Raw genomic sequence first — 144,179 nt, 5'->3', positions numbered from 1 at the left:
ATATATATTACATACAGTATATACACACAGTATATACAGTATATATACACTCACCTAAAGAATTATTAGGAACACCATACTAATACGGTGTTGGACCCCTTTTGCCTTCAGAACTGCCTTCATTCTACGTGGCATTGATTCAACAAGGTGCTGATAGCATTCTTTAGAAATGTTGGCCCATATTGATAGGATAGCATCTTGCAGTTGATGGAGATTTGAGGGATGCACATCCAGGGCACGAAGCTCCCGTTCCACCACATCCCAAAGATGCTCTATTGGGTTGAGATCTGGTGACTGTGGGGGCCATTTTAGTACAGTGAACTCATTGTCATGTTCAAGAAACCAATTTTAAATGATTCGAGCTTTGTGACATGGTGCATTATCCTGCTGGAAGTAGCCATCAGAGGATGGGTACATGGTGGTCATGAAGGGATGGACATGGTCAGAAACAATGCTCAGGTAGCCCTTGGCATTTAAACGATGGCCAATTGGCACTAAGGGGCCTAAAGTGTGCCCAGAAAACATCCCCCACACCATTACACCATCACCACCAGCCTGCATAGTGGTAACAAGGCATGATGGATACATGTTCTCATTCTGTTTACGCCAAATTCGGACTCTACCATTTTAATGTCTCAACAGAAATCAGACCAGGCAACATTTTTCCAGTCTTCAACAGTCCAATTTTGGTGAGCTCGTGCAAATTGTAGCCTCTTTTTCCTATTTGTAGTGGAGATGAGTGGTACCCGCTGGGGTCTTCTGCTGTTGTAGCCCACCTTTCTTTCCCATTCTGACATTCAGTTTGGAGTTCAGGAGATTGTCTTGACCAGGACCACAACCCTACATGCATTGAAGCAACTGCCATGTGATTGGTTGACTAGATAATCGCATTCATGAGAAATAGAACAGGTGTTCCTAATAATTCTTTAGGTGAGTGTATATACAGTATATATATATATATATATAGAAGAAAAAAGAAAAAAGCAGCACACATTAGAAACGGGTGCAAATCCTTTCAAGGACCTGTGACCAAGGTCCCATATATAAACCTTATGCTAAAGAAAGACGGCAGCACTCCAGAATTGTGATGAAAAAATAAGTGGAAGGTTTATTAACCCATCTAACAGCTGCCTGATGGGTTAATAAACCTGCCACTTATTTTTTCATCACAATTCTGGACTGCTGCCGTCTTTCTTTAACATATATATACATGTTTCCGGTTCCGTTCCGTTTTTACGTATGGTATATACAGTATACAGTAATTACATAGAAAAAATTGGGCTGGGCATAACATTTTCAACAGATGGTTCCGCAAAAACGGAACGGATACTTAAGACATACGGAGTACATTCCGTATGTTTTCAAGTTTTTTTTGCGGACCCATTGATTTGAATGGAGCCACGGAACGTCATTTGCAGGCAATAATGGGACATATTCTATCTTTCAACGGAACGGAAATACGGAAACGGACTGACCCCTTAAAATGAATGGTTCAGTATAAGTAATGCATACTGAACTCAAAAAATGGCCAGTATACTGAACGCAAAAAACGTGCATGAGCCCTTATGCGGAACGGGTGCGGACCCATTCATTTTCAATGGGGACGGAAAAGATGCGGACAGCACAAAGTGTGCTGACTGCATCTGCATTTCCGGTCCACGGCCCGAACTTCCGCGGCTCCACAAAAAAAATAGGACATGTCCTATTCTTGTCCGCAGCTGCGGACAAGAATAGGCATTTCTATTCGGGTGTTGGCCCGGTGTTTTGCGGATCCACAAAACACTGCAGACATGTGAATGGACCCTAATACTGAATCTTTTGTCACAAAACTTTCTGTCTTGCTTTGTGGGGCTAGTATTTCGTATTTCTGTTCAGCTGCTGACTAAGGTGTTGATCAACCCTCCTATTTATACTGGGCACTTTGTTCCACCCCTTTGCCTGAGCTTAGGTATTCTAGTTTTTGCTAGTCCTAGTGAAGGTGTACTTTTCTGTCTTTCTACCCATGAATGAACTGTGCCCGTTTACTGACTCTGATCCTCCACTGCATGCCCTGACTTTGGATTTGTTTTAGAGATATGCATGTACTCTGCCTACCCTGATCCCAGCCTATCTCCTGACTATTAGTATTGTCTGCCCCTTCGGTGCTACAAAACAGTTTCTCTGACCCCCTTGAGACAGTTGTGAACTAAACAGAATTAGTTTGCATACTGGTTGGTTTCTTGCAGCAAAGTCTAGATCCAGTCAACGGTTAGTTGGCACAGTTAGTTACACAGCCTGTTGGATTTGTTATGTTCCAAAAATTGTCCCTCATTGGGAGAAGATTGTGTTAACCCCCTCAACCCCGGGCCTGTTTTCACCTTCCCGCCCAGGCCATTTTTTGCAAATCTGACATGTGTCACTTTATGTGGTAATAGCTTTGGAACACTTTTACTTATCCAAGTCATTCTGAGATTGTTTTCTCGTGACGCATTGTACTTCAAAATTACCAAATTTTCTCATTTCAATTTCTCTACTTTTATAATAGATGGTGATAACTCATATAATAGTTATTACTTTACATTTCCCATATGTCTACTTCATGTTTGGATCATTTTGAAAATTACATTTTATTTTTTGGGGACGTTAGAAGACTTAGAAGTTTGGAAGTAAATCTTGAAATTTTTAGAAAAATTTTGAAAACCCACTTTTTAAGGACCAGTTCAGGTCTGAAGTCACTTTGTGAGGCTTACATAATAGAAACCACCCAAAAATGACCCAATTTTAGAAACTACACCCCTCAAGGTATACAAAACGATTTTACAAACTTTGTTAACCCTTTAGGTGTTCCACAAGAATTAATGGGAAATGGAGATGAAATTTCAGAATTTCACTTTTGTGGCAGATTTTACATTTTAATCAATTTTTTTCCAGTAGTAAAGCAAGGGTTAACAGCCAAATAAAACTCAATATTTATTACCCTGATTCTGCGGTTTACAGAAACACCCCACATGTGATCGTAAACTGCTGTACGGGCACACGGCAGGGCGCAGAAGGAAAGGAATGCCATATGGTTTTTGGAAGGCAGATTTAGCTGAACTGGTTTTTAGATGCCATGACCCATTTGAAGCCCCTCTGATGCACCCCTACAGTAGAAACTCAAAAAAGTGACCACATTTTGGAAACTACGGGATAAGGTGCCAGTTTTATTGGTACTATTTTGGGGTACATATGATTTTTAATTGCTCTATATTGTGTTTTTTGTGAGGCAAGGTAACCAAAAAATTGATGGTTTGGCACCGTTTTTATTTTTAACTAAATTCATCTGACAGATTAGATCATGCGCTATTTTTATAGAGCAGGTTGTTATGGACGCAATTATATCAAATATGTCTACTTTCTATGATGTTTGTTTCTGTTTTACCTAATAAAGCATTTTTGAAAACAAAAATTAGGTTTTTGTCTCTCCGTTTTCTGAACGCCCTATTTATTTTTTCTTTTTCTGCCGATCGTCTTGTGCAGGGGCTCGTTTTTTTTGCAGGAAGAGTTGATGTTTTTATTGGTACCATTTTTAGGTACATATGATTTTTTGATCATTCATTATTACACTTTATGGGGCGAAGTGACCAAAAAATTGGTTGTTTAGGCGCAGTTTTCATTTATTTATTTTTACAGCGTTTACCTGAGGGATTACATCATGTGACTTTTTTATAGAGAAGATCGTTACGGACGTGGTAATGCCTAATATGTCTACTTTTTCTTATTTATTTAAGTTTTACACAATAATAGCATTTTTTAAACCGAAATAATGATATTTTAGTGTATCCATAGTCTGAGAGCCATAGCTTTTTATTTTTTGACCGATTCTCTTAGGTAGGGTCTCATTTTTTGCGGGATGAGGTGACGGTCTGATTGGTACTATTTTGGGGGGCATACGCCTTTTTGATCACTTGCTGTTACAATTTTTGTGATGTAATGTGACAAAAATTGCATTTTTTTTACACAGTTTTTACGGTGTTCACATGAGGGGTTAGGTCATGTGATATTTTTATAGAGCTGGTTGTTATGGACGTGGTGATACCTAATATGTATATATTTTTTTTATTTATTTCACTTTAGCACAATAATAGCAGTTTTGAAACAAAAAAATTATGTTTTAGTGTCTCCATGTTCTGAGAGCTATAGTTTTTAAATTTTTTGGGCGATTGTCTTAGGTAGGGGTTAATTTTTTGCAGGATGAGGTGAGGTTTTATCGATACCATTTTGTGGGACATACGCCTTTTTAATCGCTTGGTGTTGCACTTTTTGTGATGTAAGGTGACAAAAATGGCTTTTTTTACACTTTTTTTTATTTTATGGTGTTTATCGGACAGGGTGGATCATGTGATATATTTATAAAGCCGATCATTACAGACGTGGCGATACCTAATATGTGTGGGGGTTTTTTTTTCTGTTTTTTATTATAAAAGGGGAAAGGGGCGTTTTTTTTCTTTTTTTACTTTATTAATTTTATTACTTTATTAATTAAAAACACCTTTTTTTACATTTTTTTTTCTTTACTTTATTTCTGATGTTCACTTTTGGGGGTCTGTATTGTAATGCATTGCCTGTTAGTGTATGACACTGAGTCATACACTAACAGGTTGCCTAGGAGACCAAGCCTAAAGGCTGGATCTCCTCGGCTCCCGTAGAAGGCAGGTCCCGATGCCGTGCAAGGCATTGGGCAGCCTCTGCACGGCATCGTGCTGCATTGTCACGCATCCGGTCCCCGCCACAGCAGCGCGGGACTCGATGCGCTCACTCACCTCACGCAAACCCCTTCTATGTAGCGGTAAGCGTGGACCACGGCATAGAAGGGGTTAATCCCCCGGCATCGGCTTTTACAGCGATGCCGGCGGATACAGCAGGGGCCTGGCTACCAGGGACTGGCGGACCCCTGCAGTGATCGTGTGCGCACCACTCTGGTGCCCGGGCGATCACCATGACGTATTATTACGTCAAATTGTTGGAACGCAGTGGTTCCCATGTGTCGGGAAGGGGTTAAACACACACCGTGTTGTCAGAAAACAACAGTGGCTTGAATGATGTCTTTCTGTGGGCAGATGGTAGTGTCAGAAGAAACAGTGGCTTGTTCTAAACAAGCACCAAAATTGATGCCATAATGAGGCCAGATGCCTGCCTGTGTTTATACATACGGTACATGCAATAGTATCAAAGGACTCCACTACAACCAAATATATTTAAAATAATGTAATTTTTATTCAAAACTTCACAAAAAATCTGTTAAAATTTGAAGATTATAAAAATTCACAGAGATATATCAAGTGCAAATTAGTACCATAATCCCTTCTTGCATCAATGTATTTGCTTTAATATAAATATCAGGGATATGACATTGTTGATGCCACAATAGCCCTTACTGACAAATCAGGTAGGCTCTTTGAAGTGCTTGAGTATGCATCATGCATCCCTGATTAGCTGCCACTACCTGAGCTCAAAATAACCCATGCTCCCTGCTGTGGTGGTCTGATCCATGATGTAATCATTCACCGCTTTGCACTGCTAGTACAGACCCTCCAGCATATGCAATATACAATTCCAGCAAGTTGAAACATCGCAGATCAAGCGGTCCAGTGGCAGACAGCGTTCTAGCTGCAAGTCCAAGAGGGTGTTCTTAGCCACATAAGAATGGCTGAAATATGTGGACACTCTCCTGGACATGGCCAACACCTTCTGCAAGCCACAATACTTTTTCGAAAAGAGTTGCAGTACTAAATTTTTCATATGAACCATGCAGGGAGCATGTGTTATTTCCCCCAAATGTAGCGCAGCCACCATGTTCCTGCCATTGTCGATGACCACATTGTACAGTTGTAGCGGGAGACAGCCAGCAGGATATTTGCTGCTTGATGCAGATTAGCACTGAATCACTGTGTGGCTTCTCCCGCAAAGTCTCATCAATTCTAAAACTGCATGGTAATGCTTTAGTTATCACATATGATAGGTGGGAGAGGGAATGGAAGCAACGCTCTGCCCTGTTTCTGTTTGGGACAGGAGAATGTCCATTGAGGAGGATGTTGGGGAGGAACCAGACCGTCATAAACATAGAGATGCCAATAGGGCCTGGCCTCATTGTTGTGGTGATGGGTCGCCACTGCAGCGGAAAACATTGACTGAGAGGGCCATGGATGCACTGTCCTTTCCTGTAACAGCTGTGTTATAACCAGTGGGTGGGACCTGCTGGTCAAACCAGAAAGTGTGGATTCTCTGTGTCAACCAAGGGATGGCAGCCACTAACCCTTAGGCTCCATTCACACATCCGCAATTCCATTCCGCATTTTGCAGAACGGAATTGCAGACCCATACATTTCTATGGGGCCGCACTTCCGGGGCCGCAATTCCGATCCTGAAAAAAATAGAACATGTCCTGCGGACAAGAATAGGCATATTCTCCTAGTGCCGGCAATGTGCGGTACGCAAAATGCGGAACACACATTGCTGCTGTCCGTGTTTTGCGGATCCGCAAAACACACACGGATGTGTGAATGGACCCTTAGGGTGTGTAAGAAGGTACCTGAAATCATCGTGGATGGAAGGTATGTGTCACTGAGGTTCCTGGCCTCGGTGAAGTAAGACCTGGTATTTTTTTATTTTATTTTTTATATATTTTATTTCGCGAAAAGACATGTATGGTTTTTGACAACGTATCTTGGAGGTTACAAATCATATCAATAAAATACATTTTTACATGAAAAACACAGGTTGATGACTTTTGCACCATTCATTGGAAAGTAAATGATCCATACAATATGTTCCCCATTTTTTCCCCTGTTTATCCAAAAACCTCCCTCCCCCTCCTTCCCTAGCCCCCTAACATTAATTAACCTAATAAATATCCTGCTCGAGAACCAAATTACCAACTTGGCATCTTCCATACATCATGACAGAAAAAGCGAAAGATTTTATGCCGAAGCATGTACAATGTCCTGTACCTTTGTAAACTGATTTCATTGTGCTAAACGGCCTAACGTCCCTTTCAGCTGTTCGTCTAAGTACCATTGCGTAAGCGTGAAAAGACCTGGTATTTTATGTGTCAGCAGCAGCTATTGCTAATTAACACCTTGAGAGTTAGCATGGCTGTCATAGCTGATCCGGGACGGCTTTTACTGGGAGTAGTCAAAGTGCTGGGTGGGTGACTACTCCCCATATTCCAGGCCGGGTTTTGCCATGCATAAAAACCAGCCAGCAGTGCCAGGTGTGGTGGATTTACCGCCCTCTGACAGTGGAGCTCAGCAGTCTGTGTGCTGTGAACTGAGGGCTGTGCTCGGATTTGTGGTTTGAGCCGGGCTGGAGGACTCAGACTGCCTGTGGACTTCATGAGGCTGAACTGCTAACAAGGTGACTTTTTATTGTTTATGGACTTTCCTTGTGTGTGAACAAACACCAAGCCATCTGCGTTTTGTGATACACCTTATCTGCATTTTGTTATACACCAATGTGTGAATAAACACCGCTGATTGATTCAAGAACTGTGTACTTTGCCTTTATACTGCATCCGCTAGTCCTAACTACCAGAGCGAATCCCCACAGGTGTTATTCAGCACTCTCACAGGAGACATGACAGAACACAGCAAGAGAGAAACTGAACCACTGCCTACAGGATTAACTAATATGGTTGACAGCTGACTAACTGAATAAGGGCTCTTTCACACCTGCGTTCTTGTCTTCCGGCATAGAGTTCCGTCATCGGGGCTCTATGCCGGAAGAATCCTGATCAGGCATATCCCCATGCATTCTGAATGGAGAGAAATCCGTTCAGGATGCATCAGGATGTCTTCAGTTCAGGACCGGAACGTTTTTCGGCCGGAGAAAATACCGCAGCATGCTGCGCTTTTTGCTCCGGTCAAAAATCCTGAAGACTTGCCGCAAGGGCGGATCCGGAATTAATGCCCATTGAAAGGCATTAATCCGGATCCGGCCTTAAGCTAAACATCGTTTCAGCGCATTACCGAATCCGACGTTTAGCTTTTTCTGAATGGTTACCATGGCTGCCAGGACGCTAAAGTCCTGTTTGCCATGGTAAAGTGTAGTGAGGAGCGGGGGAGCAGTATACTTACCGTCCGTGCGGCTCCCGGGGCGCTTCAGAGTGAAGTCAGGGCGCCATCCATGCGCATGGGCGGCTCTGAAATCATTCTGGAGCGCCCCGGGAGCCGCACGGGCGGTAAGTATACTGCTCCCCCGCTCCCCACTACTACTATGGCAACCAGGACTTTAATAGCGTCCTGGCTGCCATAGAAACACTGAATGCATTTTGAAGACTGATCCGTCTTCAAATGCTTTCAGTTCACTTGCATTTTTCCGGATCCGGCGTGTAATTCCGGCAAATGGAGTACACGACGGATCCAGACAACGCAAGCGTGAAAGAACCGCAGTTATTGAGAAATAAGTCCAATAGCAGACACGGGTTGAGAGGTGGTATTGCAGAGAAGACTGGAGTAAAGTCAGCAGATGATGATGATGATGATTTTCAGAGGCTTAAGCTGAAGCATGGTTAGAGACAAACCAGAGGTCAGAAGCCGGTATCAGATAGTAGAGCGGTACAGAGGATCAGACAGGCTCAGGGTCAGACACGTCCAGTTGGCAATGCAGGCAGCAGGCAAACAGAGTGGTCAAAACAGGCTGGGTCAAACACAGAAGACCATAAGAACACCTTAACTATTACTGTTAGTAAATCAATGCTCAGGCAACGTCCTAGGAGAGGTAGCTGCCATTTAAACGTATAACCCCACCCAGAGGCCATTCTGGGAGGCAGGAAGCACGCATCCCTGGAAGCATAAATGACAGGAAGCGGCGAGTGCACTCCCCTATTGGATGCCAGCATGGGATGGAGCACATTGGTAGTGTGGCTGGAGGAACGCTTCTGGCAGGCACGAGCCTGCCCCATCTGGCGGAGACAGCAGTGGGCAGCGAGGCAGGAGATGCTCGGGATATGACAGGTGAGACAGCGGGAGGTATGGCAGAAGGCCCAGGCCTAACAAGCTACTCCAGGTGTCCACCATGGTGTACACCTTATCACACAGTGACATTTGCAAGGAGCGTCCCACATTCTCCTTCACATACAAAGCAGGTGTTGCTTTTTTAGAGTAATAATGTTGGCTATTTAGTTCTGCTAGTACACTATCGGATAGCTGGACACATATACTTATTTCTTAGCCACACATGCCACTATGGATGACCGACAATGGAGTGGAGGAGAAGTAGTAAGAGTGGGAGAAGCTGTGGATGTGGGCTAGCTTCCTCAAAGAAGACCAGGAGAAGGACAGCTTTGTTCTGATTGCTAGTGTTCAGTTCTATTTTCCTACTGTATCTGGTGAGGCCGACTCATGTGTTTCCATAGAGCCGTGCTGCCTATGTTTGTGTTTGGACACCCAAAGCTTATTTTCATCCTGCAGATTGTTGTGGAAATTTTATTCAGATATGTTTCTAATATATTGTGTATTGTCATCATGTCTCTCAGTGTCAGGGTAAACCATTGGAGTGGATATCTTCCCGTGTATGTGGAGACACAGCTGCTGGGTGCAGAGGTCTCTGCCGGCGAATGGTCCATGTGCTAAGCACTGGGCTGTAGGCCGGGGGAGACTGAAGTGTTCAGCAGAGCAGTGTTTTGTTGGCTGATGTATGGACGGCGCAAGACGCGGATTTATTGGCTTGGCGTGGATGCATTTGTTAAGAGAACAATATATGAAAGGAACGTGCGTTTGTTGTCTCTAGTGCTCCTGATCAGCCGCTGGAGATAATGACGTTGTCCTGTAAATAAACCTGCATGAGGATCATAGTAACTTTATCTGGCATTGATCACGGAGCAAGGATGGATAAAGTTTGCTCCAGTGGTTATAGGATACATGTGTTTGTTAGCTGGCTAGGTTATTCTAAATGATGGTGTCTTGTCTTCCTATGTCATCACTTCCTGTATGTCATCACTTCCTGTATATCATCACTTCCTGTATGTCATCACTTCCTGCATCCTTGTTACATGAAGTAAGTGGTCGGGTGATGGGCCGGCCCCTTTTCTATTGTTACGCCTTTTGTGAGTAAACAATAAAAGTGAACAGACTGGGCGGGAGCGGAGAGTGCTCAGCAAGAACGCAAGATGGTAACACCTGTGTCTGACTCTGACTGTGGTTGAGAGATTTACCTTTCCTTACATAAAGTCTGATGCGAGCGGATTACTACTATTAATTTTTCTATAACAAGATCTTACACAGCAGTGGTTTAGTGTGCTGGCACTGTGGAGAAAAACTACCAGATAGGAGATGTTCGCACAGAGCTACCAGCAGCAAAGCCTGGCACGTTTTGAGCCTGCATCCATAGTATCCACGGCATCATTAATTCTTCAGCTGACCACAACAGAAGCAGATCTAGCCCTTGTAGCTTTTTTGGATGTCTTGGCCGTAGAGTACCTATGCGCTTTGACGCGCGGTCACCACCGTCTTCATCTGATGTCATCTCTTCCTCAGAACACTGATCTGGCTCCTAGGTCAGATCATCATCATAGTCCTACCTTCCTTGCCACTTTTATCAGATTGTGATATGTCATTATGGGCTCTTTGGCTGCCCTCACAAGTCCCTCCACTGTATTTGTTCCCAATGCCACCGAGACTACCACAACCAAACAATCAAAGGCAGTGGCCACAAAAATGATCGCTAGTTAGAAGCACCACTCGTGTAAACAGGGGAAGTGCCGCCAACATAATGTTTAGTGTATGAGAGGAGGGGGCACAAGCAATCACACACCCTTAAAGGGAACCTGTCACCAGTTTTATGGTGTCCTAACTAATTGACCCAGTCAATCTGCCAACATCTTGTATTGAAAAGCTCCAGCTGATAATGATAAGTCATGAATATTCATGAGCTCCTGACTCTCCCCGCCTACCTGCTGCTGATTTACAGGTTTTTTTTCAATATGAATCAGCAGCAGGTGGGCAGGGGGGTGGCTATAGCTGCTAATTAAATAAACGCTGGACTCAATGACATCACGCTGGACTCAAATCAGCTCATTAGCATGTGGCATCTTTGTGTGTATATTATGAGGTAACCATCTGTGACACCAGTAAGTGAATACACCTAAGGTACTTTTTAGTAGTTAATGATTGTATATAATTAGTTAGATTATAATCAAATATCCACATGACAGGTTCCCTTTAAATAGGTTTTCTGGTGCCTTTTTACTAATGGCCTTTCCTCACGATAGGCTATCAACATCTGATTGGTGGGGGTCTGACAATCAGCTGTTCTGCAGTAGCTCCGAAACCGGAACCCACTGAAGTCAATGATTGATGGTGGTTCCCAATGTGTGACCCCCGTCGATCAGATACTGACGACCAATATCCTGAGGTCAATATAAGAGTAAAAGGAAAACCCTTTTAACAGTCATTGTGACGGTTAAAAAAGTGAAAATGAATGCAATATTTAGCACATCAGCGCTCATGGGAAAAAAAACCTACCTATGTTAAAGGACCAAAGAATCCGTGGGGGCCCCAAAGGTGTGGATCCCCACTATTCATAAACTGATCATATCCAAGCGATTTTATAATATAGGAGTAACCCTCTAACCTACAGAGAACGTAAATAATTGGAAAGGATTGTTACTTTCAGGATTTACTCCCTTGCCGTTCATGCACAGCATCTCCCTCCTAAATCACATGCAGGCCTCATGGATCCAGCAGGACAAGGCATTCTTAATGTCTGGCCATATTTACTGTTTTTTCACTTCCTCTGAAGGGGTTACCTATCTGGTGTGACCACCTTGAGGGGGCACATATCAGGGCAGAACTACTGTGAAGAGGGCCGAATGTGACATAGCTACAGTGAGGGGCACAATATGAGCATTACTACTATGAAGAGGGCACTTCTGGGCAGGGGCGTAGCTATAGGGGGTGCAGAGGTAGCAGTCGCTACCGGGCCCAGGAGCCTCAGGGGGCCCAAATACCCTTGTGCCACATAAGACACCGGTATTATAGAAAGTGCATACTGGTCAATTTACACCTCTGGCTAGAGGGAAGGGGTTAGGTTAAGAATTTGGCATGAGGGGGTGGCCTTTCAATGTTTGCCTCAGGCAGCAGGAAGGATATGTGATCCCCTGCCCCTTGCCAACAAGCACTGAGGGACAGGGGCCCAAGCCACAAAGGGGGAATAATTACTATATGGGGGCATTAAGAAGAGTGGGTATAATTGTTTTGGGCGGCGTTAGAGGCGTGGCCTAGCACCACACATAATGTCCTTCTTTCTTTCTGTTTTACAGCAGCAGTGGACAGGTCTGGCCAAACCTCCCAGGAGCCCATACACTCAGGGTATTATCCCAGCAGACGCCACTGTCTTTTATCAGATTCCCCACACCCGCCCCTCCCCCTTAAGACGCATCGACGATTCTCCACGCGCCTCATACACTTGTCCCTCCCTATCCGGTCAGGTGATGTGTTAAGCCCCGCCTTCTCCGCGCTGCTGCACCAATGGAGTGAGCGCGGCCTGGTTCCATAACAAGCTGTGTCTGTCCCACCGTCCTTGCCTGTCATGTCGGCTGCGTACCGGATAGTGGTGGGCTCTCTGGCGATCGCTGGCTGGACGGGGCTCGGCTGCCTACTGTGGGCGTTTATCGCACCGAAGCAGGACCAGTTGTTAGACATGCGGACGGTAAGGGCCCCTCACAGATCCCCTGTGGCATATACCCTGCCTGTTACTGCAGGCATGGCACCCTGCTAATAGCAATAAGGGGTTTATTGTATCTCTGCCCTAACCATATTTAACCCATGCTTTCCAGAAGTCCTTTTTGCCAGTGCTGTGTAGGTGATGTCACCGCGGACATGACATCACAGCTGTAGGATTAGACCGCAGTGCATGTGCGTCCGTCACCATCCTTGTATTTCCAGGGATCCCTTTTTGTCGGGTGTACCCCAATCACTTGGGGAGACCTCCGGTCTTTTATTTTCCTTTTATTCTGCCAGTCTTTGTCAGAACTGAAAAATACTAGTAAAACATGTACCCGACTTAAGGGGCCGTGCAGCGGTATTGATGACCTATCCTGAGATTAGGTCAACATCAGATCCGTGAGGGTCTGACTTCCGGCCCCTCCACCACTCAGCTGGTTAAAGGGGGTTGAGCTTCTACAAGGGAGATGGTGCGCAATGAAAGGGGTTATCCAACACCTAAAATGCCAGGGCCCTTCATACAGCTCTCAGCCAATAGCAGGCTGTGATGGGGACGAGCCTCCCCAGTGTCACCCGCGATGCTACTAGGGAGGCTCGTTCCCATTGCGGCCTACTATTGGCTGCACCCGATGTCCATCTCCGAACACCCCCGCTCCCACATTTGGATGGTTTTTATCCGTTCAACGCGGAGATGCAGTGGCAGTCGTGCGGGCATCGGGTGCCAGGGAGCGAGGTAAGTATAACCTGTATGAGTGGCCCAGGCCTTTACACTTTGAGGGATGCAGCACGAGCACTGTGACCCCTTCGAACAGCTGATTGTTGGGGGTGCTGGGAGTCAGACCCTTGTCGATCTGATGTAGGTCATCAATACCACTGCACAACCCCTTTAGCAGGATGTTGCCATTTGGACGTTTTAGGTATCCGTAGCCCATAAATATCTGAGAAGTGCAGGTCGCCAAAAAATGGACTAATTTTGGGATGCCAGCAGTCCCCATTCCCAAGACCGGTGCCTTTGTGGTGTATGTCTAAATATCCAGATGGGAATACCTCTAACAATAAAGACCTAAGGAATTTGGGACAGTGCTACCGGAATGTTAACACTCGGATAGTCGCAGTGCAATAATGGAGGCAACGCCCGTTCCTTCTGTTGCTGCTTGTTTACACACTGCAGTGGTGATGTGCTGGTACACGCCACCCGCTGTCCTCAGTAGACCGCTGATGACCGTGATTGGCTGCAGTGGGCACGACTGTATACCAGCCTTTGAAATAAATCTTAATTTTTACTCCCTTTCTTGTTGTCCATGTTACAGAAAGAAATTAGGGAAAACCCGGTTAGGATGGCAGAGCTGCGGAGTCAGAACGAGATGGTGCTCAAAGTCCTGAAAGAGGCTGCAGAGACCCATGTGAACATCACCAGTAATCCGCGATGGAACTCAAGATGATGCCGTCCACCAGTGCTCCGGTTGTCCATGGTGAACGCTGGGCTCACTACTCCTGCTGTTTTCAATTTGCCTGTCGGGATGTAAGGAAACCTACTGTATTTGAACCCCAAGGGAGACTTTTCCTTAATGGCTTCTGAAACCCAGGCCAATATAATGGTCTGCAGAGGAAATCTCAATACTGTACTGCCCTATTCTAGAGACGGAAGCATGAAAAAGCCAGTCTATGAAATTCCTATAAAGGGTTCCACGAATGCCCCATGCTGAGCTCTCTCCAGAACAAGAGAACAGCATGCAATCCCCTACGAAAGGTGGAAGCTCGTGCCACCCACTATTTTAACCCTTAATGAACTTTTTGATTGTTTTTGGCATTGGATGTACTATAGTATAATATATAGAGATGAACGAATTGCTTCGCATGAATCTAATTTGTTTAAAAAAAATCTGCCTCCTTCAGCAGTGAGAGGCTGGCCCTGCTGCTCAGGAGGCTTTTTTTCCGCTCCCCCTTGACTGACAGGTCCTGGTAGCAGGAGCAGAGCCTCTGTGCTTGAGCTGCTAGTCGGAGCCATCGGCAGGCCAGGAAAGATAGGGGTGAAGGGGGTTGTGTCTTGAGCAGCAGGGTCAACCTCTTTTTGCTTAAAGGGGTTGTCCGGGACCAAATGTTTTTCAAAAAAAAAAAAAAACGTTTACTCACAATGTACATCTAAGTAAAGGCCTCCATACATTTTCAGCTATTTTTGCCACTTCTATGTGGCTCCAACGGTCCCCCACTCATGGTTTATATATCTGTTTATCTTTACCTGACTTCCGGCTGCACTGCCCTGTGGGTCCTGGGGCAGCACAGCATCAGGTGGTTACAGCTGTCTCTCTGCTCCGCTGTAACTCCGCCCCCTCATCAATATTCACCTCAATTCATATTGAAGCTCACCAGACTGGAGGGGCAGGGCTGAGCGGGTTGAGGGGCGGGGCTTAGCGGGATGTCGGGCAGCCGTTGTAACTCCGCCCCCTCATCAATATTCACCTCAATTCATTCTGAAGCTCACTGGACTGGAGGGGCGGGGCTGAGTGGGTTGTCAAGAGGCGGGGCTAAGCTGGTTAAGGGGCGGGGCTAAGCAGAATGTCAGCCAGCCGCTGTAACTCTGCCCCTCATCAATATTCACCTCGATTAATTTGCTGCCAGTGACGTCACCGGGCTCCCTGAGCAGCGGAAGAGGAAGCTTTTCTTGCCTGCAAGGGACCCGGTACGTCACTGAGGAGAAGAAACCAGTAACTTCCGGCCATGAATTTCAAAGATGAAAACGGGGCTGCAGAAATCTGTGCCAAAGGTACTACCTGCTTGTGTGTAATGTGTATGCCACACTTGTACTATTAGAGTAATGTCCCCAATCCCGGACAACCCCTTTAAGAGTTTTCCTGGATTTTTATATTGATGGTCTATTGTTAGGATAGGTCATCAATATAAGATTGATGGGGGCTGACTCCCGACACCCTTCCGATCAGCTGTTTGAGGAAGTGGCAGCACTTACTGGAGCTCTGAGCTCTGAGTGCTGTGGGCTCCTCACAGTTTACCATGCACAGCGCCGTCCATCGGATGGGACTGAGCCCTGCCTTCCTAGGCCATGCGACTGATGAACAGGATATCACATGACCTAGGAATAGGCCTAAAAGCTCACAGAGCGCCACAGCTGCTATATAAGGGCTTATGCACACAACCATTATTTTTTTGGCGGCCTGTATACAGATCCGTTCACTTCAGTGGATCTGCATAAAACAAACTCTGTGTGCATTCCGTGTCTGCATGGCCATAACGCAAAAAAAAGTGTCCGTATTACGGACAAGGATAGGGCATTTCTATTATAGGCTGGACATTCCGTTATGCAAAATGCGGAATGCACACAGCCTGCATCCGTGTTTTGCGAATCCGCAATTTGCTTCCTGCAAAACAGGCACCGTTCGTGTTCATGAGCTCTAAGGCTGATCAGGGAGTCAGATGCCCGCTGATGTGAGATTGATGACTTATCCTGCAGCTAGGCGCTCAGTATGAAAATCCTAGAGAACCCCGTCAAGAAGGCTAATTTTTGAAGAAATTTGATTTGTATGAATCGGTTCGTGCAAATCTAATGTATTTAATAAAATTTACGTTATTCATTGCATGGTTTCACTTTTTTGTGTAATCATCTTTTAGTATTTTTATTTTTTTTTTAAGGATAAGGGTTACACCAGAAAGTACAGATACAAGCATTAATCAAGTACAATGTATCCTATAATCAACCAGGGCGGGAATTGGTACCCTCCGGCACTCCAGCTGTTCTGAAACTACAACTCCCAGAATCCTCCTTTCACTTCTATGGGAGTTAGGCACAGCCAAGAAAGTTTGCATGCTGGGAGTTGTTTTACAGCAGCTGGAGTGCCAAAGGTTGCTGATCCCTGAACTAGGGTCTTGTATAGCTCCAATATTTCCCATAGTCACTATAGCTGTAGACTACAATATACGTTGCTTGGAAAAGGAAACAAAGAAAATAAGGAACGACACAAGGAACTAAGAGGGAGGCAAAAACTTGACGATGGTGGTAGTAGTATCTGGAATTTCAGATGTACAGTGTAACTTCTCAGGATAGGCCATCAATAGCCGATTGGTGGGAATCTAATCGGCTATGCTGCAGTAGCTTCTGCGCTGGACATACACAGCTCCATCCGTTGTGTAGTGGACGGAGCTGGTTACTTCAGCGCAGCTCCCATTCACTGCAGAACATTTGATCAACTTGGCTGTTGGACCCCGGCCAGTCAGATATTGATGGCCTGTCTTTAGGGGTTAGACAACCCCTTTAAGTCGGCCATGTCACAAACCTAGGATCACATATAATTGCTTTACTTATTATGCCAGTAACTGTATCATATGGAAAAAATGTCAGCCTGTCAGCAGGAAACTACCAGCATGCTCAGCTGTTCTTGTAACTCCCAAGTGAATGAAGCATTCTGGGAATTGTAGTTTCAGAACAGCTTGAGGTTGCCGATGCCTGCATAAGGTGTGTGATGACTGAACCTGCTGAAATTGACCATCTAATGTTTATGGCGGCCTCCCAATGGCAGAGGAAGGAGAGAAGGATTGAACATGTTGGATTTCAACTTGCTGATCCTTCTGTGTGCAGGCAGATAGGTTTGCCCACCAGAGGTGTCTGACAGCAGATTTTTCCCATTCACAACACGGGCTGAGTATAAGGCTACTTTCACACTAGCGTTCGGGTGTCCGCTTGTGAGCTCCGTTTGAAGGGGCTCACAAGCGGCCCCGAACGCATCCGTACTGCCCTAATGCATTCTGAGTGGATGCGGATCCCCCATGTCTTATATAGGGCATATTGTGACACCCACATTTTGGTAAACCAATCAAAGCGTATCAATAACATTCACAATTTCCCAGCTTGAAACACTACCAATAGGAAATCCTCAAACTGATTACCATCACCGTTCACCTACACGTAGTGATGATACTGAGAGCAACGGCCAATGGACACCTCACCTTATGCACCGTATCGCAGCTTGGCATTTTAAATTCATCAATGCGCATGCACAAGAGCGCAAATCCCCTCCCTGTTAGTTCACCATCCTATCGGAGCTCCGTCATCTAGTACTCCCTAAGGCTTCTTTTTGGTCCTGCTTAATCAATCACCTGATCTCAGCCTGCCCCGCGCTCCTCCCTGGAATATTGCGGTCATGTGATTCAATTCAGGTCACATGATCACACCACGTGCACACAACCAGCAAGAGACAGCCTCCAGTCTAAAGGTCCATTCACATGTCCGCAAAATGGGTCCGCATCCGTTCCGCAATTTTGCGGAACAGGTGCAGACCCATTCATTTTTAATGGGGCCGGAATGTGCTGTCTGGATCCACACTTCCGCATCCGTGCTTCAGTTTCCGCAAAAAAATAGAACATTTCCTATTCTTGTCCGCAATTGAGGACAGGATTAGGCATTTTCTATTATAGTGCCGGCAATGTGCGGTCCGCAAATTGCGGTATGCACATTGCCAGTGTCCGTGTTTTGCGGAACACTTACGGATGTGTGAATGGACCCTAAAAAGCATCATGTTGCCTAGGAGACTCCAACTATATTCAGTTACAAATTCAAACTTACCAATACAGGGACAAAAGCTAAATAGACATAAACCCACAATTTTAAGGCACCAACGTATGTCATACCACTATAGGTATTTTGCGTCATTATATATCATCATAATGTTTTAATTTATATATATATATATATATATATATATCACCAACTGTGTAAAACTGTGCATATTAGGTGTACATTCCCATATGTTCTCCAACTGTGAACAAAGAAGAGAAAAAGAGAATAAGAATTAAAACCAAGTTAAAAACAACATACCTATAGCCTAAAGCCAATACTGCTGTAAGACATTCTATTCTATACCAGTTGCATTGAATTTAATCCAAATGGCTGCAGTGACTTTAATATAAATATCTATTTAAATTCCTTCTTCCTAAGTATCATTTCCCTATCGCCTCCACTTCTCAAAAATCCCAGAGTCAGTGACCCTGAATCTCGATTGATCGAGTGGCCACATTCAATGAAGTGTTTAGCTACTGGTTTGTCTCGATCTGCACGTGTAGTAGTAGGAGGGATTGTACCATCCTACGTGGATGATTACTATTATATTCCAACAAATTGTTTTTGTCTGTGGGTTTTTGATACAAATCTGTTTTAATACATCCATCTTCAACATAAACCTTTACATCCACAAATTGTAGTTCATTTTCTGATACAGTTTTAGTAAATTGTAATCCCAGTGTACCCGAGTTCAGGTGACAATGGAAGTCATTAAATTCCTCCATTGTACCTGTCCAAATCAAAAAACTATCATTGATGTAGCGCCTCCAGCACAGGATCCTCTCCATAAATGTTGATTGGTACAACGGTCTGTCCTCGACATCTGCCATATAGATGTTCGCGTACGTGGGGGCCACATTTCGACCCATCGCCGTGCTCTGTTGTTGGTAAAAGGTGTTCCCCGAAGAGCAAATAATTCCTCCTCAGGACCACCCCCAGAAGCTGAAGGACAAACTGTGCACCTATTGTAGAGAATCCTACGCTGGCAAGCGCCACACCAATGGCCCTCAAACCATCATCGTGTTCAATAGAGCTGTACAACAAAACCACATCAAATGAAACAAGAAAAAAAATGGCTTGGCAATACAATCTCCTATAATTTAAGCGAAAAGTGGCTAGTATCCCTGATATATGTGGGGGCATTATGGGCATAGACACGAAGTACATGATCAAGGAAGATGGCTATGTATCAAAAACCCACAGACAAAAACAATTTGTTGGAATATAATAGTAATCATCCACGTAGGGTGGTACAATCCCTCCCATGGAGTCAATTACTCCGGGTCAGGCGGGTGGTCTCTGATGAACAAAGGTTTGATTTAGGAACTGAAGAGATGTGTAGAAGAACAGGGGTTATCCCAGATGGTTATTGCAAAGATCATGTAATGAGATAAGGGAGATAGATAGGAGTAGTACATTACAATCAGCATCTAAAACTAACAAAACACGTAGAATCCCCTTTGTGCGGACATTTGGTAGCCATAGTGGTAAAATAGCTAGTATATTGAAAAAAGAGTGGCATATTCTGTACAAAGGACTACCCTCAATACAAGAATTTGGGGTACCTCCTTTGATGGCTTATAAGAAGGCAAATTTGAGAGATCGCCTGGTAAAAGCAGATATAGGAGTCACACAGGTAGATAGGCAGATATCTCTTGTCCCACGTAAAAATGGCAACTTTCCCTGTTTGGGTTGTTGCAACTGCGGTAACATGATGAAAGGGAACATACGGCAATAGACGCCTAACATGCAGTTTTACACAGTTGGTGTAATGTGATGTGATCACGTGACCGGAATTGGATCACATGACCGGAATATTCCGGGAGGAGCGCAGGGCAGGCTGCGACCAGAAAGAAGCCTTAGGGAGTACTAGATGACGGAGCTCCGATAGGATTGTGAACTAACAGGGAGGGGATTTGCGCTCTTGTGCATGCGCATTGATGAATTTAAAATGCCAAGCTGTGATACGGTGCATAAGGTGAGGTGTCCATTGGCCGTTGCTCTCATTATCATCACTACGTGTAGGTGAACGGTGATGGTAATCAGTTTGAGGATTTCCTATTGGTAGTGTTTCAAGCTGGGAAATTGTGAATGTTAATGATATGATTTGATTGGTTTACCAAAATGTGGGTGTCACGATATGCCCTATATAAGACATGGGGGGGGGGGGGACACTTCATACTATGCTTGACAAAGACTACTGCGTAGTCGCACTGTTGCAGCTTTTATTAGCCTCTTTGTACATTTTTCATTGACTAACCACTAATAAAGAAACCTTCGGAAGAATATGCTGCCATCATCTACTATTTGAATTTCTATCCTCAGGATAGGTCATCAATATCAGATGGGCAGGGGTCCGACACCCTGCTCCCCCACAGATCAGCTGTTTGAAGCGAGGGCGCGCGCCGTGCCAGCGCTGCCTACTCTTCATTGTTTACCTGCTCACAGTCGCATCCGCAGCGGTGAGCAGGTGTAATTACACCTCAGCCTTCTTATTCATTACAATGGGATGGCTCGTTCCAATACAGGTATATATTACAGAGCCATCTCGTTTAGGTGTAATTACACTTGCATGCTGCTGCAGATGAGACTGTGAGCACTGCCGCCGAGGATAGGTCATCACTAAAAATAACTTGGACAACCCCTTTAATTTGTATGGAGACAGCTGTCAGCCGAGCTCTTTCACAGGGGCCAAGGATTGGGATAATTATCGGGGGTGTACATTTGCATGAAGGCTCATTCCCTATAAGTGCCCCATATGAAGGCGCTTTTATTGACCTGAAGAACAAGCAAATGCATCTTTCATGTGACACCTTAGATTGTGGGCCCTGAACAAGCTGCCAATAATCAGGAGTGAATAGTTTGTTCCCAGTCATTGCCCTGAGTATTGGCCATTAGTCTAAGTGCCGTTATAATAGAAGCTCTTGGCAGTCCCTCTTTCAGACTCCCTAATGAGTCATTTTTCAGCCACTTCATCCGCAGTGTCCCCAGTTTCTTCCTTTCCTATATGATCAAACCAGAAATGCTCATTGCATGGAGGGCCGTCTTTACCGCGGGGCAAAAGGGGCAGCTGCCCCCGGGCCCAGTTGCTCCGGGGGGCCCAAGCAGCACTCGGTGACCAACAAGACTTTTTAGCCTTAGCTGACGCACTGTAGCCGAATATTGCGGCGGGGCATGAGAGCTGTGCGCTGCGCACCCCAGCGGCCCCACCACACACACACATCCGGCGTTTTCCCTCAATATGACTGCAGGAGCGCGACCGAAAGTCACGTGACTGTCAGAGAAGGAAGATGGCGTCAGCGGCTGCAAAGCAGAGAGCGGCGGAGCAGGTGCCTCATCCCTTGTACATATAGATATATATATTGTATGGAAACCAACCCCGCCGCCCGCCCGCTCATTTCCCGGGGCTCCGTGCTCTAAACAGTTTGTGTGTGTCAGGCACATGTCTGATGTCTCACCCTGCAGCTTTATAATCTCCTGTGTCATACAATAGAACGAACTGTAATCTGTAACGTCATATAGAGGGATGATGTCAGTGCTGTAATATGCCTCTTATATGTGGAGAGCGGTGATGTCACTGATGTAATATATCACTTATATGTGGAGAGCGGTGATGTCACTGATGTAATATATCACTTATATGTGGAGAGCGGTGATGTCACAGATGTAATATATCACTTATATGTGGAGAGTGGTGATGTCACTGATGTAATATATCACTTATATGTGGAGAGCGGTGATGTCACTGATGTAATATATCACTTATATGTGGAGAGCGGTGATGTCACTGATGTAATATATCACTTATATGTGGAGAGTGGTGATGTCACAGATGTAATATATCACTTATATGTAGAGAGTGGTGATGTCACTGATGTAATATATCACTTATATGTAGAGAGTGGTGATGTCACTGATGTAATATATCACTTATATGTGGAGAGCGGTGATGTCACTTATGTAATATACCACTTATATGTGGAGAGTGGTGATGTCACTGATGTAATATGTCACTTATATGTGGAGAGTGGTGATGTCACTAATGTAATATATTACTTATACGTGATATATTACATCAGTGACATCACCACTCTCCACATATAAGTAATATATTACATCAGTGACATCACCACTCTCCACATATAAGTAATATATTACATCAGTGACATCACCGCTGTCCACATAAGTGATATATTACATCAGTGACATCACTGCTGTTCACATATACCAGTAAGTAATATATTACATCAGTGACATCACCGCTGTCCACATAAGTGATATATTATATCAGTGACATCACTGCTGTTCACATATACCAGTAAGTAATATATTACATCAGTGACATCACCGCTCTCCACATATATGTGGAGAGCGGTGATGTCACTTATGTAATATATCGCCTATATGTGGACAGCAGTGATGTCACTGACGTAACATATCACATATATGTGGAGAGCGGTGATGTCACTTATGTAATATATCGCCTATATGTGGACAGCAGTGATGTCACTGATGTAACATATCACTTATATGTGGAGAGTGGTGATGTCACTAATGTAAAATATCACTTATGTGGAGAGTGGTCATGTCACTGATGCAATACAGCACTCCAGATGGTGACCAAAATGGTCGCCAATGTGCCTTAAAATTTGCAGATGGCGACAAGACTTGTCATAGGCTACAGGCCTGAGGTCTATTTGGTAGTGAAATCCCAGCGCAGGCAGGCGTGATGACATCATCACGCCCGCCTGTGCCAGGACGCAGTGAGGTGTGCGCATCTGCGTTGCACCATCCCTCGCCGTACCAGCAGCTAGTGAGCGCGTGAAAGGACACAGGTGAGTATAAGATTTTAGCTTTTTTTTTTTTTTAGGGTGTGGGAAGGCGGGATCCAGGGGGCCCAAGTAAATTCTTGCCCAGGGTCCAATGGTCCAATTAATATTAAAGACGGCCCTGATTGCATGCATAATGACTGAGTAAATGAGTACGATGGAGCGCTGCATGACATCAGAACGTGATCCGACCTGCTGGGAAATGTTCTTAGCCCACTAACTATTTGTATGGGAATCAGCATTTTCTACATTATTGGATGCTGCATTGTAGTTGAACACAATTGCCACTCAAAATTACAATAAACTGTGGCCTTTTGACAGTAAGCCATGTGCCCAGCGTCCTGCCATGACCTTCAGGGGGGGGGGGACCTGTGTGTTGGATTTAGAGCTGCCACGCGATCAATCACAGCAGATCATATTCTGTTCCTAAAAGCGGTGCTTTACCCAGTTTCTCTAATGCCCTTTGGCTGCCCTCTTGCCCTTTCTGTAGAATGGAATGTGTTATTTCTGCACAGCAAAGGGGAAACTGGTCAAATGTACAAACCGGATTCCAAAAAAGTTGGGACACTAAACAAATTGGGAATAAAAACTGAATGCAATGATGTGGAGATGGCAAATGTCAATATTTTATTTGTAATAGAACGTAGATGACAGATCAAACGTTTAATCCGAGTAAATGTATCATTTTAAAGGAAAAATACGTTGATTCAAATTTTCACGGTGTCAGCAAATCCTAAAAAAGTTGGGACAAGTAGCAATAAGAGGCTGGAAAAAGTAAATTTGAGCATAACGAAGAGCTGGAAGACCAATTAACACTAATTAGGTCAATTTGCAACATGATTAGGTATAAAAAGAGCTTCTCAGAGTGGCAGTGTCTCTCAGAAGCCAAGATGGGTAGAGGATCACCAATTCCTACAATGTTGCACAGAAAGATAGTGGAGCAATATCAGAAAGGTGTTACCCAGCGAAAAATTGCAAAGACTTTGCATCTCTCATCATCAACTGTGCATAACATCATCCGAAGATTCAGAGAATCTGGAACAATCTCTGTGCGTAAGGGTCAAGGCCGTAAAACCATACTGGATGCCCGTGATCTCCGGGCCCTTAAACGACACTGCACCACAAACAGGAATGCTACTGTAAAGGAAATCACAGAATGGGCTCAGGAATACTTCCAGAAACCATTGTCAGTGAACACAATCCACCGTGCCATCCGCCGTTGCCAGCTGAAACTCTACAGTGCAAAGAAGAAGCCATTTCTAAGCAAGATCCACAAGCTCAGGCGTTTTCACTGGGCCAGGGATCATTTAAAATGGAGTGTGGCAAAATGGAAGACTGTTCTGTGGTCAGACGAGTCACGATTCAAAGTTCTTTTTGGAAATCTGGGACGCCATGTCATCCGGACCAAAGAGGACAAGGACAACCCAAGTTGTTATCAACGCTCAGTTCAGAAGCCTGCATCTCTGATGGTATGGGGGTTGCATGAGTGCGTGTGGCATGGGCAGCTTGCATGTCTGGAAAGGCACCATCAATGCAGAAAAATATATTCAGGTTCTAGAACAACATATGCTCCCATCCAGACGTCATCTCTTTCAGGGAAGACCCTGCATTTTTCAACAAGATAATGCCAGACCACATTCTGCATCAATCACAACATCATGGCTGCGTAGGAGAAGGATCCGGATACTGAAATGGCCAGTCTGCAGTCCAGATCTTTCACCTATAGAGAACATTTGGCGCATCATAAAGAGGAAGGTGCAACAAAGAAGGCCCAAGACGATTGAACAGTTAGAGGCCTGTATTAGACAAGATTGGGAGAGCATTCCTATTTCTAAACTTGAGAAACTGGTCTCCTCGGTCCCCAGACGTCTGAGTGTTGTAAGAAGAAGGGGAGATGCCACACAGTGGTGAAAATGGCCTTGTCCCAACTTTTGGGGGATTTGTTGACACCATGAAATTCTGATTTAACATATTTTTCCCTTAAAATTGTACATTTTCTCAGTTTAAACTTTTGTTCCGTGATTTATGTTCTATTCTGAATAAAATATCAGAAGTTGGCACCTCCACATCATTGCATTCAGTTTTTCTTCACGATTTGTATAGTGTCCCAACTTTTTGGGAATCCGGTTTGTAAGTCTTTATTTAGGTAGCACTGGTCAGACCGCACAGTTTGTAAATGTATACGTTCATCTTCCATAGTAGTGTTGATCGTGAATATTGTAATCTCAAATTTTTATCGTGAATATCGGCACGAGAATTCGCGAAGATCTAGAATATAGTGCTATATCTTCATAATCGCGAATATTCTAGATTTTTCCCTTCTTGCTTGTGGGCCAATGAGAAGGCTGCAACATCTTTGTCTGAGCTTAGCAACATCCCTAGCAACTAATAGGAAAGTTGCCTACCCCTTACTATATAAGAAACTCCCCAGCAGCCATTTTCTGCAGTTTTTTTGCAGTTCTGAGAGAGAGAGCAGTGACATTGCTGTGCTCTGTGCTTTGCAGACTCACCTGGATCCTTATTCAATTACATTAGGAATTTTAATAAACAGTAAACTTAGCTATAGAAACCAGTGTCAGGCAGCTGCTGCCAAGGCCAATAAGATAATGGGTTGCATCAAAAGGGGCATAGATGCCTATGATGAGAACATAGTCCTACCACTTTACAAATCACTAGTCAGACCACATATGGAGCACTGTGTACAGTTCTGGGCTCCTGTGAACAAGGCAGACATAGCAGAGCTGGAGAGGGTCCAGAGGAGGGCAACTAAAGTAATAACTGGAATGGGTGGACTATAGTACCCAGAAAGATGATCAAAATTAGGGTTATTCACTCTAGAAAAAAGACTACTGAGGGTGGAGATCTAATAACTATGTATACTATGTATATCAGGGGTCAGTACAGAGATCTCTCCCATCATCTATTTATCCCCAGGACTGTGACGAGGGGACACCCCCTGCGTCTGGAGGAAAGAAGGTTTGTACACAAACATAGAAGAAGATTCTTTACGGTAAGAGCAGTGAGACTATGGAACTCTCTGCCTGAGGAGGTGGTGATGATGAGTACATTAAAGGAATTCAAGAGGGGCTTGGATGTATTTCTGGAGTATAATAATATTACAGGCTATAGCTACTAGAGAGGGGTCGTGATCCAGTAGATCAACTCTACTTGCAGGATAAAAGGCCGAACTAGACGGACAAATGTCTTTTTTCGGCCTTATATACTATGTTACTATGTTACATTAGATAGTTAGCACATATATATATAATACAGATAGTTAGTGGGTGATAGTCAGTGTAGGTTACATCGTGATATAGTGTAGCTGATAGGTTCCAGTGCAGGGTGCTAGGTAGTATGATAGGAATTACTGTGCTGTTATAGGGATTAGTGTCTTTGTCTTTCTTCTTTGAAAAAATATAAGTAATTTGCTGTCTGGTTTTCTGAATCCTGCAAAATGTGCATATTACATTGCCACTTTTCGCAATCAAGAAAATAATGACTGGAGATCACAAATTCTAGAAGTTGCGAATTTATGGCGGATATTAAGTCAAAAATTTTCGAAATGTTGCGAAAACGAATATTGCCTATGCTGCTCATCACTACACATTAGCACACAAGTATGGCAGCAGGGGCATAACTAGAGGTGAATGGGCCCCACAGCAAATTTTTGTATTGGGCCCCCCCCCCCCCCCCGTGTAAACCCCGCTCCTTTGGCTAGTCACGATCTAGACCAAACTAGGCTGCCATGCCATCCTTTTCCTATTATATATATTATGTACATACACACACACACACCCTATCTGTCATGTAGTGTCATTCTATCATACTGTTGTGGGGGCCGTGTCAAAGTCTTAGGCCCCTTTCACACGGGCGAGTTTTCCGCGCGGGTGCAATGCTTGATGTGAACACATTGCATCCGAACTGAATCCGGACCCATTCACTTCAATGGGGCTGTATACATGATCAGTGATTTCCACGCATGACTTGTGCGTTGCATAAAAATCGCGGCATGCTCTATATTCTGCGTTTTTCACGTAGCGCAGGCACCACAGAAGTGAATGGGGCTGCTTGAAAATTGCATTGCATCCGCAAGCATTGCGGATGCAATGCGATTTTCACGGATGGTTGCTAGGAGATGATAGGGACCCGAACTTTATTATTTTCCCTTATAACATGGTTATAAGGGAAAATAATAGCATTCTTAATACAGAATGCTAAGTAACATGTGGCTTGAGGGGTTAAAAAATAATAAAATAATTAATTATTCACCTCATCCACTTGATCGCGCAGCCCGGCTCGTCTTCTTTCAGGACCTGGCAGGAAAAGTACCTTTGGTGACGTCACCGCGCTCACAACGTGGTGAGCGTGGTGACGTCGGAGCAGATCCTGCTGAATGAAGATAGAAATCTTCTATCTTCATTCAGCAGGACCTGCGCCGACGTCACCACGCTCACCACCAGGTTGCTAGGAGATATTGTTTGTAAACTTTTAGTTTTTTATCATGTGCATGAAAAACGCATCAAAACGCATTGCACCTGCGCAGAAAAAACTGAACGCAATCTTAGACAAAACTGACTGAACTTTCTTGAAAAATGGTGCGAGTTTCACTGAATGCACCCTGAACGCATCTGGAGCCAACCCGTATCATTTGTGTGAAAGGGGCCAGCCATTCCCGTATTGCGGACAGCATATGCGGATCAGCAATAAATGGGCACCCTTCCGTGTGCATTCCGCATCACGGATGCGGACCTATTTACTTTAATAGGTCCGCAAATCCGGAGATGCAGAAGGGTGCGAAACGGAATCACGGAACGGAACATTATGTAAGCACTACGCAGGGCTTCCGTGGGGTTCCATTCCGCACTTCCGTTCCACCAAAAGATAGAACATGTCCTTTTTGCAGAATTGTGCTTTCCTGGGTAATATACCCGGAGAGGTGAACATGACATCACACTACACTGTATGTACAGAACAGTATGACCCCTGCTGTAGCATAGGCGACCATTCTATGTATTGCTGCAGGGCTGACACCGACTGTAGTCTGTCCCCATGGTCTGAGCCCCTGGTAACCAGTCGAGTAGCTAGAAATGACTGGGCCCCACAGCAAATTTTTAAATGGGTAGGCAGGCGTCATACAGTGGCATTTGATTCTTTAACATACATGTGTTTTTACTGGACTATGACGTACACAATACAAAAATGCAGTACTCCACATTCTTGTATTCTGCACAATCCGGTAAAAAAAAAATTTTATATATATTTTTTTTTTTTACAATGAAACTCTATGGTGAACGGATGTCACTGTCATGGCATCAGTATGAGGCATCCGAATATGTTTTTTTGTATACGTTAAACGGATGGGAAAAACGTGATGTGAACCCAGCCTTAAAGGGGTTGTCTGGGTTCAGAGCTGAACCCGGACATCCCTCCATTTTCACCCCGGCAGCCCCCCTGACATGAGCATCGCAGCAGTTCATGCTCTGATGCTCTCCTTTGCCCTGCGCTAAATTGTGCAGGGCAAAGGCATTTTTTGGAGATCTGGTGACGTACCAGGGCTCTCCATGGGGCTTCCAGGAACCCCGGTGACGTCACTGGCACTGATAGGCGGGACTTAGCTCTGCCCTAGCCAGTAAAACGGCTAGGGCAGAACGAAAGCCTGCCCCTCAGAGCCGGTGACGTCACCGAACACACTGCCGGGCGGAAACAAAAGAGCCCGTGCCCTGCGCGATTTAGCACAGAGCAAAGGAGTGCATCGGAGCATAAGATGCTCCGATGCTAGCCTCAGGAGGGCTGTCTGGGTGAAAATAAGGAACCCGGACAGCTCTGAACCCGGACAACCCCTTTAAATGTTGGACAAAAATGTGATGTGAACTAGTGGTGTTGTGGAAAAAACCATACTCGCCTGCTCCCCGCCGCTCCGTGATCTTCCAGTCCCCATTCTGGCCTCATACTGGTGTCCCCAAGCTGCACATGGGCGCCCAGAGGAGTGTGGCATCAGATGGATAGGGGGCCTAGAGGGCAGGGCATCAGATAAGTAGGGGGCCCACAGGACAGAACTGGGGGGGGGGGGGGGCTTCTGAAAGGACAGCAGATGAATGCAGCTGGGGAGGTTACATGAGATGCAGGACAGCTAGGGTTGGCAGGCATAAGCCTGGAATGTATGGGCTCCTGATAGTGACAGGCACAGCATCTTCTTTCTGCAGCACTTCCTGTCACTATTCAGTCTCCCTTCTCCCTCCTGTTACTGCCGACTACAGAGCAGTCTCTGTAGCAGAAGCTGGGCTGTACTAATAGTTAGGAGAGGGAGGGGAGACAGGATCTCCCTGTAGCACACTGTCCTGAGCCCTGGCTGCACTATTAAGCAGCCAGGCTCCTCTATTAATGGTCTGTGCTGATGGGCGGGGCTTAGCTCCCTGCTCTGCTCCGAGGACATTCTAAAGCAGCAGTGAAGTCAGTGTAGAGGGGGTGTGGCCAGTCTGACTGTTTACTACTGCTCCGGGCCCCTTGTCAGCCCGGGCCCCGAAGCAGCTGCTTCCCCTGCTTCCCTGGTATGTACAGCCACCCATAGCCACATGCAACAGAAGCAGCAGTAGCAGTAAACTGAGATATTCACAATCTCATCCTCATACTGTGGACATTTTCTGCAATCTGCACGTAGTTTGGCAGATCCTATGCAGCTTTTCCCATGCAGAAAATCTACAGCAAACTCACTACATGTGGCCGAACCCTAGGGGTGAGTATGGGCAGATATCCAGAGCAAAAAAAGTAAGGACTACGGCCTCAATCAACCAACAGCCTCTCTGCTGGTCTAATAAACTATTTTTTGCAGATGCTAAACTGTAGCCGCATTACAGCCGTCAGAAAATGTCCCCTTTTGCAACTTTCCCACAGCAGTATTTTACATCAGTATCTGTAGTCAAAAACATTTCCTCTGCGTAGCTTCCACTCCTGGTTTTGACCCAGTAAATGGCCCAGTTGTGAACTGGTCAAAGAGAATCTATCAACCATATTAAACGAAGCACAATACCTGGTAAGGTTGATACTGCTGATTAACAGCATAGAAACATAGAATGTGTCGGCAGATAAGAACCATTTGGCCCATCTAGTCTGCCCAATATACTGAATACTATGAATAGCCCTTGCCCCTATCTTATATGAAGGATGGCCTTATGCCTATCCCATGCATGCTTGAACTCCTCCACTATATTTGCAGCTACCACTTCTGCAGGAAGTCTATTCCATGCATCCACTACTCTCTCAGTAAAGTAATACTTCCTGATATTACTTTTAAACCTTTGCCCTCTTGTAGCAGTTTTTCTTCTTTTAAATATTCTCTCCTCTTTTACCTTGTTGATTCCCTTTTATGTATTTAAAAGTTTCTATCATATCCCCTCTGTCTCATCTTTCTTCCAAGCTATACATGTTAAGGTCCTTTAATCTTTCCTGGTAAGTTTTATCCTGCAATCCATGTACCAGTTTAGTAGCTCTTCTCTGAACTCTCTCCAAAGTATCAATATCCTTCTGGAGATATGGTCTCCAGTACTGCGCACAATACTCCAAATGAGGTCTCACTAGTGCTCTGTAGAGCGGCATGAGCACCTCCCTCTTTCTACTGGTAATTCCTCTCCCTATACACCCAAACATTCTGCTAGCATTTCCTGCTGCTCTATGACATTGTCTGCCTACCTTTAAGTCTTCTGAAATAATGACCCCTAAATCCCTTTCCTCAGATACTGAGGTTAGGACTGTATCACTGATTTTATATTCTGCTCTTGGGTTTTTACGCCCCAGGTGCATTATTTTGCACTTATCCACATTAAATTTTAGTTGCCATATTTTTGACCATTGCTCTAGTTTTCCTAAATCCTTTTCCATTTAGTGTATTCCTCCAGGAACATCAACCCTGTTACAAATCTTTGTGTCATCAGCAAAAAGACACACCTTACCAATGAGGTCTTCTGCAATTTCCCTGATAAAGATATTAAACAATTTGGGTCCCAGAACAGATCCCTGAGCTACACCACTGGTAACAAGACCTTGGTCTGAATATACTCCATTGACTACAACCCTCTGTTGCCTGTCCCTCAGCCACTGCCTAATCCATTCAACAATATGGGAGTCCAAGCCCAAAGACTGCAATTTATTGATAAGCCTTCTGTGTGGGACAGTATCGAAAGCCTTACTGAAGTCTAGATAAGCGATGTCTACTGCACCTCCGCCATCTATTGTTTTAGTCACCCAATCAAAAAAATCTATAAGATTAGTTTGACATGATCTCCCTGAAGTAAACCCATGCTGTTTTTCATCTTTCAATCCATGGGATTTTAGATGTTCCACAATCCTCTCCTTAAGTATGGTTTTCATTAATTTCCCCACTATTGATGTCAGTCTTACTGGCCTATAGTTGCCCGATTCCTCCCTACTACCTTTCTTGTGAATCGGCACAACATTTGCTAATTTCCAATCTTCTGGGACGACTCCTGTTGCCAGTGATTGGTTAAATAAATCTGTTAATGGTTTTGCTAGTTCACCGCTGAGCTCTTTTAATAGCTTTGGGTGTATCCCATCAGTCCCCTGTGACTTATTTGTATTGATTTTAGACAGCTGACTTAGAACCTCTTCCTCTGTAAAGACACATGCATCAAAAGATTCATTAGTCTTCTTTCCTAACTGAGGTCCTTTTCCTTCATTTTCCTTTGTAAAGACTGAACAGAGGTATTCATTGAGGCAGTCAGCTAGTTCTTTATCTTCTTCCATATACCTTCCTTCTTTTGTTTTTAATTTTGTAATTCCTTGTTTTAGTTTCCTTTTTTCATTTATGTATCTGAAGAATGCCTTATCGCCTTTTTCCCCTGACTGAGCTAATTTCTCTTCTGACTGTGCTTTAGAAGCTCTTATAACTTGTGTGGCCTCTCTCTGCCTAATCTTGTAAATTAGCCTGTCATCCTCTTTTTTTTTTTTTATAATTCCTAAATGCTATCTTTTTGTTTTTATGATTTTGGCCACTTCTGCTGAGTACACAGTGGTCTTTTCCTTTTTTTGCTTTTACTGACAAGCCTAATGCAATTTTCTGTTGACTTCAATAGTGCCTCTTTTAAGTAGTCCCATTTCTCCTGGACTCCAATGAAACAGTTCCAATCTGATAGGGACTCGTATACCACTAATCTAATTTAAGAAAAGTCAGTTTTTCTAAAATCTAAAACTTTTGTTTTTGTGTGGTGTGACTCAGTCACTGTACTTATAGTAAACCACACTGATCACTAGATCCCAAGCTTTCCCCTACAGTAATATCATATACCAAATTCCCATTTGTGAATACTAAATCTAAAATGGCCTCCTTCCGGGTTGGCTCCTCCACTACTTGCTGTAGAGATAATCCCAGTAGGGAATTTAGAATATCTGTACTCCTGGCAGAACTAGCTATTTTAGTTTTCCAGTTTACATCAGGAAGATTGAAGTCTCCCATAATGATAACTTCCCCCTTCAATGTCATTTTAGCTATTTCCTCAACTAGTAGATCATCTAATTCTTTGACTTGGCTAGGTGGTCTATATATCACACCTACACGAGTTAGCTTATGATTATCAAGCTGCAAGGTAACCCAAACTGACTCTAAATTGTTCTCGCTAACTTGTATTAAATTAGATTTTATGCTGTCTTTCACATACAGGGCCACCCCTCCCTCTTCTTGCCTTCTCTGTCTTTCCTGTATAGAGAGAACCCTGGTATTGATATATCCCAGTCATTACTCCCCTTGAACCACGTCTCAGTAACAGCCACAACATCTATATTTTCAGATGCCATTATAGCCTCAAGTTCATTGATCTTATTCCCTAAACTGCGAGCATTTGTAGATAAGAATCTGAGCTTGTAATTTCTTAACCTTTGTGCTACTGGCATCTTCTGGCATTGTTCCGGGGGGCAGTCGGACTGCTGGATTATTACTCTTTTGCCCCCCTTTCCTAGTTTAATGCTCCTTAGCAAATACTTGGAACTGTTCACCAAGGACATTTGTTCCTTTGAGAGAAAGATGCAAACCATCTTTCTTGTACAGTTCTTTTCCATTCCAACAAGAGCTAACATGAGACACAAAGCCAAACCCTTGGTTCCGACACCATTCACCAAGCCATACATTGAATCCCTTAATGCGCATCTTCCTGTCATGCTGAAGGTTCTGCACAGGCAAAACTGCAGAGAATGAAACAGTTGATGCAACCTCCCGTATATCCTTTCCAAGTGTATGAAAAGCTTCTTTCACCAGCATACATTTCTTATGTAAATAGGTTGCACCATTTATGTGCAATTAAAGTTTGTATCATTATGCAGATGAGGTGTTTGGTGCACTAAGGAGTGGGCCTAAACTCCACAGTGCACCGTAGCATCAACACTGTTTCTCAAACGCCACTCCCCTTGATTAAATGAGACAGGCATCTCGTCACACTGTGTAATCTTACACCTGCGCCATGACTTACAGTATTGCTGCATGCACAGTAGTCATCTGTGTTGCCCGAGAAGCAGAAGAGGATGTACTACACAAGCATTGATAGTGTAAGCTACAGTGCAGGCATGGGATTACAGGGCCAGGTGGGACAGCTGGCTCTGCCAATCAAGGGGAGGGAGGAGTTGCAAGCGTGACACAGTGTTGGAACTAAGGTGCACCCAACACCTAATGTACATAATAATAAAATCTTTACTTGCACATGAGCAGCTCAACTGATTTACATAAGAAATGTATACTTTTGCTGAGCAGGATCAGCCGTACCAGGCATTGTACCCGTCAGGTCGTATTCAAGAAGTATATATTATATAAAATTCCAGCCTGGATACGGCTAATTTCTATCATCCATACTATGGCCACATTACATTGTTATTCTTCTGGACCGTAATTAGTATATGGTTGTTTGGTAATCAAGTTTGGTTCAGTCGAACCACAAAAGGTCTGGTTATTACACCTTTTGTATAGACGATAAAAATTGGAACCCATTACGACTGAACTAAAATTTTTGTGGTTAGGGATAAAACTAGTCAGCAATGTGACCACACACCATGGGGAGGTTTATCATAGTCTATTATATCCCCTGCACTGCTAGAAGATGCAGGTATAGGCCTTGTTATAAATTCGGTGCATCCTCTAGCAGTACACGCGCCTAAACAGAATTCTACAGCAGAAAACTGCGGAAATTAAGGTAAAGGTTTGCAACCGAGTTCGCAACTTTTTTTTACACCAGAAAAGTGGCATGGGGGGGGGGGGGGGAATGATAAATTCCCCTCTATATGTTTAAAGGACAACTTTGTCCCTGCATGATTACTCTAAAGCAGGGGTGCAGAGCCATGGTTTGCGGCCCCCATCCTGCTGGACAGAAACACAGCTCTTCCTGGAGCGCTCCACAGCGAAGGATGACCACTCCTGCACTGTAGCCGAAATCTGGAGCAGGACTGGTCCCTGGCTATTAGTGAGAGTCTGGGAGCCGAGGAGAAGGCAGGCGCAGTTTATCAGCGCTTCTGCCTCCTCCTCAAGGAGTGTTCTGCAGTTTAAACCCAGCGATGACATGATCGCCGGGTGTCTCAGGGGCAGAGGAGCACAGAGCTGCAGGGTCAGTAGACCCTGATCGGCTCTGCCCTGCACAAAGCCCCCCTTCCCCACCCAGCAGCCAAGTTTGTGTCCCCCAAGGTCTTTCATGGACCTTTTGGGGACAAATTATGTGGCAAATATATATATATATATATATATATATAGATAGTTAGGTCCTTATATATTTGGACACTGACACAAATTTAGTTTTTTTTTTACCTGTTTACTAAAACATATTAAGTTAAAGTATATAATGGACATGGACATAAAGTCCAGACTTTTAGCTTTCATTTGAGGGTATCCACATAAAAATTGGATGAAGAGTTTAGGAGTTTCAGCTTCTTTACATGTGGCACCCTGTTTTAAAGGGACCTAAAGTAATTGGACTATTGACTCAAAGGCTGTTTCATGGGCAGGTGTGGGCAATTCCTTTATTATTTCATTATCAATTAAGCACATAAAAGGCCTGGAGTTGATTTGAGGTGTGGTGCTTGCATTTTGAAGATTTTGCTGAAAAGTAAACATGCGGTTAAAGGAGCCATCCTTCATCTGCGAAAACAGAAAAAAAAACATCAGAGAATTTGCTACACTATTAGGAGTGGCAAAATCTACCGTTTGGTACATCCTGAGAAAGAAAGCACTGGTGACCTCAACAATGCAAAAAGACCTGGACGCCAACGGAAGCCAACAGTGGTGGATGATCGCAGGATAATTACCATGGTGAAGAGAAACCCCTTCACAACAGCCAACCAAGTGAACAACACTCTCCAGGATATAGGTGTATCAATATCCAAATCTACCATAAAGAGAGGACTGCATGAAAGTAAATACAGAGGGTTCACTGCACGGTGCAAGCCACTCATAAGCCTCAAGAATAAGAAGGCTAGATTGGACATTGCTAAAAAAAACATCTTAAAAAACCAGCACACTTCTGGAAGAACATTCTTTGGACAGATGAAACCAAGATCAGCCTCTACTAGAATGATGGAAAGAAAAAAAGTATGGCGAAGGCATGGTACAGCTCATGATACAAAGCACACCAAATCATCTGTAAAACACGGCAGAGGCAGTGTGAGGACTTGGGCATGCATGGCTGCCAGTGGCACTGGGTCCCTAGTGTTTATTGATGATGTGGCACAGGACAGAAGCAGCCGGATGAATTCTGGGGTTTTCAGAGACATACTGTGTGCTCAAATCCAGCCAAATGCAGCCAAACTGATTGGTCAGCACATCATAATACAGATGGACAAAACATATAGCCAAACCAACCCAGGAGTTTATTGAACCCAATACAGCATGCATTTCACTTGTTAAAGACTAAACTTCAGACATAAAGGCCCACAAACAAACAGCAACTGAAAACCACCGCAGTAAAAGCCTGGCAGAGCATTAAAAACTCTGGTGATGTCCATGAGTTCAAGACTTCAGGCAGCCATTGCCAACAAAGTTAGCATTTTATTTGCAATTATTTAATTTGTCCAATTACTTTTGAGCTCCTGAAATAAAGGGATTGAGTTGAAAAAATGCTTTAATTCCTCACATTTTTATGCAATCATTTTGTTCAACCCACTGAATTAAAGCTTAAAGTCAGAACTTCAACTGCATCTGAAATGCTTTGTTCAGAATCCATTGTGGTAATGTAAGAAAAATATTGTCTTTCCAAATATATATGGACCTAACTGTGTATATATATATATATATATATATATATATATATATATATATATGCAAAGAAAAGGGGGTTAGTCATCACCTCCCAGTGTGCAGATGCATGCCGCCATGGCAGAGACCTAGAAGAAAAAAGAGACAATGCAGCAGCACCCTGTAAATCAGATAAAGTGCAATAATGCCATAGTCACAAATATTATAGTGCTAATGCTCCGCTTATTTATAAAGTGAGATGCTTGGCAAATGCATTTTGTACAAAACCATCTGAGCCCGTCTGCCGAACGTCAAGGCGATCTCTGTTAGACGGGTCCTAACACTAAATACTACCTGTTATGCTCCATAACGGCCGCCATAAAGTTCAGGAAGTGTTGGATCCACATGCATGCTGGGCCTGCTTTAATTTCTGTCACCAAAAATGACAGAAATGAAAGTGGGCCCAACATGCATGTGGAACCTACACTCCCTGAATTGTATGGTAGCCGTCATGGCACATAACAGGTAGAATTTAGTGTTAGGAACCCATCTTACAGAGATCTCCTTGAAGTGCGGCAGACGGACTCAAATAATTTTGCACAAGCATCTCTAATTTATAAGTATAGCACTAGCAATTATTATGCATTTTTGTACTTTATTTGGTTTTCAGAGAGCTGTTGCATTGTATGTTTTGTTTTATATAATAAAACGATCCAAAACAAAATAGGGAACTAATTATAATAATTTGAATATTTAGAGAATGAGCTATAGTTTGAATAAAAATGACCTTAAAATTTTTTTGTACAGTTTCCTGTACAAAAAATATAAAATAAACTAATAAAACAAAAAAATATAATATAGTAAAAAGCTGTAAGTTATTTTGGTAGTCCAAAAAAAAAAAAAAGTTACAAGTGTTTGAACCCCCTATGCTAAACCACAAAAAAGTGACTGGTCATTAAGGCCTTTTCAGGCCTGGCCATTTAAGGGTTAACCAATAAGTGCTTTTCCCCACTAGTAGGACCCCATACACACGACCGTGCTTTGTTTTGCGGTCCGCAAAACACGGATACTAGCCATGTGTGTTCTGCATTTTGTGGAACGGAGTAACGGATGCGGACAGCACGCGGAGTGCTGTCTGCATCTTTTGCGGCCCCATTGAAGTGAATGGGTCCGCATCCGAGCCGCAAAAAATAACCAGTAAGCGCCATCCTCTGCGGTGAAAGAAAGTGCTTACTGGTTATTGTCTCGCTGTCTCCAGCAAATGACTGACTTCAGCTGTGGAACACTGCTTGTGGCCACATCACCACTGAAACCAGTCATTGGCTGGAGGGGAGCATGTGACTATGCCCATAGCCAGCCGGACCGGAGGATGGAGACAGCGGCAGGGAGCAGGCAAGTATGAATCTTCTGTTTCAAGGCCATGCTGCAGGAATGTGTCAAAAATCATTACACGGCACGATATTCGGGACAATTACTGGGAACAAGTCTTTATAGGAGCGCTCATTCCTGTATAATTGTGCCCCGATCAGCTGATAAACAAGGAATCACTCGTTTGTCGGCTGATTTGCATGTTTTATCAGGATGAAAGATGTATGATTATTGTCAGCACATCTCCCCGTGTAATCAGGGAAGGGCTACCGATAATCAATAGAACTCAATGAGGGAGGAATGACTGTGATAGCGATTATTCCTCCCCATTCACTTTGCATCGCCCGGGGTAGTAGGCTAATGCACACAAGCGCTGATTACCTTTCTTTTTTTCATTTTTTTTTTTGCAGCCCCTTGAAATACAGAAATGTGATAATGTGGCCCCCAGACCAAAAAAGGTTGTGCACCCCTGCTCTAAAGGCTCTAATTTTAGCTTAAAAAGGATGTCTGGGTTCAGAGCTGGACATATCCCTATCTTCACATCTCCGGTCCCCCTGATCTCATGCTCCAATGCTTTCCCTTGCCCTGCACAAAGAGCTATTTTGCTTATAATAACACACTGCTGGGCGGAGGCTTCCGCCCAACAGTGTTCCCGGTGATGTCACTGGCTCTGATGGGCGTGCTTTACCGCTGCCCTAGCCGTTTTACAGGCTGGGGCAGCGCTAAGCACGCCCATTAGTACCAGTGACATCACCGGACTTACTGCTGGGCGGAAGCCTCTGCCTAGCAGTCCTTTTGGAGAGCCCAGAAATCCATAAAATGACTTTTCCCTGCACGATCCAGCATAGGGCAAAGGAGAGCGTCATGCTGCCTGTAACCAGCCCCATCTACTACACAATGTACGAAGCTCTGAGGATCTGACTCTTGGAACAGGAGCTATTCCCATAAAACTGCCAGGGGCCACATCAACAAGAATGGGGCCCCTCAACAATCAGATATCGATGGCCAATCCTGAGAGTAGACGACCCATTTAAAAAATATTCCATACTGAATATTTAGGTCTTCAGTGACAGAAACCCAAACCAGTTTATGAAGGTGCATGCCATATTAAATGTATTCAAAATAGAAGGAGCAGTATCAACCTTCATGGAAAGATCTCCTGCAATGAGCTTCACCAGAACAGTCGTCATTAGTGTTTGCGGAACAGACATTCCAAGTCATAAACAGTGTAGTGACTGAGGAAGAGACAGCCTCCTTCAAGGTCATTCATATGATAGTCTTGGCAAGCCTTGTAGGACAAAGGGTAGACATGGGCTGATTCCATTACCAATTCCTGTATCTGTAAATTAAAAAAACTAAACAGATATTAAATTATACTGCCTCATGGACAGGACCATACAAGCTAATATTTATCAATAGGTATTCACTGTATCGTTCACATGCATATGATCAGGAATGAGCGTTCTTATGAATGCTGTTTAGTCAGTCAGTAAAGATCCCATTACATCGCTCTTCCCCATACTGACTCGTTGTTTGCTGGCAGAAAATCATGTTTACACAGCACAATCTGCTGCTGGCAAACACCGATTTTTGTGTGTGCACAAAGGATCGGATAATCGGTGGCAGCACATTTACACCGCCAGATAATCACTAACGAGTGTCTAGTTAGCGATTATCTTTGGGATTCTAAGCCCCCTTAAGGACACGGCCATATTTCACCTTAAGGACCAGGCCATTTTTTGCAAATCTTTATGTGTGAATAACTTTAAGGCTATATGCACACGTTCAGGATTCATGTGCGGAGCATCCGCACTGAAATCCGCAGGTGTTCGCAGGCAAATCTGTGCGGTCAATCTGCATCAATTGGTGCAGATTTGCATGCGGATTTGGTGCAGTTTCGGGGCGGATTTTCCGCATGCAGAATTTACTAAGTGATTGAAGAAAATCCGGTCAGGAAAAATCAATTGACATGCTGCGGATTTTAAATTCCGCACCGCAGGTCAAAATCTGCGCGAAAAAAATCTGCATCTTGCGCACTGAGAATTTTTAATTCTCATAGAATAAAATGTACATGACCTACAGTGCGGATTTTCCGCACGCAAATCCACACGGAAAATCCGCACGCATCCTGATTGTGTGCATTTAGCCTAAAACGCTTTTACTTATCCAGGCCATTCTGAGATTTTTCGTCACATATTGTACTTCATGACACTGGTAAAATGGAGTAAAAAAAAATCATTTTTATATATATATATATATATATATATATTTGTGTGAGGCGCTTACGGTAGTACAGTGAAGAACCCTAGGAAATCAGGGAATAAGCGTAGTCGGTTGTGGTGTGCCGAAACCGAGGATGAGGTAGGCCTGAGAAAGAAGAGGGCCCACCCAAGGATAGAGATATGGAAGAAATGAGTTGTGAATGAGTGGAGTGGTGGGAGGGTCAAAGCTCAGACCTCGGACGGTGCAGGAGCCAGGTAAGGGGGTGCCCTAAATAGGCTGGAGGCGGACCTCAGCCCCTCCCACAAATCCAGGCAACCTGCCTTCACACTTGTGTGAGGCGCTTACGGTAGTACAGTGAAGAACCCTAGGAAATCAGGGAATAAGCGTAGTCGGTTGTGGTGTGCCGAAACCGAGGATGAGGTAGGCCTGAGAAAGAAGAGGGCAAAAATGAAATAACCAGTTATTGTAGTCAAATATACATGAATAGCTCAACCCGACATGTTTTGGACAGTATCTCTTAACTCTTGTGTTGGATTGGGAATGTATCGCGAGTAAGCGGATGACTTCCAGTGCCCCAATTCCCGATGACATGAGTAGGGGCGTTGGCACTGGAGGCCGTGGACGCGGCTCCAAAGCGAAAGGAGTGCCCTGAGTAGTTGGCTGCGTTGAGGCCCAGTTGTGTGAGGGATGACCTGACATGGGTCATGAAGGTGGTGGTGGTGAGTACCGAACCATGTAGTGAAGTAGCGGTTGAGAGGGTAGAAAACTTGTGACGTTGTCTGTAAGCATCCAGAACCCTGACTGGACACCATCTGTTGTGCGTGGGGTGATATGAAATGTTGACGGGTAAGTGCTGACTACTCTTGGAGTGAGGTATGGTCAGGACGTAATGATCCATGTGTTTTGCCAAGTGGGAGACAAGAAGGCAAGGGGTGGCTTGTGTCGTGTAGGTTGTAGTGAATTCCCCGGGCCTCAGGAACCGTAGAAGGCCAAGCAAATTGCTGTTTTGAGGATGGAGTTGGTATCTGCTTCAGAAGGCTTGGCGTCTAGTAATTCGGATAATGCCTTGAAAATATGATTGTTAACGGGTAGCCTCTGGGCTGGACGTGCGGGTTCCGCTTTCTAAATACCTCTGAGTATGGTTTTGATTTGGTGAGAGGCCATGAAACTGATGTTATTAGGGTGTAAGATTAGCATGTGGTGTAGAATGTCAGTGAGATAGAGTATGATGGCGTTGTATGACATTTGAGTTTAAGGTGGCAAAAGAAGCAACCCCCAGAAGAGAAGCCATGACAAAAGGGGGCGTGATGTTATGTTCCAGGAGGAATCTGACAACCTAAAAATAAAAGTCAGAGAAATGATAACGTGAGAGAGACTCTAATGGCGCAAGCCACGCGTGCGAGTCACCACGAGATAATTGTATTGCAAGCCACTGATGACCGAGCCATGCGAGCGGGTCTGAAGGCAGAAAAGACATGGAACCTACTGGTTGCGGGACCACGCAGCTGGCCTCGACTGGCGGAGTTGTGTGTGTAGAAATTGAATGGGGAAGCGATACGTGAGAGACTCTAATGGCGGAGCCATGCGTGAGAGACTCTAATGGCGGAACCATATGTGTAAAATGGCACGGAGAAGCCATGCGTGAGAGACTTTGAGGCGGAGCCATGCGTGAGACTCTAAAGGCGGAGACATGTGTAAAAATCCACCCGGAGAAGCCATGCGTGAGAGACTCTAATGGCGGAGCCATGCGTGAGAGACTCTACTGGCGGGGTCATGTGTGTGAAATTTATACGGAGAAGCCATGCGTGAGAGACTCTAATGGCGGAGCCATGCGTGAGAGACTCTAATGGCGGGGTCATGTGTGTGAAATTGACACGGAGAAGCCATGCGTGAGAGACTCTAATGGCGGAGCCATGCGTGAGAGACTCTAATGGCGGGGGCATGTGTGTGAAATTAATGCAGAAAAGCCATGCGTGAGAGACTCTAATGGCGGAGCCATGCGTGAGAGACTCTAATGGCGGGGTCATGTGTGTGAAATTAGTACGGAGAAGCCATGCGTGAGAGACTCTAATGGCGGAGCCATGCGTGAGAGACTCTAATGGCGGGGTCATGTATGTGAACTTAAGTACGGAGAAGCCATGCGTGAGAGACTCTAATGGCGGAGCCATGCGTGAGAGACTCTAATGGCGGGGTCGAGTGTGTGAAATTAATGCGGAGAAGCCATGCGTGAGAGACTCTAATGGCGGAGCCATGCGTGAGACTCTAATGGTAGGGCCGTGCGTGAGAGATTCTACTGGCGAAGTCATGTGTGTGACACTAACGGAGAAGCCATGCGTGAGACTAATGGCAGAGTCGTATGTGTAAAACTAAACACGGCAAAGTAATGCGTGAGAGACTCTAATGGCGGAGTTATATGTGTGACACTGAAACGGAGAAGCCATGTGTGAGAGGTTCTACTGCCAAAGTCATATGCGTGACACTAACGGAGAAGCCATGCGTGAGACTAATGGCGGAGTCCTGTGTGTAACACTAAAACGGGGAAGCCATGCGTGAGCGACTCTAATGGCGGAGTCATATGTGAGAGTCTATAATGGCGGAGTTATGAGTGTAAACTAACCGGCGAAGTAATGCGTGAGAGTCTGTGATGACGGAGTAATGTGTGTAACTAAAACGGCGAAGTAATGCGTGAGGGACTCTAATGGCGGAGTTATGTGAAACACTAAAACGGAGAAGCCATGTGTGAGACTCTAATGGCGGAGTTGTATGTGAAACACTAAAAGGAGAAAGCCATGTGTGAGAGACTCTAGAGGCGGAGCCATGCGTGAGAGACTCAAATAGCGGAGTCGTATGTATACAACTGAAACGGAGCAACCATGCGTGCGAGACTAATAGTGGGGTCGTGGGTGCGTACTAACCGGAGAAGACATGCGTGGGAGACCAATGGCGGAGTTCGGTGTGTAAAACTAAAACGGAGAAGCCCTGCGTGGGAGATTAATGGCAGATGAAATTGTTATTCCATTCCCTTTTTTTTTTTTTTCTTTCCTTTATGCGGCCCCAATAGGACTCGCATAACCATGACCATCTCCGACAATGAACTATGAGACACTACCCCGCCTACAACCGCATGGTACCCCTAATGGACAACACGAAGAACGGTCACCGGGCCCCCGAAGCCAAGGGACTGAACGGGATGACCACACGGTGATGATGAGTAGTTAAACATGAGCCAGACCTGATGGAAAAATGCATGGACAGTAGTAATCCGAACCACGTGCACAACCGAAACATTAATCAACCGCGAACCGTGAAATTGAACTGATGGAGAAAACAAGAGCCAGAGGCATTGCAGCTCGCTAAGAGAAGACCCTTGTCGTAACCAACGAATAACCAACTTGTGAACATAGTAGGAAACACACTCTCATAGGCCTAGAAATGAAAAGAAATGCAGCTTTAGTGGAAGCAGGGTAAAACGCATGATGTAAGAACAAGTGGGTGAATGCAGCACTGGATGTGAGTGGTGCCTCACTCCTATAGGCCTAGAAATGAAAAGAAATGCAAATCGTAAGAGCAGGTGTGCGTACCTGGTGGTAAGAAATCTCAGAACACGTGTAGAGAAAAATATGTCTATGCTAGACCGCCTAAAGGGGTTAAAAGAAAGTGGTAAGACGAGTGTGGACTGTGGTGCGAACGGACACATGACCTTGATGGGATCATGAAACGCGAGTGTGAAAACAAGTACCTGCTTGCGCGTGTGACTGGTTGGATCGAGACGTGAGAAATGAGGCTTGGCATGTGGGCTGAAATGACCGTCATGAACGTGTGACCGCCTGGTCTACGTAGGCGCCATACCTATTTTTATTTTATTTTTTTCCTTGGTGGAACGTGCGGCCATGGGACTATCTGATGTTTTTTTTTTATTTTTTCTGTTCGGGGTGGAACGCGTGGCCATGGACTATATGGCGGGGGTTTATCCCTTTTTTTTTTTTTTTTTGGACCATGGAGCCCGAGGGTGATGTGGCGGGTTTCAGACTAGGTTACCGAACCTGGAAGCAAGAAAAGATTCACTGGACACACGTGCAGCGCAAATGTGTTTAAGCTTGACCGCCTAAAAAGGGGGTTAGACAGAAAGTAGTATGCCGAGAGTGGACTGTGGTACGAACGTCAGCATGACCTGAGAGGATCATGACGTGAGCAGCAGTGGTGCCACGGCTGTGCGGATGGCGTGCGAAATGAGGCCCATGACGTGGGGGATTTGTTGCGGAACGTGTGATCAGCAGACCGTTTTTTTTTGTTTTTTATCCGTGCGGCCATGGACTATCTGGCTGGTTTCTCCTTTATTTATTTGCGATTTTTTTTTTTTTTTATTTTTTTTAAATAATTTTTTTTTTTTTTTTTTAACTATATGGCGGGTTTCCTCTGTGATATTAATGCACCACTTGAGACAGTTTTTTTTTTTTTTTTTTTTTCCTATGGCGGGTTTATTCATGTGATCCTAACGGACCCCTTGAAAAAGTTTTTTTTTTTTTATTTTTTTTTTTTAAATGGCGGGTTTCTTGTGTGATTTTATGATGTGTTTGGGTGGTATGATATTGGTGGATTTTATTTATTCATTGATTTTTGGCATGGCGGGTGTGATCCCTTGATGCATGCTCAGTGATGATTGACTTGCGCTCCCCCTGAATGCGCTGCCTGATGGAGGGGAGCGGTGGCTGGATCTGTGGTGCTGGTGCCGGGGTGTGCATGCGGCACCCCTCGGCCCCCCACCCCCACATATATGCGCACGTGCGCGGCACCGGCGGCCGTCGCCAGGCTACTGCGCATGCACCGACGCGGCCGCGCACGCGCAGCACCCAAGCCGCGCATGCGCAACCGGGCGCCAGGACGCGGCGGCCGCCATCGGCAGCGCGGCAGGAGGACGGAGGCGCGGGCCGGCGCGGCGGTGGGGAAGAGGGGGACCGCGGCAGTGGTGTTGGCTTGTGGAGGGGGAGCGTGTGGAGCGGCCGGGATGAGGCGAGCATCTGGTGAAAGTGAGGGTGCGGGCGTGCCGCTGAGCTGGACAAGGGGTGTGAGGGGAGGGGGACGGAATGTGTGTGAGAGAGATGTTGGTGAGGAGGGGAAACGGCGTTGGTGGCCGCCATGGGAACCTGGTACACGTGCTGGCAGTGCTAGGAGTGGGGATGCGGTGTGGTACGCGTGCATGCCTGACCGGAAATAGAGGCAGACATGAAAACCGTGACTTGGAGTGAAACTGTGACATGGATGAAATGAAAATAGTGAAATGAATTGAGCTAGTACAGGGGGCAACCGTGAGGCCCTGTGCTGTACCGCAGACATGAAATGATAGTGACTTGTAACGAGAATTTGTGACATGAGTGCAAAGTTTGGTGAAATGAAATGAGCCGGTACAGGGGGCAACCGTGAGGCCCCAGCTGTACCGTATGGATGACTCACAGTATACCGGGCAAAAACGTGACCCACAGTGAACCGAGTGACGCAAAATTTCCAAGACTCAGCAACTCGCAGGTAACTTCTCCAGTAACTCCACAAGCGACTTCCTCCCTCAAAGCTCAGACCTCGGACGGTGCAGGAGCCAGGTAAGGGGGTGCCCTAAATAGGCTGGAGGCGGACCTCAGCCCCTCCCACAAATCCAGGCAACCTGCCTTCACACATATAAAAAAAAAAATATTTACCAAAACTTTGGAAAAATTAGCAAATTTCCAAATTTCAATTTCTCTACTTTTATAATAGATAGTAATACCTTCAAAAATAGTTATTATTTTACATTCCCCATATGTCTACTTCATGTTTGGATCATTTTGGGAATGCCATTTTATTTTTGGGGGACGTTACAAGGCTTAGAAGTTTAGAAGCAAATCTTGAAATTTTTCAGAAAATTTCTAAAACCCACTTTTTCAGGACCAGTTCAGGTCTGAAGTCACTTTGTGAGGCTAAGGCCCCATGCACACGGCCGTGTTTCACAGCCGTGTGCGGGCCGTGGAACCGCGGCCTGGATCCCTCCTGAGAGCAGGAGCGCACGGCGTCACTGGTTGCTATGACGCCGTGCGCTCCCTGCTGCCGGCATAGTACAGTAATACACTGGTATAGCTCATACCAGTGTATTACTGTATTGCGGCGGCAGCAGGGAGCGCACGGCGTCATAGCAACCAGTGACGCCGTGCGCTCCTGCTCTCAGGAGGGATCCAGGCCGCGGTTCCACGGCCCGCACACGGCTGTGAAACACGGCCGTGTGCATGGGGCCTTACATAATAGAAACCACCCAAAAATTTTACAAACTACACCCCTCAAGGTATTCAAAACTGGTTTTACAAACTTTGTTAACCCTTTAGGTGTTCCACATGAATAAATGGAAAATAGAGATAAAATTTCACTTTTTTGGCAGACTTTTCATTTTAATCCATTTTTTCCAGTTACAAAGCAAGGGTTAACAGCCAAACAAGACTCAATATTTATGGCCCTGATTCTGTAGTTTACAGAAACACCCCATATGTGGTGGGAAACTGCTGTACAGTCACACGGCAGGGCGCAGAAGGAAAGGAATGCCATACGGTTTTTGGAAGGCAGATTTTGCTGGACTGGTTTTTTGACACCATGTCCCAATTGAAGCCTCCTTGATGCACCCCTATAGTAGAAACTCCAAAAAAGTGACCCCATTTTGGAAACTACGGAATAGGGTGGCAGTTTTGTTGGTACTAGTTTAGGGTACATATGATTTTTGGTTGCTCTATATTACACTTTTTGTGAGAAAATGTAACAAGAAATAGCTGTTTTGGCACCGTTTTTATTTTTTGTTATTTACAACATTCATCTGACAGGTTAGATCATGTGGTATTTTTATAGAGCAGGTTGTCACGGACGCGACAATACCAAATATGACCACTTTTTTTGTTATTTGTTACAGTTTTACATGACAAAGCATAAAAAAAATAAAAAATAAAGATTCTTTAGTGTCTCCACATTCTGAAAGCCATAGTTTTATTTATTTTTTGGGCGACTGTCTTGTGTAGGGGCTCATTTTTTTCGGTATGAGATGATGGTTTGATTGGCACTATTTTGGGGTGCGTATGACTTTTTAATTGCTTGCTATTACACTTTTTGTGATGTAAGGTGACAAAAAAAGGGCTTTTTTTAACAATTTTTATTTTATTTTTTTACGATATTTACCTGAGGGGTTAGGTCAGGGGTAGGCAACCTCCGCCTCCCAGCTGTTGTGAAACTACAATTCCCAGCATGCTCCATTCATTTCTATGAGAGTTCTTAGAAGAGAAGAGCAAGTATGCATACTGGGAGTTGTAGTTTCACAACAGCTGGGAGCCGGAGGTTGCCTACCCCTGGGTTAGGTCATGTGATATTTTTCTAGAGAAGGTTATTACAGACGCGGTGATACCTAATATGTTTCCTTTTTTATTTATTTATGTACGTTTTACACAATGATTTCATTTTTTAAACAAAAAAAATCATGTCCTAGTGTCTCCATAGTCTGAGAGTCATATTTTTTCAGTTTTTGGGCGATTATCTTGGGCAGAGTATGATTTTTAGTTTTTTGGCCGATTCCCTTAGGTAGGGGCTCATTTTTTGCAGGATGAGGTGAAGGTTAGATTGGTACTATTTTGGGGGGCTTACACCTTTTTGATCACTTGGTGTTGCACTTTTTGTGATGTAAGGTGACAAAAATGGCTTTTTTTTACACCGTTGAAATTTTTTTAATGGTATTTATCAGACAGGGTGGATCATGTGATATATTTATAGAGCTGGTCATTATGGATGTGGCGATACCTAATATGTGTGGTGTTTTTTTTGTTTCTGTTTTCTTTATTATAAAATAAAGGGAAAGGGGCGTTTTTCTTTTTCTTTTTTTACTTTATTAATTTTATTAAAAACATTTTTTTTTCTTTACTTTATTTCTGATGTTCACTTTTGGGGGTCTGATCCCCTCTGCAATGCATGACAATACATTTGTATTGTAATGCATTGCCTGTTCGTGTACTACAGTGAGTAGTACAAAGACAGGTTGCCTAGGAGACCCAGCCTGAGGCTGGATCTCCCTGGCTCCTGTAGAAGGCAGTTCCCAATGCCGTGCAAGGCATTGGACAGCCTCTGCATGGCATCGGGCTGCCTTCTGAGACATCGAGTCCCCGCCACAGCAGCGTGGGGACTCGATGGGCTCCCTCAAACACAAACCCCTTCTACGCCGCGATCACCGATACGGGGGGTCACAGGACCCCCCTCAGCATTGACCCAAGGTGCCCGCTCAATGATCTGAGAAGGCACCTTGTTCCGATCACAGCCTGCCGCGCGGCGGTGATCGGAAATACACAGGGTGTACAGGTACGCCCTGTGTCCTTAAGAGGTTAAAGGGGTTTTGCCACTTCAGCAAATAGCATTTATTATGCAGAGGTTTCCATGGTTACGACCACCCTGCAGTCCAGAAGCATGGCTGTGCTTGTACACTATAGAAAAGAGTACCAGCTTACGTGAGCTCCCATGGTCCCGGCCACCAGAGAGGCCACCACTGATGGATTACAGGGTGGTTGTAACGAGCAGTGTGGTAGAAAAATGAATCCAGCCAGCAAAGAAGGCAATACGGATAGCAAAAATACATTAGTAAGTGCCTTGTACATGATAAATGCCACTTGCTGAAGTGAGACAGTGACTGAGAGCTATGTACATATGTATACACACTTAGGCCTCATGCACATGAACTTATTTTCGGTTTTCCTTTTTTACAGATCAAATGTGGACCCATTAATTTCTATGGGGCTGCAAAAAAATGTGGACAGCACACGAATGTTATATGTGTGCTGTCCGCATCCATTTATCATGTAGAGAAAGTTAACAAAAGCCACTTACTACTGTATTGTCATTATTTGAATGCTGGCTTTCGGTATTTTCTGTCTGGCCAAAAGCTGTCATACATGCTAGAAAGCGGCTGGATGCCATTACAGTGAATGGGGATCTGGTGGTGCACAGTGCTATGCCAGATACGGTAACTCTGACAGTCTGTTCCTCGGCCGGATCAGACTGCCGGAGTTTAAAGCTCCCATCCTAAAAGAGTTCTGCTTCAAAAATACCTGCACGTTTCCTCGCTTGTAGAGGCAGCCCAGAGTAATTAATTGTAATCCCAATGGGCCGAGCAGTTGTAATTACGCTGCGCCGCCACTGAAAATGAGATGGCGAACAGGTAATTTTGAAGCAGAAAGACTCTTTTACACAGCCAATAATTGACCAAATGAGCGTTCATTAGAACCCCAGATCCATTTTCCACAGATATGGCATCTCAGTGCCCAATATGTTTTGCCATCTGAGAGTCTACACCCCTTAAAATTGTTAGGCAGGTTCTACTGGGTGCTGAAATGCCATAAATGTTGATGTACACTGCTGTTCACTGCAGAGTTCAGAAGGGAAAGACCACCTTTGGCATTTACAGCATAGATTTTGATTTCATGCAGCCTCTGGGGTACAAGTACAGCTATTTTTTGAGAACCATCATTTTTTTATTTTTATTTTGACGAAGCTGCGTGAGGGCTTATTTTTTCCAGGATGAGTTGCCATCATGTGTTCTGTTTTGGGGTATGTATGAATTTTTTTATTGCTTTTTATTTCACTTTTTGGGAAGCAGGATACAGAAAAGACAGCAATTCTGCCATTGCTTTTGGGGGTTTTTTTTGCTTGAAAAATGGCATGTTAACTTTATTGTGCTGGTCAATACAATTACAAAGAATCCAATTTTATATTGTTTTACTACTTTAACACAATAAAAGCATTTTAGGGGAAAATATGTTTTTTTTTTATGTCACCATTTTCTGAGACCCATATTATTATTATTTTTTCTGGCTGTGGACTTGAGTAAGGGGCAGGGGCCACCACGCTGCTACCTGTAGTCTGTGTTCAGAGGCTGTTGACTCAGGCGGAGGCACATATGCGTAGCACTAAAGGGAAAGGTAAAACCAGGTCAGTGGGCAAGCCAAGGTAAGGACAATTAGAGTTTGTGCAATAAGGTAATCAGGCAGTAAGTTAGGGCAAGCAGCACATGGAAGGATTCTTAAGATAGCAGCATCTGTTATGCTGCTGCCAATAAACAGGAGAGCTTCAAGCTAGAAGCTCTTAGTTGCAGTGCTGTCCACTCTAAGGCTGGGTTCACACCTGAGCGTTTTACAGCGCGGTCCTGCGCGCTGTAAAACGCTCAACAAGGAGAAACCAATGCCTCCCTATCGGCATGGTTCTCACCTGGGCGTTTTACAGCGCGTACGATCGCGCTGTAAAACGCCCGACGCCCCAAGAAGTACATGAGCTTCTTTGGGGCGTCTTGTCGCGCGTTCCCGTACATAGACTTTCGGGAACGCGCGACAATGGGCGTTCGCTTGTCTCTGTATGCGCGATTGCAAACGCTGATACAATCGCGCATACAGAGCGCTCCATCGCGAACGCTCAGGTCTGAACCCAGCGTAAGATGGTGCAGGGTGTTGCCTGAGGCCGAAGGAAGGCTCAGCTTGCCTCGTGGTATATGTGGCCATGCCTGTAAGAGGAACAGAAGTTAGATATTAGATTGTAGCACTGCTTGAAAAAGGTTCCATGGAGTGAAATGAAACGTTGCGCCTTATTGGTGAATAAAGCACATGTCACTTTATGGAAGTGCCACGGTATTTGTATTTTTATTGGATGTATAGGTGGTAGGACCACCAATATATAGCACTATAGTCTACATCTTCGCGAATTCTCGAAGTGCAAATATTCGCGATAAAAATTTGCAATTAGAATATGCACGATCAACACTACCAACAATTTGGGACACAATGTCAATACAAAGTGGAACAACTCATCCGTCTCAACATGTAAGGGGTTATTGACCTTTTGACAGCTGGCTTGTACTATTACAGGCCTCATGCAAACACCTGTTCCATCTTATATCTTTAAAGAATAAATCAAGGCAAACTGGACGTACTGTAGATTTCTTGAAAACGTTTCACTCGTTCTTCCAACGAGCTTTCTCAATTCTGAGTGACTGTACAAAAATTCTGGGAATAAATATGTAACTGAATCAACATCTGGTAATTATACCCAGCATTGGGCCAAAGGTGTTGATTCCATTATCCTAATTGGAGTCAGTAGGTGATAAAGACTTCCCAGAAAAAGGTGTCAAGACAGCATTGTATGTGACACCCTTTTCTGGGAAGTCTTTATCACCTACTGACTCCCATTAGGATAATGAAATCAACACCTTTGACCCAATGCTGGGTATAATTACCAGATGTGGATTCAGTTACATATTTATTCCCAGATTTTTTGTACAGTCACTCAGAATTGAGAAAGCTCGTTGGAAGAACGAGTGGAACGTTTTCAAGAAATCTACAGTACGTCCAGTTGCCTTGATTTATTCTTTACAGATATACCATGACCTGGATAAATGAGAACCTTCACAGACCTGTTCCATCTTAAACTTGCTGAGTTTATGACAGCCACTGTGCTATCTTCATGTGGGCCAAGGGCCAAAACAACCCATAATGTATGACACCCTTAGGAGAAAAAAAGGAAAATGAACTCACCTTGGGAGAACTTGATATTGGCAAGGAATTGGCTACTACAAAAACAGATGGTTTCTACAGCTCCTTAAGTTTGCAGCTCCATGGTCCATTGGATGTCTTGCATGACAAAGTCCTCTTGAATCACTAGAGGTATGTTCTTCTGCTGCAAATCTGGACTCAGCCAGATATCTCATCAAGGTCTTTAAAACAAACAACCCATTCTTTAGTCACAATACAAGCAACGGTTTGGTCCACAATACCAGTATAAAGCAGAACAAATTCCCCGCCTCAACGTGTAAAGGGTGTCTTATAGTGATAAAGAAATTTGGGGGTTTTATACCATCTCATAAGAAGTTTATAATGAGTCTTCTATGGTCTAACACAGAAGTAAAAATGGGCCTCATCTGACTTATTTTTGTCGCAATGCTATTGCACGCATCGGGGTACAAGATGTCAGTTCTCTAAAAGTACTGACTGACAGCCATAAATAAACAGCTGAAATCAGTGGGTCTGTCACTATAAAGTACAGGTGACTTATCTGCAGAATCGGAAATAAGTATCTGATCATTGAGTGGATGAATCCCAACCATTCACAAGAATGGGGGTCCTGTGCCCCTGTACTAACAGAATGGCAGGTTGTACATGCAAGCTTCCACTCCATTCTTGGGCCTCATGCACACAGCCGGCCGTGGCTGTATTGTGGCCGTGCAGACAGGGGGTCCGCAATATGTGGGCACCGGCCGTGTGCTCCCCGCATGACGGATGCAGATACATTCACTTGAATGGGTCCGAAATCCATAGCTGCGGTGCAGAACGGAAGCCCGGAACCCCACAAAAGCACTACGCAGACCTTCAGTGGTGTTTCTGTCCGTGCCTCCGCACCGCAAAAAAATAGAACATGTTCTATTTGTTTGCAGTGCGGACGGATCACGGACCCATTCAAGTTGAATAGGTCTCGACCCGTCCCGCCCGCCGCACGGTGTGTCCAAGGGCTATTCATAGTAATCAGTATATTGGGCAGACTAGATGGGCCAAATGGTTCTTATCGGCCGACACATTCTATGTTTCTATGTGAATAATTCATACATTAACCTATAACCAGTATGGATCATTTAGTATTAGAGGAGGGCAGGATTCTGTGAACTGTACGTGACAATCCTGATAGATCTTATTATAATAGTCTCTTTATTCATGATAAAGGAATATCATTTGCAGATCTCATCTCAGACTATTATGCGCTCATTATGTTCTTTTTGTAATGCAAAACTTTCAGTCTTGACCTCAGATGACTTCTTTTTCAATACGCGGTAATCAACCTGTCATTATGTCTAACCAAAGTACTTCATTGCTCATTCCATAATCCTTTACTGACACCTATTGTTCCTCTTTCTATTACTATACCTGAGGGTTAAGAGGCCTATCTTCTGAACAGCTGCCACTGCTGATAGAGAGCCCTTCTCACCGTACAATAAAAATTCAACTGCAAATGTAAGAACTTGAGTTATCTTCTTCTAGCGCTAGGCAGACATACAGTGGAGGAAGTTCTCCGAAATATAGTCACCTGCACAATCTTGATATCATTACAGGAAGGCACAGCACATACAGGGAGATTTATTCAAAACCTGGCGTTTTACGACATTCTTTGAATTCTCTTGCACTGCCCAGAGGCTGCAACTATGATGAGGTGCAGTCCTCGTCATAAATTAGGCTCATCCCCCGGCTGTCCATGCGCCAGAATGAAATCTACAGCTGCTCGGAAGTCGTCCAATCCTAATAAACCCATCTTTCCCACAGGCTGTTTTTAATTAGTGAAGTATATAGCTGGAGCCTGCTGTCCCTGAATTCATTTGAAGCCTGCTGGCAAAATGAAATGAGTCATTGTAGTTCCCGTCCAAAAGAGGTCACCTTGCCGTGGTGGATGGGCAAAAATGATCTGGAGCAAAATATATTTGCTAAGTACCTCGTATTAATTTATATAATGAATATAGCATTAGTTCATGTAGTCTTTGTTTTCAAAGTGCTGTTGCATTGTCTTTTTTTTTTTTTTCAACTGCAGCGATGTGCACCTGAGCATTTATTTATTTTTATAGGATGTGCTGATGTTTATGTATCTTTTCCACAGGCTGTTTTTATATATAGCTCAAGCGTACTTTCCCTGAATTTATTTTAGGCCTGTTGGCACAAGGAGAGGGGTCATTATATTGTAGGGTCCCATCTAAAAGTGTTTCCCTTGTCGTGGTGGATGGGTACAAATAATTTTGATCAAAATATATTTGCTAACTACCTCCTTTTCATTGACATGGTGAATATACACAGTCAAGACACATTATGACCACTTTTGACGTCGGCAGCGTGTAGCTCATGAAGGTGTTGTGAGCTGGCTTGGTGGGTGTATGATGTACGCAATAGGCTGTCTGCACACGAATCCCTGTTTCTGTCATGGGTAAAGGGACTATTTATTAGAGTTGCAAAAAAGGGATAATTATTGGCTTTCAGGCCAAGGGTGGCAGTATTTCTGAAATTGTGCACTTTGTGAACTGTTCATGTGCTGCTGTGATGAAACTGTATAGTAAGTGGACAAATGGCACTATTGTGAATAAGCAACATGGAAACTACAGAGCACCACGTGCCATAAATGTGAGAGGTGGACTACATAGGTGCACAAGGGCGGACTGACACGCGGCAGTGGAGCAGCTCACCGCCAAAATGAACTAGGGGGCTACTAACCATGTACAATATCCATGTACAATAGTTCAGTGAACCCTACTGCGAATGGGGCCCCGAAGTAGATGGATGGTCACTGCACGTCTGATAATAAAGTTGCAACAGCCAAAAAGGCTTCAATTTTTGTGGGCCCACTCACCCATGTAGAAGGCATTCTCAACTAATTTGGGTATGAACCTATCCTTGCAGATCATGTATACCCATATATGCTGACTTTCTTCCTTGGGACGGATGGGATCTTCCAGCAAGAAAATGCAACATGTCACACGACTAAATATGTCCAACATTGGTTGAAAGAGCATGACCAAGACTTTCAAGTACAGTGATCCCTCGAGATACAATGTTTCAACATACAATGATCTTTTCTGGGCCATCGTAACTAGACTTAACATACATTGTCTCTGTCTCAGATGCAACCAATCAGCATGGCCATTTAACTGGTAAAACACCGTTATTGGTTGTCTAGTAGATCCTCTGCAGTACTATATGTTCTGTACTGCCCCCTATCTGTGCCAAGATGAACTGATCCTTTGGACACCAGGTAAGCTATAGCTTAATTTTATTTTTCTGGTACATGTATGTACTATGCAAGATCCAGACCTAGATTATCTCCTGCTCTCACCACAGAAAGTGATTTACAACTTCCAGCATCTATTCCTGACTGTTTTATTAAGGACTTGCATTATTTGTCTTGGGTATCGGCTTATTTTTCTTAAAACTTCACTTTTTCTTATTTTGGGATGACAGTTTTGGGCTTTGGAACCAAAAACTGGTTTCCCATAGAGTTATGGACTCAAGTTACAATTGTTTTAACTTACAATGACCGTCCCGGAACTAATTAATATTGTAAGTTGAAGGACAACTGTATTAGGGCTGTTTCACACGAGCGGATGCCGTGCGTGGCATCCTCTCCGTGAAAGAGTGCCAAGACCCGATGCGGACTGCAGATGCACGGAGTATTAACATGACTGATAATGCTCTGTGCCTCTCTGTGACCTCTTTACTACGAAATCACAGTTCTCACTGTGATTTCGTAGTAAAGAGATCACAGAGAGGCACGGAGCATTATCAGTCATGTTAATACTCCGTGCCTCTGCAGTCCGCATCGGGTCTTGGCACTCTTTCACGGAGAGGATGCCACGCACAGCATCCGCTCGTGTGAAACAGCCCTTACCCTGGCCCCCTAATTCCCCAGTTGAGGGACAACTGTATTACCCTGGCCCCCTATTTCCCAGTTGAGGGACAACTGTATTACCCTGGCCCCCTAATTCCCCAGACAGTGACTAGGTAGTAGTATTAACTGTCCTGGGTGTGACGCTTGGGGGTGTTTATAACCAGATGGTGTTCCTATTATCCTCAGACCTATCCTGTAACACAAAAATTCAATATTCATCGATCCCTTTTCTTTTCATATCTACAGCTTAGATGTGCTCTAGGGGCTTTGTATCCAGACCCAACAGTTACATTTTCTCAGTACCCATTAATAGAAGTTATTAAAACCCAGGAGCCCAGAGGTTTAATCTCGGCCTATTACTGCCCACCGGAACCCTCACTAATCCCCTGACAGTGATAGACAAATGGAAGAGACAGATTCCCACACTCTCTGATGGCTCAATATCAGATTTATTAAACTCTCTTCTTAAAGGGGTTTTCCAGGATTTGAATATCGATGGCCTATCCTCAGGATAGGTTATCAATATCTGATCGGTAGGGGTCTGACACCTGGGGGCCCAATGATCAGCTGGTTGAAGAGAAGGCCGTGCTCCATGTGAGTGCTGCCTTCCCTTCGTTGTTTACCTGCTTGCCACCAAGATCACAGTGGGGAGAAGGTGTAATTACAAGCTGTCCCATTCATTTCTCTGGGATGGCTCGTTTCTATTCAGGTGTATACAACATAGCCGTCCCATTGAAATGAAAGGGTCCCATTCACCCTCAAAAAAATAATAATTACAAAAACCTTCACCCAAAAACATGGATGCTCCATTTATCGTTATTACAAATAGGCCTCATGCACACAATAGTATTTTGCATCCATGTCCAGTCTGTATTTATTTTCGGATTGCACTCGGACCCATTCATCTCTATGGAGCCACAAAAATAACAGACAGAATATCATGTCATCCGTGTGCTGTCCGCATCCATGTGTGCGTTCTGCATATTATAGAACATGTGCTATTCTTATCCTTATTGCAGACAAAAATAGTCATTTCTAATAATGAGAGTGAGAAAAGTGCGGACTGCACGCGGAAGGTGTCTGTATTTCGCGAATCCACGGATTGCAAACTTCAATATGGATATGGTCATGTGCAGGAGGCCTAAGGCCTCCTGCACACAAACTTTTTTTTTTTTTCCCATTTGCGTTCCGTATAAGGAAGCATTCATTTCAATGGATCTGCAAAAAAACCTGAAGGTACTCCATATGCCTTTCATTTTCATATTTCCGTTCCGTTCAAACATAGAACATGTCCTATTATTGCCCGCAAATCACGTTCTGTGGCTACATTCAAGTCAATGGGTCCTCAAATAAAACGGAATGCATCCGTATGTATTCCGTATCCGTTCCTTTTTGCGGAACCATCTATTCAAAATTTTATGTCCAACCCATTTTTTTTTTTGTTCTTACTATTTAGGGTATTTTCACACTTGCGGCATAGGATTCCGGCAGGCAGTTCCGTCGCCGGAACTGCCTGCCGGATCCGGCAATCCGGACGCAAACTGATGGCATTTGTCAGACGGATCCGGATGCGGATCCGTCTGACAAATGCATTGCAATACTGGACCCGTCTCTCCAGTGCCATCTGGAAAAACGTATCCGGTAATAATATTTTTTTTTGCATTTTTAAAGGTCTGCGCATGCGCCGGATCCGTTTTTCCGGAACACTTAATGTCGGATCTGGCACTAATACACTTCAATAGAAATTAATGCCGGATCCTGCATTCCGGCAAGTGTTCAGTATTTTTAGCCGGAGATAAAACTGCAGCATGCTGCGGTATTTTCTCCGTCCAAAATAAACGTAAGCGGGACTGAACTGATGCATCCTGAACGGATTGCTCTCCATTAAGAATGCATTAGGATAAAACTGAGCAGTTTTTTTCCGGTATTAAACTCCTGTGACAGAACTCAATACCGGAAAACAAAAACGCTAGTGTGAAAGTACCCTTAAACATTATTGTATTCTTCCGAAACCAAAACGGAAAAAACGGAATGGCAAAATGGAACGGAAACGCTACTGAAACAAAAAATTGAAAAACGAATCCGTTTAAAACGGACCGCAAAACTATACGGTCGTGTGCAGGAGGCCTAAGGGCTTGTTCACATGAACGTGTGAAGCCCGTGCTGTAGTCCGCAAATTGCGGTCCGCAATGCACGGGCAATGTCCGTAAGGGCAGGCGCATGGTGATCACAGACCCAACTACTTGAATGGGTCCGCCATCCTTCCGTTCCACAAAAGGATAGAGCAAGTTCTATCTTTTTGCGGTGCGGAAGCACGGAACTGAACCCCAGGAAGCACTACGTAGTGCTTCCGTAGTGTTCCGTTCCTTGCTTCCGTTCCGCATCTCCGGATTTGCGGACCCATTGAACTGAATGGGTCCGCATCCGTGATGCGGAATGGCCACAGAACAGTGTCGTGTATTGCGGATCTATACGGAACTGGGCAGCACACGTTCGTGTGAACTAGCCCTAAATCTGTGCCTGGGTACATCAGACGATCCAGAGGACTCTGTAATAGTTGTACCGCTGAGGAGGGGCCGGTGGACCGAAACATCCGGTTTTACATATTCACTTGCATTCTTGCAATTCATAATACACTTTATTCATTTGGATCGTATTTTGGATATTTGTGTTTTCACAATAAAATCTGAATGAATTGCATGGTTTCTATTGGAGCAGATGACTGACTAGTCCATCAGAAGCACCACCCTTGACAAGTGTGTGTGTAGGGATGAGTGAACTTGTGGTCTGTGGTAGCGGAATCCATAACGGATTTCTTAGATAACCCGAACTTTGTACGCCGAACTCGAAAACACAAGTTCGCTCATCCCTATGTGAGGGAAGACTCCATTTATCTCTGCACACCATCTGTGGCATGGAGCCCCGACCCTAACGTGGTGTATATACTTGCAAATTTTTATTTCTATTCCATGTCAAATTAGGTAAACATTCTTATTATGTGTGTGCTCCCACGTGTTCACTAGTTTTTCACATAAATCTCTGCTTCCTTCAGTAATTGGCGACATCAGTACTTCACAGCCACGAGATGGCGCTGTCCCGCCAATGCTCTGCAGATGTTTACGCGTTCACCGCGCTCTCTCCTTATCGTTCGCTAGAGGGCGCTGCGTAGACCTGTTTAGTAATGTGCAGCGAGGTGTACTGCAGCAGCAGAGGGCGCTGTGAGCTCTAGCGGTAGGCGGGCCCTGGCTTCCTGCAGCAATAAGAAAAAGGACCGAAGAGAAGGCGCATATCAGGCGCCCCCAGCCGCTCTCTGTTGTCCGTTCCGCGGGAGATAGCCCCTCATGACGGGACCTCCATGCTGACTGACCGCAGGACATGGGAGTCCTCGAAATCACTGACCAGGTGAGGAGCGCGGCGGTGGCAGAGCGGCGTGTAGGCCGGGCTGGAGTTTGCGGCCTAGCTGCGCTGCAGGCCTGTGTGTGCGCTGAGGCCTGCGCTGCACGGCGCTAGCGGCGGCTGAGGGAAAGACGGCCGGGGCCGCTTCTTCACCGCCGGGCGGTCACTGGGCCGCGGCACCGCAGTGGTCGTGATACGCCCGCCGTACTGCTCGTGTGTACAGACCCCTGGCTGCGCTTACATCATCATATGCGGTTAACCCTTTCTAGGACGGACAGCCCTTAGTCATCTCCCTGGGCGATGGCGTCGTCTATTGCAGGGCTGATTCTTGTAGTTCTCCTACAGATCTGACTATCCCCTGTATGGCTTTATCAGTGTTTTGCAGTCCGTTTTTTGTTTCAGTTCCGTTTTTCCGTATGGCATATGATGCAGTAATTACATAGAAGAAATTGGGCTGGGCATACAATTTTCAATTGATGGTTTCGCAAAAGCGGAACGGATACGGAAGATGTACAGAGAACATTCCGTATTTTTTATATTTTTTTCCGGACCCATTGACTTGAATGAAGCCACGGAACGTCATTTGCAGGCAATAATAGGACTTGTTCTATCTTTCAACGGAAATGGAATGCATACGGAGTACATTACGTGTTGTGTTTTTTTTGCAGAACCATTGAAATGAATGGTTCCGTATACGGAGCGCAAAAAACTCCCTGTAAACGAAAAAAAATAAGTTTGGTGTGCATGAGGCCTTATTATCAGATAATCTAGCCCTGTGCGCCACTATGGTGCCCATGTAGACCACCCATGGGTGCGTGTAGGGTGACCACTGGTATGATCACCCACGGGTCGTCACCCAACTGTTTTGGCAACTAGATTTACAGTGTAAGGGTCCTCTAAATCGGGGGGCTGGGAAAGCTGGGCGACCCCTGCCCTCGTTATGATGGCCATTGTGGTTGGCAGATAGAGATCTGACGGGGCGTCATTGTGAGCATCTGCAGGAATTTTATGGCCTCTTATCTGCACGCTTAGGAAAAAAATCCGTACAGAAATTGACCCCTGTGCGTGTTTTTATTCCGCAGCATTAAAATTACTGTGGCAGATTTAGATTTCACCCACCGCATGTGCAGGGAGAAAAACAGCGCACATTTGACATTCAGAATCGTATTAGAGCCCCTGCGGTTAACGTCCCCAAACAGTGTATCCGAAAGGGGTTGTCCAACTCTTGAAAGTCATAAAAAGAGCCCAAAATTTTATAAAAACGGCCTCTGCTGACGCTCTGGCGGTCTTTGTGTTCTGCATGTGACCACCGCAGCCCGTCAGTGTCACATGCCACTCAGCGGTGGGAGCCATGATGCCAGTAGTGTGGCCTGGCGTCTGTGCTGCTGCCTGTATTTAAATTTGCCAAATCTGCATGAATTATGTGTGGATTGTGCAGCAACTTTCACCCTCTGTTTTGCAAAGGGTTAAACGGTGGAAATCCGCACCTTGGGTCGTCTTGTACTGCATTTATTTTTTTATTTTTTTCACAGCATGTGGATGTATTTTGTTAAAGTCTCACTTCAGCAGATGCATTTATCATGTAGAGAAAGTTAAAGGGGTTGTCCGAGTTATATTATTATTTTTTATTCTTTCTATGTCTCTAAGCAAATGTAACAGGTTTCCAATTAACTCACTTTATCTCCAGGGGCTGCTTTCTGAGATTTCACTGAGGGTCACATGACCTGTGATGTCAGCCTCTCTCCCTGCTCTGATAATGTTGTGCACAAGCCTGAGAGATCTGTACAGGAGAGGTCACTGCTGGCCACGCCCCCCCTGCACTGCCGCTGCTTATTGCTCCCCCCAAGGATTCTTAACCCCTTTAGCTGCACAGACTCGGGTCTGAAGTGTTTACTGTGTAGCTGCAGGCAGTGAGGAGACAAATGCTGGGCACAGGAGCTGAAAGAGAAGTTTTGAAGAGCATTGCAGGTAGGGGGAAGATCCTGTGTGTATCAGCAGTGTCATTATACAGCTGGGACTTGTAGTTCTACACATACAACATGCTGCTGAGTCTCCCAGCAGGCAGACATGTCGCTCAGGGCAGCACTTGTATTTACTCCCTTAGCAGTGCGGGGGGGAAGGGCAGAGATTGTTATTGCAAGTAAACAAAGGGCCAGAAGAGAACCAGGGACATGAGGAAATAGATATTATTATTATTATTATTATTAATATATATATTATTTTTTTGCTTAAAACTTGCTTAGCTCAGTTATATATTGCTGACCATCAGATTTACAGTGCTATCTTTTTGTTTTTTTTCTTCCATAACTCGGACAACCCATTTAATACAAGCCACTTACTAATGTATTGTGAGTGTTCATATTGCTTCCTTTGGCTGGATTCATTTTTCAATCATACTATGCGTTGCTTGTTTCCATGGTTACGATCACCCTGCAATCCATTAGCGGTGGTCGTACTTACACACTATAGGAAAAAGTGTTAGCCTTTCTGGTAGCTGAGAATGCGGGAGTGCACATAAGCTGGTGCTTTTTTTCCTATAATGTACAAGCACGGCCACTGCTGCTGGTACTGTAAAATGCTGTGGATATCCTTCGCACAAATCTGCAGTATAGCCATGGGTGCACCTGAAGGGTGGCAGTGCACTGCGAGAATTACCGTATTTTTCGCCCTGCCCATAAGACGCACTAGGTTTTAGAGGAGGAGTAAGAAAATAAATATTTATCATTAGACCTCAGATCAGACCCCCCAATGTTAAATAGACCCTCAATGAGACCGCAGTTTATATCCCCCAATGTTGATAAGACCTCAGATCATACCCCCAAATACAAATGACCCTCAGATAACGGCCTGGTCCGGACACTGCCGCCTCCGCTCGCAGAATCCAGTGCTCTTCCTGCCACGCGCTCTGCTGTGACTTCAGTGGGGGTTATTAATGTAAACGGAATCTGCACAAAAAACACACCCACACCACAATAAATAGTGCAGATTGTGTGCACACAAATTTGCAGCCACCCAAAAGCTACCTTAACACCAACGAGTTTTCTGTCTGGATGTGTTCCGTTTTATTGCAAACTGACAACTCAATCCTGACCCATTCATCTGTGTAAATGAATGCTGTTTTTCATGTATCATCTTTGCATTCAGGAAAAATCACGGCGTCTATTATATTGTAAAAAAAAAAAACATGCTACAGCCCTCTGCAAACACAAATGATAAAGTAAATACAATAGTGCCATACTCGCGATAGAAAACGTACTAGTGGGAATTCTATGCTCATTGTATAAATGTGAGATTTTTGTCAAATACATTTTTGTACAAAGTTAGTTTTACCTGTCCGCCAGCGACGAGGCGATCTCTTTAAGACAGGAATCTACACTAAATACTACCTCCGCTGGTGCCATACTGACCTCCATTAAATTCAGGGAATGCAGGTTCAACATGCATGCTGAGCCCACACTGTATTGTACCTCTTTTGGTGATGTTCTATATTGTGCATCTGGATGCAATGCATTTTTTCACTGACTATTGCCATGAGATGTATGGTAGACTTTTATTTTTTGGTTTTTCTTCACACATGAAAGACCGTTGCAATCCTGAAAACTGAGCGCACTCTTGGTTGCAAATCCATCAGTTTTTCCCTGAACAGAGCCTGACATTCCATATTGCTCATGTAAAAGAGGCCTAAGTGCGTGTTCACATGTTGCGGTTATGCTGCAGAAGTGTGAGAGCTCCGCAGCGCTGTCCAGTTGTTTCTTTTCATACAGCCGCAGTGACGTGTCTGTGTATGGCACATGAACCGCTGGAGCCAATCACTGTCCTATGCGGGCTGCAGCGATGAGGTCCCGAATCCAGGAGTGTCCCTGTAAAGTCACCACAGAGAACTGAGCCTGGGTTTTTATTTTAACACATTGTAGGGGTTTCCGAGATTTTGGACAATCTCTTTAATTCAGTTGACTTGTAGAGCAGATTTGAAATCGGCATCATGTCAGATTATACCGTGGATTTTCATTGCAGATTTCACCCTTTAGTGAAATTTGCAGAAAATCTGCACTTTTTTGTTCACTTCTTGGCATATTTGGTTCATTCTTTCTGCTGCAGATTTCCTGTAGAAATGTCAAGTGCGGAGATAGCCTTTCTTGTCATGGCAGCTATGTCCCTTATGTCTCATTGGCCCAGATTTGCTAATGTGTCTGCGCCTAGAATGTCTAATAAATGGCCATATATAGGTTTAGTAAATCTGCCCCATCTGTTGTCAACAGGAGATATGATCTGTAGCTGTAAAATTTATAACTAGCATCATATTCCTCCCATTAAAGGGATTTTCCAGGAGTTTAATATTGATGGCCTATCCTCAGAATAGTCATAGGTATCAGATGGGTGGATTCCCAACAACCTCCACTGATCATCTGTTTGAAGAGAGCCCTTCTCCTAGGTCAGTGACTTCTAATGGCCTAGGCGCAGCCGATTCTAGTGACTGGGGCTGGGCTGCAATGCCAAAGACAGCCACTTTACAACGTATGGCGCTGTGAGGAGGCCGGAGTGCTCACCAGAGCTCTGCGGTCTCTTTATGTAGCTGATCAGCAGTGGTGCCAGATGTCAGACCCCCACTGATCAGATTCTATTCTAAGCCCTCATACAGCTATGTGATTGGAAAAATAAGTCATGGCTCCTGGAAGTGGGGAGTAGAAAATGGGGGGGGGAAAAAAAAAAAAAGGAAAGTCAGTGCAGCGTGAAGGGGTTAATGGGATCTGTCCATTGCCACTTTATTATCTTTGTGCTGTCCTCGCTTGGAGGTCTGCTCATTGCATTTTGCATGTCATTATTCTAGTGCTTGGTGGTCAGAGACGACACCTCATGTCACCACAGTGACTGCCCACCACGACCACCTGACTGATGGACATACTCTTTTATCAGTGGTTAGCACCCAGCATCCCCACCAACCTTTGGACTCTGGCTATGCAAAGAGGTATCTCCCAAGGAAGAGAACACCTCGCCGGTACCACTTCTTGGAAGTGCATCCCTATGAGTCAAAATCCAAATTTCCAACAAGTCTTAGGATTTGACGAGGGAATACAGCTAAGCCAGACACCGCTTTGCATATTAGTTTCCCATGGATTACCGCCAGTAAGTCTCCATGCTGTGCCGTACCGCCAGTAAGTCTCCATGCTGTGCCAGCACCCTGCCTACTGTTTAGCTGAACATATTAGTGCGTTCCTGGCAGGCTACTTGGCCTCTGTAGGGTGCATTCACGTGTCGCATAAGAAAAGCTAGTCCTTATGGTTATTAGAAACTGCTGTATATGAGGCATGCTGTTCTTGTTAGCGCTGCAGAACAGTCTGTCCTCATTTATGGGCTGTTTTGTGGCATTTTTTTCAGCATTGCTTTTTTATAGTCTTCATATGGCAGCTCAATGTGGTTTTGGAGGTTTCCTCACAATGGTATTGTTATATAAAGCTGTACATATGATGAGGGGTACACATACATAATACAGACAATTGCACTAAGCATAAACAAGATGAGTTACAAACTGGTACAGAAGGAGAGAGGGCCCTGCCCGTGAGGGCTTACAATCTACATGGTATGGGAGAAGGACACAGTAGGTGAAGGTGAAGTTGATAATGGCGGTATAGAGGCAGCAGGGTCACTGGTTGTAGCTTGTCTGAAGAGGTGGGTTTTCAGGTTTCTTTTGAAGGATTCCACTGTAGATGAGTCTGATATGTTGGTGTAGCGAGTTCCAGAGTGCGGGGGATGCACGGGAGAAATCTTGGAGGCGATTATGAAGGAGGTTACAAAACAATGTTTAAAGCAGTTGCCCCGCTTCGGGATATTGATGGCCTGTACTCGGGATAGACTGTTTCAGTGAGATTGTCCTCATCAGATCCCTACCCCTTCTGTTTACCTCGGTACACCGACCGGCATGCTGTCTACTTGGTAGTTGCGGCTCAGGGTATCGCAGCTTTGTCCCGCTACAGTAGCTTCACACTGCTGATCTGCGGGGTGCCTTATGGTGCCAGAGGAGCAGCCGATTTATCGGGAAGGAACGCTCTGGGATCACCTCCACATTATGAGAGCGTCCTCAAAAAGCTGCATTCTTGATATATAAATGTGTTTATCATCCCGAGTGGCTGCGTCCACACTAATGTTTGACATTAAAACAGTGTCATTACAATAATAAAAATATTGTGAGAAAAAAAAAAAAACTGCATTCTTTCTGGGCAGTAGATCACTGTTTAGATGGAACCCATCTGCTGCCCAGAAATAATTTACCGTAGGTGCCAGCACTAACGACAGTTTCACCTGATTTTGGGAACAAACGTTTGCAGGAACTTTTATCCCCGACAATCGGGCCATGTAAACCCGCCATCATTGGAGACCCCACCCATCTGATGTTGATGGCACATCCCAAGTATAGACAATCAGTATCCTGATCCCAAATCTGATCAGTTTTGCCCTAATGCATTCTGAATGGAAAAGGATCTGCTCAGAATGCATCAGTTTGCCTCCGTTCCATCTCCATTACGTTTTGGAGGCAGACACCAAAACGCTGCCTGCAGGGTTTTGCTGTCCGCCTGACGAGACTAAGCCAAACGGATCCATTCTGACACACAATGTGGCACAATAGAAAACTGATCCCTCCTCCATTGACTTTAAATGGTGTTCATGACGGATCTGTCTTGGCTATGTTAAAGATAATATAAACGGATCCGTTCTGAACGGATGCAGATGGTTGTATTATCTGACCGGATCCATGACAGATCTGCACCAAACGTGAGTGGGAAAGTAGCCTAAGGCTAGGTCTACACTAGGGCTGAAACGATTATTCGAATAACTCGATTAAATCGAGTCAAAAAATTCATCGATGCAGTTTCCCTGCATCGAGGAATCGTTTAGATCATGTGATCACGGAGCGGGAGTGAAATTAAGCGTCTCACTCACCGCTTCCGTGTCCTCCGGAGGCCAGAGAGGCAGGACTGAGCCGGCCGGCACAGCTGAGGGAGGAGGAGGGAGTCTCTCCCTCCCCACTGTGCGCGGCTGCCGCTGAAGACCAATGAGGACGGAGTAGGAGGAGGGGAGGGACTGTGGCCACTGCGCTACCAATGACTGTGCCGGCCATATCCCACAGGGTCGTTCCCCCCCCCCCCCCCCCCCCCCCCCCCCCCCATCATTGGTGGCAGTGTCAGTTCCGATCGGAGCCCCAGCAGTGTAATGCTGGGGCTCCGATCGGTTACCATGGCAGCCAGGACGCTACTGAAGTCCTGGTTGCCATGGTATGTTAGTGAGCAGAGAGCAGCGCATTATACTCACGTGCGCTGTGGCCGCCGGTCGCTCCTTCTCATAGGTCTGTGCGGCGCATTGCTAATGCTGTAAGCATTAGCAATCCGCCGCACAGACAGAAGAAGGAGCGACCGGCGGCCACAGCGCACGTGAGTATAATGCGCTGCTCTCTGCTCACTAACATACCATGGCAGCCGGGGCTTCAGTAGCGTGGCTCCTGGCTGCCATGGTAACCGATCGGAACTGACACTGCCACCAATGATGGGGGGAGGAGGGGGACCCTGTAGCCACTGCCACCAATGATTAATACTGGGGAGGAAGGGGGGGTGGGGGGGTTGCGTTACCAGAGGGGGCAGGCAGATCAGAGGCTTGGGGGGGGGGGGAGGCAGATCAGAGGCTTGGGGGGGGGGGGGAGGCAGATCAGAGGCTTGGGGGGGGGGGGAGGCAGATCAGAGGCTTGGGGGGGGGGGAGGCAGATCAGAGGCTTGGGGGGGGGGAGGCAGATCAGAGGCTTGGGGGGGGAGGCAGATCAGAGGCTGGGGGGGGCGGCAGATCAGAGGCTGGGGGGGGGCAGATCAGAGGCTGGGGGCAAGCAGATCAGAGGCTGGGGGGAGGCAGATGGAGAGAGAGTGGTTAATGGAGGCTGCAAGCACCACCTTGGCATGTATAAAGTTATTGGTTTAGAGAGGGGTTAATGAAGGCACCTCCAAGGTGCTTTCATTAACCTCTTCAAACCAATAACTTTATACATGCCTAATGCCAAGGTGCTTCCATTAACCCCTCCAAACCCAATGGGCATGTATAAAGTTATTGGTTTGGAGGGGTTAATGGAAGCACCTTGGCATTAGGCATGTATAAAGTTATTAACCCCTTCAAACCAATAACTTTATACATACCTAATTACGTACGTTATTTTAAGTAGCTTTTTCTTATTAGATTACTCGATTACAAAAATATTCGTTTACTGCAGCCCTAGTCTACACTACGACATTTGTCGCGCTAGTGTCTCACGACAATTATAATAATGGCAGTCTATGGTGTCGCACTGCAACATACTGCGACGCAACAGTCGCAGAAAATCCATTCGAGATGGATTTTTCTGCGACTGTTGCGTCACAGTCGCAGCATGTCGCATGTTAGTGCGACACCATAGACTGCCATTATAAAAATTGTCGCGCGACATTAGTGCAACAAAATGTTGCGCCCTATCTGTCGTGCGACTTATTGTCGCGCGACAAATGTCGCCGAGTAGACCTAGACCTACTTGGGGTTCATTTTCCATGGGCAGATGAACTGCAATTAACAGTCGATGATATACCAAGTCTGCTGACGCTCATTTACTTATATTTGTATTAGACAATAAGGGTGCCCGCTCACTTTGCGGAATCTTCCCCAACAAGTTCCACAGGTGACTTGACAAAGTTTCCGATTTTTCTGCCACAGAATAGGATGGTATTTAGTTTTTGAATGATGTTGCTGGTGATTTAATATTCTGCAGCGGCACAGAAAGCAGGTGTTGACGCTCTTCATCCCCTAGGACAGGTGTAGGCAACCTCCGGCACTCCAGCATTTGTGAAACTACAATTCCCAGCATGCATATGTACTCTGTCTGCTCTTCTCCAAACTCCCATAAAAAATTATGGAGCATGCTGGGAATTGTAGTTTCGCAGCAGCTGGAGTGCCGGAGGTTGCTGACCCCTGCCCTGGGATAACATTGGGAATGTGTTTATTTGGTGGATTTGACTGCAGAAAACTCTGCAACATTTGAGGGCACACTCGCCTTGTTTCTCTTTATGCACAATCATTCATGAGATCATTCATGCCCTCTCTTGTAAGGTTTCTGTTACAAGTGATGGGCATATTCCTGATTACACAAGGGAATACTTTTTGCGGGTATAAAAGATGTGATCATTGAACTGGTCACGGCAGCGCTGCTCCCACTGAGGGTTACAATGGAGGAGCCCTGTAGTTCCAGAGCCACTCTGAAACCTCTGGTCGGCAGGGGTGCAGGGTGTCCGACCCCCCTCCCATCTGTTGATTTGCACACCCTGAGGATAGGCAATCTGGATTAACATCCTAGAATAACCCATGTAACCTCCTCAGTCACAGAAAAAAAAAAAAAAAAATATATATATATATATATTTAGTACAGACCAAAAGTTTGGACACACCTTCTCATTCAAAGAGTTTTCTTTATTTTCATGACTATGAACATTGTAGATTCACACTGAAGGCATCAAAACTATGAATTAACACATGTGGAATTATATACATAACAAAAAAGTGTGAAACAACTGAAAATGTCATATTCTAGGTTCTTCAAAGTAGCCACCTTTTGCTTTGATTACTGCTTTGCACACTCTTGGCATTCTCTTGATGAGCTTCAAGAGGTAGTCACCTGAAATGGTCTTCCAACAGTCTTGAAGGAGTTCCCAGAGATGCTTAGCACTTGTTGGCCCTTTTTGCCTTCACTCTGCGGTCCAGCTCACCCCAAACCATCTCGATTGGGTTCAGGTCCGGTGACTGTGGAGGCCAGGTCATCTGGCGCAGCACCCCATCACTCTCCCTCATGGTCATATAGCCCTTACACAGCCTGGAGGTGTGTTTGGGGTCATTGTCCTGTTGAAAAATAAATGATGGTCCAACTAAACGCAAACCGGATGGAATAGCATGCCGCTGCAAGATGCTGTGGTAGCCATGCTGGTTCAGTATGCCTTCAATTTTGAATAAATACCCAACAGTGTCACCAGCAAAGCACCATCACACCTCCTCCTCCATGCTTCACGGTGGGAACCAGGCATGTAGAGTCCATCCGTTCACCTTTTCTGCGTCGAACAAAGACACGGTGGTTGGAACCAAAGATCTCAAATTTGGACTCATCAGACCAAAGCACAGATTTCCACTGGTCTAATGTCCATTCCTTGTGTTCTTTAGCCCACACAAGTCTCTTCTGCTTGTTGCCTGTCCTTAGCAGTGGTTTCCTAGCAGATATTCTACCATGAAGGCCTGATTCACACAGTCTCCTCTTAACAGTTGTTCTAGAGATGTGTCTGCTGCTAGAACTCTGTGTGGCATTGACCTGGTCTCTAATCTGAGCTGCTGTTAACCTCCGATTTCTGAGGCTGGTGACTCGGATGACCTTATCCTCCGCAGCAGAGGTGACTCTTGGTCTTCCTTTCCTGGGGCGGTCCGCATGTGTGCCAGTTTCTTTGTAGTGCTTGATGGGTTTTTGTGACTGCACTGGGGGACACTTTCAAAGTTTTCCCAATTTTTCGGACTGACTGACCTTCATTTCTTAAAGTAATAATGGCCACTCGTTTTTCTTTACTTAGCTGCTTTTTTCTTGCCATAATACAAATTCTAACAATCTATTCAGTTGGACTATCAGCTGTGTATCCACCGGACTTCTCCACAACGCAACTGATGATCCCAACCCCATTTATAAGGCAAGAAATCCCACTTATTAAACTTGACAGGGCACACCTGTGAAGTGAAAACCATTTCAGGTGACTACCTCTTGAAGCTCATCAAGAGAATGCCAAGAGTGTGCAAAGCAGTAATCAAAGCAAAAGGTGGCTACTTTGAAAAACCTAGAATATGACATATTTTCAGTTGTTTCACACTTTTTTGTTATGTATATAATTCCACATGTGTTAATTCATAGTTTTGATGCCTTCAGTGTGAATCTACAATTTTCATAGTCATGAAAAGAAAGAAAACTCTTTGAATGAGAAGGTGTGTCCAAACTTTCGGTCTGTACTGTGTATGTGTGTGTGTATATAGAGAGGTTTTATTTTTATTTTTTTTATTAATATTAAAAATCTACCAATAAATCTTGTTGGAGCACAACTCTGCATTTTTAACCCCTTAGTGGCAATTCAGTTTAGCCTTGAGGGCCAGTAACTTCTCCTTTTGTGTTCTAGCAGTCATAACTTCTAATTTTTATTTTGCGAGATGAGTTGTAGGGTTATTAGGAACCATTTTGGGGTATATAAAGTGATTATATAACTTATTTTATTTTAGGGGGAGAGGGAAAAAAACAGCAATTTTTACCTTTTGTGGAATTGATTTTTACAGTGTTCACGGTGTGGTAAAAATGACATAATTTTATAATGTGGGTCACTACACTGATGTCACATTTCTATACCCCCCCCCCTTTCTCTCTAACTGCTCACATCCCTGGATTGATAGCAGCTAGAGGTATGGTCTGGCATTCCAAGCCTTCAGACAATACCAGAATGACAGCAATATTTTCAGTACAGGGGAAGATATCACTGATAGAAATCGGGATGCAACGAATACAGCTGAAGGTAAAAGCAGGTTTTACCACAATGACTCCTAACTCTATTTCCAACAGTGATATCTCCTGTTGATGTTCTGATAATGCTGTCTTTTTGGTCTTGTATGAAAACTGGAATGCCAGCTATCAAACAGTACCAGGCCCATGTCTCCAATCGGGAGATATGAGCCGCTGCAACCTGCGGTTTTATGTCCAGTCATAAAAAAAGATCCAGCACTGAAAACAAGGTAAGTCAATGGTGACGGATCTGTTTTTTATGGAACCTAAAAGACCCGTTGACTCTCAACGTGTTTAGTGACTGATCCTTTTTTTTTATTTCACACAACCGCATCCTTTTAGAACGGCTGCATCCTGATGCGCAAGATCAAAACGGATCCATTTACTTCCGGTATTGAGATCTTCTGGATCTCAGTAGTGGAATTAACAACACAAGTGTGAGAGTAGCCTAATCTGTCAGATGTAGTTTTCAGTTTGGACCACAGCATCTGGTGGGGGTCTTTTTCCTAAGAGTGCAGTGCCACTGTGGACCGCACAGAATCCCTGCTCTGAGATCAAGGGAGCCATTTGGCTGCTATGGCAACATTAGGCCTTTTGAGAGATCTGCCATAGTGAAGTTCCTATCGGGCCCTTCTTGTGGCAGGGCTTCAATAGGAACATCGGGGGTCATTTCTCAAACTGGTGTAAAGTAGAACTGGCTTAGTTGCCCATAGCAACCAATCATTCCTTTCATTTTGGACCGCTCCTTTGGAAAATGAAAGGAGGAATCTGGTTGCTATGGGCAACTAAGCCAGTTATACTTTACACCAGTTTGATAAATGTAAATCTCCCATAGACTGCAGTGTTGTGATTGCAGTCTACGGGAGAGGCGATCAGATGATTGCATGTTAAAGTCCCCTAGGGGTATGTGTATATTAAAAAAAAATATATATAATATATATATGTGAATGGAAAATTGCTGGATGCTCGAGAGGTTCAAAAAAAATTGTCTGAAACCTCCTTTATGGAGTGGTCTTCCAGCCACCAACAAACGATCGTCCTTAAATAAAATAGTCCCTGAGGCTCTGGGAACATTTTTACAAGGGAATGGGTGTCCTGCATTCCCACTGGTGATATTATCATTTTAGAAACAAGATTCTTGACTATAAGGCCTCTTATAAGTACATTTTGAGACTCTCGTTATTTAGATCTACTACTTTGATTCTTTGGACGATTGTGTTTAATACTTTGAGTTGTTCAGCTAACAGAACAGATATTTTGGTCTCCTTGACAACTTAGCATACAATAGTCTCTTTGGATCTCATAAGGATTCCTTCACATGTCGGAGATTTTGTTGGAGAAAGTTGGTTGCATTCATTGTTGGGAAGCACATGGATTTCTGCAAGCCCCATTTAAATGAAAGGAAATGATTTTCAGAAGCAGAAATTTTCTGCTACAAAATCTGCTGTGTGAAGCCAGCCGAGGACAATCTGCCGTTGTAAAGGTGTCGCACATCACCCGATGAATGAGTGAAACTCTCGTTCATTGGGTGATCTTGTCATTCGCGCAGACGCCTAAATTATGACTCTTGTGCAGCAAACAGCGATCTGCCACCCAGGAGCAATGCAGCTATATGAATTAGCGATTGCTCATCCTCATACTGTGGAGGTGATCACTACATGTAAACACAGCACTTCACCCTCGCTGACCGAATAGCCGACTGTGTGCTGCTTATTGGTATATGTAAACCCACCTTTAGGGCCAATTCACCCAACCATATGGCCGTTTTACCCATGTTGTGGACCACAAAACACGGACATGTCCTATCTTGCAGATCGCAGACACATTCAAGTCAATGGGTTCACACGGCCAGTGTCCATCGATTACGGTCTGCCTTTTGCGGTCATGTGGTTGCGTGAATGGGGTCTTGCTCTGATTTTTTTTATATATATATATATATATATATATATATATATATATATATATATATATATATATATATATATATTTATTATTATATTTTATTTTTTTCTTCCCTTCTATTGTCCACTGATCACCCACCTTGGTGGGCTTGTCTTGATTTCTTAGCGCCTGCGTTGCTTGCCCCCTAAGAGGTGAATAATGCTGTGCAGTTGTTTTGGATCATTGATATCTATATAGAAATTCTGATTACAAAGAGCTCACAATCCTCTGCAAATCTGATAGCATAACGTCCATAAGAAGGGTCTTTGGTGTGGATAAAACATTGGTACCGCTTTACTATTTTACATATAATGCAGTGTTTTGTTTTTTTTTGTTTTGTTTTTCTTTGTAGCATTCACTGGTCCAAGCAATATTCAATCGCAACCTAGAAGAAGTACAATTGCTATTGAGCCAAAAGGAAAATGTCAACGCTTTGGTAAGTAACAAAACGGAGTTAAACCATAAAGGAAACATATCAAACCCATATACATTTTCAAAAAGTAGACATCTGAAATACTGTGACACCACCCAACACTTTACACCCATGGGCACCTTTTTACTAAAAATGTCTGCAGTCCGGAGGGTGTGATTATTGCTCATCTTCTCACTCCTTTAGGACATATTCTTGCTTCCATGTGGTAACACCATGCACGGTTTACTGTGAATTATCCTAGTTAGTCCCGCAGCTTGTACAGGCGAAAGCATGCGTTTCATGTGTACAATCCATGCAGCCAAAAATCACATAATTGAATGTGAACACGCCTGTAAAATTCATCCGTGCACATGAGTTCCCTGTCTTTCTCCTTTGTCACCTAAATCTCCCATTGCCACCACCTATAGTATTTGTGATAACATACCACCAGGCTGTGGGGCACCGTTCGGGCATGACATTTTCCGAATAGCACAATCCTGATCTGGTTGAGTCCTGTAAAATATTCTAATATAATGTATACATTGCTTTTGCAGGACCAAGAGAGGCGCACGCCTCTGCATGCTGCTGCCTACTTAGGAGACATCCCTGTTATGGAGCTATTAATACAGTCCGGTAAGTTATGGATGACTACTTGTTGGTTAATGCTTCCACTGACTACTGTTTTTTCAACTTCTGAATTAATGATTGAATGGTTTGTTCCATGAGGCAAATAATCCTGTGTATTAAAATAAGATTCAAAATTGAAACTTTATTAAAAGTTTATATATCTACTTTTAGATTGACACCCTCTACATTGTCTAGCTGGTTGGATATCACTCTAGCGATGCTTTTCCCTTCAGGTCATGCATGCCCACCATTCTACCTACCTAGCAGTGGCACACTGATCATTATTCTCTGCCTCTCGCTCATGTGTGGCCAGGTTGTGGTACACAGTGGAGGGAGCAGCAGCTAGGAGAGGTACATGCAAGGCATTATTGGGCTTGTAGTAAAGTCTCACTAGTGCCATATTGTGTGCCTCTGAATCCCTCCCACCTTCTATATCATTCATGCAGCACAGGGGGTAAATGGTGCTTCCATATGTTCAGTTTCTTATGCCGAAATCAGGTGTGGATCATAAAAAAAGAAAGTATTAGACAATTTTATTTTTTTATATATATATTTTTTATTAACCCACTCCTGGTTTTGGCTTCAAAAATGGCATAAAAAAAACCTTAACATGTGGCAGCACCCTTACAAATTACGCTCCTGTACTGCAGTTTGCCTCTAAACCATTCCTGTGAACAATGAATCCTCTTCGGATGACCTATTTTCCATTAAGTAGTTTGTTAAATAAAATACTATATGAACTCTATAAATATGGTTACCAAAAGTAACTTTGTTTCCATTTTGTCTCTAGGTGCTAATGTTAATGCAAAGGATTCAATCTGGCTTACTCCCTTGCACCGGGCAGCAGCTGCACGAAATGAGGTAATTTCACCTGGGTGTTTGCTAAATTCCATATTTTATTATTTTTTTTTTTTAATAAAGGTATGGCCACACGGTCAGGTTTCCTGATGCAGTTTTGGAAGCCAAAACCAGGATGGAATTACAAAAAAAAAAAGTTGTCTCTGACCTGTGTACTTTCTCTCCTTGACCGAGTGGCTATCCCCTTATGTTTCTACTTCTGGATACATTTGATGGTGTGGAATCCTGGCACACTAATTGGTACCTGCCTCAGTACAGTTTATCTTGGGGCCTGCATATGTGTGGTTTTATGGATAGTAGGGCTGCAACGATTAATCGATAACTGGATTCGTTGTCGACGAATCCAGTTATCGAATAATCGCCGATTCGTTGCTATGCGGGTGGGCGGTCACTGCATCTTTATTTTACCTTTTACAATGACGCTCCTGTAACAGGTAGAGCGGACGCGGCGTAACGTCACTTACTCATGTGACACGCCTGCTCCGCCTCCTTCATTCATAAAGTGGGCGGAGCAGGTGCGTCACCTGAGTGAGTGACGTTACGCCGCCGTCCGCTCTGCCTGTTGGTTGTTACCGGGGCGTCATTGTAAAAGGTAAAATAAAGATGCAGTGATTAGTCCGACTAAGCAGCGGGGCCAGGGCTGTTATGGGGAGGGGGGAGGATCTGTGTATGGCACTGCTATGGGGAGGGGGAGGATCTGTGTATGGCACTGCTATGGGGAGGGGAGTCTGTGTATGGCACTGCTATGGGGAGGGGGGTCTGTGTATGGCACTGCTATGGGGAGGGGGGTCGTCTGTGTATGGCACTGCTATGGGGAGGGGGGTCGTCTGTGTATGGCACTGCTATGGGGAGGGGGGGGTCGTCTGTGTATGGCACTGCTATGGGGAGGGGGGGTCGTCTGTGTATGGCACTGCTATGGGGAGGGGGGGGTCGTCTGTGTATGGCACTGCTATGGGGAGGGGGTCGTCTGTGCACGGCACTGCTATGGGGAGGGTGGGGTCGTCTGTGCACGGCACTGCTATGGGGAGGGGGGGGTCGTCTGTGCACGGCACTGCTATGGGGAGGGGGGGGTCGTCTGTGCACGGCACTGCTATGGGGAGGGGGGGGGTCGTCTGTGCACGGCACTGCTATGGGGAGGGGGGGGGTCGTCTGTGCACGGCACTGCTATGGGGAGGGGGGGGTCGTCTGTGCACGGCACTGCTATGGGGAGGGGGGGGTCGTCTGTGCACGGCACTGCTATGGGGAGGGGGGGGTCGTCTGTGCACGGCACTGCTATGGGGAGGGGGGGGGTCGTCTGTGCACGGTTATGCCCATAATGCACATATCCCCCTCTCCATAACTGCGCCGCCCACAGATCCCCCTCTCCATAACTGCGCCGCCCACAATTTGTTTTAATATGGCCTTTGAACATAATTTTTCAAGTAAGATCATATAAACCTCTTTGTTTTGTAATTTTGTCGTTTTTCCCGACTAATCGTAGAAATTAATCGGCAACTAATCGATTATTCAAATAATCGTTAGCTGCAGCCCTAATGGATAGATCCTGTCTAGAGACCTTCATTTATTAGCCCGATTGAAGAAGTGCAGCAGAGAATCACTCAAAGGTATTATCTAGAACAGGCAGTTATTTAGTAGCAGCCGTGTCTGGATTTGCCGCATAAAACGGCTTTATACTGGTCAGGTGATGTGACTGTTACACGTTCACAGCTGTGCCTGGTTAAGGCTACATTCACACTACCGTATCCATTTTGTGGTCATCAAGTCGCAGATACGCAAAATACAGGTGTCGTCCTTGTGCATTCTGCATTTTTCACGGGCCCCATTGTAATAAGTGTCTTCTTGTCCACAAAACAAAGAAGAATAGGAGATGTTCTATCTTTTTTAGCGGGGCCGCAGAACAGACATACTAATATGAACAGTACGCGATGTGTTGTCCGCTTTTGCAGCTCCATTGAAATGGGTCCTCGTCCACAAAAAATGCGGATTGTACGTTCACTGAAAATACAGTCGTGTGAATGGGGGCCAACAGCGAACTCTCTAAAGCAGTGGTGGCCAACCTTACAGACCCAAAGAGCCACAAAAAATGAGACCGCCAGGAGCCACAAGCTATATATACATTTACACAAATATGCGTGCACACGACAGTATTACTGCAATTGAGTTTTCAAACATGTTAGTGTATTTAAACCACCTTTCCTACCTCTAATGTAGACCACTTTAGAGAGACTTCTGGCAATCTTTCTTTCACAATGTTTTTCAAATCTGACTTGTATTCAGTCGTTGCTACTCGAAGCAATTCTTTAACGTGTCAGTAAGAACAGAACGATGTTTTGATTTCACATGTTTCGGGGTGGAAAAATGATTCACAAACATGGGCCTCATGCACACGACAGTATTTTTTCACGGTCCGCGAAACGGGGTTCCGTTGGTCCGTGATCAGTGACCGTTTTTACGTCCGTGGGTCTTCCTTGATTTTTGGAGGCTCCACGGACATGAAAAAAGTCGTTTTGGTGTCCGCCTGGCCGTGCGGAGCCAAACGGATCCGTCCTGAATTACAATGCAAGTCAATGGGGACGGATCCGTTTGACGTTGACACAATATGGTGCATTGACTGAACGGATCCGCTCATATTAATGCAGACGGAGGCTCCGTTCAGTACGGATCCGTCTGCATTAATAACTTTAAAAAAATTCGCAAGTGCGCAAGTTGCCTGCGCGGATCCGTTCAGACTTTCAATGGGGGACGGATCCGCTTGAAGATTGAGCCATATGGTGATATCTTCAAGCGGATCCGTTCCCATTGACTTACATTGTAAGTCTGAACGGATCCGCACGGCCAGGCGGACACCCGAACGCTGCAAGCAGCGTTCAGCTGTCCGCCTGTCCGTGCGGAGGCGAGCAGAGCGGAGGCTGAACGCCGCCAGACTGATGCAGTCTGAGCGGATCCGCTCCATTCAGACTGCTTCAGGGCTGGACGGCTGCGTTCGGGTCCGCTCGTGAGCTCCTTCAAACGGAGCTCACGAGCGGACCGACGAACGCTAGTGTGAAAGTAGCCTTAGACTGGCAGATACTGTGCCAGATCATGGCTAACTAGTGTTCGCGTGAACACTCATTTGAGATAATATGGCAGTGTAAAACTGCCACCAATTACCTGATGAATGAGCAAACGCTTGTTCATCGGTCATTCCCAGTCTCTCAACAGGTTTAAAAATCGTTTGCTCACGGCAGATCATGGTGTCTAATCACAATCTGCTTCTGACAATGATTCAGTATAGGAACGTAACGAGCAGGCGACTGCCGTGAAAGAACGCTTCTTTCCTGACAATCGCCTGCATAATCTGCCTATCTAATACAGGCTTCAGAATCTCACTCCTCCCAACCTTACATTCCTGGCCTAGCTTAAAGGGAATGTTGAACATGGTGACTGAGCTGAAGGAATCAAGTTATAGAGCAGGAGGAGCTGAGCAGATTGATGTATAGTTTTGTGAGAAAAGATTCAGTAGAACCTGTATTTCATTCATTTAAATTCCTGCTCATTCTGGACTTTGAAGTCCAGGAGGTGGTCCTATCAGTAATTGACAGCTATCTGTGTATACAGTCAGAGGGAAGCTGTCAATCACTGATGGGACTGCCTCCACTCTGTGTTGGTTTGTGTTTGTAGCAGAATCTGCATGTGTGGTGTGTTTTTTTTTTTTTTTTTTTTTTTTTTTTTTAAACTATGTTTGTTCTTAATTTGACACACTGATTTTTGTCTGTTAGAGGGCAGTCTCTCTTCTTGTAAAGCACTCTGTGGATGTCAATGCCCGGGACAAGAACTGGCAAACTCCACTACATGCTGCAGCTGCTAACAGAGCAACGAAATGTGCGGAGACCTTAATGGGATTGGTGAAAAATGTCAACATAGCAGATCGGACAGGACGTACTGTGCTTCACCATGCTGTGCTCAGTGGCAGCGTAGAGGTATGTTCTATCTGGCTCCACAGAGACTGATTCAAAACAGTTGATTCTCATCGCTCTTACTGTTTCTGACTAGAGTTTCATGATTCAAATAGCATCATGTGAATTGGTGATCAGAACATTTCCATATAACTTGGTAAAAGTGTGAAAAGAAGTGTTTGGGATGTTGTATTGCTAGAAAGTGAGAAACAAGCTTAGACTATAATTAGAATTTGACGCTTATAATTACAGCTAATTGCTGAAAAGTCCGGTAGTATTCTGTAATAATCTGTTTGTATCTCTGCAGATTGTTGTAATGCTTTTAAACAGAAGGGCACACCACAGCATTTGTGATAAAAAGGAGCGGCACCCTATCCTGTATGCATCTTACCTTGGTAAGTGTGACTGTTTTTTTTTGGGTTATACAAAACACATCTTGTAGTGCGAGATTGCCTTCTTTCTTCACAAAACCTCATAAAGGTTGATATTACAAGGTTAAGTCTCAAAAAAAAAATATAAAAAAATATATATATATATATCACTATTAAGGTTGTTGAACAGTGCTATGATATTGATCACCTATCGTCAGCTGCGTCTCCTTTACTTTATAACTGTCTAGTTGGAGCGGCTGTTTGTACCATTCAGGTGAACTGGACGAGCAGCTGTAGAGCTGCTACAAGCTAGACTGCATACAGTGAAGAGAATGCAGCACTCGCACGAGAGCAGGAACTGCTTCAAACAGTTGATTGGCGGGGGTCTGACAACCACCAATTTGATATTGATGACCTATTCTGAAGGATACATAATGAGTAATGTTGCACTGCGCAGCCTTTTTAAAGGTTTTGACCCAACTGATGACAAGAACTGGTGTTTTGGTCCAAATTCTGTGCTGATTTCACACAGCCTAAGGGCTCATGCACACGAACGTGCTGTTTTTTGCGGTCCGCAAAACGTGCAATACTGTCGTGTGCATGAGCCCTAAGAGTTAAGCCCTTAAAGGGATTGTCCGCTTTATTTATATTAATCTATCCTCAGGATAGGTCATCAATATCAGATTGGCCGGTGTACGGACACCCCTGCCGATCCGCTGTTATGAAGTGAAAGCAACGCTTGTACAAGTGATGCCTTCTCTTAGTAGTTTACCTGCTCTCCGTTGCAACCACAGCGGTGAGCAGTGTAATTACATCTCAGCCATCCCATTGAATCTTGCCATGGTTACTAACTGTAGTTTTCAAAGGATTAACAGCTTAGATCAAAGATTTCTCTGATTCTTTCTGTTAAGTAGGAGCCTGTGAGATTGGGGGTTGGTAGTAACAGCATGTTCCTAAAGCAGGAGCACTCGCTGAATTGTCCTGAACCCTCTATTACCTCTATTATAGCAAAATCACTGTAGACTGAGGACATACACCGACCACTGTCAAATGAAGATGGATGGTCATTAAAAAAGCACTGCGGAAACTTTCCTCCCATCGCTTGTGAATTTCATTATGTGAAAGGTAGTTCAGGACATTCTTAGGCCACTTCCACACGGGCGAGTTTTCCGTGCGGGTGCGATGCGTGCGGTGAACGTATTGCACCCGCACTGAATCCTGACCCATCCATTTCTATGGGGCTGTGCACATGAGCGTTGATTTTCACGCATCATTTGTGCGTTGAGTGAAAATCGCAGCATGCTCTATATTGTGCGATTTTTTTTTTTTTTTTTTTTTTTTTTTTTTTTTTTTTTTTCTTCACGCGACTCAGGCCCCATAGAAGTGAATGGGGTGCGTGAAAATCGCATAGCATCCGCAAGCAATTCACTGTATTATTTTCCCTTATAACAGGTTTATAAGGGAAAATAATAGCATTCTGAATATAGAATGCATAGTATAATAGTGCTGGAGGGGTTAAAAATAAATAAAAAAGTTAACTCGCCTTCTCCTCTTGATTGCGTAGTTCCCAGTCTCTTTACTTCTTGAATGATGAGCTGTGGGCTAAATGACTTGTGGTGACATCAGATCACATGGTCCATCCATCAAGAAGTAAAGAGAACGGGAACTACACGATCAAGAGGAGAAGGTGAGTTAACTTTTTTATTTATTTTTAACCCCTCCAGCACTATTATACTATGCATTCTGTATTCAGAATGCTATTATTTTCCCTTATAACCATGTTATAAGGGAAAATAATACAATCTTCAGAACATCAATCCCAAGCCCGAGGGAATCTTCTTTCAGACCGGGGACCGGTCACACGAGTCTGCGGCTCCTTAGTGTTTCCTGCAGTCCTTGGGCAGCGCACCCTGCTCACCTTACTACAGCCACCCCGGGAACCAGTCCCTCCTCCTTCCAGCTTCCTCTGCTGCAGGGTGCTGTATCGCTCCGGCACGCGTCTAAACCAACCAGTAACAAAACTCCTTGCTGTAAGGAGCTTTGCTATTGGTAATTTCAGGCACAGGCAGCATCGCTGCGCTGCCCGTGCTGTTCACAGCCCTCACTGCGCTGATGAATGTGGGGCAAAAGTCTAAGGTGCATTGGTACGCCTTAGACTTTTTCCAGGGAGTAAAATGGCCTGAACAAGCATCCATGACGCTTGTACAGGCATTATTGCGACCTCTGTCCATAGCCATATGATGGAAAGCTGTGAATTTAAAGTTCTTGCACAAATCTACACCAAAAAGTTGCGCTTAGAACATGTATGAATAGTTAGAAATGTAATTAATAGTTTATACTTATCAGTAAATGTGTATTCATTTATGGATGGCAAGACATTTACAGTTGTCTTTTCTTGTAATTGCATCTGGTTTATCTCATGACTGTGATGGACACAGACATCCATACAATACCTTTTATAGTAGAGTAGTTCGTCATGTTGTATCATTTGTGATGAAGGCACTGTTAGTGGTTTTTCCGTGGAGAAACATTAAGTTTAAATTGAAGTAATCTTGCATTTTTGCTACGATGTGTGTGGAGCGCTGTGAGGCCTTAGTGTTAGTGTGGTGATGTCAATTGTCACCTTATGACCTTTTAATTATGTAGGACACCTGGAGATTGCAAAGCTGCTTATATCTCGGGGAGCTGACGCAATGTCGAAGGATAAGAACGGTTATACACCCCTTCATGCAGCTGCTTCTAGTGGGAGGATAGACATTGTGAAATATTTGTTAAAACTTGGCGTGGAGGTAAGAAGAAATTGTTTGATCATTACTTCATTTGTGCAATAGATGTTTTTGTGATGCATTATGAGGTTCTCCAGTACTTGGATATTGGTGACCTATCCTCAGACTAGGTCATCAATATCAGATCGGTGGGGTCCGACACCACCATAGATGAGCTAGTTCAGGCCAGTAGCAGAAACTATTCACTGGACGGAAGGCGGGATGTAGTTTTCCGGCACCAGCGTACTGCAGCTCTGTTCTTTTCCTGAACGGGAACTGACCTGCATTATCCCACCACGGCACCCACACAGTGAGCAGAACCTAGTGATTCTGGCTGTTCAGTTTCAGGCATTGCTGGCTTCCGGAAAAAAAATTAATCAGTGTGCATTCGGGTTGTCGGACACCTGCTGCCCTGATAACCAAGTACCAGAAAACACCTTTTAATTAAGGCTACTTTCACACTAGCGTTCGAGCGGATCCGTTCTGAACGGATCCGCTCATATTAATGCAGACGGTGGCTCCGTTCAGAACGGATCCGTCTGCATTATAACTTAGAAAAATTTCTAAGTGTGAAAGTAGCCTGAGCGAATCCGTTCAGACCTTACATTGAAAGTCAATGGGGATGGATCCGCTTGAAGATTGAGCCATATGGTGTCATCTTCAAGCGGATCCGTCCCCATTGACTTCCATTATAAGTCGGAACGGATCCGCTCGCCTCCGCACGGCCAGGCGGACACCCGAACGCTGCTTGCAGCGTTCAGGTGTCCGCTCACTGAACGGAGGCTGAGCGCTGGCAGACGGATGCATTCTCAGTGGATCCGCCTCCACTGAGAATGCATTAGGGCCAGACGGCTGCGTTCAGGGCCGCTTGTGAGCCCCTTCAAACGGAGCTCACGAGCGGACACCTGAACGCAGGTGTGAAAGTAGCCTAAAATGTCTGCTTAATATATTTTGTATTTTTTTCTTCATTTAGTAATTTTTTTTATTTTTTTTTGTCAGATCGATGAACCCAATTGTTTTGGAAACACTGCCCTGCACATAGCCTGTTACATGGGTCAGGATGCTGTGGCTAATGAACTTGTCAACTATGGCTCCAATGTCAACCAGCCCAATGAGAAGGGCTTCACCCCTCTGCACTTTGCTGCTGTTTCCACAAATGGGGCATTGTGCCTGGAGCTGCTAGTCAACAATGGAGCTGATGTCAATCACCAGGTATATTTTGTAGTTTGTTTGGGGACTGGGTAGCTGAGAAGGATCTGCTTTTTATTACGGTAAAAGGCAAATCAAAATTGCAACTCTGCTGTCCTAATTACTGTAATGTCTGCTTTTATAAGGCACATTTAGACAGATGAGCAGCAGATTTTTGGGAATGAAGTGAAGCTGACCGCTGCATTTACATGCAGTGATCTTCTTAACGGTATGAAACTGAGCCTTAGCTGCTGCTATCACTCGTCTCCATACAAAATTATTGATCCTGGGCAACAGAGTGCTGTTTAGACAGCACGTTCTCCTGCCCGGGAACGATGATTGAGATGTCTACACCTCCTATCATTTCACCCGATGAATGATCTGCAGCACCTTTTACACAGGCAGATTGTCCGGAATGAGTGTTCATAGGAACGTTCATTCCTGATCACCTAAATATTTGGTAGTCTAACTCCAGCTTTACATTTTGTCTGCTGTAGGATATATTTTATTTTTTATAAATATTATAGAAAGTAGTGAAGGCTTGCTAGAAGTGACTATTGCAACATCACCAGTCTGGTTATTATATTTATGTTACTGCTGCACTGCATTATCCTTCTCTTGGAAACTTAAGGTTAACACGTCCTTGTATTATTGAAGCAAAACAAATAATCCACCTGTTATGTTCCTCTTTAGTGGTTAGCTTAGGCTACTTTCACATCTGCGTTTTTGCTGGATCAGTCATGGGTTTAGCAAAACGCATCCTCTATATAATACAACCGTCTGCATCCATTCAGAAAGGATCCGGTTGTATTATATCCCAAATGAACAAGATGGATCCATCACTGAATCCATTGCAAGTCAGTGGGCACCAGATCCGGATTTTACATTGTGTTTCGTGACTGATCCATCTTGATCATTATCCCATGACTCACTCAAACGCTGGTTGCAGCACTTTTGTGTGCGTAATGGGTATGCAACAGAATGGAATGCATTTTCTGATTAGTTTTGTCCCCCTTGACAATGAATGGGCACAAAACTGACATATCTCAATAGCTGAAAGGAAAATGCTGATGCGAATGCACACGGCTGTGGAACACTGACATGAGCGGTCCGTGGTATCCCGGCCTGGCATCCTGCTGACAGAAGGAGCGCACGGCGTCATTGGTTGCTATGACACTGTGTGTTTCATGCCGCTGCTGCACTACAGTAATACTCGTATGATCTATTCAAGTGTATTACTGTAATGCGGCATAAAGCGCACGGTGTCGTAGCAACCAATGACGCCATGCGCTCCTGCTGTCAGCAAGATGCCAGGCCAGACTACCACGGACCGCTCACGTCTGTGTTCCACGGCCGTGTGCATTCGGCCATAGGCGGGTGAACAGCCTGTCAATGGGGACTGAGCGGCAGTCCGGGGGCACACGTGAACTAGCGGCAGAACGGATCCGACAGGCTGTTCACGCGCCGGAACAGCCTGCTGGACTTCCCTGCAACTAATGTGAAAGTACCTTTAACTTGTGTCCAATTTTACACTATTGCAGTGTTTCCCAACCAGTGTGCCTCCAGCTGTTACAAAACTACAACTCCCAGCATGCCCGCACAGCCAAATGCTGTCCGGGCATGCTGGGAGTTGTAGTTTTGCAACAGCTGAAGGGGAAAATGGTTGGGAAACACTGCACTATTGCACTATGGATCCTGTGCCATAATGTGCATCAAATCCAGTGACAATCTGCATCCTGTGTATGTGAGTGGAGTTTCCACCGCCCCGCTCACATGCTATGGTAGATTTCCATGCAGAAAACCCTGCAGGTCAGTCCCACTAATCCTTGTGTTGGGTACTCAACACCTCATAATAGAAATAAGATGTATTTAGGAAGCAATATAGATATTTTAACTTTTCTTTTTTTTCTGTAGAGTAAAGAAGGGAAGAGCCCCTTACACATGGCTGCCATACACGGAAGATTTACTCGTTCCCAGATTTTGATTCAAAATGGTATGTTCCCACTCTTTTACCTAACCATTTGCTCCTGTGAGGCTGAGCTTGTTGACCCTTTCCTCCATGTTCTATGCAGGTGGTGAAATTGACTGTGCTGATAAATATGGCAATACCCCTCTGCATGTTGCTGCTAGATATGGGCATGAGCTGCTAATAAGTACATTGATGACAAATGGTGCTGATACTGCAAGGTGAGCTTACAAACAGGAGAATCGTGTCTTGTCTGCCCTACTTATTGTGGGTAAGGGAGGTGTAGGTCAAGAAGAATCATTTGCATCAAATTGAGGCATTTATGCAAACTTTTCACATGTGACTAATGTAAGTTGCTGATCATCTTTGCAACTGTTATGTTTCTCATGACGTATTCCTTATTTATTCAAGTAATAAATATAGGTGTTCACAATACCATCCAATTGGGTTAGGCTTCTTTAACACTTGCGGCCTTTTCTGCTGGAACATCCTGCTTCAGCTCTCTGTATCTGACATAGCTGGATGTTACTGCAATCCCCATTGACTATAATGGGATCCAGCCACTACCTTGCAAATATATAATTGGGTTTGCGCATGCAACAGTTTTCGTCCAGCTGAATCCTGGTGGCTGGATCTCCACATGATCCCATTAGTCATTGGGGCCCATGGGGCATTGTGGTAACATCTGGCCATGCCAGACTCGGAGAGCTCTCCAGCAGACTGACTTCATCCAGTGTGAATCAGGCCGCTATAAGGACAGAATAAGTTATTGTTTAAAGAGGACTTGACCCTTCTCCTGGCATGTCATTCTTGGTAAATTCATGCTTTGGTCTTAAAATAACAATTCTGGAGCATCTTTTCTAAGGGTGTTGCACCTCTGGCCTCACTTCTGGAAGTGTATTAATATACACTTGTCAGTGGGGCTTGTCACAGTCTGACATGAATCAGTTCTAAGGCTAGGTTGACATCTGCTGCCGACGTTCCATTAGCAGCCTTCGCTGTAGATTCTGACAAGAAATCTGGACGAAATGACTTTGCAGACAGCGCTATTTTGTCTGGCAGTATAACTGACGCCTGAAGCCAGATAAGCCTGATTGTAGTAAATAAGGTCAGATTGGTGTGGTTGGGGGTCTGTCATGATCCAATGCTTCCATTGTGTTCCCTGTTTTTCTGTTCCCACACTGGAACAGAAAATGAAATTGTGCCTCAGATGTGAACCTAGCCTAACCATGTCAGACTGTGTAGGCGCAATAGTTACACCCAGTTATAATTCATCTGTTTTCAGAAATAAGAGCAACAGCACTGTATGGATTTCTAAGAGTAAATGCATCTGATTTTGTGTGCTTTCATCTGTAGAATGGGTGTGGTCCCATCCATTCTCTGAGGCAGGAATGGATGCGGACAGCACGCAGTGTGCTCTCCGCATCCGCGGCTCTGGAAAAGAAAAATAGAGCATGTCCTATTATTGTCCGCAATTGTGGACAAGAAATGGGCAGTTCTTTTGGGCTGCCGGCCGGGTGTATTGCGGATCCGCAATACACTATGGACATGTGAATGTACCCTAAGACCAACATGCCCAGTGATCTGACAGTTCCCCTTGAAATTAACTGGGGGCTTGCTCATTATGGGTATAGTACAAATTAAATATTCAATGAATGCTTTATTTATATTTATGTTAAAGAGGACCTTTCACAGATTATGACACTGAACTAAGAATACAGACATGGAGAGCGGCGCCCGGGGATCTCCCTGCACTTACTATTATCTCTGGGTGCCGCTCCGTTCTCCTGTTATGCCCTCCGGTATCTCCGGTCACAAAGTTATGGTAGGCGGAGTCTGCCCTTGTTCTTCTGTAGCGCTGGCCAATCACATTGCAGAGCTCACAGCCTGGGAGAAAAAAACCTCCCAGGCTGTGAGCTCTGCACTGCGATTGGCCAGCGCTAGGGCAGACTCCGCCTACCATAACTTGGTGACTGAAATCTCTGCCTACTATAACTTAGTGAGCGGAGATACCGGAGGGCATAGCAGGAGAACGGAGCAGCGTCCAGGGATAATAGTAAGTGCAGTGAGATCCCCGGGCGCCGCTCTCAATGTCTGTATTCTTAGTTCACGGTGTCATATTCAGCACAGGCCCAATTGTTAAAGAGGACCTTTCACCGATTATAAGTTACTGATGATTGGCCACCCGGCAAGCATTAATCATTGAATTTGTTTCAGGCGTGGTGTTCATGGCATGTTTCCCCTGCACTTAGCTGTTCTGTATGGGTTCTCAGACTGTTGCCGAAAGCTACTTTCCTCAGGTAAGTGACTTATGTATAAAGAGTAAGAAAATATTATTAAAATGGATCTGTCAGCTTAAATTATGTAAGGGCAGCATATTACTACTAATTGTATCCTTAGTAACAAAAACGCACAAAAAAAAGTGTCTTGACTACTAGAAGTGCTGACAGAAGATGGTGCACTCAAAATCCAATGTATTTATGAGGTGATTGCCCACCTCCCCCCTCCGGTTACGGATTGATAGACAGATGTGTAGGCACATTAGCCTGTCAGTCACTGGTCAAAAGGGCAGTGAGTGATTCCATCAGGACTACAGCAGAGTCTGCTGTATTTCATTGCTTCTACTAGCCAAACCTCCCCAATGTCTGAGGCTGCATATTAAAGGGGTTTTCCAAGACCTCAGTATCTGATTGGTGGCCGATCAGCTGTTTGAGAAAGCAGCGGCACTCGCAGCTTTCCCTAGGCCAGTGACCACACATTCATTGGGTTAGGTGCAGCTCATCCCAGTTCAAGTGAATGGAGCTTAGTGCGATACCGATCACCGCTTCTATACAATGTATGGCGCTATGCTTGGTGAACACAGAGAAGGCTGTGGCACTCCAGTGCCTTCTTAACCCCTTAGTGACCAAGCCTGTTTGGGCCTTTAGGACCAAGCGTTTTTCTTCCTTTTTCATGGTCTCGTTCCAAGAGCTATAACTTTTTTTATTTTTCCGTCTATATAGCTTTATGAGGGCTTGTTTTTTACGGGACAAGTTGTAGTTTTTAATGGCACCATTTTGGGGTACACATAACTTTCTGATTAACTTTTATTAACTCTTTCTGGGAGGGAGATGGGAAAAAAAATAGCAATACTGCCAATGCGTTTTTACATTATAAATTTCACGGCGTTCATTTTTCTGTACAAATAACATATCTTTATTCTCTGGGTCAGTACGATTACAGTGATACTAAATACTTATAATTTTTTTAAGTTTTACAACTTTTTTTTCCAATAAAAAAACCCCTTTTATTAACCCAAAAAATGATTTTGCATTGCCACGTCACAAAAACCATAATTTTTTATTTATTTTTTCTATGGAGTTGTGTGAGGGCTTGATATTTGAGGGACAACTTGTATTTTTTATCGGTATCATTTTGGAGTAAATTCCGCTTTTTGATCGCTTGTCACGTTTTTTTCGGTGGAAACTAAGAATAAATTAGAAATTCATTTTATTTTTATTTTTTTACGGCGTTCATCATATGGGATGATTTATGTAGTCTGGGTCGTTACGGATGCGGCAGTACCAAACATATGGGGGATATTTTCTCTTTTTTTTTTTTTTTTTTTTTCATTGAAAAGCGTTTTTTCAATGGAAAAAAAGCATATTTTTTATTTAATGGAATTTTTTTTAATTTAATGTGTATTATTTTATTTTTTTTACTACTTAAAAGTCCCACAAGGGGACTATAATATACAGTATTTTGATTGCTTTTAAATGTAATCTCTATAATGCATTACATTTCAGCCTGTCTGCTGGAGAGAACTGCAGACAGGCTCGGGGGCCCTGAACGGAAGCAAGGCAAGCTTCCCAACACATCCGCACCCAGCAATCTAATTTTCGGGGTGCTGATGGGAGACAGAGGAAGTCCACTCCCTCTGTCACCACTTTACATGCAGTGGGCGCCATTGCGCCCAGCATGTAAAGGGTTAAACAGCCCGGATCGGCACTTCTGCCGGTCAGGGCTGTTAGAGCAGGGCCCTGGCTCTCATGTGAGAGCCAGGTCCGCGCTCCCCGCTGCATGGGGGAGCCGTGCAGCGCTTAGACTGGGCCGCCGTAAAAACGGCGGCCCAGCCCAAGGCCCCTTAGTGACCGATGTAAAAAGGTGTCTGTGTGGTCAGTAAGGGGTTAAACAGCTTATCGGCGGGGGTCTAAGGTGTCTGACTCCCCATGATAAGATACTGTTGACCTATCGGGGGATAAGTAATCAGTGTTTAATGTTTTTATATTGAGAAATCTGCTTAAAAAATAGCTTAGAAGAAGGCCTCATGCACATGACCGTTGTTTGGGTCCGCCCGGCGGCTCTGATGCGGACCCATTCACGTTAATGGGACCGCAAAAGATGCGGACAGCACTCCGTAGGCATTATATTGATGGCTGCCTGTTCCGCAAATTGTGGAAGGAACATGGGTGGCTTCCGTTTTTTTTGCTGATCTGCGGTTTGCGGACCGTTAAAAAATGGCACGGTCGTGTGCATGAGGCCTAAAGGACTAAAATCTTTTAATTATGTATATTTAAATAAATGCATCCTAATTTATCCAACCAGGTCAGTTGTACAGCATAGTGGCCTCGCTGAGCAATGAACATGTGCTGTCTGCCGGCTTTGATATCAACACACCTGACAACCTCGGGAGGACCTGCCTCCACGCTGCTGCTTCAGGAGGGTGAGTAATGTTGATGTTTCAAGATCAATTTTAAAGTCCTGCTGTTTTAATCAGTGTCTTAGGGTTCACGTCTTCAAAGTACGTTTTGCCCTTCTAATAGGTTGTAGTGGTCCTGGTGGTTGAGCATCAGGGTCAAGTACAGCAGCATTGCTGCCCTTTGTTCTGCTGATTGGCTGACTGGTCTATTGGGTGAGACCCTCACTGATCACACATTGATGACCTATCCATTGGACAGGTCATCATTGTAAATTATTAGAACCTTTTTTGGCACACTTTTTTTTTTTTTTTTTTTTTTTTTTTTTTTTCTTTAGCATTATAAAACTTTTTGGGGTCACTATCCATATATATGGACATTTTTCTCATTTGTTTTGCAGCAATGTTGAATGTCTTAATTTGCTAGCAAGCAGTGGCGCTGATCTGATGAGACGAGATAAATTTGGAAGGTAAGCTTAAATCTTGTGTGTAATGGAAATGTGAATGTCAATGGGAACTGTTTCAGAAAAATATTTGAAACGTAATAGCATTGCTTGGTAATCATACACAATATATAAGTTCTGTACATTCACAAATTAGTTGCGTCAGTATGTGCTAAAATGCTGAGGCGTTAGGCCTCTTTCACACGAACAATATGGATTGGCTGACCCTGGGTTCAGACCTGAGCGTTCTGTATGCACGATTGTACGGGCGTTTACAATCGCGCATACAGAGACGGGCGAACACACATTGTCGCGCGTTCCCGAATATCTATGTACGGGAACACGCGACAAAATGCCCCAAAAAAAGCTCAAGAACTTGTTTGAGCGTCGGGCGTTTTACAGCGCGATCGTACGCGCTGTAAAACGCCCAGGTGAGAACCATTCCCATAGGGAAGCATTGGTTTCTCCTTGAGCGTTTTACAGCGCGTAGGAACGCGCTGTAAAACTCTCAGGTGTGAACTTGGGGTGAGGGTGTGTTCAGTGAAGCTCGCACCATTTCGCAAACAAGTTCAGTAAATTTTGTCTGCAATTGTGGTTTTTTTTATTTCATTTTTTTCAAAGCTGCTGCAATCAGTTTTGATAAGTTTTTTGCGCGCGCGTGAAAAAATAATCTGACGATTTACAAACCTTTCCTAGCAACAATCGGGGAAAAACACATTGCATCCAGGTTTTTTTTTTTCCACTGAAGCCCTATTCACTTTAATGGGGCCAGGGCTGTGTGAAAAATGCAGAATATAGAACACGCTGTGATTCTTGCGAAACGCAGAAATCATGCATGGGAAAAAAAAACAAAAAACTTGTGCACCCACCCTTTGAAATGACTGAGTCAGTGCGGGCGCTATGCGTTGACTTCACGCATTGTACCCTTGCAGAAAACTCGCTCATGTGAAAGAGGGTGTTTGGAGATTCAGTGATTACTGCCTGATAAGAAAACGTTAATAAAGAAAGCTTTATTGAAGTGTTAATTAAATCAATGAGTGGGACACTTGTCTGCGCATAGTGTAGCCAACTGAGACTGATGGGGTCCATGTGAGCACAGGGTCCCGCAGCACATGTCATGCCAATTGGACATTTGCTGAAGAGGACGCAGCATAGCTTTACTGTGCAAAGCCCGAATACAACCCTCTATCCCCACACTTCCGCTGCTACCTGTTCCTACTACTAAGGAGATTTATGCAGCTTTGATGACCCTTAATACATCCATTGGGTCCCTCCAAGAGAATGTGTCCTTTATTAGACAAGACATCAGGAAAGTTGAGGAAAGAATTGCTGAAGCAGAGGGATGTGTAAGCGGACTGGAAGAGTAGGTCCCCCCCTATGAAACGTGATCTGGCTAAAGTAATTCACAACATCACCCTCCTAATAAATAAAACGGAGGACTTGGAAAATAGGTTGTGCCGAAACAACCTTTCCATAGTGGGAGTCCCTGAAAAAACCGAAGGGTCCCATGCTGTCCATTTCTTTGAGGACTGGTTCAGAAAGATATTTGGAAAAGACTCTTTCGCCCTTCTTTGCTATAGAGAGGGTGCACAGAGTTCCGTCTCTCCCACCACCACCGGGAGGCCCTCCTAGACCAATGCTAATGAGGATTCTACACTTTCAAGATAGAGATGCCATTCTCCGCAAAGCAAGGGAACACCAGAATCTATTTATAGATGACAAAGTCTCAATTTTTCCTGACTCTCAGCGGAGGTGCACGATTCCTGGATGTTAAAAAGCGACTACGCTCACAAAACATACAGTACTCTGCTATATCCCTCAAAGCTGCAGATGGTGTTTAAAGGAAAGACCCACATTTTTCAAATCCCCGGAGGATGCCAGCCGTTGGATTGAACAAACGGAATCCCTGTCTTCCGAAAGCTATGAGAACAACTGATAGAGTGGGAAATGCCGCACCTGTGACTTCGCCGGGGACAACATGGAAGACTCTGGGGACGCGCGGATAAGTATAATTTTTTTCAGGTTTGCTATGAGCCTGTTCTTTCACGGACCCCACCGTGCCCCGGAGTAACAATCTGGTGCTATCTAATAAAAATGACTTTTAGTATTCATACTTGTGCTATTGTTACATGTTTAGTTGACATGCCAAGAGTTAACTATGCCAATATGCCACTTGTGCTGTTTAATTGCTGCCCGGATCTCTATTACTGAGATCCCGTCCGTAAATGCGGATGTGCTACCGCTTCCTATGTTGCGGGTTACAGGAACTTTTCCTGTGCCTCATGTCCTGCTTGGGGACCACCAAAAGTTATTTTTGTTGGAATTATGTTCATGGTTCATTTAGGGTTAGTACATGCAATTGTTCTTTTTCCATACTGTAATTGCTTTATGTGGATGTCTGGATCGCCTTTTCTCTTATGCTTCTCACGGAATGATGGCGGATAAAACTCACATTTTGGCATGGAATGTTAGATGCCTGGGAGATCATACTAAACGTCAAGCGGGTTTTATGGCTGTTCAGAAGTATCAGCCAGCCATAATATCCCTCACTGAGACTCGCTTGTCTAAACAATCCCATAGGCTGCTTCACAAACCATGGGTCTCGCAGGCCTTTCATTCCACTTTCTCTACGCACGCTAGGGGGGGTTAGTGTCCTAGTTCATAGAGCTATTCCCTTTGAGTGTCACTCTAGCAAAATTGATACTGATGGCCGATATGTCTGCCTGCACTGCTCTATTTTTGGGGTACAATTTCTTCTAATTGCCAAATACATTCCACTGCCATACTCCACTGGTGCAATAAAAGAGGTAATGCCATGGATGGCACAGGGCCCACAGGCACCGATTCTGATGATGGGTGATTTTAACAATTATCTGGATCCTTCTTTAGATAAGTTCCCGCCACCTCATAACCTAACAAATGCTGGGGTGACCTCATTGGCAAAGTTACTCAGAGAACTGGACCTGCACGACCTGTGGAGAATCAGATTCCCCCAGGAACGGCAATACTCCTTCTCTGCGTCCCATAATTCCTCGTCCAGAATAGATTTACCCATTGGGTCCCTAGAAGCATTGCCATATACCTCTGTTATAGAATATTTACCGCGTTGCCTCGGCTCACTCGCCCATACACATAGAATTGAGGTTTGAAAAAGACAGAGGGTGCTGTGGCTCAGCGCTCTGGAAACTTAAAGGGCTTCTGTCACCCCACTAAAGTCATTATTTCTCGTGCATGGCAATGGGGGACACAGCACCGTGGGTATATCCAACTACCACTAGGTGGCGACACTAGACATAAAATAGTGTTGACTCCTCCCTGTTGGCCTATACCCTCTCCACAAGCACTAGGCTAATCAGTCTTGTTCTAGTGTCCGTAGGAGGCAGACCTGACCTGCTTTTTGTGCAGGTCATCCTGCTACTCTTTTTTTTCTTTTCTGCAGGTTCCGGCCTGCGGCAGGGGTTACTCCATCGTGTTCCACTTTGGTTGCCCCCTGCAGGCGCGTACTCTGGTACCTGGCAGCCACCCAGTCCCCAGCTCTGCTTCCACAGTGGAATTCCGGCAGTCCCATGGTTCCCGTGTTGAGTCCGCCGAGGGGGTGGTTATTGCTACGCCTGAAGATGTCTGAGGGTGAGTATGTTAGATTAGGGTCTCCCACCCTCCTCCCCGGGCCTGGGCATCTTCCCGGATACCTGCATCTCTTGCTGTATCTTGGCCCCAGAAGCCCCCTGGCCTTCCGTTTTTTTTTTTTTCCCCTCTACTGGGGGTCGCTTCTTCAGTTCTCTCCCCCACCCGGCCCCCGTTCGTCGCGGCAGCTCAGGAGCACTTCCGCGATCGCGGCCATCCGTCCCTGGGAGCCTGGGAGGGGCCTCTCCTGCCTGTCGAATCCAGCTCCTCTGCAGGTTCCCTGCTCTGGCTCAGAGGTTCCTTCTCTGGTTGCTCTTCTCACTGGGTCGCCATCTTACTGCTCTCCTGCATGGGGCGTGCTGTACAGCTCCTGGGGTCTGGTAGGCAGCCTCTGGCTGATTTGCTTATGCTGCCCCCCCTTTCTCTCCCCGGGCTCTATAATCTGTGCCATCTGATCTATAGCTGCAGCACCTCTGGGGAACTTGGCATCCGGGCTAGATAGGTCAGCCTTGCTGCTCTATAAGGGCCTCCTCTCCCAGCCTTCCTATTGGATCGTCACGTATTTCACGTGCGTCCGTTATCTACGGAGGTTTCCATGTGGTCTGTTTCCCCCCTCCCACCTTTTTGTGTTTGGTGCTGCCTCCCTGTCGAACCATGGGAACCTTGCCTGACTCTCTCAATCCCTGGCGGAGTCGCTGGACCGCTACCTTTCAAATTGCGCCCCTTCCCAGGACAGGCCTGAGGCTGGTTACGAAGCCTTCGGAACAGAGCATCAGGCGGTCTTCCACCATGCAGAATCCCTCTGTGAGGTCAAGACTAACGTGCACGGAGGAACCTACCCAGGTTTGGTGCCCCTCTAGTGGACTTTCACAGGTAAGGCAGCCGTCAGTGCTTGGCAACTGGGACACCTACTTGGTGTCTCTGATACGTACGCCCTCGTAGGCTGTACACGTCGGACCTTCTTGGTTCCCCTATACCAGGGGCTATGTTCTAAGCAAGCTGATACAGGCAAACGCCTATTGTGGGGTTGGTAACCCTTCTCGGCCCCTAAAGGTTATTTTGTAGTGCCTGTACCAGCCGACTTTTATTGCCGCGGCGATTACATCTGTTTCCAGCCCCCTTGTGCTTTCATGGGTAGAGTTCCTACACCTTCTCCTGATGCTGTCTCCAGTAACCCTGGCGGGCTCTATTGTGTTCCGTGCTGCGCTATTTCTCCCTTCCAGGCGAGATATAGAGGCCTCTCAATTGCTGTAGCAATTGCCTCGGTTTGGTTCAAGCTGCCACCTTGCTCCCTTCATTGGTAAAGTACCTACTCTATCTCCAGAGGCTGTAGCTGTTGCTCCTATCTGGACTTATGGTGTACCTTGCTGCACTATTTCTCCCTTACTGGACGAGATAATGAGGCCACCTTGTATTGCCGTGGCCACTGCACCTACCTCACCATAGTGTGCACCAAACAGCCATCTTTTTCCTTCATAGCTGAAGTTCCTGCGCCATCTCCAGATCTGTTGATGCGGCCCTGTTTCCCTCTGTGAAATAGGGGCCTCCATCAGTTGCCATTGCACCTACCTAATTGTGGTGTGCACCTGTCGTTCTTTGTGGTACCGTGTTCCCCTTGTAGGTTCCATTAGCCTTGTGGACCTTTTGGGTTTCGTGTCCATCTTCTCGCCCTCCCACGTCAAGTATCTGGTATTGAGTGGTTTAGTGCTGCGGTTTGCATGTCCACCTTCTGGTCTCCTTCTGGAGGGACTTCCTCCTGTTGGTAGAACCTTCCTCCTTGGACGGTTGGGAGTACTCTCCTTCTCCTCCCATGTCTCTCAGTCCAGTGTGTCCCTGCTGAAATTTTCTGGGCCTGCTTCTGTTTCCCTGATACTTAATTTTGCCGAAGTTTCTCCGGTCTAGCGCTTCTCTGTGACATTTTGTTTTCAGAGACTCGTTCCTCGTCTCCTGGTTTTGGGATGCAGGTCTTATCTTATCTTTTCTTTTCTTCCTGGCCTTTTCTTACTACCCCCTCCTTTCCAAGGGTTGGCGGTTTCCTTTAGCGCCTTTGGGGTTTTCACCTTTCAATAGGGCGCTTACCTTCATCACATGCTTCGCGGTGGGGCGAGACCTGCTCCCTTCATATGTGAGCCTTGTTATGGCTCCCCTCACTCCAGTGTGTCCCTGCTGAGGTTTCCTGGGCCTGCATCTGGTTCCCTTCTTTCCTGTTACTTTGTTTGGCCAGAGTTTCTCCGGTCTTGCGCTTCTCAACGATATTTTATTTTCAGAGGCTCGTTCCTCGTCTCCTGATTTTGGGATGCCGGTCTTATCTCTTCTCTCTTCCTGGCATTTTACTTACAACCCCCTCCCTTTCCAAGGGTTGGCGGTTTCCCTTAGCGTCTTTGGAGTTTTCTCTTTTCAATAGTGCGCTTTACTTCATCACCTGCTTTGCGGTGAGGGGAGTCCTGCTCCCTTCACATGTGAGCCTTGCTATGGCTTCCCTCCCTCATTTGGCCTTCTGTGATTCCATGTTTCCTGCTCCCCTGACCTGTCAAGGCTTGGCCACAGGGTGTCTGTGCTTTTAGCCTGAGACAATTAGAATGATTAGCTCCGATACGCGGTGCTGTTCTACCCTCTCTCCACCTTTTGGATGAGATGGGTGTTCCCCTTTGCCTTCTTCTTGCAATTGGGACCTACTCCCAGGCATTTGTCCTGGGGTGCGTGCTGGCAGTCTTCGCTGTTGCTCCCTTGGGGTTTCTCCCTGGTTATGAGGCTGCTTGCCTATTCCGTGCATTTCTCCTGTTGGGTCACATGGTTCTCCTGCACCTGTATGCCCAACCGGTGGCATGGCTGTTCATTTCCCACCCTCGGGGACTGCTTTGGGACGTCCCATGGTGCTGCGTCCCCCAATGCCATGCACGAGAAAATTGGATTTTTTTTTGTACTCACCGTAAAATCCTTTTCTCGTAGTAGGCATTGGGGGACACAGATCCCACTCTATGTTTTTTACTTCCGCTTCTCCGGGCTGGTCTCTTGATCTTTCCAGATACGAGAGTTGTTGGTTCCTTGCCTTTCTTCTCTCTCTCTCCTACTGCTTTTTGGTACAAACTGATTAGCCTAGTTCCTGTGGAGAGGGTCTAGTCCAACGGGGAGGAGCCAACCCTTTTTATGTCTAGTGTTGCCTCCTAGTGCTAGTTGGACATATACCCATGGTGCTGTGTCCCCCAATGCCTACTACGAGAAAAGTATTTTACGGTGAGTACAAAAAAAATCCAATTTTTTAAAAAATGTTTTGGCTACTTAAATTCCTTATACTGCGATATATTCATATATAATGTTCTTACTCATTTTCCTTCAGCAGTTTCATCAAAAAACAGACTTTTATAAAATGTAAATGACCTCTCTACCAGCAAGTAGGGAGGCTACTTGCTGGTAGCAGCTGCACCCTCCTTTCATAAAGACGCCCCCTCCTCATGTTGATTGACAGGGCCAGCGAACGCGCTAGTCTTCTGGCTGGCCCTGTCTGCGTTCAAAATCTGGCGCCTGCGCCGTGCCTGTCTTCAGTCAGCGCAGGCGCACTGAGAGGAGGACGTTCGCTGGCTCTGTCAATCAACATAAGGAGGGGGCATCTTTATGAAAGGAGGATGCAGCTGCTACCAGCAAGTAGCCGCCCTACTTGCTGGTAGAGAGGTCATTTACATATTATAAAAGTCAGTTTTTTTTTAAGAAACTGCTGAAGGAAAATGAGTAAGAACATTATATATTGATATATCGCAGTATGAGGAATTTAAGTAGCCCAAAAAAAAAAGACTTTTTAGTGGGGTGACAGAAGCCCTTTAATCCCTTTTGGATACATTTGTTAGATGAGGAAGATCCCCTGACAGAATAAATAAGGGAATTATTTAATTTTAACATAGGGTCAGCACCCATAGGGACAGTATGGGAGGCCATGAAAGCATGCGAGAGGTCTCTATATACAGAAAATTAAAAGGCGTAAAATTAAAACTAGGGAACTCGCTAAAGCTATACAGCAGGAAGTGGTAAGGAGTGAACAACAAATATATGTATACCCTCCCAGCAGTCTGAGGCAGTATGGAAAAAAGTGCAATCTAAACTTACTGACCACTTGTTGCATATAGCGGACAATAAACTGTTCATTTTTATTTTATGATTTTAATCACCATACAATGAGCGTTCATATACACAAAAATTATGCGTAAACATATCTGATATATAATAGGTAATGGCATTCTTCTAGTAGTAAATATGAGATGATGTTAGAAGCAAATGTACATTTATCAAAGTATCATTTTTTTCTATTATAACCGAACATAGGTCATAAATTATGGTTACTAATTAAACCAAACATATTGAATGTACTCTATATAATATTTGGGAAAAATGTGTACCAAGGGTCTGATGGATCTAATCTTAGAAATCTGTGTGTTTGAAAGGTCGTACAATTTCCTGGATCTCCTCTGTCTTAGGGAAATATGAAATATATGGTCTCCATCTTCCAAAGAAAGATTTGGTTGATTTTAGATTTGCAGTATTCAGCTTCTGGTTTTTCCAAAATTAGACATCTTGTGGTCGTTTGAAATGGTTCAGAAATTTGTGGGACGCTTGGATTTAGCCAATAAACTGTTCATCAAACAAAAATACTTTGAGGCAGGAGAGAGTACGGGTGGTCTGGTCACAAGAGGGTGCATCCAGAATAGCAGCAATCGGAACCTCTGCTGGAGAACTTTCAGCGAAAAGTTCAGTAATCCTTTATACGTTCCATAACTTTTATAAGGAATTATATTCCTCTAAATTGTCCATGGGAAGAGATGATATTAAAAAAATATCTTGGCCAAATCTCTATCCCTAAATTGTCCATAGAATCTGCCGCATACCTGGATGAACCCCTTACTTTGGAGGAACTTGAAATAGCTTTAAGTTCTCTCCCCAATGAAAAGGCCCCGGGATCGGACAGACTACCGGGGGAATTTTTTAAACAATACTGGGACTGTCTCCTCCCACAGCTTCTGGAGACCTCTAACGATGTGCTACGAATCGGAAAGTTACCTGCATCTATAAGGGAGGCGATAGTGGTGGTTATTCCGAAGCCCCATAATGACCCAGTTAGACCTGACTCATACAGACCTATTTCTCTTCTACCTAATGATGTGAAATTGCTAGCTAAATTACTGGCCAATTGGCTTAATACGTCTGATAGGAGCACGGCCAATAATCTTCGTTGACTGTTTTTAAATCTCCAGAGACTGATAAATACTGGGGGATGTCGGGCAATAATATCCTTGGTCGCTGCCAAGGCTTTTGACAGCATAGAATGGGAATACCTGTGGGAAGTCCCGGAAGCCATGGGATTTGGGCAAGGTTTTGTCTTCTGGGTCAAATTACTGTAAACTCCCTGCTAGGAAGGATTAGAGCGAACAGGCTACTTTCCGAAGACTTCCCTTTACACAGGGGCACACGACAAGGTGTCGTCATCCCCCCCCCTTCCTTGCTATTTGCGATAGCAATCGAGCCCCTAACCTGTCTTCTGCGAAACTCTCCACTTTGGAAGGGATTTCCAATAGGCCCCTGGGAAGAAAATCTTGTTATATGCAGACGATCTATTATATGTGGGAGGCCTACAGAAGTTCATAGATCCAATAATGAAGGAGATTGTTGATTTTGGGACAATTCCACAATTCTCCCATTAGATCCCACCCCACCACAATTGGACCTCGCCATATACCCCTGCAGCTAACCACTCACTTAAAATACTTAGGTGTGGTGATGACACCAATACCAGCTGAATACATAAAACTCAATTTAGAGCCACTAATTGCTAAATTTGTAGTCAAAACTAATGTTTGGTGTAAGCCACCCCTTACGGTAATTGGCCGCTGTAATTTACTTAAAATGATATTCATGCCACAGCTAATATAAATATATATATATCTATATCTATATATATCTATCTCTTTATATCTTGCCGGTATGGGTCCCACAGAGGATATTGTACAAAATTCAGGGGATTTTTAGATCGCTGATCTGAAGAAAAAAAAGCAACCGAGAATTCGTATAGTGACTAGGGATCGACCGATTATCGGATTTACCGATATTCAGGATTTTGATCGGCATTTATTTTGCCGATATTCCGATAGCGTATGGGGAACACAGATCGCGCTGCTGACAGCGCTCTCCGTGTTCCCTCAGCAGCAGCACAGGGGAGAAGGAGCAGTGTCTCCTCCCCCTGTGCTGCTGCCGCCAATGAAAGGACAGGGGACAAGAGGAGGGGAGGAGCTATGGCCACTGCGCCACCAATGAAGCTTAATCTCTCATTTATTCATATACAGGAGGCGGGAGCTGCCTGCAGTATCACATAGCCGGCTCCCGACCTCTGAGCTGTAGCTGCGATCTGCGGTAGTTAACTCCTCAGGTGCCGCGGATCGCAGCTACTGCTCATAGAGGTCAGGAGCCGGCTATGTGATCCTGCAGCTCCCGCCTCCTGTATATGAATAAATTTAGAGATTAAGCTTCATTGGTGGCGCAGTGCGCCCCCCAAGCCCCCCCAGTATTAAGCATTGGTGGCGCAGTGCGCCTCCCTCCCAAGCCCCCCCAGTATTAAGCATTGGTGGCGCAGTGCGCCTCCCCCCCCCAGTATTAAGCATTGGTGGCGCAGTGCGCCCCCCCCCCCCTCCCTCCCAGTATTAAGCAGTGGTGGCGCATAGGGCCCCCCCATCCCAGTCGCAGTGCGCCCCCCCCCCCCCCCCACAGGATCCCCTCTCCCCTGCTCCTCCGATCGGAGCCCCAGCAGTGTAATGCTGGGGCTCCGATCTGTTACCATGGCAGCCAGGACGCTATTGAACCCCTGGCTGCTATGGTAAGCTCCAAAATATTGAATATAAATGAAAAAGAAAGATTTACAAAAAAAATACACATTAACAATAAACATTAATTTTCAGCAGATTTGTGGGAATTTTTTATTTTTTTCCAAAAATGAAAATTCCCAGAATATCGGTATAAATTATCGGCTATCGGCCTGAAAGTTCACAAATTATCGGTATCGGCCCTAAAAAAATCAATATCGGTCGATCCCTAATAGTGACACTTAAAAAAAAAAAAAAAAAATAAGGAAGAGGGCGGCTTGTCCCTCCCGAACCCATGGACCTACTTTTATAGCTGCACAATTGCAGCATGTTAGAGGGTGGATTAGAACAGTTGATTTGGACTCCTCGGCTGATATAGTTGCTCACAGTATAAAACAGCACCTATTGCTTCTGTTGAAGTGAGTAGGCTGCACCCTCTAGGTAGGAAACTTCCCACAATCTCTCTTTTATAACCAAAGTTTGGTCAAAATTCAAGGAATTGGCAAATCTAACAGGTTTTAGCAACAATATGCCATCATGGGGTTCCAATTGCCAGAGATATTCAGACTAGAAGGCTTTTCCCCATGGGAGGAGAGGGACATACTATTTCTGGGCCAAATTCAATCTCGTGAAATGTTTAAATCTTTTACCCAGATCCAGGAAGAGTTTGGCCTACCCAAAACGGCATTTTTTTTTTTTTTTTCAATTCCTCCAATTAAGACATGCATGTCAAACGCAATTTCCAAAGGGTATGGTGGTTGCCACCTCCCCTCCAGGCAACTAGAGGGCAGAAGGCCTGATATCATGATTATATAAATTTATACTTTACGCCAATGCCTTCTCAACTCCCTTGGTGGTAAAAGGAAAATTTGAAAGAGGATGTAGGGACAATATTTCGGGAACAATGGAATGACGTTCTGGCTTTAACAACTAGTCTTACACTGAATCTCGGAGACTGTCCCAGCTATACTTAATACACAGAGTGTATAGAACCCCAAAATCTCTATTTCAAATAGGCGCATGACCGGACTCCACTTGCCCTTGCTGTGGAGCAATAGAAGAGACATTGCTTCAAATGGTTTGGAATTGCCAAAAATTAGGAAAATATTGGGAAGATATAAGTGAAATCATAACCGTTACGACTCGGATAAGATTGCCTAACGATCCCAGAGTCTGTGTATTGGGTATTTTTAAACTCTTCAGGAATAGATGATAAACTGTCCCTATTCATTCACAGAATGATGTTTCAGGCGAGGGTTTTAATTTGCTAAACACTGGCTACAGGAAAATCCACCCAACGCACAGGAATATATAAATAGGTTGAATACAGTTTTGCGCCTCGAAAGAGGGTTCTATGACGAGAGAAAAGCTAATTCCTGTCCTCTGTTCTTATAATACCAAGTTTGTCTGTCTATCCTATATTACGCTGACTTAATGTTAATATGATGATAGCCTCATTATGTTAAGAATCTGATGGATGGTCTGACAGGATCTTTGTTGTTGTATACAAATCTTTATTTTGTTAATACCTTTTATTGATCAATAAACCTGATTTAAAAAAAAAATCTCCTTATGTGTATGTAAAATATTAATATTATTGGATATTTTTACAGAATGCTTTTGACTTATATTTTTATTTATACATTTTTTTTAATTTTTTTTTTACATTGTAGGACACCGCTGCATTACGCTGCTGCCAATGGCAGCTACCAGTGCACAGTGACTCTAGTCACCGCTGGAGCCAGTGTTAATGTGGCAGACTTTAAAGGCTGCACTCCCATACACTATGCTGCTGCTTCAGATACCTATAAGAGGTGAGTGCAAATTGAGTACATTATCTCCTGATTTATTGATGGCTGCTGTGCCAAAAAAAGTGACATTTTATTTTGTTGCATTGTGTTTTTCACATTGTGTGCTTGTATAGAAGACTAAAAGAATCGGGTTCACTTTTCATTGTTTTTATAGGGTTCCCCATGCTGGCTCAAAATCTTCAAACCACGCCGAACAGTCCAGGTAATACACAACTGATGTCCATTTATTTTTATTTTTAAGCTTTAGTTTTTGTGCTACTTTCTGAGCCGTCCCCAATCTGACCACAACATTTATTTATTTATTTATTTATATATCACTACTATATTCCGCAGCGCTTTACAAACATTAGCATCACACTGTCCCCAATAGGGGTCACAATCTATGCTTGAGTCTGTCAGCTGTTCTGACCACTCAAAACTGCCGACAGAGGTAGCTGGGTAAACGGTAAATAAGTGAAGTTTGGATTTGGCAGCAGCCTTTTAAAAGAAAATTGTTTATGATAAAATTACTTGAATGCTGTTATGATGATAACATCTTGTTAAATGACAGCTTCTCTGCCTGTATTTGTGATTCCTGACGAAGACCTGTCTGGTCATATACCTGTCTTGATCATAAAGCATGACCTAAATTTGCTATGATAGAGCATGTTCAAATGGTTGGTCTCCATGGCGTTCAGGGGGCACACAGCCCATACTTTCAGGCATACATGGGTTACCAATAAAGTACAGCTCACCCTGCAAAAAAAAAAAAGCCCTCTCACAACTCTGTAGCCAGAAAATATAAAAAAAAAAGTTATGGGGTCAGAATATGATGCAAAGAAAATGTTAATTTTTTTTGTAAGTAGTAAAACACAATAACTACATTCATTTGGTATTGTCAGTCTTACCAGCTAAATAAGGGCATGTCATTTTTAACTCATAGTGCACCTGATACATGTACTGTAATATGCTTGTTATACTTGTGGTGTCCACATACAGTAAAATGTTAAACTGTAATAAACCAGGATCAAACCAGTTATCTTTGTCTCCTAAGAATGGTGGACTCTAACGCTGGGAAAGGCCACGAGTCTGAAGAAGATGATGAGAAGGCATCGCTAGAAAAAGAGGCTTTCTTGTAAGTATTTAACATGAAGAAATATGCCCGCACCTTATGCCACTGTGTGTCTTGCTGTCAGAAATCTTGTAACTAAATTTATGGGGTCATTTATTAAGACCAGCATTGTAGACTCTGGTCTTAATAAGCCCCTGCGCTGGCAGTGGATCCGCTGAAGTTATGTAGAGGTGCCGGCCAGCGCTTGTCTTACATATAGACATATATTACATATAGACTATTTTCTATGCCTAAAACAAGCATAGAAAATGTTGAATAAGATGGGCCTGCTGGCCAGTCCCTGCCCACACCACACCCACTTTTTTAAGACCTGAACAGAGAAAATTAACATTGCGGCGTAAATAACTTAAATGAGACACCCCCCCCCCCCCACAATATGTGTTGTGAAGTTCTTTAATTCATTTTTAAGTAACCTTTTTATTTTCCCACAGTGCCTTAGAATTTCTGCTGGACAACAATGCCGACCCTTCACTTCGAGATAAACAGGGTTATGCTGCTGTTCACTATGCAGCCGCTTTTGGCAACAGGCAGAACTTGGAACTAGTAAGTTGAACCAGCATCTATTAATGGGAAAACTTGCCCATAAAGCTCAATCTCCGTAGTATTGCCTTCCCTGATGGGGTGTATAGAGACTACAGCCGATTTTCATTTGGCTTTATTATGAGCACATTTTAGTATCTGTGTTGTGACAGTTACAAGAAAGGTGAGAAGGAACAACTAACTGAGGTTGTTGCGTTTTTATGGGATGTTCTGTTCTAATCCGCTGTAAAGGTTGGGTGATGAATGTATTTGTTATATATATATATATATATATATATATATATATATATATATATATATATATATCTATATCAGAGGCGTACATAGGAATCACTGGGCCCCATAGCAAAAATCTGAATTGGGCCCCTTAACCCCGCCCACTACCCACCATGGCCCCTCCCACTTCCTGACTTTGCTCCTCCCATGCCACACCCCCATTAAATAAATTTATACATGACCTACAGAAACTGTTAGGGGTTTCCTGGGGGTGACCTGTCACATGGGATATCTGCTGCAGCCTGCAGGTCTCCTTATTTGGGGTGCCATGTTAGGCTACTTTCACACTTGCGTTCGGGTCTCCGCTTGTGAGTTCTGTTTGAAGGCTCTCACAAGCGGCACCGAACGGATCCGTCCAGCCCTAATGCATTCTGAGTGGATGCGGATCCGCTCAGAATGCATCAGTATGGCTCCGTCTGTCCTCCGCTCAGCAGGCGGACACTTGAACGCTGCTTGCAGCCTGGCCGTGCGGAGGCAAACGGATCCGTCCAGACTTACAATGTAAGTCAATGGGGACGGATCCGTTTGAAGTTGACACAATATGGCTCAATTTTCAAACGGATCCGTCCCCCATTGACTTTCAATGTAAAGTCAAAACGGATCCGTTTGCACTATCACGAACAAAAAAAAAAATGTTGTTTTTTTTTTTTGTTCATGTTAATGCAAACGGATCCGTTCTGAACGGATCTAAGCGTTTGCATTATAGGTGCGGATCCGTCTGTGCAGACACCAGACGGATCCGCTCTGAACGCAAGTGTGAAAGTAGCCTTAAAGGGAATCTGTCACTAGCAATTTACCCCCAATTTTTTTTTCATGAATCCATGTTTAACAGAGTACCTGTTTTCCATCTGTCTTGTTCTTTTGATTGTGAGTCTTGTCATTTCTTCAAAAAAATCGATTCTTATGATATGTAAATGAAGCTGTAAGGAGCCCAGAGGGGCGTTATTCTTTCTCCACGGTGCCCAGGAACGCCCCTCTGAAGTGCCGTGCCCGGCTAAGTTTGAAAACTAATAACGCCTCCAAGTTCATCTAAATCGCCTCCCAGAGGCACGGCTAAGTGCCGCTCTGCGGCAAACACCCCGATCCTCCTCTCGCCGGCATCCCAAATCCCGCGCAGGCGCAGTGCCGTCAGTCATCTTATCATAGCGCAGGCAATCGCCGGCACTGCGCCTGCGCGGGATTTGGGATGCCAGCGAGAGGAGGATCGGATTTGGGAGGCGATTTAGATGAACTTGGAGGCGTTATTAGTTTTCAAATTTAGCCGGGCACGGCACTTCAGAGGGGCGTTCCTGGGCACCGTGGAGAAAGAATAACGCCCCTCTGGGCTCCTTACAGCGTCATTTACATATCATAAGAATCGATTTTTTGAAGAAATGACAAGACTCACAATCAAAGGAACAAGACAGATGGAAAAAAGGTACTCATGGATCCATGTTTAATAAAGTACCTTTTTTCCATCTGTGTTCTTCTTTTCCATGTCAGTCTTGTCCTTTCTTCTAAAAATCGATTCTTGCTGTAAGCCGGACTGGAGCCCAGAGGGGCGGTTTTCTTTCTCCACGGTGCCCCTCTGATTAGTGCCGTGCCCGCCTAAATATGAAAACTCTAACGCCTCCATCATTTAGCTGAATCGCCTCCCAGAGGCGCGGCTAAGACCTAGACACCCGCCCCCCTCCTCAGCGCTGCGCTCTGAAACACCCGATCCTCCTCTCGTCGGCGTCCCAAATCCCGCGCAGGCGCAGTGCCGGCGATTGCCTGCGCCTGCGCTCTGATAATACGGCTGAGGGCAACAGCTTCAACATCGTCACTGGGCTCGGCGCATGCCCAGTGACTATGTTGAAGCTGTTGCCCTCAGCCGTATTATCAGAGCGCAGGCGCAGGCAATCGCCGGCACTGCGCCTGCGCGGGATTTGGGACGCCGACGAGAGGAGGATCGGGTGTTTCAGAGCGCAGCGCTGAGGAGGGGGGCGGTTGTCTAGGACTTAGCCGCGCCTCTGGGAGGCGATTCAGCTAAACATGGGGGGGGGGGGGGGCCCTGGGGAGAAAAGCAGCCGCATAGCCGGCTGCTGGTCATCAGTGGGCGGGGCCTTATCTGTGCTACGGGCCCCCCAGTGCCGCGGGCCCCATAGCAGTGGCGTGGTCTGCCTCTATGGGCGGTACGCTATATATATATATATATATATATATATATATATATATATATATATATATATATATATATATATATATATATATATATATATAAATAATGTGTGTGTGTTTTTTAAAGGGGGTTATCCCATGAATAATTAATCATACATAATCTAGTACTTGATTATCTTTCTATCAAATCTAGAAACAGCTCTGTACATCATAGTTGAGATCTCTCCATTCGTTGCTCCAATTGTTCTGCTAGATGTATTTCAATCTGGCAGCTTAGGGAGCATGTCCTTTCTCGGCTGTGTCCTCTCTGCTGCAGCCAGTGGCACTTAAGTGACGGAACGAAGCATGTTCTTCCGTCTCAGTAAGCAGGACAGAGAAATTGGAAAAAGCAAACAGCAGGTGGCGCTATACAGGTAGATTTCATTGAATAACTCAGTAGCTACTATAATTTTTTTTTAAACACATGCAATTACAAAAGTGTTCAGATCCAGGTGCTGGTTTGAAAACTGAATATTTTCCATGGGACAACCCCTTTGAAGCATTCAGCAAAGGACTGTTCAGAGTAGAACAGTAACTGCCTGTATAATCTCTAAAGAAGTTGATATTTTAGTACCTGTACATTTGTTGACAAGCAGTCTGTCATCCACAGCTCCTAGAGATGTCATTTAACTGCCTGGAGGATGTGGAAAGCACTGTACCGGTTAGCCCTTTGCACTTAGCGGTAAGTACCGTATCTTTATGATTTTAAGCACAATTATGATAAATATAAATGTGCCTTCATGCTGATAATATTCTTACATGTAGATGGTAAAACAATTGATTTCCTCATTGAGCAGTTTATTTGGGATGTTCCCTCTATGTACAGCAGGAAAGGGGTATTATGTTGGCATAATGTGAGGCCTTGCATGTCTTTATTTTGGTACGCAGCAAAGCATGCCTGATCCCTTGTGATCAGTGCTTTATGTAAAACTGAATCAAATACTATTTATTGTTAACAGGCCTTCAATGGTCGCTGCGATGCCCTGAAAACTCTAGCGGAGACGCTGGTAAATCTGGACGTTCGTGATCACAAAGGCCGCACTGCGCTTTACCTCGCCACAGAGAGGGGTTTTACAGAGTGTGTGGAGGTTCTGATGAGCCATGGGGCCTCCCCTCTCATAAAGGACCGCAAGAAAAAATGGACACCATTGCATGTAGCAGGTACAGTCATGTCTTTGATGGCATTTATTTGTATGTATGTTTTTGTCAAGTTTTAGGAACCCACCCCCGAGCATAAATGTAGAGCTTCTGGCAGTTGCTACTTGGGGTAAATTTCCAGTATGAGAAGCTTTAATTGTGGTTGTTTCTTTCAAAACTGTATCTGAAGCATACCTGTCTAGTATGCTGCGTGGCAAGAACCATGTACCAATACCGCATGTGGTTGTATGGATGAAATGCATGGTCTCATTATAGCTGTAATGGAAATGAAAATATTAACAGTAGTAACTGTTTCATTTACAGCTGCCTCTGGAAACACTGATGTTCTTCACCTGCTAATTGATAGCAGTGAGAGACCAGACATTACTGATGTAACGGATGCGCATGGGCAGTGAGTTATTTCTTCAGTTATATCCTCCTCCTTTGTTGAGTCTGGTTGAAAGATCATCTCTTTTCACACCTAGATATAATATGGCCAATCTGAAGGGCAGGCCTTCAATCTTATAGTCCCTGGAAGTCCCTTTAAACATTAAGGGTTTTTTTCTGAGACTTTACAGGGGTGTTCCGGTAAAGTAACTTAATTTATGAAAAACTGCATTAAGGCTGCAAGCTGTGACCCAACCAGAACCTATACATATAACCAGAGCTCCAATTTACCTTGCAATCCATTTGTCTAGCTCCTGTTAGTCTCCAACACACACAGTATCATGGCGTTTGATCTTGCCTCACAAACCTACAATCCCCAGCTTTCCTGCTGTGCGTTTGTGCTTGCTCATGAGTGTTGTTGATTATTGATTGGCTGCCTGATTTTACAGTCCATTTCGCGTCCCATCTACAGTTTCACAAAACATTTAGCTAGAGAATTGATAGCAACACACTGAGCATGCTCAACCTAACAAATGCTCAGAACTACCCGTCAATTCCATGGTAATTTATGAGGAAACCCAGTGGGTAGCGGAGGAAGAAAACTACTTTTAGAACTACTGAATGGTAAATATGTGAAATTGACATATTAGGTATTTATTGATGATTTAGTCTAAAACATGAGTTATGTTTCTGGTAACCGTAATACCTATTTAATACTAATGACCTGTCCTCTGGATAGGTCATCAGTATCTGATCGGTGGGGGTCCGATCCGATCAGGCCAAAGAGGGCAGCATCACTTGCGGTAGCTTTCTCTAAACTTTTCCTAGGCCAGTGACGACACATTCATCCGTCTCATGGCCTGGGAGCAGCTCAGCCCCATAGCAGGATAGGTTATATCAGTTGTAATGTTTTGGAAAACCCTTTAAATGAAAGTACAGTGTTTACAGTAATGTATTGAAATTGTTGTCTTTGGTTTAATTTCAAGAACCCCCCTTATGCTTGCTGTGATGAATGGACATGTTGACTGTGTTCACCTGCTGCTGGAGAAAGGAGCCACTGTAGATGCTGGAGATAAGCGAGGAAGAACCACACTACACAGAGCAGTGAGCAGAGCCTTTTCTTCCCCCCCCCCTTTTATAATATATACTTTGTAGTATATTTTATTAATCAGAAATGCAGTTTATCTTTGTGGCTGACCATTTTTCCTTTGGAGTTTTACATATGCTTTTGTGTATTCTACAGTCAGTAACTGGTTGTGAAGATTGTGTGGGAGCTCTGCTGGACCATGATGCCTTTGTGCTGTGTCGGGATTACAAGGGACGCACACCTATTCACTTTGCTTCAGCTTGCGGCCATGCAACATTGGTGCATGTGTATTTGCAGGCTGCACTTTCAACAGACCCACTGGATGCAGTGGTGGATTACAACGGATACACTCCCATGCACTGGGCTGCTTACAATGGTGAGTCTTCCTTCTTTTTTTTTTTTTTTTTTTTTAATCTCTTGAATGTGAGGAAGCCAATTCAATGTGTTTACTGCAGTTGTGTTTTGTGTTCCTGTTTTGTGGACCTTTCAAATCGTGTGTGTGTGTGTGTGGTACAAATCCCAAATGCTTTCTGTGGATCTGTGCCCCACATGCTGAAAAAGCCGAGCAGATTAAACCTAAAGACATAGAGCACTCTGATATATGTTGCTGCACCTTTTGTGGTTTAAGCTAAGGTGTAGGTTCCCTTTTAAGCGCAAACTACATTTGACAACCCTGTATTTTCTATTTTTTTTTTTCCCCCAAGGGCATGAAGATTGTTTGGAATTGTTACTTGAACACAACCCATTTGCTTACCTCGAAGGAAACCCTTTCACCCCTTTGCACTGTGCAGTGTAAGTGTGATTAATTTGTTGTGTGTGTTTATGTTCTTGTTATGAATGCCTCTTAGAATGTGATTGTAAGAAATGTATACATTTTTACAGAATTAACAGCCAAGACGGTACGGCTGAGATGCTTATAACAGCATTGGGTGCCAAGATTGTGAATACCAGAGATGCCAAAGGAAGGTTGGTATTAACAGGTCATGCAAGTGTGACATGCAGTATTTGATTGTAATAATTTTGAGTTTCAGAACGTGACTACCCTCTTATAAAGATTACATATAGAGCCGTTACTGTAGAAACATTCTAATTGGCCATAAAAACCCCTCCATCTTCATTCGTAGACCTTCATAAGATATGCCAGTCTTAGACTACTTTCACACTAGCGGCAGGATGGATCCGACAGGCTGTTCACCCTGTCGGATCTGTGCTGCCGCTATTTTGCCGTACCGCCGCTCCGTCCCCATTGACTATAATGGGGACGGGGGCTGAGCTCCAGCACGGCGAAAGGCCGCCGGACTAAAAGTACTGCATGTCCGACTTTTTAGTCCGTGCGGCCTCTCACTGCGAACTGCCGTGCTGCACCAGAGCTCCGCCCCCACCCCACCCCCATTATAGTCAAGGTGGGACGGAGCGGCGGTCCGACAGGGTAAACAGACTGTCGGAAACGTCCTGCCGCTAGTGTGAAAGTACCCTTAGTAAATGGGGGTCCATTGAGTTGCATTTATTCCTCCTTCTGTCTGATTTTAGCTCACGAGAGGTGTTAATAGGGCAAACAACCCTTTTCTTGGGCAGCGTGTTGTAATTAGTTCATAACATACATAGCTTATTGCTGTTTTACTTTCAAATGAATTTATTGAAGTTGAGAAATATAACTTGGTTCTTATGCCCTTATTTTATAAAAAAAAGTGGTAACTGGGACCTTTGAGCTTTGATACAAATTCAGTTACCTCTCCTGTGTTCTCTTTTCCCTTATACAAAGTATCTCCATGCTGCTGCTCCAGTGCACTTTTTTAAAATGTCTGAATCTGTGCTGCACATGCTATTAGGGTCCATTCACCAGTCGGTAAGTGTTTTGCGGAGCCGCAAAACACGGACATTTGCAATGTGCATTCCGCAATTTGCGGACCGCACGTCGCCGCCACTATAATAGAAAATGCCTAATCTTGTCCGCAATTCCGACCCCATTAAAAATGAATGGGTCTGCAAAATTGCGGAATGGATGCGGACCCATTTCTCGCCCAATTCCTTGGGGGGACACAGGAAACCTTGGGTATAGCTTAACTCCCTAGGAGGCATGACACTAAGTGAAAACTGTAAAGCCCCTCCTCCAGCATCTATACCCTCAGCCTGGAGAAAGAGACTACCAGTTTTTGCTTGGTGTCCAAGGAGGCAAGACACTCCCTGCTTGCAGGGCAGTTTTTTCTCCTCATTTTTCTTTTTTCTTTTATTTTTTTCACAGGGACAACAGACGCCTGGACCTCTGTTTCTTCCGGGGTCGAGCTGCGCCAGTGCCGGTTACCCGCACTGCTGCCTCCCCCACAGAAGACAAGGAGGACCAGGGCAGCCCAGCTCCCCTGCATCCTGCCAGCGTAAGGGTCGCCCACTTGTCAAGCCCCTCTCCAGCTCCCTGCCACTGTGGTGCCAGGAGCTGAAGGGGCGACCCTGCTGGAATGGACAGAGGGCGCAGACTCCTGGATTGTGAGAGTGGCTGTTCCAGCCCCCCTTTCCCCCTGGCACCGCTGGAGCATGCTGTGGACGTCACTGGGCCCCCATATAACTAGCGACCCCCAGTGCATGAGCGGACTCTGCTGCATGAGCTTAGTTTTTTCTTCTCCCCACCAAAGGAACACAGCTCCGATCTGTTGTTGGGCTAACCTTTTTCTCGGCCGGATCGGTCGTTGTTCGGCGCTCGCCTGGGCTGGTGGGGAACGCAGCCGGCAGCGCAAGGTGGTTAGTGCGGCCGGCATCGTGATCACGATCGTGGAAGTCTGCGCAATTAGAAGGGGACTCGGCGTCGGGACATGTCATTACAGGGCTCTGCAGAGCTTCCCGCTCCAGTCTCTTCCTGCCTCTGTTTTTTTTTTTTTTTTTTTTTTTTTTTTTTTTTTCCCCCAGCTCTAGAGTACAGGCCACCACTGCTGCCTCTCTCCCCAAGCAGGCGTCCACTCTCCACCTGCCGTGCAGTGTAGAAGCTTCATTCTGCTACTGCTGCTTGCTCCTCCTGAGGTCGTCGATCTGGTAGGACTGTTAACCCTCCCCATCTGCCCCAGCCTAGGACCAAGAGCACCACTCAAGGCCGCCCTGGGTTCTCTTGCTTTAGGTCTTCCCGCAGGTCCTCCGGCCCTTGACCCGCGTCCGGTCCGTCCGCTACTTCCACCCAGGATAGGCGCAAAAAGCAATTTTTTCTGACTCTACCCTCTTGGCGTAAGTCCCAGCCTGCTGGCCCCCTCTCGGCCAAGCAGACCCCCGCCTGAAGGTGCGCCCCCACCCTCCTCCTTTTCAAGGATATCTGGCGGGCACACGTCTCCGACACCTGGGCTCTCGAGGTTGTGTCATCCGGATACACAATAGAATTCGTGTCCCTCCCTCCGAACCGCTTCTTTCACTCCTGTGTCCCGGGGGACCCCAAGAGTGCGGCCGCCTTCTCCAAAGTCATTCGCACCCTTCTGGACAAAGGAGTGATCACTCCCGTTTCTCTAAGGGACCGATTCAAGGGGTTCTACTTGAACCTGTTTGTGGTCCCCAAAAAGGAAGGCTCAGTGAGACCGATATTGGACCTCAAACGGTTAAACCGGTTTCTCAGTCTTCGTCGGTTCAGGATGGAGTCCTTTCGATCCGTGGTGGCTGCTATGGAAATAGGTGAGTTTCTGTCGTCTATCGACATCCAGGATGCGTACCTCCACGTCCTGATTGCTCAGTGTCACCAGCGTTTCCCTCGCTTTGCGGTGGAGAACAACCACTATCAATTTCTCGCCCTCCCCTTCGGCCTGGTGACAACTCTCGGGTGTTCACGAAGGTTTTGGGCCCCTATCCTGGCCTTGCTCCACTCCAGGGGTGTTTTTCTTCCCTACTTGGACGATCTGCTTATCAAGGCGCCCTCCTTTTCCCAGACGTCCGCCAGCGTGGACCTCACACTGCAACCCCTGGAGCAGTTTGGTTGGATTATCAACCTCCCCAAGTCCTAGCTTACCCCTTCCAGACAACTCGTCTTCCTGGGGATGCTGCTGGATACAGAAACAGCAGAGGTTCGGCTCCCACCGGAAAAGCGCCTGAGCCTTCACAGTTCGGCTCGGACCCTTCTCCACCGCAGCCCGTCCTTCCGATCCAGCATGCAGGTATTGGGGCAGATGGTGTCCTGCTTCGAAGCGATTCCTTTCGCGCAATATCACTCCTGCATCTTCCAGACGGCGATCCTGTCTGCCTTGGACAAGTCCCAAAAGAGTCTGGACCGGCCCTTCCCCCCCCCCACGTTTGGTCCTCCCTCCTCTGGTGGTTGCGGACCCCCCCCCCCCCCCTCCAGGGAAGATCCTTTCTGCCGATGACCTGGTTGGTGGTCACCACCGACGCCAGCCTGCAGGGTTGGGGGGTTGTTTCCTCCCCAGTCCGTCCAGGGCACCTGGTCTCCATCGGAATCCAAGCTGCCGATAAACATTCTGGAACTGAGGGCGATTCTCCTATCGCTCCGGCACAGGACTCCCCGGAGGGGCCGCCCCGTTCGGGTCCAGTCGGACAACGCCATGGCCGTGGCGTACATAAATCAGGGGGGCACTCGCAGCGGCGATGCGGGAAGTGTCTCTCATCCTCTGCTGGGCGGAAACTTATGTTCCGGCCCTGTCGGCAATTTACATTCCGGGGGTGGACAACTGGGCGGCAAATTTCCTCAGCCGGACTACGATAGTGGTCTCTGCATCCCGAGGTGTTTGAGTCAATTTGCCTCTGTTGAGGTCGTCCAGATGTGGATCTCATGGCCTCCAGGTTCAACCACAAGCTCCCCACCTTCCTGTCCAGGTCCAAGGACCCGAGGGCGTACGGCGCCGACGCTCTCGTGCTTCCGTGGACAGAATTTTCTCTCCTGTATGTGTTTCCGCCCCTCCCCCTTCTACCGCGGGTTCTCTGAAAAATCGCGTCAGAGGGCATGCCTACAATCCTGGTAGCCCCGGATTGGCCTCGCCGGCCTTGGTACGCCAACCTAATGCTGCTCCTGGGAGACGCGCCTTGGCCACTGCCTCTAAGAGAAGACCTTCTCTCTCTCTCTCTCTCTCTCTCTCTCAAGGGCCGATCTTCCACCAGCATTTAGGGTCGCTACGTTTAACGGCGTGGCTGTTGAGACCGCAGTTTTAACGCAACAGGGTTTTTCGGCGAATGTGGTTCGTACCATGATCAGCGCACGGAAGCCGGCCTCATCCAGGATTTACTACCGGACGTGGCGGTCTTACCTAGGCTTTTGCGAACATCTGAAGGTTCACCCTCTTCGTTTTATTTTTTTAAGACATTAGGCTTAGAATTGTAGAAGCAATTCTTAAAATTTTTAAGAATTTCCACAACCCAATTTTTTATTTTTTTTTTAAAGGACCAGTTCACGTCTGAAGTCACTTTGTGGGGGCTTACATATTGGAAACACATATTTTACAGCGTTCACCTGAGGGGGTTAGGTCATGTGACATTTTATAGAGCAGATTGTTATGGACGTGGCAATACCTAATGTATACGTTTTCGTATTTATTTAAGTTTTACACAATAGCATTTTTGAATCTTGTATTGTCTCCATAGTCTGAGAGTCAGTGTGTGTGTGTGTGTGTGTGGGGGGGTTTCTGACTGTCTTAGTTAGGATCTCATTTTTTGCAAGATGAGGTGACTGTTTGCTACTATTTTGGGGGGCATACCCCTTTTTGATCGCTTGGTGTTGCACTTTGATGTTAGGTGACAAAAAAAATTGCTTTTTTGGCACTGTTTTTATTTGATCTTTTTTTTTTTTTTTTTTTTTTTTTTTTTTTTTTTTTTTACGGTGTTCACCTGAGGGGTAGGTCATGTGATATTTTTTATAGAGCTGCTTTTTATGGATGCGGCGATACCTAATATGTATACTTATTTTATTTTTTATTTTTTTCACTAACACAATAATATCATTTTTTGGTTTAAAAAATGCAGTTTTAATGTTTCCATGTTCTGAGAGCCTATAGTGTTTTTTTTTTTTTTGAGCGTTTTTCTTATGTAGGGGCTAATTTTTTGTGGGATGAGGTGACTGTTTTATTAGTACCATTTTGTGGGACATACGCCTTTTTTGATCACTTGTATTCGCATTTATTGTGATGTAAGGTGACAAATGGCTATTTTTTTTTTATGGTGTTTATTGGACGGGGTGGATCATGTGATATATTTATAGAGCTGGTCATTATGGACATGGCAATACCAAATGTTTTTTTTTATTTTTTATTAGTAACCTAGTATTTAAGGCCGAAAAAATACATTTGTCCATCCAGTTCGGCCTGAGTTATCCTGCAAGTTGATCCAGAGTAAGACAAAAAAAAAAACCTGAGGTAGAAGCCAGTTTTCCGCACTTTGGAGTCAGGAAGGATTTTTTTTATTCCCCTAATCAGGCAATCAGAATAACTCTGGATCAACGACCCCTCTATAGTAGCTATAGCCTGAAATATTATTACACTCCAGAAATATATCCAGGCCCCTCTTGAATTCCTTTATTGTACTCACCATCACCACCACCTCAGGCAGAGAGTTCCATAGTCTCACTGCTCTTACCGTAAAGAATCCTCTTCTATGTTTGTGTACAAACCTTCTTTCCTCCAGACGCAGAGGATGTCCCCTCGTCACAGTCCTGGGGATAAATAGATGATGGGAGAGATCTCTGTACTGACACCTGATATATTTATACATAGTAATTAGATCTCACCTCAGTCATCCTTTTTTTCTAAAGTGAATAACCCTAATTTTGATGACCTTTCAGGGTACTGTAGTTGCTCCATTCCAGTTATTACTTTAGTTGCTCTCCTCTGGACCCTCCCTAGCTCTGCTATGTCTGCCTTGTTCATAGGAGCCTAGAACTGCACACAGTACTCCATGTGTGGTCTGACTAGCGATTTGTAAAGTGGTAGGACTATGTTCTTATCACGGGCATCTATGCCTCTTTTGATGCAATCCATTTTCTTATTGGCCTTGGCAGCAGCTGCCTGACACTTGTTTTTGCAGCTTAGTTTGCTGTTTATTAAAATTCCTAGATCCTTTTCCATGTCAGTGTTTTACCATTTGGTATGTACGGTTGACTTGCATTATTCCTTCCCATGTGCATAACTTTACATTTGTCAGTGTTAAATCTCATCTGCCACTTCTCTGCCCAAGCCTCCACTCTATCCAGATCTCTCTGTAGTAGTATACTGTCCTCTTCAGTGTTAATTACTTTACACAGTTTAGTGTCATCTACGAAAATTTTTATTTTTTACTGTGCAAGCCTTCTACAAGATCATTATTAAATATATTGAAGAGAATAGGGCCCAATACTGACCATTGAGGTACCGCACTAGTGACAGTGACCCAATCTGAGTGTGTACCGTTAATAACCACCCTCTGTCTTCTATTACTGAGCCAGTTACTTTCCCATATACAGACATTTTCTCCCAGTCCAAGTATTCTCATTTTATATACTAACCTTCTATGTGATACAGTGTCAAATGCTTTGGAGAAGTCCAGATAGAAGACATCCATTCATTTGCCACTGTCAAGACTAGAACTTACCTGCTCATAGAAACTGATTAAATTAGTTTGGCATGACAGATCCCTCATGAAGCCATGCTGATATGGCGTTCTTTGCGTTGAGATGCTCTAAGATAGCATCTCTTAGAAAACCTTTAAACAGTTTACCAACAACAGATGTTAAACTTACTGGCCTATAGTTTCCAGGCTCTGTTTTTGGACCCTTTTGGAATATTGGCACCACATTTGCTATGCGCCAGTCCTGTGGGACAATTCGTTTTTTGTTTTTTTTTCCCATTCATTTCTCCTGTAACTGGGGCTGACATAGCCCCAGTTACAGGAGAAATACACCACCAGAAAGACTTTACAGCATAATACAGCGCTGTACAGCCTTAGTGCAGGGCTGATCGAGATCTATGGAAGACCCGACAGCTCCTGCACTGCCCCGGCAGTCATGACCACTGGGATAGGAAGCGCATAGGGAACTGTCCCTGCCTTCTTTCTTGGTTGCCCTGCTGTCACTGACAGAACGTCCATTCAGAGATAAACATCCACCCAGAGGACGTTTATATCCTATAGGCGGATGTGAAGTGGTTTAATATTAAAGTGAATCCAGCTACTCGAGTTGGGGATACTTATTGGGTGGAGGCGGATGTGATGGAAAGGTGCAGTACAATAAAAATATTGAAGTTTAATTTCTTTTACTAGGACACCTCTTCATGCTGCAGCCTTTGCTGACAACATGAATGGTTTACAGCTACTGCTGCACCACCAAGCGGAGGTTGATGCCTCTGACCAGGCAGGTCGGACACCACTGATGATAGCAGCAGAAAATGGGAAAACTGCAGCAGTTGGTAAGGTGTAGTTTTGAATCCATTATCTAAAGGTACAATGTTTGATATGGATATGAATTTCTGACATCATCTTTCCATCTTTTAGAGTTCCTGTTGTTTCACATGAAAGCAGATTTAACTGTGATGGACATAAACAAGAACACTGCTCTTCACCTAGCCTGCAGCAAGGTGCCTGGATTTTCCTGTTATTTCAGTCTAGTCAGATTCTGCTGGAGTTTTCTGAGCCTTGTTTTAAAATTGTTTTACCTTTTAAAAATGTGTCGTCAGAAAATAACCTATTTTTTTTAAATCGTACTTTTATGAACATAACTTTTTTAGAATTTTTTAGTTTTTGTTTAAAGGGACACTGACAGGGCCAATAAGCATATTGAGGTATATATATGGCAGTACAGGTCTTATAATGGGTATTACAATGATCTAAGTATCCCCCCTGTCCACATTATACATACAGAAAACTGAAGTTTTATAACCTGCTCCAACGTTCTTCAATCTGCCCAAGGGGCGGCGTTTCGCCTCTCTTGCGCCCAGCCAGCCTCCCCAACTGCCGCTTTGAAGCGCCGCCCAGCTCATGAATATTCAGTTTGCTGGGCGGCTTCTGCGGTTCCCGCTCTGAAGCGCTGCGCTCAACAGTGCCCGGCGCATGCGCCGGATCTTGTGAAGTCCGGTACAGTAAGCGCCGCCCAGCTCATCAATATTCACTTCGCTGGGCGGCGCTTACTGTCCCCGACTTCACAAGATCCGGCGCATGCGCAGGGCACTGTTCAGCGCAGCGCTTCAGAGCGGGGACCGCAGAAGCCGCCCAGCAAACTGAATATTCATGAGCTGGGCGGCGCTTCAAAGCGGCAGTTGGGGGAGGCTGGCTGGGCGCAAGAGAGGTGAAACGCCGCCCCTTGGGCAGATTGAAGACCGTTGGAGCAGGTTATAAAACTTCAGTTTTCTGTATGTATAATGTGGACAGGGGGGATACTTAGATCATTGTAATACCCATTATAAGACCTGTACTGCCATATATATACCTCAATATGCTTATTGGCCCTGTCAGTGTCCCTTTAATTTTCCATGTCTGTATATAATCATGCATTTTTCACACACTAATAAGTCATCATTTTCTGTTCTGTACTGGGGTTGTCACGATACGAAAAATTTTATTCGATTTCAATACCATAAAGTATTGCGAAACTGGATACCATTTGATACCAAGCGAAAAAAAGAAAACGTCAAAAAAGCAGCGTGCATTCCGCATTTTATGGAATGTCCGGCTCATAATCGAACAGTCCTTTTACTATATAGTTTTTTATTTTTTTCTGTTATGGCGTTCACCGCATAGGTGATATAAATATTTTAATAGTTTTTGACTTTTTGGGGAGTGGGGATATATGTTTTATTTATTAGGGTGGCTAGGATCTCACACTCTCCCTGTTGTCCTGGGCTTTGTGCACACAGCAGCTGGGAGGTTACCATGGCAGCCAGGGCTTCAGTTACCATGGCTGCCATGGTAACTGATCGGAGCCCCAGGATTACACTGCTGGGACTCCAATTACAACTGCCACTGCACCACCAATGAGGAAGTGGGGAGGGGACCCTGTGGCCACTGCCACCATTGATTTAATACTGGGGGATTGGGGGCGCACTGGCCACTGTTTTTAAACCATTACTACAAATGCACTAAACGGATGCCAGCGGCAGAATCGCATGGCCAGCACCCGATCTCTATGACAGGGAGCTCCGATCAGCGGCAGTTAACACCTCTTTTTATATAGTGTGTGTGTGTGGGTATATTTCTGGTTTCAACTGTATGTGATATCACAGCTTGTCTACTCCCTCCAGACCTCTGCACAGGTCACAAAGCATGGCTATATATCTCTCCCTCATAAAAGTTAATGAGGTCCATTGTGTTGTTGGGTATATAAAGCAAATGCTTTATATAAATATTTAAAAAAATTATCGGGTCAAAAGAAAAATTATGCAAACTATATTGACCCGTGAGATGGACATAAACATCTCCAAAAAGAGGTCAATAGAGAACCTGATTATTTTGTGCAATCAGTAAAACAGGGTACAAGCGTCTATGCAAAAATATAAATGGTTTATTATACAATCAAAAATTAATCAACATAAATTTCAATAATATACAATGATGTGCAGTACCCAGAATTCACCACTATATGATACCAACAAAACACTACTCAACCAACACAAGAAATATTATGCAATACAGCTTTAAATTTGTGAGAGATATACAATCAATGGATTATGCAGGAAAACTCAATCAAGATGACAGATACGAACCCTTGCTCCGCCTAAAAATGATGACCAATCTTCAGATAATGGTAGTATTGCAACAAAACTTATAAATTATTGGCTTGATATCAAACTAGGGAATACAAAGATTCCCAACAAAGAGTTTCTCCAATATTATCCCCTTTTTTCAGTTATATGCATCGTAACTGAAATCAGTGAAAATACTGATGTAGCTACTAACGTTACACGTCCGCAAATGAGCGGGTATCTGGCTAAGTATCAAGCCAATTAATTTAGATCAATACTACATAAAACAAAATATACATTACCCAATGGACAAGTGATGTGCAGAGTATTGGGGCAGCCAGCTCTCAAGAGTTTTTCCCGATAATCCAAATGATTCTCCAGAGATCTCTAATCCAAATGTGGTGTGTTTTTTTTTTTTTTTTTTTCCTCCCTTTTTTTTTTTTTTCTGGTAACTGGTTTCTTATACCAAAATAATATCAAAGACAGGTGCACTCTGCAGTCTTACTAAACCCTCAAACTTGTATTAAAATTGAGAGATTACGGTGTAGGACATGTCTAAGCCCGGGCACCACGCCAAGGTTTCTCAAGTAGCCCGGGACCTAACACTCTCCTACCTGAGCCGTATGGGCAATACCAGGAGCCAGTGGGCAAATTACAGTGGGACTCGCAGACTCCTCCCTCCTCCCATTGCAAGCATGGTTACATGCTGGAGGTAACTGGTGAGTTGCTTGTGAGTCGGCCTCATGCTCCTTTAATTTGCCCACTGGCTCCTGGTATTGCCCATACGGCTCAGGTAGGAAAGTGTTAGGTCCCGGGCTACTTGAGAAACCTTGGCGTGGTGCCCGGGCTTAGACATTTCCTACACCGTACGACATGTTGACTAATCTCTCAATTTTAATATCAGTTTGAGGGTTTAGTAAGACCGCAAAGTGCACCTGTCTTTGCTATTATTTTGTTATATTGATTATCACATCCACATAATTGCTACCTTGTGTAGGATGTCTATTGTGGTACTTGTGGTTCGCTGCGGGCATCCTCCACCGTATGCATTTTTGCTGGGGATCTGCATGTGGGTTTGAGCACCTCCTGCTAATACCACGCCATTCTTTTCAGTTTGTATATTAACTGGTTTCTTAACCCAAAACTTATCAGATGAACACTCCCTCCGAGTCTGGAACTTTCCAATCATTGTTGGATGGGTGTGTGCATTGATAAGGAGCATGATGTCATAATACTACCCAGAATGCACTTTTGCTACTGATGTAGTATTAACTGCTTATATCTAGGTGGCACTGTTGTATAAGCAATAAGCATCATACCATTAAGGGTTAACTCACACATGCCTGATATTTTCAATACTTCACACCTCTGACATCTGGAGGCCTTGTCTCAGGGCCGAGGGACAAACTTTGATGCATGAATATATACTTTGAGAACATCTAGACAATTCTCACACTGTGGAATTCATGTTCAGATAGGAAAAACAATGATGCCTCAGAATCTGCAGGTGCGGTGTATCTTCTAACTTTCTAAATGTATAATATATTGTTACTATAACACTAGCTTTTGAACAGCACAGTAATTTTCTCATGGACTTACTTCGGCCTACATGAAACTTCATACAAAACAGTGAATATAAATCAACATTGCTCTTAAAGGCAATGAATACCCATGATAACTAAAATAAGTAGATATAACGGTGTAAACTTATGAAAAAGCACAGCAGTGTGTATGGCCAATGTGGCTGCTCTCAAAGAACAGAAAGTCTTTACATATTTCAGGGCCTAGTGACCAGTGCGAAAGCTGAATGATTTTAACATTCTAAAAAAAAAAAAATTCAATAAAAAAAATCTCAATTTAAACAAGGTCATTTTCTAACGACACGTTCCCTTTAAAGGACATCTCTGTCAGCAGATTTGTACCTATGAAACTGGCTGACCTGTTACATGTCAACTTGGCAGCTGAAGGCTGTGTTGGTCCCATGTTCGTATGTGCCCGCATTTCTGAGAAAGATGCGGTTCTAATATATAGGAACAGGGATATTGCCGCTATACCTAGAGGCTATGCTGTCTCTGCAATTTCACTGCCCTCTCCAATTTGACTGGGCCAGACAGGGAAAACTTCATGACACCCAGCCCTGTGAGTGTGCGTCAGTTAGACCTCGTCCGTGCAAACCCGTCCTGAGTGCACGAGCGTACAGCGTCATTGGTTGCTATGACGGAGTGCGCTTCGTGCCGCTGTACGGTAATACACTTGTGTAGATCATACGAATGTATTACTGTGCGGTGTCATGAAGCGCACGGCGTCATAGCAACCAATGACACCGTGCACTCGGCAGGCCGGGTTTGGTTAGTGAAAATCCATGTATATGTGAATGAGGCCTTAGAGAGAGCAGAGCCTCTAGGTGTAATGGCAGTGCCCCATGTTGCTCCTAGAAGATAATTTGCATATATTAAAACAATTTTCTAAGCAATGTTGACACATGAACACGGGACCAACACAGATGTCTTCAGCTGCCAAGTGGACATGTAACAGATCAGCCAGTTTCATAGGTACTAATCCGCTGACAGATGTCCTTTTTAAAGTGAAACCTGTGACGTAGAATTTGCTGCCCACAACAGTTTACATGTGACCAATTAGCTGTAAAGACAATGACAAATCCACAGGCTTTCCCCTATAAAGCATGCTACCCAGGATCTTGGTTCACTGCTGTTTGGTTTATAGAATCAGTATAAGTTAAAAGAAGTCCAGAGGATGTGCTACTCAGTTTGACAACTCGCTGTACACGTGCTCATATATAGGAAAGGTTGTCAAACATGTGATCATCTCCTTAGTCATCTGTAGAATGCCCTTTGGCTTCAATAAATACAAAGCAGTTAAAAGTTAACTTGCTGAATCCCTTGTCTAGGAACTCTGCCTTAAGTTATGCGGACACTCAGTAGTTTTGTTGCAGACAATTTGAATAACCTAGTGACTTCAATTTGTTCTAAAAATGGTTGTGTGAATGTAATCTATGCCTTTTTAATTCATTTTCCCTAGTGTTATATTGTAGGGAAGAAGTGAACTTTGGATACATACAAAGTTAATAAAAAGCATTTACTATTATATTGTTGTTGTCCATATTGCTTCCTTTGCTGGCTGGATTTATTTTTCCATCACATTATACACTGCTCGTTTCCATCGTTATGACCACCCTGCAATCCAGCACCAGTGGTCTTGCTTGCACACGAAAGGAAAAAAAGCACATAGGCCGGCGTTTTTTCCTATAGTTTGCAAGCATGGCCAGCAATCCTGGATTGAAGGCTGATCATAACCATGGAAACAAGACAAATATAATGTGACGGAAAAATGAGTCCAGCCAGCAAAGGCAAATTTTACATCCCGTTCATGTGAAATCTGGATGCACAGAAAAATGCAACAGCGTTAAACTGTTAAATTTACTGCAGTTTCTTCTGCTCTGTCTCCTATCAAATACACACCTGGTTTAAGATTTCTATGCTGTGTGTGGTCTGCCTCTTTACCAGACTTTCTATTGAGGTACGCCTAAATGGTTGGCTTTTTGTTTGCAAGTGAGTAATCCTATCTAGCATATGGCAGGAGTCCTTAGGATTTACTGCTGGTGCACTCATGAGAATGCTAAAATTCAAACAGTCTCTGATCTTTGTGGTTACTTATCGGCGCTGCAGATCCTCCAAGTGACGTGGGTAAAGTTCGCTTCACAGTCAAAGTTCCAAAAGATGATGATCGCGCTGCCTATGAGTGTAGGATTCCAATCCCAGATTCTTATCCCAAATGCGCAGTTTTCACCTTGTAGCCAAACAATCTGTTTCCAGAGGCTGGTGCACTCTCGTACACCTGCACTCTAGCGAGAAGTTATAACACAATAGTGAAGTTCCACCAGGTAATTCCGCATAAAGCAGTTTATTCTACTTGCAAAATAGACATAAAAATTCAGCCTTCTAAAATCAAAGTATTCTCTTCACAAAAAGTCCACCCGACCCCGGGTTTTGCCAGTCCAGCTTAGTCAGGGGCGATGGCATCTCTCTCACAGGTGCGGTATTAGTCCTAGATCACATCCACGGACCGCCCATCTATGCAAAAACCTTTTTTTTTTGTTCCTCTAGGATACTCATCATAACGCCACAATCTTACTTCAAACAATAAATAAACATTGATTCCTAAAATCCACAAATGCTAGCGGTATTTTGACATAAAAAATATAAATATAGCTCCTTCACTGCTTCCCAGAGTGTATAATTCACACATTTCCAATAACCCTCCCCTTTCCATTCATAGAAAGGTCACATGGTCCCCTAGAGCCAATCACAACCCACTATATTCCGTTCATTCTAAACTAACTTTAACAAGTATCCAATGACAGGTGAAACAACTGCGCATTTGGGATAAGAATCTGGGATTGGAACCCTACACTCATAGGCAGCGCGATCATCATCTTTTGGCACTCGTGAGAATATTGAGTGGAATAAATTACATCACTACTTTATAGAACACCAACACAGAAAATGCACTAAGTGATATGGTCTTTTGTCTCATATTACATAATTTAAAATTGAGAAATTTGAACTCTTCTATGCATCCCTCAAGCTCAGCCATGTCTCCCCACTGTCCTATGGTAAGACATCTGACTGGAGCAGCAGCGTCCCCTCTGCCCTGTCGGCACTAGGACAAAATACTAAGCGCTGGCCCTTTAACCAGCCACAATACTGACATGATCCTGCAGACTGACAGCAATCAAGTATTCTACCAATTTATTTTTGCGGATTTAATAGAGTACGCTAATAAGAAAACATGAATTTACAGTTTTCCTTTATAAAAACTCATCAGACCCCCTGCCATCAGTCCCTAACGTCCTTCGTTCGCCCCTGTGCAATCGGCCCAAGTGCATCGGCTTCCCCATCCCCCAGTGCCATCAGCTCTCCCCTTTGTCATAGTCTCTGCTCCCCCTCCTGACACCCGGAGTGCACAGCGTCATTGGCCATAGTCTTGCCCCCACCCTCTCGGTGTCACCAACTTGCATTTCCAGCAGGGGCGACACTCCATCATTCTACGCTTCTCTGGGCCGGACGTCACACAGCGTGTCAGGTCACGGCCTGCATACGTCAGGAGGTCAGTGCAGCCGGGACCATGGACGTGCTGTGGAGTGTCCGGAGGCCCCCTGCTGGAAAGGTGACTATTCTAAGTGCATTGCGGGCTGGCAGGAGATCACAGAGTGGGAGTAATAGCACTCCCTCTCCGTGGTCACATGACACAAACGAATCCTCTATGCCAAAAATTTGCAATTACGCAATTTAATCATTTCGGTTTTAGTATTCCTTTTTTCTCATCTGATTTTTGCTCTTTCCAGGGACATGAAAAGTGTGCCTTGCTGCTTCTAGGGGAAACCCAGGACACTGGCCTTATCAATGCAACTAACAGCATGCTGCAAATGTAAGTCAGTACTCTTCTGTATGTGTACTTCACATCCAATAACTGTTCTTCCACGGCACTGCCATTCAGAATTATATGTGGCTCTTGGCTGAGCTCAAAGTAACAAATTTGGAAACAAGTTGGAAGGTAACTGGCAGAATATAGCCAAACATGATGATCTAGGTCACTTTTGGGCAGGACATCGAGATCATTTAAGTAGACAAGTCAACATGAGAAATGAACGTTCCAACCGATAAAACCAACTAAGTGAACAGTGGCCCATCTCGCTCTCATCCCATCAGTATCTGGGTGATCTCAGCACGTCTTTTTAAGTGTTTATGTAATATGGTTTCCAAATCGCCTATTACAGTGAAAAACAAATGCATATAACGCTTTACCCCACAGATGGTACTTGAGCAGTTCACGACCTGAGTGCTAATTTTGTAATTATTTGAAATATATACGTATACGATATATGATGTAATGTTTTATGTGTTGTTTTTCTGTTAGGCCGCTTCACATTGCTGCCCGAAATGGGCTTGCATCTGTTGTCCAAGCTTTGCTTACCAGAGGAGCTACTGTTTTGGCTGTGGATGAGGAAGGTGGTGAGACTTTTATTTCCTTATCCTTTTGGGTTTCCTTTGTTTTAAACGCCCAACAAACAATTTGCAACTGGTGCTTTTGTGTCAAAAGAACTCATTGCAGCAGATAAACTGAGACTGGAGTTTTCTACAATCCATTGCGCTTCTTGCATCAGTCTGTCTGAAGGAAATTCAAATCTATGCTAGTTACCAGCTGCTGTAGATTTGAACTATAATGTACACCAGTTTCTTTAATTCTGATGGGTTATAGGAGGCCAAACCCCCTCCGTTAAGCCCCAAACACTTTCTATGCTTGTTGAAAGGTGGAGAGAAGTTAAGTGTCACAAATATGGCATGCCCCTCAATTTGTGACTTTTTTACGCCACTATAGTGTTGTAAAAGCATTGTTAAATGTGCAACACTGTGTAACTATGCTAATATAGTAACAAGTTTGACAAAAAAAAAATCACAATCCTCACACTCCCATGTGTAACAATATCAAATTTCACCTACGTCGCTCTATTGAGGACAAATGTCACCATTCTTATTCATGAGGATATCTCCATCCTTTAGCTGGTGTTGTGGATAGCTTTATCCTTGGCACTTTTTGACAAAATTTCCTGTCACTTCAGTAGAATAGGACTGAAGTAGTGCTGGCCTCGTCTCTCTAATGGCATATTGACGTACTGTGATGTTTGTCATTAAACTGGTGACTGATACACACCCTCTATCTGCACAGTGCATCGCCAGTTTCAGTAGAAATGACCGCGGCACTTAATAAATCGTCCAGAACGTTTCATATATTTATAGTATTCAGCCACTCACGAAAAAGGATGTTTTAGTTGTTTATTGACCTTCCTCTGCTACATGAGACGGTGGCTGGAAGGCATGGAGGCACTGGACCATACAGATGGTAGACCTGAAGGGTTTAACATCGTAATCCGGATGGACCAGAGATGCCCTTCCATAGGGATATATAGACATTACTGATGGCGGCAATGTCTGTGCGCCACATATGTTCAAAGCCAGTGAGCTTGGGCAGTTCCCTAGTAAACTCCTGTATTAATGAGGTGCAGGTAATGATTGGCTGTCTAGTGTCTCTCTACAGTTCATGTCCTGTAATGGTCTTTACTCGTGCCCCTTACAGTTGCGAGGTGAGGACGACTCAATTATATTTTTCTGGTATTCTGTGTACTGTACAGATGTGAAGAAGCGCCTATCTTACATAGTGATTTATTACTGTCAAGAGAACAAATCAGGCTTCTGGTATAGCATGTAGATGTTGGCATTTTATTTACGTTAGGTGTGATTTAATTATGTATGTACTGGTGAGTAACTGTTTGTATGACACCCTTCTCTTTGTGTGTTTTTTTTATTTTTATTTTCTTGACAGCAGGTCACACCCCAGCCTTGGCCTGCGCTCCCAACAAAGACGTAGCAGATTGCTTGGCACTTATCCTATCCACCATGAAGCCTTTCCCACCAAAAGACGCCATCCTTCCCTTCAGTTTCAACCTCCTGAACAACTGCGGTATTGCTGCCAAGACTGCCCTCCCTAACGGCGGCAGCTGTCCCTACTCAAAGGATCGTCATAGTTCCATTGCCATGGATGGCTGCTACTCCGAGTAGCTACTCCCGCCTTGCGGGTTACCCAAAACCTTACTATAATTTATTTAGGTTAACGTGTGTATAGGGCACTTTAAAGGAGAACAAGACACATCATTTGCAGAGGTATCAACTGTGCCTGGGCTTTCTTCCTATTTTCACCTGCTCTCTTGAGCTGTCCTGGCTTGCACTGAAGCTTATGTAGTATTGTACCTTCTTTGTATTTAGGAAAGAGCCCAGGTCAGGTGGAATGGAGTTTGCCGATGGGGTACAGAATTAATGTGTGATTCTTTAATCGGCTACCATTGCTTCTTCACCATCTTTGGAAGAGGAAGCCCTCTGTATCCATATTTTAAAAGGTTCACCCTGTGCAATTCATGTCTTTGCTGCTGTAAGATCCTGGAAGCCATTATACAGTTCAAGGGTCACCAGGCCTTAATATGTATTTCAAGGGCATCTTAAGATTTTTTTTTTTTTTTTTTTGTATTAATTTTTTTGGGGGGGGGGTTACAAGATGAAATGGCTAGGTAGCACCTTATGTTTGTTTAAGTCACTAGGTCAGTAGCATTCTTTTCATTCATGATACTTTTAAAGCTGTTGCTCAATGGTTCTTGCCTAATGCCTAGCAAATGTTTGACATGGCAAAAATGCTTGCTTTTCTCTTTATGCAAATTAGGTGCTGCATTTAGCCAACTGATGGACCCCCAGATGACATTCCCACTATGCACTGCTGCAAAATCGCCCCCGCTTCCCCGTTCCCCCAGCTAGGCACTTTAGTGATCCTCTGTTCTAGTGCTTTATTCCTTTTCTGGTCTTCCCATCATCTGACTCCACTAGTTATATCTGCCATGCCATCAGTATTGGAATTATTTATATTAATCTTATAGGGACTGTGATATATTTATTTGCTGTCTGCAAGCCTGAATGATTTTGGCCGCAGATTATTGTTCCATCTGTTCTTTTCGGGATGCCTATTTCTGCAGTTCCTCTTCAGATAAATTTGCACTTGAATAACTCTTTTTAACATAAGTGATGTACTATTAGGTGTGTTGGTTTATGTATGAGGTTATGAAATATTAGATGTTTACTGGAGCTTAGCTAATGTGAGTGTTTTGCATTTGTTTTATTATCAAAATGTAAGAACGGTGCTTTTTTTATTTTATTTTTTTAAAATGTATTTTAATCATGCAGTTTTAGTATCCATATATATATATTAGACCTCATCCAAACCATTGTCGTGTATAATGCAATAAGGCAAGGCAGATAGGCAACTTAGTGTCTTTATGTTTCCATGACTGTTACTAAGTTATGTGGAAACATGGCATTAGCTAAAAAAATATCTTTTTTTTTTTATTGTCTTTCCTTACACATCAAATTCTCACACGCTACATTTTTTTTTATCCTTCATACATTTTTATCTACCAAAAAATATTTCCTATTCAGTTGTGTCAATTGGTTGGCAAAAAAGGCGAAAGGGATCAGCAATTAAAAGCAGAAAAATGCAGGTGCTATTTATTTTAGGGCTTATTTTTGGGGAGTTTAGGGCTTATTTTAGAAGGTTTTTTTTTTTTTGTTTTTTTCCCCCCCCCCCTCCTTTTCCTTGCTCTTGAGTTAGTTTGGAGAGCTTTTTGTTATTTTTGCATGTCCTAATGCATTTCACCAGCAAAATAAAAACTCTTCAGGGGAAACATGGGATTAAGAGCTGCAGTTGGGTTATAAAATATCACAAAATAGGGTTTCGCATGTTCAGCTGAACTAAAATATATTACCGCAGTATATTAACGCCCTGTCTGTTACATTTCAAAGCAAATAAGTTTAAACCTCTAAAATCTACTTACTAAGCTAATCATTATGCGTCATTATTAAATGATGTCAGTGTTAGACTTCTGCCATTTATATGCCTATAGGATCATGGGCTCAAATTTAACATATCTACCTACCCTTTGGTGTAATCAGGGGTGTGTGTATATATATATATATATATATATATATATATATATATATATATATATATATATATATATATATATATATATATATATATAATATTTTTTTTTTTTTTTTTTTTTACTTGTTAACATAGTTGTGACCCAGCTATATGGTTTACAGGGATATAGTCTTTTTACAGGTTGAAGTAGTTGAACTTGTGGTGCATGTATATGTATTTACTGCTCTTTAGATTTAAGCAAGATAGGGCTGTGCTGGAGTGTATTTGGCGATTAATTAGATAACTTACACCAGTTTGCATAGAATAGACAGTAGCTCATGTCACAAGTCCGTTCCCCACAGCTCATCCTATTTTAAAATGTACTTTCTATACTGTTCAGAAAAGAAGAAGAAAAAAAACTTTTTGGGGAAGGTGTATAAAACATGTCTAGTTTCACACGGCTGCAATAAAGCTGCATTTTAGTGTCCACCTGGAGCTCTGTTCACATCTAATCTTTCATTATTTCATATTCAGTATTCCCCGGCATATAACTGAAGCAAGGCTCCACCATCTGCTACTGGAAGACATACAAAAAAAAGTTATGCCAGTGCATGCCTCCCCCAACACAGGCAGAAATGACAGTCTTATGGCCTGCTCCTGGGAATGCGAGCTTATGATTGTATGGTGTATACACCAGGAACTGTCTTGTGGCATGGCAAACCTGTTCACATATGTGAACAGAGACTTAGAGCTGCAACAACACAGTAGATTTTCCAGCCATAGTGCAGGTGCTAAAACTAGCTGTGTGGAAAGGGCTACAAGCTGTAAATGCGCTGCCCTGGTCCATTGTCCAGCCGACGTTACAACATACTGGCACATTCCTGTTTATTTGGTCTCTTTTATAGAACAGTAAGCCAAAGAAAGTAGACTTGCCTTCTACTTACCTATACACGCATAATCATGGAACCATTTGTATATAGGATATAACTAATGTGATGGGTCCTTCCAGAGTTTACACTGACCATTTATACTGCACTTCTATCAGTTTAGAGACTGAGGTCTGCGTTTTAGAGACTAGGTGGTAAACATACCTGCAAAAGAAGGGCCTAGTGCAGTTTTAGGTTTTGTGGCAAATTCTTCCCCTCATGTTAAACTACCTGCATCATACGGGTATAAACTGTACATTTACCCAGACTGCACAAAGAACAGATCTCTTGCTCAGAGCAATCGGTCTCTCTCGAGACATTGTTCTCCCTGCTCGGCTTTATATTGGTAGTTTTGCTCCAGGTCTTTAAGAAAAGCCTCTTTTTTATTTCTAGGTCTTTACAACCTAGGGGTTAGTGAATTTTTTTTATTTTTTTTTACATTCCCTTTCCTATTTTAAATAATTAAAAGGGTTATACCACAAACACATTTATTACCTTTCCCCTGGAACACCAGTTCCTGAGGAACTTGAATGCAGCAGTGGCCACGCATTCAACCTACCGCTTTATTTAGTGACCATGGGACTGACTGAGATGGCAAGCTCTGTATACATATGTTTCTATGGGCATTGAATGGAGAACTGTAGTTCTGTGTGGCCCAAGACCCCTGTTCTAGTGATCAGTGGGGGGTCCCAGCGACCATACATTTGTAATCTGTAACGTGGATTGGTCATAGATGTGTTTTGTTGGGTTAAGCCCTTTCAGAACGTCATAGGGTTCAGGCCTTTGAAGGGTTTATCCAGCTTCTATTACAAATGTGTGAGCCCCAGACAGATGTGTACCTTTACATTAAAAGGCCTCATGCACACGACAGTGTTTTTTCACGGGCAGTGATTTGGCTTTGGTGGTCCGTGTCCGATTTTGCTTCAGTTGTGTTTCCTTGTGTCTTCCTTTTTTGTCCCCCTGTCTGACAAAAAAAAAGGAAGGTTAATGAAAAGTGTAATTTTATTGCACCAAGGTCTTGAAGAAAAAACCTGACACGGATGACATACCAGTTGTGCATCCGTTTTTGTTTTTTTGACTGACCCATTGACTTGAATGGGTCCATCCTTCGTTTTCCACTGACAAGAATAGGACAGGTTATATTTTTTTGACTGGAATCGCGGACCCAGGGAAAAAATGGAGGACTATCAGTTTTTTTTCCTTCCTTCACAGCTCCATAAAAATGAATGGGGCCTCCGCTAAACTGTGAAAAATGACGGAACGGACGCACACAACGGTCGTGTGCATGAGGAAAAAAGCGCTAGCTTCTTGCCTTTACGTTATCAATGGTGTGGGTCCTCCTTGCTCCTTCTGGTTCCCAGCATTTAAAGTTCTGGACAGGGTCATGTGTGCTGTTGTGGCCAGTCTCTAGCCTCGGTGGTGGTGTCCCCAAACGACACCTGACCTAGCAGTCATGTGCTGCCTTAGACATGTCACTGCTGAGCCAGTGGTGCATGTGAACCTGTTCAGAAGTTTGCACACCAGGGACCGGAGGAGCCGGACTGAACCCTTGGCAATGGAATGGAGCAGTGCATGGCTTTTTATGTTGTATAGCGCTGTCCAGGGACCATGGAAAATTGTGCTAGAAGCTGAACGTCAACTTTTTGCCTTACTACGTCATTATTTCAAATACAATTAAGATTTGAAGACAAATGTGTAAATTCTGCTAAATTTGAAAATGGGGGTAGGTTTCTCAATCATCTCTCCTAGATGGGTTATGGGTTCATGGCTTTTCAGGCTCCCAGCATATAGTATCTACTGGAATGGATGGTGATGATGCCTTTTTCGGCATGCCTTCTTGCTACACTTGTCCTTTTGCACTTGTTAATTATGGCTTGCTTGTGCATGGCACTTTAGTGCATTGAGCCGGATGTGTTTAGAGTTGAATGCCTGCAAACCTACCAGTCCAAAGCACGAGCAGGGATAGCCTAGTCTGAAGAAAGAGTGGCTCTATTAATATGGTAACACACTGTGCGAACATCTTCTAACTGTGACCTTTAAATGCACAAGACAGATGCCACACTGACATCCACCTTGAAGGAGCCTTACGCTGGGTTCACACCTGAGCGTTTTACAGCGCGTTCCTACGCGCTGTAAAACGCACAACAGGCAAGAACCAATGATTCCCTATGGGAAGGGTTCACACCTGGGCGTTTTACAGCGCGTACGATCGCGCTGTAAAACGCCCGACGCTCAAACAAGTACAGGAGCTTTTTTTGGCGCGTTTGACGCGCGTTTGGGCCATAGACTCTTTGGACAACACTGCTGTCAATCACCCAAACGCCCGCCAAACGCGCGTTCACTTAAAAAAAACGCGCATAAAACGCGCGACAGAAACGCGCATAGAAACGCGCGTTTGAGAAACGCCTAGGTGTGAACCCAGCGTTAGGCTTTATTAGCATAGGAGACCCATGTGCATGGAGTCCTCACAGGTTTGTACTACGGAAGCTATTGGTGTTCTTTGTGCCGCCACGTAGTGCTACTGTGCAGAACTGTATTATGGAAATATTCTTTGGTAGAATTATTTTTCTTGTTGTAAGACTAGATGGCAGAGCAATACTATGCCTATGCATGAAGCTTCAGGCTAGTTTCACACTAGCGTTAAAGGGGTATTGTCACCTTGCTAATCATATTTATAAAGTTAAATAATGGCAATAATTTTTTGGGGGTAAAAACATTTAGGTTTATAGTTTAGAAGTTACTGCTGTTTTATTATCCCACTGGAGTCAATTTCCCATAGTTATGGCCACTGCAGCAGTTATCTAGCAGTGGCCGAGCTTGCGCGGTTCTTCCTCTCTGCTCCCTGCCTTGCCACCTTCGTCATTGTGCTAGACAGGATGACCACAGAGCCCTCCCTGGCAAGTAATACAACTCCAGCCTCTCCACCACAGACGTTTAGCCAGAAGTAACTCAACTGCACAAGAAATACTGTCAGGTTATCTTGCTGCAGATGCTCATCAAGCCTCTGCCCTGCTGTTAGGTTTGAAGAGAGAACTTCCCTCCTTCCGACTGTTTACACCTAACGGCAGGGCAGCTAAAGGATGAATGAGGGTCTGCACCAAGAAAACCTGACGGCATTTCTTGTGCAGTTGACTTACTGCTAGCTAAACGTCTGTGAGAGTATACTAAGGAACGTCCGCTTCACATGATATGAGAGCGTGCGTCTGAGGGCATGTCACGTGCTATACTAAAGTCCCGCCCGTAGCCAGAGAGATCTGAGGAGAAGGAGATAGATGTAGGGAGTAAACTCACTGATGGAAAAACCCCTTTAAGACCTCTCCGGCTGGAGATGTCTGGATTTGGCATGGCGAAAGTTACTGCATCTCTGTCCGGCCTCATTCACTTTAATGGGGGCCGGTGGAAATCTGGCTGCAACTCTGCAAACATGCCGTGAATCGACCAGACGAAAACTACTGCTCGCAGCGAATTTTCATCCGGCTGCAACCTGGTGATCTCGGACGGTTCTCATTATAGTGAATGGAGCCGGATGGAGATGCAGTAGTTTCTGGCAATGCAGGGTATACCCTGCCAGATCGTAAAACAAACTTGAAAAACAAGCCTGTGAGTTGGAGGAACCACAACCACCAAATAGTTATTGTTTAGTCATGAATGTTAATGAGGCGATCATGCCAAAATAACTTATCACCTATCCACACAATGGAGCAGTAGTGTGCATTTTAGCTCACTGCTACATTAATTTGTGTGGGACTATGAGTGCTGTCAGACCCCATAAAAGTGAGTGGACCAATGTGCACTGTTGCTCCATCCAGAGAGGGGACACCAGGACCCCTGTGTTTTGGGATCGCTGGGTGTTCCAGCGGTTGGACCCCTAGCAATCGGACATTTATCTCCTATACTGTAGATGGGTAATAAGTACTTTTTATGGGATAAGTTAAGAAAGCACTAAATTTAATAATGATGAAATTGGTATTTTCGTGGTCTCTAAGTCAGCAATGTAGGGTTTGTTTGTATTAATTCAGAATTGGGCCGAATGCACACGGCCGTGTTTCATGGCCGTGAGCGGTCCGTGGAACCACGGCCTGGATTCCTGCTGAGAGCAGGAGCACACGGCGTCATTGGTTGCATTGACGCCGTGCGCTTCCTGCTGCCGCCGCCACAATACGGTAATACACTGGTATGATCTATACCAGTGTGTTGCTGTATTGCGGCAGCAGGAAGCGCACGGCGTCATAGCAACCAATGACGCCGTGCGCTTAGGGTGTGTTCAGATGTAGGGTGATGCGGCGTGGTTGGTGGCGGATGGCTTTAACATTCTCTTTGGAACGCTGAACGTTTTTCACTTTTTATTCTTTTAATTTTTTCAGAAAATTTTTGCTTTTAAACATATATTATTATTTTTTTTACTATTGAAGCATGTTGCTGAGCAATGTTACATTGGATTCTTTTTGTAAAAATAAGTAAATCTGATAATGTTATTAGACATCACCCCTGTAAAGAAGAAAAGTCTATATCTAGTAAAACACCTCCTCACAGAATCAGTTTACATTTTTTTACAACATTTTTTTTTCCCCACTATTGGGATCTATACACAGTTTTTACAAAATTACAGCAGAAAATGGCAATATGACTATATGACTGCATGTGTAAATTAGCGGGCTTGTCTCATGTGGACATTTGTCATATCCCTATGATATGCCATAAGTGTCCAATAGGTGTGGGTCCGGACTCTGGGACCCACTCTTATTTCAAGAACATGTCCCCATTGCACGCCACAAAGAATGTAGCACATGTGGCCCTCTCTATTCACTGCAATGGGATGTCTGAAAATGGCTTCACATACTGCAATGGGATGGCTTCATACTAATGAATGGCGAAAGCTGCACATGTGCGGCCACCTCTGGGACCCACACCTTATGGCATATCTTGTGTCCAGGTGGGACAGCCCCTTTAATTCAAAGCCACATGCAGAAGTGGCATTTCTCCCCTCTCCATAATGTGTTGAGCAGAGACTTTGCACTAAATGTAACAAACGTTTGTGTGATTCAAAAGTAATGAATTTTTACATAGGAATTAAGGAATAAAAATTTATATTGTGACATAATTCTGAAATCGTGGAAGCCTGCAAATGATTATTTTTTTCTTTGCTATGATACGTTTACTATTAAGAGAAACACACTGTAGTAAATCTTCACATTTTCCCCTTTTATTTATTCCTTGTAAAAGTGTTACCACCTTCAGTCAACGCATATTACCTCAGTTTATGCTTGATGTTAAAACTTGAATGGCTATCCCCTCTCAGTGTCTACTGAGTTGGTGCAGTCACGCAGGCCAGTTTTCATTATACTTGCATTTAGTTTTCTGCACTTTTTATTTTCTTGCATATAATTTTCTATTGTGTGCCTTCTTAAAATGTAGCATATTCTATAGACTTCATTTTGAGCAGAGTGATAGGACCAGAGGTGTACATGTCTGCAAGGGAATTTCCCGTCATTGGCTTTTGGCCTGAAAAAAAAATTAATAGGGAAGACAGTATTTTCGGGCTGCCTGTAGCAATATCACGTGACAAATACACATTTCGGGCTTTCACCTCTGTCAAAACATGTCGGGTCCAAAGATATTGAGTGATGGTGTTAAGGGCTAAGGTGTGTGTAGAGTTTGTGTTTTCTCTTGCATTGATTCCTTCACCCCAGATTTAGGCATTATTTTATTGTAGGCTTGTTTGCGTTTTTGTGTTTTGGAGTATTACTATGTACTTCAGTGGTTTTGCACAAGATGATGGGAGAATAAGTCATTTAATGTGTGGACTCTCGTCTCTTGCACTCTTAATGCTGCCTTTTGTAGGATCTCCTATTCATTTCATGAGAGAAACACACAGTAGTAATTGATCAATTACTTTGCAGTTTTCTTTGTTTGCATTTTCCATCTTTTGTCGCAGTGTGTATGGTGAGAGCTGGTGTGTGTGTTGCTTTATTTTTTTCCTCCATTCTTGGGGCCCCTTTTTCCGCATAATATGAAATTTAGACAATCAAGAGTTCTGTGAAAAGGGCTTTCGTTGATTTTTAATTTTATTTAAATTTTTTCTCCTTTTTGGCCTGACTGTTCTAACCTCCTTTCTGCCCCTTTTCTCACTAGTGGGGGCATGTTGCAGCAGTTTGGCCTCCCTCCATTCTTCCTTAAAACATTTTAGCAGTTCTACCTGGTCTTGTTCTCCTTTAATGATGTTATAATGTGCATTGGCAGCACAGCTTGACAATTTTGAGTAATAATCTTGAGTGTTTATTTTTTTTTGGGGGGGTGGGGGTGCCGGGCATGGGATAAGCAAAAGGAAGATGCATTATTTTGCTATCAAAGTTATTGTGTCTGGTTACCTGAGTGCGTTGTTTACAGGGCTGTCCTGAAACTTCCATTCCTCTTCCCTCAATCCCACCCTACCTCCAGACTGTGCCGCCATTTTCCTTGGGTACTTTTGTCGTGTGGGAATGGTTACCAAATTTCATTAAACCCTTGGACTTTTTGCTTTTCACACAGCAATGTATTATGCCAAAGTACCCTTTTTATTTTTTTTTATTTTTATTTTTTTTATTTTTTTGTCCCAGTGTATTATCACCCGAACTGAACACTGGTGACTGGTAAAAATTTCTTCTAGACCTTGCATTAGGTCCTCCCTTTTGTGCCACTCTGATAATGGAAGTTTCTTTCAGCTCCTAATACAAAGCACTTGCTTCATTAATAAGCACTTTCTCATGACTCTGTCACTGTTGCTGGTACCGAGAAGTCATTGCTGCTGCAGTGGAACAAGGGTCAGTACCACAGTGCAGGGTTAAGGTGTATAAGGGTTTGATTTCCCTTAACACAAGTGAAGGAAGGGCATGAAGGAGCTGATCTGTCCTTCACTGCTGCGCTCACTCTCCAGTGGGAGAGACGATACATATGGAGATGTTGATGTTTTGAAAGTGAATGGGAAAGAATTTTAAAATAAAAAAGACAAAAAAAAATTCTAAACAGCACAAATGCATTTCACAAACAGGTTTACTTGCACTGCCACTGTATAAAAGAAGGAGCTACATCCGTTTGGATAGCTGTCGTGAGCCATATTGCTGAATGTATCCTCTGACGTAATATACCAAGATATTAAAATGAAATTGAAATGCGATTGCCACTTCATGGGTTAAGTAATGGCTGGTGGCCATCGGTTTGAATTAAGGCATTCATACCGGCAAGAAAATTGACCTTTTTTTTTATTTACCACTAACCGTTGCATTTTTTTTTAAATATGCAGGCACAATTGTATGTTCCAAACTTTGGGTACAAATAACATATGAAATATGGTTAAATTCAGTGTTCTGCTTTTCTTGTCTTCTCTTCAGAGGCCTGTTAAGCTTTATCATGTACTGTACACCTCTTGAGAAGCCGAAATGTCACGCTCAATGTTTGAAGGCAGTGAGGCAACATATTGATGCAATATGGAACAAAGTACATTTCCCAAACTGGACCAAAGCAGGAAAACTACTACTAGAGTTTTCACATGTGAAATTCTGAAAAATGTTAATGTTTAAATTTGGACAAGGTTCAGAAGCACATCAAGTGTTGAAGCGGTTGTCAATGTATGTGGCGTGCATTCAAAGTGGGCTACCAGAAATGTTTGCATGGTTGCTGATATTGGCCTACAAAGCCATTCATGTGACTTGTAGCCAAATTTATGGCATAAATCCAGTCTGTTCTAGCAATATTTTGTTTATTTTTTTTTTTTTTTTTTACATTCTAAGGTTTGCATCTAATTTAATTGCAATACAATATATCCATACATCATCGAAACGTGGCGATAGTGTTATCTTTGTTCACTTTTTTTTTTTTCTTTTTCCAACAAATGTCAGCCTGTAAACCAAAAATGCAAAGCCCAAAATTGGACTGATAGTCCCTATGTTCAGTATCCCAGTGCTGAGAGCTCAATAATAGCCAGCGTGGTGTGGGCTAATCATTTAGATTAGTACCATCAAAATGGTGGGGTATTATAGCAGTAAATAACGAGGCAACTACTAAGTATGTAGAACAAATCAACGGTTTAGAGCGTTATTGTATTCTCAGACTGAAATTAATTTCACCGTAATTACTTAAAGCACAAACACCAACATTTAAGTATTGAGGGTCAAGACTGATGACACTGCTGGTATTATGCACTGGTTTAGTTACGTTTAGCAGCCCATTAGAACACAAGTTGTTTTTTAGTTTTTTTTTTTTTTGTTTTCTGAGAAATGAATTTGTCTCAATTTTGAGGAAAGAGCTGGCACCCAGTTCCATCTCTTTGCACGTACCATTACAATATTTCACAACGCCTTGTGCAGTGATGTGGCCGGCCCATGAGATAAACAGGGATGCCTTTGCTTAAAAACCAAAGCAAAAACTCTTAGCTGTTCTAGAGGATAGAATGTCTATTTATCCTCCTTGCTTCTGGGGTGACCAGTCACCAGTTAGTGGGTTTTTCTTATTTTTATTTTTTTTGTTTTTTTTAACTTGACCTAAAATTAGCCCCAGTTGCTCTTAGATGTGGTGTTTCTAGCAGTAGGTATATGAATGAATTAGCAAAATTAAAACTAAAAAGCCTCAACGAATGGATTCTTGGAATTGGAAGCACAAATAAGGTAAATTGTGTGGAGTGTGTTTTCTGAAGTCACCTACCGTCTCCTTCAGTAAGAGGTTCTCTGCTCCTCACTACCTCCATCCTTCCCCCATTGCCACTTGTCTTATGTTTGCACATGCTCTCTGGTGACATGTCCAGAGTTTTGGACTTACATGTGGCAATAAAGTCATGATGAAGCTGTGTTGCACTCATGTAATCCATTTTGATGGAGTTTTTTCCTAACGGAGCCCAGTTGGGGTGATCCAACTTTTCATTCTATATGTAAATATCTCATTTCCCTGTCTGTAAATGCTGCACCCTTCATAGAAGTTGTAACTCAGCCTTGAGTACCCTTAGCCGGGGCTCGGGTTAATGTAACGGACCTCGTTTTTGGACGTCGGGTGAATAACACTGAACTCATAATACTGCTCTTGACAGTACTTTTCCCTTGACACCTGGCAGCAAATGTGCACAAACACTAACTGGAGTCAAGTGCTTCCAACCCCTTCCATAGTGTTTATATTGATAGTGCCATTTTTCACCAGTTTAGCCTAGTGACTTTTTTTTTTTTTTTTTTTCCTTTGCAAATGGCGCTTTAGCATTTCCGAACTTGCTGCTCGTCTGTTGTAAAAATTTGTTTGCTTGCTGTTTCTCCGTAACCTTCTTCCAATACGCAAGGAACTAAAGCCTTATTTATACCAGTACTACTTCAGCTGCTTTGAGTGAACCAGTGTTAGGCAGAAAAATAGAGGGCCACTTAATGTTAAATTGTTGCTTTTGGCATTTTGTTTATTTCCGCGCACTTTTGCTTTAGCCAAACTATGTCCATGTGAGCGTGTATCCCACTTCAATTGAGGATGTTAAAGAACAAGCCCATACAGAAATATTAAGAAATTAAGATGCTACATGCTTGAGTGCTTCCACTTGGATAGGTCTTACAGTTCCTGTGGGGAACAGCTTATACTCTAATACATTTCTGCTGTCGAGTAAGCATGTGCTTTGGCTCATCTTCTGTTTACCCGCCACTATGAATTGTGCCATAGAAGAACAACTCAGGGATGTCTAATGGCAAAGGATCTTTATCGAATCCTATGTGGCTTAACCTTTGGGGAATCAGCTATAGCAAGAATGGAAACTCTTCATTGTGCTGCCCACTAGTCAAGTCATTTTATTTTTATTAACCTGCTTTTATTGAACTCTGATATAAATTAAGTTTTATTTAGCTAATCTAGTCAGAAAATGATTTTCCCTGAAGCATTCTGATTCCAATATAATTTTGTAACTGATAGGTTATAAAGATTAGGTTTATTTTTAGTTTCTGCTAGAAATCCAAGAATCGCAATCCTAAATTTCTTATCATAATTTGGTAAGTGAAGCATTTTTGATCTGAGATCTTTGTAATACACAGATATATCGATCTCTGCTCATAAACCTTTCAATTCCAGGTTGAACCTTCGCTGTTGGATCACGTGGGCATTCAGTTTAAAAAGATTTTGCAGATATATATATATAAACCAAAACCGATCCGTCCTCCATTGACTTTCAATGGTGTTCAAGACGAATCAGTCTTGGCTATGTTAAAGATAATACAAATGCATTTGTTCTGAACGGATGCAGACTGTTGCATTTTGTGCAGATCCGTTCAGATAATACATGTGTGAAAGTAGCCTTAGTGATCCTCCAGGCAAAAGCGCAAAATTCTGCTTTTGTCATGAGTGGAAGTGTCCATCCAGCAGTTGTATCAACCTTGCTAATCCAGAGATTCATGGCGGTCTTTTTGCTTTCGTACTCTGGTTCTGGGCAGCAGTTGCCATGAACCTGTATAGGAAATGGTCCTATGGCAAAATGTGTGTAAATGAGCATAAACTAATGCTGGGATCGTTTTTGTTTTTCCTCTGGACGATCATAAGACCAGAGAACGGTGATGTGAACTTAGTCTATGTTTAACATCAGGGGGTTCTCCACTTTGACTTTTGCCCACCTGGTCACTTTAAAAAGCATATCAGTTGTTCGATAAGTGTAGAACTGTTTTTATCCTTGTGTGAACATTTGATGACAGATTTACTTTTTTTTTCCTTTCTTCTGTTTGAGTTTTCATTAATATTAATGTAGCTGAAACTTGAATATTCCCCCCCCCCCCCCCCCTTCCAGTCTGTGGACATATTTTAAGACTAGAATTCTAGTTGTATAATGTATTAACACTATATGGTCAAAGTATAATTTCTTTGTAAAGTTGACAGTATATCTTGTCTAAAATTTAGTTTTGCCAGCTGCTAAGAGGAGCACCAAACAGATGATATGCATGCTAAGGCCAACCAGCATTTATTTAGTGTATTTTTGTGACCCTACCCTGATCTTACTCCTATAAGGCTAGCTCGATGAAGAGATTTTCTCAATATGTACAATTGACGGCTTACAGCAGTTCTGCATCTGACACATACAAGTGCAGTTTATTGTAAAGCAAAGATTTATTACCTTTGTATTGCAGCAAGACTAGGGGGTTACTGGCTCTCCTGAAAGGGGTTGTCTCACTTTAGCAAATGGCATTTATGATATAGATATAAGACGTTAATGTATTGTGATGATCCATATTGCTTCCTTTGCTGCTCCTTTCCAGGGGTTGCAGCAGTGGCCATGCTTGCACGCTATAGGAAAAGATGCCGGCTTCTCTGGTGACTGGGACTGCGCTTTTCCCTGTAGTGTGAAAGCATGGCCACCGCTGCTGGATTGTGGGGAGGTTGTAACCATTGGGTTCGACCAGTGTATAATGCAATGAAAAAATGAATCAAGCCAGCAAAGGAGGCAATGTGGATAATCCGTACATTAGTGTATGGTATTAAAGAGATTTTTCCATCACAGACAATGGGGACATAGTTAGGCTATGTCCCCCATTATTCTGATAGGTGCAGGTCCCATCTCTGGGAACCTCACTTACATATAGAACGGAGCAGGGAAAGGGCACATGCGCAGCCGACTTCCAGTCATTTTTGTGGGGCCCCTAAAAATAGCCGAACACTGGCTTGGCTATTTCTACCGCCCCCATAGAAATGAAAGGGAGCTGTGGCCGCGCAAGCGCGTTACACTCCCATTCACTTGTATGGGGAGAATGCTTGGCAGTGGCCAGACCCCAGGAAACCCAGGGTCCTCCAGCCACCACTCTCCCTGCTCCTTTCTCGGTGTAGGTGAGCGTCCCAGACGTGGGACCTGCACCTATCGATATGCCCCCATTGTCTGTGATGGGAATAACCCTTTAACTTTGTCTAAATTATAAATTCCATTAGCTGAAGTGAGACAACCCCTTTAAGGAGACCAGCTGTGTATTGAGACTTGGTGGCAATGCTCCATGGGAAAATAATGTGCAAAGTTCTACTTCTTTCCCTGCGAGATACCTCTTTGCATACTACCACAGCAAGCAAATAATTAAGCATTAACACTGATCTCAAGGGACCGTCTGATTATCCAGGATGCTGGATAATTGTTTGGACTGACATTTGCAGGCCATTGTTTACACCGCTCAATCGGTACACTTTTGTCATGGGTATTCATCAAGTATTTTATTAAGCCTTGCAAAAAATAAAAGGGAGGCAGTTTGTAGGGTCAGCCTTACCCTGGGCTTTGTGGCAGTGCTGCTTTTCAGTAGAGCCATGCCACTCTCTATTCTTCATGTCTTGGTAATGTCCTAATTGGCTGCTTTGAACTTTTCAGTAACCATGTGATAACCTAACCGGTATGGCCTGGGCCTTCTATGATTTACAGGTGTGTGTGTGTGTGTGTGTGTGTTCTTGAGCCTTTCATGGAGATTGAATTAATGGTACAATAATTTGGCTTCATTTATATGACTTTGAGAAACAGGCAGCTATTAAACTGTTCTTAACACCAAATACAACGCAGCTTGGTGTACATGAGCTTATCGAAAGAGGGAACCATAGTCGCTTAGACACATTCTTGAAACTGGTGGTCATTTCAGTTTTCTATGTTTTGGGTTAGAAAAACAGATTGTACTGGACCATGTAGATATAGCAGGCTGATTCCTTTGCACAACTCGTAGACCTCTTGAGACCCTTAGATTTATGTGCGCGCGTGTGAAAGTTTTAGGGGCATTAATGGCTGTAAGTACTCGATATGTCCATGTTGTCTGAGTGGTGATGACTAGGAGTGTAGTTCTCACTGAAGTTGCAGGTTGAATTTTTATTGCACTTTTATGGCAGAAACTCAGATTCTGCTGGATGTTTAAGCTTTTTTTATTTTGATGTCTTTCTGTTAACAGAAGTCCAGTTAGGTCGGTAAGATTCTGTTCTACTTGTGAGAGTGATCGTGTTGTAGACTTTTGCTGTACTGCTTGGCATCTTCTAGTAGTCTGGCAATTCCATCCAGCTTGCATGAGTCAAGATATCGTGAGTACTCTTCTCCGTTATCTGGAAAGGCATATTTCAGTTGTGTTGAATCACTGTTCTCTGTAACAGAATGTCGTGTAAGTGCCTAGGAGAGGAGTCTGTCCTGCAGCTGTCGCAAATCAATTGAGCCAGGTTTTAGCTAGACAGTAACGCAACCTAAAATGCTAACTACCGTGTGATTTCCAGGTGAATCTCAAAATGGGTTCTGACATGTTCTCTGTCTGTAGGGAACTGTTTTCAGGAATACATTTTGTTCCCTTCTCAAGCAATTTAAATGCCTATTCCTTAAGATTTTGTCGTCTCTTTTCCGGAGACCATAAAATTTTAGATTCAGAATGCACTAGTTTTTGAAGTGAATTTTGAATTTCGCTTCATTAGTCAATCAAAGCAATTTGTAAATATTCATTGGAAGAAAATCTATTTTGGCGTTGAGGTAAACAAAAAATGAACAGACCTCTAACCTCTTTCCTTTTCTAGATGTTGGCTTGATCCATCCATCAGTGTCTTACTTTGGGATTATAGTTGGGGTGACGTGATCCCACGTGAGGCTGTTGGTGGTAACATCTAGGTGTACCTACATGTATGCATAGATTCCATTTTCGGGCTTAGAGAATGAAAATCTATTTTGCCTCAAGCAGAACATTTTAATGTTGTCTTTTTGTCTTAGTTATCTTGTACAGTATTAGTAGTAGTGAACGTAGTATTGAAGCCTTTTCTGACTTCAGAATAACCAACCCCAAAACTCGCATCACAAGATATTGCCAGACACCTTTTTGCCTTGACTCCTACAAACAGGTTAAACCTGGACATGGGGAAGCTAAATCTACTTCTTTGTTTTCCTTCTGTTTTCTGAGGTGTTTCTTCGAAGATGTACCTCTGTATTACCTGTAAACCCCCCTTATTTCCTGATTAAAACAATTTCATTTGTGAGTGGGGGATTTTGTAAACCTTATTTTAACGTTTCTTGCATCCCGTATATATGGCATATGGTTAGATTCTTCTGTACTTGTGTTTGTCACTTGTGTTTTTGTTACAGCTGGGTAATATTGCTGTGATGGCTGCTCACTGCCTCATAGTTAGGGTATGTCATAGTGATGCAACTACTGAGTGCTGGTGTGGCCTCCCTTGCTGTGGCTGTGCCTTTCTACCCCCACTTGCAAATGTTCAGTCTTCTAACAATATTACTCTTAATGTTTGTTAGGGAAAGGGTGGGTGGGACAAGGGAGAATGTGTGTGCAAAATACATTATTTTTTGTCATCCTAACTTGTGGGAGTTATAAATTGGGGATAGCTAAACATAGTGCATTCAAAAACTTGATCTCTTTTTCTATAAAGTTCCCTGCAACCAAGTCCTGCTGCTCATATTGTGGCTTTGAATCAATTCTGTTTATTAAAGAGCTTTAGCTTCTAATGTGTTATGTGCTTTCTTTTCCTTTGTCCTGCAGCTTGTAAGAATATTGGTTTGTTATAACGTGAATCTGCAACGAAGCTAAACAATTAAAGCCTCATTCACACGCCAGTGTTTTGGTCAGTGATTTCCACCAGTTAAGGGCTCATGCCCATGAACGTAAGGGCTCTGTGTCCGTGCTGGAGACCGCAAATTGCAGACTGCAACTAACGGGCACTGGAATTCCAA

At 44.2% G+C, this 144,179-nt stretch overlaps 2 protein-coding genes and 1 long non-coding RNA gene across 3 annotated transcripts; all 3 read left to right on the top strand.

The window, feature by feature from the left end:
- Window positions 1–12,452: 12,452 nt before the first annotated feature.
- Window positions 12,453–14,528, top strand: LOC122932040 (ubiquinol-cytochrome-c reductase complex assembly factor 3-like). The gene is made up of 2 exons (XM_044286202.1): window positions 12,453–12,666; window positions 13,991–14,528. The coding sequence occupies exons 1-2, from the start codon at window positions 12,547–12,549 to the stop codon at window positions 14,120–14,122; spliced, it is 252 nt and encodes an 83-aa protein (XP_044142137.1). The 5' UTR covers window positions 12,453–12,546; the 3' UTR covers window positions 14,123–14,528.
- Window positions 14,529–58,580: 44,052 nt separating this feature from the next.
- Window positions 58,581–127,039, top strand: ANKRD52 (ankyrin repeat domain 52). The gene is made up of 29 exons (XM_044285260.1): window positions 58,581–58,719; window positions 72,579–72,662; window positions 73,193–73,271; window positions 74,056–74,126; window positions 77,882–78,082; window positions 78,366–78,453; window positions 81,076–81,218; window positions 82,194–82,406; window positions 84,297–84,375; window positions 84,455–84,569; window positions 86,566–86,648; window positions 88,933–89,050; window positions 89,425–89,493; window positions 101,603–101,743; window positions 101,895–101,942; window positions 102,774–102,854; window positions 103,283–103,394; window positions 106,456–106,527; window positions 106,805–107,006; window positions 107,307–107,394; window positions 108,356–108,473; window positions 108,613–108,832; window positions 109,161–109,248; window positions 109,339–109,422; window positions 116,653–116,798; window positions 116,884–116,966; window positions 124,432–124,514; window positions 125,004–125,095; window positions 126,468–127,039. The coding sequence occupies exons 1-29, from the start codon at window positions 58,693–58,695 to the stop codon at window positions 126,701–126,703; spliced, it is 3,264 nt and encodes a 1,087-aa protein (XP_044141195.1). The 5' UTR covers window positions 58,581–58,692; the 3' UTR covers window positions 126,704–127,039.
- A 4,854-nt stretch (window positions 127,040–131,893) lies between these two features.
- Window positions 131,894–143,954, top strand: LOC122930864. Its single transcript, XR_006388182.1, has 2 exons — window positions 131,894–133,650; window positions 133,766–143,954. It is a non-coding gene; the product is annotated as an uncharacterized LOC122930864 (long non-coding RNA).
- The last annotated feature ends 225 nt before the right edge of the window (window positions 143,955–144,179 follow it).

This window comes from Bufo gargarizans, chromosome 3 (genome assembly GCF_014858855.1).
Source record: "Bufo gargarizans isolate SCDJY-AF-19 chromosome 3, ASM1485885v1, whole genome shotgun sequence".
Classification (NCBI taxonomy): Eukaryota; Metazoa; Chordata; class Amphibia; order Anura; family Bufonidae; genus Bufo; species Bufo gargarizans.
The sequence above is the reverse complement of the archived record's forward strand: the minus strand, read 5'-3'. Positions and strand labels throughout refer to the sequence as shown.

Coding starts and splice junctions, on each gene's coding strand:
- ANKRD52 (XM_044285260.1), top strand. CDS start 58,693: ATGGGAGTCCTCGAAATCACTGACCAG. Junction 101,943..102,773: donor AACCACGCCGAACAGTCCAG/GTAATACACAAC, acceptor TTGTCTCCTAAG/AATGGTGGACTCTAACGCTG. Junction 109,249..109,338: donor ACCCCTTTGCACTGTGCAGT/GTAAGTGTGATT, acceptor ACATTTTTACAG/AATTAACAGCCAAGACGGTA.
- LOC122932040 (XM_044286202.1), top strand. CDS start 12,547: ATGTCGGCTGCGTACCGGATAGTGGTGGGCTCTCTGGCGATCGCTGGC. Junction 12,667..13,990: donor AGTTGTTAGACATGCGGACG/GTAAGGGCCCCT, acceptor TCCATGTTACAG/AAAGAAATTAGGGAAAACCC.